At 46.6% G+C, this 143,340-nt stretch overlaps 4 protein-coding genes across 4 annotated transcripts; 3 read left to right on the top strand and 1 right to left on the bottom strand.

Annotated features, from left to right (window-relative positions):
- The first annotated feature begins 15,738 nt into the window (after positions 1–15,738).
- On the top strand, positions 15,739–18,189 carry gemin7 (gem (nuclear organelle) associated protein 7). The gene is made up of 2 exons (XM_088910440.1): positions 15,739–15,872; positions 16,119–18,189. Exon 2 carries the CDS (start codon positions 16,151–16,153, stop codon positions 16,499–16,501), a length of 351 nt encoding a protein of 116 aa, XP_088766566.1. The 5' UTR covers positions 15,739–15,872; positions 16,119–16,150; the 3' UTR covers positions 16,502–18,189.
- Positions 18,190–30,610: 12,421 nt separating this feature from the next.
- On the top strand, positions 30,611–40,908 carry bmp16 (bone morphogenetic protein 16). Its single transcript, XM_088910706.1, has 3 exons — positions 30,611–30,961; positions 37,551–37,867; positions 38,840–40,908. Exons 2-3 carry the CDS (start codon positions 37,558–37,560, stop codon positions 39,724–39,726), a joined length of 1,197 nt encoding a protein of 398 aa, XP_088766832.1. The 5' UTR covers positions 30,611–30,961; positions 37,551–37,557; the 3' UTR covers positions 39,727–40,908.
- Positions 40,909–59,676: 18,768 nt separating this feature from the next.
- On the top strand, positions 59,677–103,462 carry ppp1r37 (protein phosphatase 1, regulatory subunit 37). Its single transcript, XM_088910342.1, has 13 exons — positions 59,677–61,317; positions 76,897–76,994; positions 86,231–86,276; positions 87,973–88,073; positions 89,265–89,384; positions 91,334–91,484; positions 92,207–92,362; positions 92,593–92,705; positions 93,325–93,466; positions 93,811–93,977; positions 94,367–95,213; positions 95,893–95,978; positions 97,129–103,462. Exons 1-12 carry the CDS (start codon positions 60,702–60,704, stop codon positions 95,964–95,966), a joined length of 2,631 nt encoding a protein of 876 aa, XP_088766468.1. The 5' UTR covers positions 59,677–60,701; the 3' UTR covers positions 95,967–95,978; positions 97,129–103,462.
- Positions 103,463–107,034: 3,572 nt separating this feature from the next.
- On the bottom strand, positions 107,035–109,567 carry LOC148838814 (uncharacterized). The gene is made up of 3 exons (XM_088910343.1): positions 109,271–109,567; positions 108,422–108,553; positions 107,035–107,575 (listed from the first exon to the last, which is right to left on the bottom strand). The coding sequence occupies exons 1-3, from the start codon at positions 109,322–109,324 to the stop codon at positions 107,435–107,437; spliced, it is 327 nt and encodes a 108-aa protein (XP_088766469.1). The 5' UTR covers positions 109,325–109,567; the 3' UTR covers positions 107,035–107,434.
- Positions 109,568–143,340: the final 33,773 nt, after the last annotated feature.

The following is a 143,340-nucleotide window of genomic DNA, read 5'->3' as shown; positions in this document are numbered from 1 at the left end:
TGAAGTGACAAGCAGTTAATATAAAAGCAATTCACTAATAACAACAGCATTTGCATACAATAGTTTGCCCTGCAATCAGGAAATAGAGGAGCCTAAGGCATAGACATACTGCTCTATGTACAGTACCTGTACAGGTCTTTACTGACATCAGCCTATTTCTGATGACCGTGTGATGATATGAGCAGAGCTCCATGGCTAAAGAGCTCACACAGCATGAAAAATCTCTCCACCTTTAATTCCAAATAGAACAGTGTTGGAATAAAAAATCTAACTGGATGTGATTACCTTATAGTTCCCTTCCAAAAGGAACATTCTGTACATTCTTCAGTCTACTCTCCTCCAAAGGATTCTGGTCCAGATTCGTCAATGCTCTTGAATTTTAAAGTCAATGGACATGGTACAGAAGCTGCTTCCATTTAAATTTAATTTAAATTCCCAAACCCCCAAAGCAACTTCTTACATTTCCCTCTTGGGAATAAATAAAGTATTTTCAATTGAAATAGATGAAAAGAAATTCTTACCTGGTGCATCGGCACAGAGCTCCTCAGAGTTCTGAGGTGCGATGATTGCAATCAAAGCTAAAAAAAGAGTAAACAAACAAGAGGCGCACAATTAAAACACTGAGGGGGAAACAAATATTGAGAGATGAAATATAAAGCTGAAGTGCACTTTTGATCTGCATGTACCAAGAAAAGTGATGCCCAGAGCCATGCTGCTGAGATGTCTGTTAACAACTCAAGATCATTGCTCATTTTTAAAAGATTTTCATGCCACACCTTCAGTGGAGAAGGGGCAGTACTTTGTTGTTTTTCATGTCCAAATAATAGTACACTAAAAAAGTAAAAGCTTCCGATACAAGCGTAACATGCTGAACAATCAGCAGGCCTGGATCTTGTCCAGAGCATTTTCCTGAAGTGATTGCATCACCTACTGTATCTGCTGTAAATTCTCCTGCTTCTGGCAGCGAGTAAACTGGCCAAGCTGTGTTTCAAGAGTTTACAATTATTTAATACCATCCACCCATGTAACTCCTTTCTGAACTGTGTCACTGACTGACTGTTTCTGGCAAGGAGGCCAAACATGCCGATTCTGTAAGAGGGAGTTACAGTAGAAAAGGATGAGAGTTCATAATAACACAGCTTCCATTAAGTGGGTATGAAATTACTTTATCTTAAAGTTACCGCATCTTTCAACAGAGAGCCACATGCTCTAAAACCCTATAGTCACTTTTGCTACTGAATACCAAATACAGCTTACAATTACAGCCCAAAACAGCAAGGAGACTGGCTGGGCTGACATGGCTCCTGTGTGCAACTCGGAGTGGCACAGCACTCATGGGGAAAGACAGGGTGGGGGTTGAGGGGCCCCCAGTGGGCTGATGGGGTTCTTGGGCTGGGTTTACTGCCCCACACAAGGGAAGTGTCTTACTGTGAGTCACTGAGTGCATTAGGTGCCTTTTCTCTATTTGCTAATAGAGGGGTGTCCACACTGGGCCCTCTTCGACACAGGTCCGTGTCCCACGTGCTGTCTGTCCTTAGAAACCGCAGCAATGACAGGACGGCCTGACCTTAGTTCAGTCCCCCTCGTGTGAGGAATGAAGCCGCAAGTCAGCAGAAGTGAGTGTGAGTCTCATAAATCCTGGCGAGACGAGATCGACTGGGACGGAGGGGAGGGAGGGGGGCTGCAGCGTCAGAGGCAGGGCTGGGCTTTTCCCCTTGCTGGAGACGAGGAGGGTCATCCAGAGCCAACGTGACTGTGCACCAGCGCACCAGTGCTCGAGAAATTACAGTCATAGTCTTATTCTGCTCCGGCGTGAAGAGCTCATCACCCTGCTTTCCAGATCACAGCCCTCTCCTCACTCTGGGTGGCAGCACTTCCACAAGGAAAAACTGCAAGAATCCTGCAGCAACTGCGAGCCTGTGAGGCTTGAGGACAGAAGACAATCCCTCTCCCGCCCCTCCAGCGCCCCTCCTGCTGTCCACCACATCTGTCTGTGTCTGTTCCACGCGCTCGGACCCCCACCCAGCTGGCCCAGGACCAGCAGGCCTTGGCAACACCGACACAATCCTCTGGGTGCCTGCCCACCAGGAGTGAGCGATGGTCCGGGGCCGTCGAGCTGTCCTCACTGCAGGTGGCCAGCCCGTGGGCGTGGGGGGCGGTGAGAGAACATCCAAACCGTTCATGTGCCCACACAGAGTTGGAGAGATGCAAAACAGCTTCCCACAGTGCTACTTGTCTTCAACAGTAAGAGTTTTAACTTTTTGCCAAAATTGGATATTTTGGAATCACAGCTAAAGCTGGTAAAATTAAAAATCCCTATATGGGCCAAATCACCTTCATTGAAACATTATGTCTTAACATTCTCTGAGAGCTATTAAAATACACCTTCTCCAGATTATTGTGAGATTCTGGCATCAGAGGTGGGAAGTACAAACCTTTGGTAAAAAAAGGTACCTAGAAAAGGTTTCTACTAAAAGAGATTTACTATTTATGATATTTATTACGGATTCCTCCAAGGAGATGATGAATAAAGACCGGATGGAGAGCTCTGTCAGACTGGACACCTGTCAGTAAAACTAGCTTGAGTTTAAAATGTATTTTTTATTTATTTATTTTCCTTGTGACTGTAGGAGGGTTTGGGAGCAGGAAGTGCAGGAAGTAGTGAGAAATTATATTCATTTATGAGCAGAAATTTTACAGGAACTCTTCTTACTAACAGACTGATAAGAACTTTCTTACTCTCTGATCTACTGCCTTCATGCTCATAAGACAAGTAGGGTCTTTAAGCAGAAAAGAAAAAAATAATAAATGTTACATAAATTATTGCAAATATAATAAATGCCTTAAAAGCCAAGAAATCAATACAAGGCTATTTCACCCTTACTCCTGTCCATTTTATGCTAGATTTACAGATGACAGGAACTGCTGAGCTACAGTATTTCTGTTTTAAATTCAATGTGTTACACCCAGTTTAATAGAACAAAGCTTTTGATAAAGTTCATCATAATAACTCTCAAACTGCGGGCAGTAGGTGTTCCAGGTGAAACAGGTTTCTGGACTGTAAACTGGTTAATAATGGATAGAAAACAGAGCATAGGTTAGGGCTGAAAGCCCTGACTGGGATGATGGAATTAGTGGGCTACCATAGGGCTTTGTGTTGGCCCTATCTGATACAGCTGCAGGAAGACAACTGGTCAGGTGACCGAGAGCAGTGCCTCATCCCTCCAGAGGCTTCTGGGGAATGTAGTCCTGACTGGAATGTGCTCTCACACACTGTACACTTTCTACATTAAACATCATGTACCAGATGACTGTCCAGTCTTTAATTTAGGCTATGTATTATTGAATGTGCCTTGCAGCTTCTACAATGTTTGCTAATCCTAATTTGGGGAGTGAAGCACAGGCTTTCTGGGTCAGTCAGTGGATTTCTAACATCTGGAGGACAGAGGGCAGAGCCTTTCTGTGTCCCATCCATGTGACAAGGACTAGCTGTGGACTGAAGGATTCGATGAGTTTTTCTGAGTTTTTGTGAATCTTGGGAAGCACTTATTTTTGTGAAGGGTCTCAATGGAGAGAGTTTTTGGCAACTGCTTTAGGCAAGTAAACAGTTTTGCAGGTTGGTTGTGTTAGTTTGGGATTTCAAGAAGTTATTTAGAAGGTCAAAGTGGAGCTCAGGGTTTTGTTTTGGTTTGGTGTTTGGATGTGATATGTTTGCTTATTTCATGCACAGTCCATAAAGAGCACTTCAGCATTTTCAGCCTTACAGCTGTGTGTCTGTTGGCCTGGTTCTACCAATTTTAAAGATCCCTTTATGACATAACAGTGGGTTTGCATAAGAGTTACATGCATGTACCAAAAACGCAAACTATAAATATAAAATAGGAGACAATGAACTCCAAGAAGCTAAAGATAAAAAAGACACTTTTAAGCCAATTATTTACATCTTGAAATTATTAAGAATTATATTTTTTACATCTTGAAAACAATATGGGAAAACAATGTATAAAACATAAAAAACTTTGCAGTCAGACATTTTCCTTCCTGGCAGGTGCTTTTCAAATTGGAGCTGAAATCTACCAATCTGGTCATTTTTATCTGTGTTTTAATATTACATCACCTTGGTTCCCAAGCGTGAAGAGGTAAACACAGTGCTCTCACTGTGCGTAATCCCAGTGAAAAACTGTCAGTCATGCGGGCAGCAAAGTGGTGCTGTGGTTAGCCTTGCTGTCCTGCAGAGCTGGGGCCCTGGGTTCGATTCTGGCACTGGTGCCTGGAGTCTGTATGTTCTCCCGATGTTTGTGTGGGTTTCTCCCCACAGGCCAAAGATATACTGGTGGGTTAAGTGGCTTGTGGTGTGAGTCTGTGTCTGTGTCCAGGCTGCACCCTGCCTTGTGCCCACTGCTTGCCAGGGTTGCACAGGGACCCTCAATTGAAAGGTGGAGAAAATGGATGGATAGATAGATGGATATCAGGTAAGGCTTTGCTATGAGAGAATGAATGACATCAGGTAGACTTTTATACAGCACATGTTAATGCTGCAGGTACTCTCTGAGCAGCGCTAAAGCAGACTGACAGGCCGAAACCCAAGTGCAGGGCTCCGGAGAGCCGAGAAGGCAGCAAGACTGAGGCGAGGTAGAGCAGAGGTGAGCAGGAGGAGGGCTGCCAGCAACGGGAGTGAAAGCGTGACCTGTGACCTGTGCCAGACAAGTGGGGGGCGTGCAGAGATAGAGCTATCACGGCTCCAGTGAGCTCAATGTCAGAGCGTCAGTCTAGCAGATAGTGAAGCCTTGAAGACAGTTGATTGGCTGCCTGATTGATCAATCGAAGGTGGAACAAGGAGGCGGCTCGAGGTAGCAAGGGCTTGTGGGAACGTCCTACGTTCAGCTGTGCCATTTACTGGAATGAACTGGGCTAGATCAGTCTGGCAAGGCCTGTGTTACACTGCCCAAGGGCACGGCAACAACATCCCACAAACCAGCTACGTGCCCCGAATCCTATGTTACAGGATTTTTCTTTACAACATTGTCATGCGTATACAAGGGGTGGAAATCTGGCTGTCCCAAAAAAACAGAAACATGGGACTGGAATGGTGAGCCATACTGACACCCACAGTTCTGGGAACTGAGCGGATGTGCTGATCAATGTTTTTGGCATTAAAGGGAGCCAAGCCTGAATTCCAGCAGTATGGAACACTGCGAGATTCCTTTGGAGTGCGACATTCAGAGATTACATGAAAATGTTATAACTTTTCAGATCAGGCTGAGGTACAGCTCTGTTCATTAAGGAGAGTCCCATGAGAAGCAATTCTACAGACAAACACAAGGAATTTGCCTTGAATAGGCATTGAATTCTGTAGCTGCAATTTTAATGTAAATATAGTTGGAGGACAATAAGTCAAAATGCAAAAATATTCAATTCAATACAGAACGTTTTATTCATCCTCAAGGAGGGCAATTTAAAAGCTCACCAATCAGAGAGCGGTTAACCAACATCCTGGTCTCTTTCAAGAACAAGCCTGGATGAGGTCCTCAGATCAGATCTGTTAGGTGCCCTAAACTAAATGAGCAAGCTGGGTTCCTCTCGTTTGAAACCTTTCTCATGTCCACATTCCCAGGACCAGAGGAGTATTCAGAGATGCCGAAGAGAAGGAAACAGTCGAGCAGCGAGAGCACACAGTCTGCTGATCCCCTGCCTGCTGCTGCAGGAGGCTGTGTTGCCGCTACAGGCTGTTGTATCACAGAAAACATGACACCACTCTGGTCGACTCTGGAAATGAGAGCACAGAGCTGCAGAAAGTAAGAAGCCTTACTTGAAAACGAGCTTCATTCACATGCTATGCTTGAAAGACATGGGATTTCTGATTGATTTGCGCAGTATCTCTCCTTAAACTACAGTGCAAAACCACAATGTGATAAACTCTGTAGCTGGCCCCTTGTCCTTGACAGATGAGAGTGTCAGCTTCGTGAAGGTCCTCCTGGCCTCACGTGCTACGATTTCTTCCATCCTTCGTCTAACTGTCGTCGACTCTGTTTCGAAACCCTGCTTCTGAAGAGCCTTCCACTGCCTGGCAGAGTGTATGACATGGGACACACAAGACTCTACTTCTAGCACAGCTGCGTATTTCTGTCGCCTCCTGTCGATACGTACTGCATGTGTCTGACAGAGGGTCATTCGTGACAGGTGCCACTTCAGTAATCATATGGCGTCATTTCAGTGGTCTGATTACAAACTGGCCTGCAAAGTTTAAAAACCGACTGAGACACAGTTACTTATGGGAAAGCTGAACCCTTGATTTAACTGAACCCTTGGCCACTCGCCCTTATCATGGAGTTAGTTTGCTCTGGGCATCACATTGCCTCCACTGACATTCCAGGATCTAAACATTCTATTTCACTTCATGCTGATGAACATTGGGTTTATTTCTGATATTGTTAGCTCAGTTCCCCATTGACTTTTTTGTCTTCTGCCTCGGTGAAACAGCTGTACCCACTCATGTTCCTTTTCAGCACAGTTCTCAGACTGTTTACTGATTCAAGCATTAATGTTCCTGCCTCCAGCAAATTCTGAACATGTCTGATCCTCTTAAGAATATCAAAGCAGGTCCTCTTTGATCCTGTTTACAGGTCTCCCCACATGGTAGGATCTCTATTATAAATATATTCTGTTTTCTGTGATCCTCCTACTGTTGTCTACCAACTGTGCCTGTGCTTCTAACGAGGTGACAATGGTCAGCTCTCTCAAGGGCTTCCTCTAGGTGTAGTCGGAGGGGTAGGACATTGCCTGGGGCTCCTGAACAGAAACATCTGAAGACAGCACTCCTCCAGAGGCTCCGGGGGAGGCTCGATCTTTAAAAGGTGACTTAGAGTTAAACTGATCTTCCAGAGAGATCCAGTTAGATAAAACATTTTCAAAAAGCTTAAAGTCTGAATTTGGAGTGAGTGGTTTGTAACAGTCGAGCATTTTCTGATTTTAGGTAGCAGGGGAGATAAAGCTTTGATCTCTATGAAAAGAAAAGTAGCGTCTTGTAAAAATGTATTAGAACTGAATTTAACGTTAAAGGGCCACTGTGCTCCTACAGTGCCAGCAGCAGCTGAGGCAGAAGGTTGTCATAGACAGGAGATTTCTGCTGTTCCACAGGTTGAACATCTTCAGTTCTTGCAAGATCAGCCTGAGAATTCTGTGATCTTAAGCTTTGTGCAAGATTCAGATATATTTAGAGATGAAGCCTCAAAGTCAATATTTGTTTGTGAAGGATTTGAAAACAGTTTAATTATTGATTGAAATCACCTCAGCAAGGACTAGATACTTGTTTTGTTTGTGCAAAAGATCTACTAGAATGTTCAGCATTAACATAATAAAGCTGACTTGTCTCATATACTAGGAATTCTGAACTAAAACTGGTGAGGCATTAAAATATTAGATTAGATAATTCTTTATTGCCACACAACAATAGTTAGTGGAATTTCCTTTCAGTACAGCAAAGAACACTGAAGAGACATACATACAACATATACAGTACAAATTTAAATAGGACAGAAGCCAAACAAACATTGTCACATACATATGTAAACAATTTTCCATGTAGCAGCATAATTATACAGTGGAATTCAGACCTCGTATGGCAGTGGGAAAGAAGCTGAGGTTGAAGCAGGCAGTTCTTGAGAGGAAGGATCTGAAACGTTCTCCAGAAAGGAGAAGCTGAAAGAGATGATGAGCTGGGTGAGAGGGGTCTGAGATGATTTTCTTGGCACGATTGGAGGTGCGGCTTGAGTAGGGAGATGAGATAGAAGGGAGTTCACAGCCAACCAGCTGGCCCTGTAGGCAAACTGGTGAGGACCCAGCAGGGGAGATGTACTGTACTGTGCTTGAGGTGCTTAAGCACTAGACACTCAAAGGCTTTCATAGCCACTGAAGTCACAGCAACTGGTCTGTAATTGTTGAGGTGAGATATTTTTGGAGATTTAGAAACAGGTATTATAGTAGATGTTTTAAAACTGTGAGGGACATTCTGCTGAAGAAGTGAAGTATTATAAATGTTGGTAAACACAGGAGCCAGTTGCAGCTGCATCTGACGAATTGTCTGGGCCTGTGGCTTTTCTTTTATCTTTCAGGAGTCTTACTCCCTTGAAAGCTATAATTTAATTATTTATCTAATTTAAATTGCAGTTTATAACAGAGATTTGTTCATTGCCATTTTTATTGTAATAAGGATAAAAAATTAAAAAAGCCTCTACACTGAAGCACTCAGAGATCTTCCTAAGTGCACGAATTTCAGGAGTCTTACTTGGTTTGAAAACTACAAATCACACCACACCCCAGTCTGGGTGCACAGACTGATAACAATCTTAAACCAATACCATTATTATCATAACACAAAAGCTCACTACAGGAAGAAGCGTTTGTTTAATTAATGGAACAAGAATGAACATCAAGCATGGCTTTCGGCCACTTCTCAAACAGATAAAATAAATCATTCTTCAATTCGTTAAATGGAAAGTGATAAAATAACATACCAGCATGTTTGAGAGACAAGCGACAGGCCAGATGACTCACTAGACTAGACATTTTGGTAGTGCAGACACAGCACAATCTCAAAAAAATTCAGTTCAGTATAAAGCCCACCAATATCTGTCTGGACTCATTAAATACGAATATGTAAATATTTACTGTCAGGTCTGTGATGTTTTGTGGAAAGAAGGGCAAAGCTAGCAGAAGTATTCCCACAGCAGTACAAGAGCACCATTGTTGATGTCTGCGCATACCGAGACATGTGTATGCAAGCCTGTCTTCCCCTGCGTCTTCTTCCTGAAACTCTCTTCACTGCCCCAACTCCTCTCTCACACCCCAGACCCCAGGGAACCTCAGATCCCAGGGCACCTATTTTCCCACAGGCCTCCTCTGTCTCTCCAGAAGTAGTCTGTTCAGACTCTGCACCTGCAAGTCCCATGATCTGCTTATCTCTTGTGACTGGTGACTCACATACTGCTCCAGTTGTTTACATTCCCGGTGTCATACTGTACATTTCTTTATGCATGATGTAAATGTTGCTTTGCACAAACCGCTTTTACTAAGATTTTACAAAGGCACAGATTACCTTAGCAAAACACAATGACCTGATTTTACCTGCATGCTCAGTGTGGACGGGGGATGTGGAGCTCATATATTTGCAGTGATAATTTCTGTTAACTTCTCATTTGTTGTCCATTTAGTAAAGGTTATAAATTCTGTGTGTTGGCACAGCGAAGCCAGGCTGACACGGTCTCAGACAGCGAGAGACAGTCGGGAGTGACACATCCAGGAGAGAACTGCAGCCTGGGACAGTGACTTAGCTGGCCAATAACCTCGATGACCTTTAAACTGGTCTAAACTGGTTTATTTAAAAAACTAAAGCCGCCTCGAAGCACTTCATTTAATCAGGATGTGACAGGACTGGAAAAAAACATGAGCAGTAAATGTTCACATCCTGGGTTTTGCCTCTCTGGCCTGGTTCTTTGCCGACTGCATGTGCTAACAGTGGCTTGGTCCCAGCACAAACAAGAACTGTAATTTTCTCCAAGGCATCCAAAGAATTCAGCCACATTTCCAGAAGCTATTAAAAACAGCCAAAGCAGGGGCTGCCAGTGTTTTTCAGTGCCACAGTCCGGGGATGTCTGGCTCCAGGACTGGACCAGTGTCGGTAGACATCAAGACAACAGTAAAAGAGGTAAATTGGACTTGGCGTGAAAAATAGGGGATTTCCTGCAAATGAATTTTATTTTTAGGAATGCTACAGAACAGTGTGAGGTGTCTCATGTGGCCAGTCTAAATCCCTATGCTAGGAGCACATCCTGCTCTCAACACATTCCACTGGTCTGCACTGCGCTGCCCACGCTCTGTTCCTGATGTACGTCAGGCCTGGCAGCAGGACCAGGCAGGACACCAGTGGCACAGAGGCAGGTGCCAGCCCCTTCTCCACTCCACACGCACACTGCAGCCGCCACAGGCGAGACACAAGTGCACACAGCAGACTGCGCTGGCTGAGCAAATAAAGCTTTAATCATCTACAATAGGTACAGTTAGAAAATATTAGGTAATAGTAGTTCAGGTGGGTAGCTGCGTCACCATGCGTAGGCTGCAAAGGAACAAGTAATGTTCCTTTGAACATGACCCCTCCCTGACCTTGTCAACATCTTCCAGGATCCATGGCTCTGTGTCCTGCCAGACGCGCACTGACCTGCCCTGTGTGAGCAGTGGTTTACATTCCTCTCCATGTCACTCTTTTTATTGGACCACAGGCACCCACTGAAGGCAGCCCTATTAGTGTGGCTGCAGTATGAAGCGCTCTAATCTTCACCCACAGAGCAGGGGGATCCCCTCATTCTTCCCCTTATTATCGCCCAGGAATGTGGGATGTCTGTGTCTTGTGCTCCTGGCAGTGTGTGTGGAAAACAGCGCAACTTGACTGGCGAACACAACCCCACAAGCCGTACATGTGGAGACGAGCTGATATTCCTGTGCTGTGACAGGAAGCGTGGACAATACTGCCTTGTACTTTGAAAACGCATGACGATGTCACAGAGGTAAAAGGGAGGTGGTGGGAGATGAATGTTTCTGTGGCAGGCTCCTATTTGGCTGTTTTCCATTTCGATTTGTTCTATATCTGGCGCTCGAGCTGCGGAGCACTGGATTGTGTTCCTGCTGATCCAGGGGTCCTCTGTCCCACTGACCCCCACACAGCAGTGCAGTGACCCCTGGGCTGGGAGGGAGGGAGTGGGGTCCCCGCTGGCCAGACAGATGCTAATATTACTGTCTCTAACCAGGGCTGTGCTCCAGGTGGAAATGAAGTAGGACTGTAAGACATTGAGAGATATGGTAAGGCACCATGCAAATTTAGGTTATGTAAATGCATGGTATAACAGTGTGGAGACACACAGCAGTTTCCCTGTAGTGAACTTTTCCAATGGACTATGACTATTTTACACAGGGACTCATGAACTGTGATACAAACATGAACACAAGCTGGAGATAACTTCTTCATTGTGGATCAAAGTATAATTATTGCTTTCAAGGCAGCCAGCTGCCACAAGCCACAAGCTTTGTGGCTCTGCAGGCCACAACTTACCATTTCTATCCTAAAACAAATTCTCCTTTGTTCACCTAGTCTCCAGGCTGCAAAGGAAGTTGTATGGGAGGTGCCCATATCTCTGTCAGAGCTAAGAGCAAATTGCCAGGTATTGATGGCATTCCTCCTGAATTGTTTTCTCATATCTGCTTAGGAGGGGTGTTAATGCTGTTTTAATATCCCTATTGGGAGCTGGTTTCCAGTCCTTGCCTGCTCTGTTTTCTATTCTGGAAGGCTTCAGTGTGATGTCAGGGTATACAAATGATTGGCTCAAATCTGCATTACTCCAATGGAGAAAGTTGGCCTCCCTGCCAATGGTCAGATGCACTGTTTCTCTGAAATTGACCATGTCCCTGTCCATACACTTGTGATGTGGTCATGTATGGAAGACAGGTTTCTTTTTCTGTATCCACTATTTTAGACAAGGACAGTCCTGGCTCTCATCTGGTGCTCCTGTGTCTGGATCTCTGGCAGCAACAGGTCTGGCAGGAGCAGGCCTCAGTGACACAGGGTCAGGGTGCGAGCTGGTGCTCCTGTGTCCAGCAGGAACAGTCTAGCAGGAGCAGGCCTCAGTGACACAGGGTCGGGGTGCGAGCTGGTGCTCCTGTCCAGCAGGGTCAGGGTGTGAGCTGGTGCTCCTGTGTCCAGCAGGGTCGGGGTGCAAGCTGGTGCTCCTGTGTCCGGCAGGAACAGTCTAGCAGGAGCAGGCCTCAGTGACACAGGGTCGGGGTTCGAGCTGGTGCTCCTGTCCAGTGGGGTCAGGGTGCGAGCTGGTGCTCCTGTGTCCAGTGGGGTCAGGGTGCGATTGGTGCTCCTGTCCAGCGGGGTCGGGGTGCGAGCTGGTGCTCCTGTGTCCAGCGGGGTCAGGGTGCGAGCTGGTGCTCCTGTGTCCAGCGGGGTCGGGGTGCGAGCTGGTGCTCCTGTGTCCAGCGGGGTCAGGGTGCGAGCTGGTGCTCCTGTGTCCAGCGGGGTCAGGGTGCGAGCTGGTGCTCCTGTCCAGCGGGGTCGGGGTGCGAGCTGGTGCTCCTGTCCAGCGGGGTCGGGGTGCGAGCTGGTGCTCCTGTGTCCAGCAGGGTCAGGGTGCGAGCTGGTGCTCCTGTGTCCAGCGGGGTCGGGGTGCGAGCTGGTGCTCCTGTGTCCAGCGGGGTCGGGGTGCGAGCTGGTGCTCCTGTGTCCAGCAGGAACAGTCTAGCAGGAGCTGCCGGGAGTGACACCAGAGACACGGAGTGTTGCTGCTGATGTTGACAGGTCCAAAACATTGTTCAATTCATTGATTTATGTTCACTTTTAAACAGTAACAAAACTACTTCACAAAAGAACATAATGACCATGAGAAAATAATCACACTCCCACCTTCTTCCTTCCTATTCTGAGCTATTCTCAGGTTGGAGTTACACTGGGTGGACATAATCAAGGATATTTAAAACAAACATTTTCCCAGAAACACAAACAGCCAGTTTAGAAACTGGAAGAGTCTGGTCTTGATTTGACCGCCCATTGAACTGAAGATCCCAGCAGTCCAGATAAATGACTCTAAGACAGGCCAGCAGCTATATCATCCTGGCCACCTTCCCCCCTGGCCTTTACCAATCATGGCCTCCTAATAATCCCCATCTCTGAACTGGCTTCATCACTCTGCTCTCCTCCCCACTGAGAGCTGGTGTGTGGGGAGCGTACTGGCGGTATGGCATGCACTACTTATCAGAACTCTGAAAACCACATCATTGCCAAAGCCCAGGATGTGAATTATCTGATTTCTGATTATTTGCACATTAAAGCCACAACCCATGTGGTTTCGTATTCAACCGTGAATTCTTCAGGGCTTAATTGACTCTTTGCTTACTTCACTCGTCCCTGCTGCCCATTTCTCCAAACTGCAGCAGGTGAGAAGCCCTACAGGATGCCATCAGGAAGGATGCAATCTGTCCTCTTCCGATCTAAATCTTGGGGTCACAAACTCTGAATGTTGGGTTTGTACAGTGTGGGTCTAAATATAAAATGAAATGATCAAGGAAAATCATTAAGGAGCTTTGTTGTTCTTTGACTCATTGTCAAGAATGTTTGGCACTGTCAATGGGAGTTTACCAGATCACTATCCGGTCACGATGTTATGCATTACAGTGTGTTTGGCACAGTCTACCCTGGGGAAACCAGACCGCCCCTGGCTGTAGAGCTGTGCCAGGTCTGTGTGTTTACGTAAGAGTCAGGTGTGTGCTTGGGTCTGCGTCAGATGCAGAGGGAAGCTTGTACTGCTGCCAGGTCTCTTCTCGTTCTCCCACCTCTGTTTCCTCCCAGTGTCTTGACTGTGTGAAAAGGCTGAATGAATACAGCCAGCTGCTCCCACACACAGAGTGAGGACATAATCACTTGTCATGTCTACCTGCACACTTTCAGCTGTCATCCACAGTGCTGACTGGCTTCTGCATGACACACTCAGCCCACAGTTATTGAGTCACATTGCCTGCATTACATAACTGATATGTGAATATGGCTGCATGTAGCCTACTCCTAATTTCCCTCATTTTCTTAAATTGCTTTATCAACTGCTGGATTTCCTCTCTCTCACATCTGAAAAAAGCTCCACGGCCGAAACATTGTGTTACTTTTCTTCTCTTTCAGTAAGGAATAAACCTTTACTTGTTCCTTTGCAGCCTACACACCTGTCTCTGACCCAAGCACACACACCTGTCTCTGACCCAAGCACACACCTGTCTCTGACCCAAGCACACACATGTCTCTGACCCAAGCACACACACCTGTCTCTGACCCAAGCACACACATGTCTCTGACCCAAGCACACACACCTGTCTCTGACCCAAGCACACACCTGTCTCTGACCCAAGCACACACACCTGACCCTGACCCAAGCACACACACCTGACCCTGACCCAAGCACACACACCTGTCTCTGACCCAAGCACACACCTGACCCTGACCCAAGCACACACCTGACCCTGACCCAAGCACACACACCTGTTTCTGACCCAAGCACACACACCTGACCCTGACTCAAGCACATACCTGTCGCTAACCAAAGCACACATCTAACCCTGACCCAAGCACACACACCTGACCCTGCCCTATGCAGCTGCCTACTTGAATTACTCCTAATTGTTTGCCATTTGAATTATTTTTTATAATTATGTCCCTGTCAATTCTGAGATCCTTGATTCCTTTAGGTTAACGTCCTGTACTTGAATTATCTTTCTGATGTATGGCGCTGTACAGTACCCCCATGGTAAAGTCCGTATTTCATGGATATTTCCTGTGTATCCAGAGGTGTGATTTTCTAGTCTGTGCTTCACATCTTTAACCAAATTTAATACATGAACCTTCTAATTAATTTTATTACCACAAGGACTACAATCTGGTTTGCTTCCTTAACAAACAGTTATGTAAAAAGCTTGTCCCTGTAATATTGTGATACTAATCTGATTACTCACTTTTTTCAGATGTGAATCACTATAATGGACAGGGGTATGACAAAATTATGGAAACCCATATTTTGAAGTATTTAAATTGCAATTAAAAAGGATTCGACCTGTGTTTCTTATTAATTTCAATATTACTGATCTATTTCTGCTATAAACGAAGTCTTAAAATCAAACCTTGAATATGTGTTTCTAAAGCAGTATCAAGAACTAATTATACACCATTTAGCCAGCAGCTGTATCACCCTGCAGCTCCCAGCAGTGCAAGCCTGGTCAGTACCTGGATGGGAGACTCCTGGGAGAGCTGAGGTTGCTGCTGGAAGAGGTGTTAGTGGGGCCAGTAGAGGGGTACTCACCCTGTGATCTGTGTGGGTCCTAATGCCCCAGTATAGTGACTAGGGGTGGAGCGGTGGCTCTGTGACTAAGGATCTGTGCCTGTGGCTGGAAGGTTGCTGGTTCAAATCCCAGGGCTGGCAGAGGAATCCTACTCCACTGGGCCCCTGAGCAAGGCCCTTCACCCCAACTGCTCCAGGGTGCTGTGCAATGTCTGACGCTGCACTCTGACCCCAACCTTCCATTCCTGTCTGTGTGTCTCATGGAGAGCAAGCTGGGGTATGTGAAAAGACAAATTCCTAATGCAAGAAATTGTATAGGGCTAATAAAGCGATCTTATCTTATCTAGACTGTAAAAAGGCATTGCCTTCTGATGAGATGTAAAACCGAGGTCCTGACTCTTTGTGGTCACTAAAAATCCCAGGGAGTTTCCTGTCACCCCAGTATCCTGGCCAAATTCCCCCCGTCCTGTATTGATGGCCTCCTAATAATCCCCATCTCTGAACTGGCTCTCTGCTCTGCACTCTGCTCTCCTCCCCACTGGGAGCTGGTGTGGGGAGCGTACTGGCACATCATCCAGGTGGGGCTGCACCTACAGGTGATCCCCATCACCTGTAAAGCACTTTGAGTGGAGTGTCTGGAAAAGCAATATATGAGCATATAGGAGTATAAAGACTTACATAGTCCAGCACTAGATATGTGTTTTGATGTGATAATTTTGAGTAGAAGCAAGTTCTCCGGTTTCTCCTCCCCCACTTCTCCCCAGAGAAGCGCTGCGGCTCTGTACTGTATCGTGGATGCAGTCAGCAGGGGCGCCACATTCTTCTCAGACCAGCCCGGAACCTATAAGCGCGGTCTCGGTTCACCCTGCTCTTGGGGAACAGTATCGGTGGGACGCCCGGAAGGAGCTGTCTTCGTTTTTATCCTCCTAAATAGTCCTGTAGGTTTTTCGACCCGAAGACACTGAATTCCTAGTAAACTCGGTGTCACTTTTCTCTAGATTAATTGTAAGTAGCTTGCGGGTTTAATTTTCTCAATCGTTTTTACTTTCGTGATTCTTGTAGAATTGGTGCAAATCGTTACAACTAGGTTTAATAAGGCAATGGATGTGACAGATGGAAACGAGAATAAGCTGGTGACCTGTGGTTTTGGAGAAATAAATACAAGTATTACAATCACGTCGTCTTTGTAACGCCACGATATAAACTCACTCCGGTGTTTTGACTAACGGGCGGTCGTGTCTCTCCCTGCAGCGCCGGGGGTAGCTGCGCCCCGACGCGGTGCCATGAAGACCCCGGTCAGCGTGCTGCGGCTGCCCCGGGGGCCGGACGCCGACGGCCGCGGGTTCGACCCGACCTCCGCCCGGTTCCAGGCGCTGAGCGCGGCCGGGCAGCCGGGCCGGGAGCAGCGGGCGCGCTCGGAGCTGCGGGAGCGCTACCTGCGCAGCCTGCTCGCCATGGCCGGCAGCCCGGTGCGCTTCAGCATGTACGGGGGCGTCAGGGTCGCCGCCACCTTCGGCGCTTCCGACGTTGACATCCTGAACTTCCAGGTGGCGGAGCTGCAGACCCCGCTGGGCGTGCAGAGGGCCGCCGTGCTGCGCTGCCCCGATATAGTTTCCTACTCCCTTGAGCTGTGAAGACGGGCGACCGCAGTTCGCAGAGACCAGCAGCCTTTTAACAGGATGAGACCTACTGTATAATACTGGTGCCCAGCCTTTTGAGTGAGGGTGGATTTTATTGTTTAGCCGTTTTCTAATAAATTCTTCAGCTGAGATGCGTGTCTTGCAGCACGATTTAAAAGATTTTTAAATTTGTTATGACCTTTGTGGTTTGTTAATGACCTTAGATTCTTTTATCTGGGTTGTGCACGTCGAGGTCGGTCTGTCTTTGCGTTTAGGATCAGGACAATCACTTGTTTACCAAAATACAGTAAATTCGCTGAGGATCAAGTACTAGTCGACTCCCGGTCAAATCAAAGCGCGGCTTTCACATACTAAACGTGTATATAATATTTTTCAGGTGGTAACAATAGGTAATAATGGTATGAACATATAGAAAATAAATGGCCGCATTTACTGAGGAAGAAAGCACAGTGCTCTGTTTAATATCATCCCTTCGTTTCCCTTCAACATCGCTTAGTCCAGCAGAGGGCTGCAGTGTGTCTGAGAACATCCGGTCAGTTCAAGAGGCCCGGAAGGAGGCGCTGTTACGGGGGCGGCCAGCAGAGGGCGACAGAGCGCCGCCCGGGGTCCTGCTGTGTGGAAGCGGGGGCGACGCTTCCCCGCTTGCGAAGCGCTTCGCTATGAGGCAGAGGAAACGGCTGCAGGTGGATTTCAGATATAATTGTCTGGGAGGCTGGAATTCCTGGCACTCGGCCGTTGTGAAATGGAGGACAGTCTGGTTTTTGTTTCACCAGAAGGCAGAAGTCAAAGCTTAAGCACTTCTGCATGTCCTCAACCCTTCGAGCAGTTAATTATTTAATGATATCTATAAAACCTGGTAAAATGGTCCCAGGAGGACACACATAAAGGCCAGCTCTGAGCGCAAGGCCGGCTGCCAAGTCAGTGCTTTGACTTTTATCATTTATAATTATTTATATTGATAATTTATAAACCACCAGGTCACGAAGTGAGCCTGTAGCAGGGACAAGGTAGTAAATCATCTGGAAAGTTTCAGCCTGGTGCTGCATTAATTGACTTTGCCCATGAAGCCACCTTGATCACAGCGGCTGGTTAGCAGGGGCTACAGTGACAGGCCAGGTGCTTAAGGCACTGACTCGCTGAACAGCTCCCTGAGTGATCTTACTTCCTCCTGTTGTGTCCTTCAAAAATGCAGAAGTGACTGGCGCTCGGACTGGGACCTTGTGGGTTCGGGTCCGTGGTGCTGTCCTCTTGGGCAAGACACTCTGCCCAGAGTGCTCCAGCGACCCCAGTGGTCAGAATTGGCACCAGCATGAGGCAGAGCGGAGGCTCTGTGGCTCAGGATCTGCGCCTGTGGCTGGAAGGTTGCCGGTTCGTTTCCCAGGGCTGGCAGAGGAATCCTACTCTGTTGGGCCCCTGAGCGAGGCCCTTAACCCCAACTGCTCCAGGGGCGCTGTACAATGTCTGACCCTGCGCTCTGACCCCCAGCTTCTCTCCCTGTCTGTATGTCTCATGGAGAGCAAGCTGGGGTATTCGAAAAGACAGATTCCTAATGCAAGAGATTGTATAGGGCCAATAAAGTGATCTTATCAGCATGTAAGACAAAACTTAAACCTCGGCAAGCTGCTTTGGATAAAGAGCTTCTGTCAAATAAGGTTGTAATAAAGTTTCCGTAAGTTGCCAAACTCGTATTTCTTTTCGCTTTTATTCTTGTCGTCGACTTGCAGGAGAAAGCAGATCTCACAGACTGCCCTTGGAAGGCTCTCCCGTGTCCCCCTGCTCTGCTGTGTCCACAGCTCGTCTGTGTGAGTCTGATGCAAGAGGCGCAGTGCAGTGGATCTCTGCTGTCTTCTCCTCTGGAAGAATTTGTTTTTTTTTTTCTTTCCTGGCTGCCTGCCTCTGGCTCTGAGTGAAAAACATCCTCTCTGGGGTCTGGCAGCCTGTGGGGTCATGATGTGGGGAGTGTGTGGGGGGCGTGATATTGGCACAGCAGAGCTGCGCCGTGCTGCCACCACCACAGCGGGCAGCGGGAAGTACATTCCATCCTTTCCTGTTTACAGCCACTCGCTTCCTGTCAAACTGAGGGAACTTGACTGTGATAAAAAAATCACCTCTCCACAAATTGCCAGCACAAATATTTCTTTTCAGATTCTAAATTAGCAAGATGACTTAGGACTTTTTTCCCCCACTTTTTTCCAAAGAAAAGACAGGAAGAGTCTGAACCAGGCTTAAAAGACGGTTATTATCTGACTAATTAGTATTATCACTTAAATTGTTCTGTGAGTGTGAGTGTCAAGCTAGGTTCCTAGAGAGCTTCAAAGTAAACCAATTTCTCCACAGAATTTTTCATCTGCTTGACTGGTCTAATAACTGGATCAATTAAGCAATTTTAATATTTTCTCAGCGTCTTTCAGGTTTCATGAGTTATAATTAGGCAGTTGATCGTACCTACTGTATAAAACATAACAGAGTTGTTATTTTTTTGCTGGTCAGCCAATAATGAGACCATCCATTCTGAAAAAAATGATTATTCCTGTTAGCGTCACAGGACACTTGAGCCCGTCCCAGAAAAAATACAGGATTAGTCCCTGGATGGGACGCCAGGCTGTTATGCATATACACATGGACCGCTGAGAAACTGCCAGAGCAAATTTAGGAAAAAAGGCCTCGTAGAAACTGAAACAGATCGGCTCGTGATTAGGAGCACGGTGAGAGCTGCCGCTGGCAGACACGGGTTCCAGGGCTGAGAGCCAGGGCTCTGTGTGGGGAAACCCGGTGACGTAGCCCTTCCCATGACTCTCCAGCTCCACCGCTCCGCTGGAGGAGGAAGGAGAAGCAAAACAGCTCCTCATTTTACGGGTGAAATCAGCAGTGTGGTTTAGACGTGGGGCTCTGAGGTGCACCCCCACGCTTTAGAAACGGCTCCCCCCGTGTCCTGTGAAGCACGCTCCTGGTTTTCACAAGTGCTTCCTCTCTCTGAATATCCCCACAACACCAAGCTCACTGCGTGTGATCGTTGCAGCTCCTGCCTGCTTTGGAAAGCCCAGTCCAAGCACGATGGAGAAACACAACTAATTATCTGCGGTTTTAATTGATAGAACCTTTTGTGTTGTTCAGTTTCACAAGGCCTGCAGGTTTCTGTCTGTTGATGGAAAACTGGTGTGAAACAAAAAGGACAGCAGGTTTGTTCAAGTGCTTTTCATTCCTTCGTAATCTCTTTAACCACCATGTGTCTCGAGGTCCTGGCATGGACCTCTGGAATGTCGTTCTAGTCGGCGATATACATTAAAGAAAGGAACATGAATTGTTTTTGTGGCTTGATGTCTTGTTGTTTTCCTTCGCGCCCCTGTCAGGATTCAGACCTCTCCGAAAGCTTGGTCTGCCCTGGGAATGTTTATTGGAATGCACCCATTGTGGAAACTTCACAGAGAGTGAGTCACTGCACGAAGGCTGCTGTACAACGTGAATGTTGGACAGACTCCAGCACAGTGAAGTCATCAGGTTATGAGCCACAACATTGCTTATGGATGAGCAAGGTTATGTAATTCTATTTTCCCAGCATGCACAGTGTTTCCAAGAAAATCACAACTGTCTGGGCCAAGAGCCGTCACCCAACGTCCATTGCCAGTGCCTGCCTGATGTCTTGTCCATTTTTAAGGTTGGTATTGTACCTTACAGGAACGTCTGGATGAGCTGGACTAACATACAAACAGGCTGAGCACACAGATCTCACAAGGAGTTGATCACCATACTGCTGTACTGTCTGTGGAAACATCCTGTAGAGTCTTGTAGAGTCTGCTGCTCACATCGTAGGATTGGCTCAAAGGTGAGCACAATACAGGTTCAACAGATCAATTAGCCAAGAACAAAAAGAGAGAGGGAATGTTTGTATACCTACAGTACCTGTACACGTACATATATAACAAGACTTGCCCATTACAAACACACAGAGGGCTGTATGACAACAAGTTATTACTTTGAATGTAAAAAGTCAAGTCAGTGGAGACTTGGGAAACTTGGCAATTGGTATGATCAACTCTGTCCCACACTGGCTTTGCGCTGCAGGACAGTTAGAGAGACGTATTTCTTCCCAAGACAGGAGAACTTCTGGCAGCATGGCGCTCAGGAACCCATCAGTGCTGGCCTCACCCTGCCACCCTGCCATCACCTGGCAGGCCTGTGGCGAGCAAGAAGACACAAAGGGTGCTGCGTCCTTTACCAGGTGGCTGAAAGGGTGGCACTCGATGGTGTCTAGACGGGAAATGGTTTAATTGGTAGTCAATTATGAGAAAAATTAAAACTACAAGATTATCTGCTGTGGATCAAAGCCCGCTGATCTGTGATCTTCCTCAGACTAAACAGCTGGTGATGAAAGATAGCGCTAATGACAGTCTGGGGTACATCCCTGCCAACAGAAACGAGCCCTGATCCTGTGATCAGTGGAGTGTCCGTCTCTGTAGACCAACATGCAGAGCACGGTCTGGTTGGGATGTGCCTCTCCAGCTGGGACCAGGGGATGATCCATGGTCCTCAGGAAACACATTCGCTGAACTTTTACAGTTAAGTTCACAAAACATGGAGCAAATCCTGCTCTGGAGCAAACAGCTTTAAAATCCACCGTGTCAGCCCTTAATCTCTCAAATCAGTGCTCCTGTTATTCAACATCCTGTTCAGTGCCTCAGTTTCTCAAACCTACTGTATTCCTGCTTCACAGTGTATTAATTTATTTGATTTCTGCTGTGTCCTAACATCTGTTTTTCTACTTTGCTTAGTTTTTCACTCTCTCTTCTAAAGTTACCTGTGACTGTTCCATTTTACATACAATTGCATTATTAACAGTAATTATTCTACCATAATATCCAGCAGAAACATAAACTGTAGGTTATTCCCTTAAATAGAATGTGTTCCCTTAACTCATTGTTTTAACCTCAGCAAACGTTTTTAAAACAAGTTTAAAACCAAAGTCTGATTACACAACAACAGAAGCACGTTACAAACAGAAGGAGACTATATCTGGCCCATTTTGTTGTATTGGTATTTTAGTAGCAAAGTCAAAGTTTCACCCAGCCAATTCCTGAAGAAGCTCAGAGTTGGGCCTCAACCACCTGGCTGGAAAATCCCGGACCTGTTCCAGACTCTCACAGCTCTTTGAGTAAAGAAGCATTTCCTGTTCCATCTTCAATGAATGCCAGTCAAGCCTCATGTACCTGCATCACTACCGAGTGTGAAACAGTGCTCTTGGTGAGACCTAGAGCCATCACACTGCTTACACTGGGCAGAGAGCTCGCGTTTGCAACAGCACCCGAGGCAATGGTCCAGCACAGGCGACAAAGAGCCTCGTTTCCTTTAGCAACCATTGCTAATTTCCAGACCTGACACCTCGAGTACTCTTGTTATTAGTATTAGAGAGGTTCTGCATCACCTTTCAAGAAGCCCCTGATCTGTGAGAGCCCGCAGTGGCAGCCAGACTAGTCGATCCAGAAGACAAGCTGGGCAGGAAAGAGAGACCACACAGACTCCTTCCAAAGAGGTTTCCTGCTTTGTTACCCCACAGGGGTCCAGGGGACATCTGTGTTCTTACTGCCTTAAAACTCTCCCTGCCGTTATGGAAATAGCAAAGGACATTTTAAACTAAACCTTGGAAACCTGGGGCGACGCTCGATTGCTGAAGGTGTATTCCAGTATGTTTTCTTCTGGATGAGGACTGACACAGCAGGAGGAAAGAAGAAAGGAAAGCACATCTTGGAGTGGCAGTGGTTTCCTTTCCCTTCTAGCTCGGTTTTCATAATATATATTTCTTATCAAACAACAGCGCGTGTGCACTGGCCCGGAGACGCACAGACAGATACTTTATCCCACTTTGTGTGTGCAGCACAAACAGGGAAACCCCCCTGTCACTGCTGGTCAGTATCCACCCCTGCTTGGCCCGCGGTCTCTGTGCGTCGCACTGCAGAACACTAAGCATGGTGAGCCTGCACAGAGACATCACACCGCAGCCTGGGCTCTGTGCACTACAGCAGGAGTGTGAAGTCTCTGTGCAGGCTTACCAGCAGTGCTATTAAATGCTACCAATATGGTTATAAAATGGTAAACTGTGGTGCGTTTGTGCAAAATATGCAGGACAAACATGGTAAAAGTGAGATTACAAGTGCACCATGATGAGCTGTCTGTGGGATAGGCTCATGAAGCACACTACTGTATTTTATTATATGAGCACCCAACAGGTCCCTGGCAAGAACATTGTAACAATCCTGCCTGATGCACAAGGCCCAGCTTCCCAGAGTGGATGAGTTTGTCTCTAATGCAGCGTGTAAGAGAGCCAGTTGCAACATCTCTGCATGGAGGCTGAGTGCGGTAACTAAAGAAGGGAAAAAAGACTTTTGGTATTTACCCTTTGCTATTACGTTAACAGCACTATGCTCATTCCTGAACATACTTTACCATATAAAGTATCCACAAAGCCTGTACTGTGCATCATAGTGTGCTGTAAAAATTCTCCCCACACACACCTCTGATGGGCTCAATTTCCCACAGATTCTCCACAGAGAAACTGTTCCCATCAGTCTCTCCGTCAGCACTGAATCCTCTCTGTTCTCCTTCCTGAGTTTATCTCTTTTGCGCTTCTTTCTCATAATTAAGAGGTTTCCAGGGAGGGCTGGCATCAAGCATAATTACCTCTAATGAAACATCCACACGCACACACCCACGCCCACACCCCACAGCTCCCACCCCAGGAAGCCACCACCAGCGCCGGGGCAGCAGGGCTGTGACCCGCTCCCTGACCCTGCTGGGAACGGGGTGGGAGCTGCATGCCTGGCCTCTGCATCAGGACACACAGGGAAGGCTCACAGGACACACTGGAGCGCCTTCCACATGTGTGCCTCACTCCCCCACCCCTCCTGCGAGCCTACCGCACGACTGTGCTCCTGGCCTCTAGCTGGAGCTTAATCTCAATTTTCAAGCAGCGACAGTTTCCTGCTCACAGCCCTCATTTGACCTCTTTGACAGACGTCTTTGAACAGATCAGTCTCCTGATGGCCACTTTCCCCATCAATTTGCTTTCGGCTGGAAATCAAAATGCTTTCTATCTGCACAACTATAGACTTTTGATTTAAGACTGAATGCAGGTCCAGTGAATATGTGCTCGAAGCACAGTCCTGGGAGTACAACAAGCAGTAATGTGCTAATGACAATAACACCCATAACTGAAACTGAAAAAAATAAAATATAATGTCATATTTCTTCTAGAGGAAGAGGTCATGTGATTTCTAGCTAGAGAGAAATCGTTAAAAAGGAAGGAAGAACAGACATTTCTCTGATAACATCAGGGCAAAGCCCAGGCCAGCTGCTCTGTGCAGGGGTACATGTGGGTGAGTCCGGGACTCTGCCTCGGTGTGTTGCAGTGTCACATGTGTCCCCAGAACTCTTGGGCGGCAGTCTGGGTTATTGTGTGCTCTGGCCGTGACAGTGCGCTGGTTGAATGTCCAACCTGCTCTGACTGTTGCTCTGACCAGGTGAATCCAGAGCAAAGGAACATCTAGTTCCCCATTCAGACTGACCACATGGTGAGGGTTTTAGTCCTCACTAACACCGTATCTACCTATGTGGTAAGAAAAGCAAAGACGGAGGATTAACTAATTAATTAAAAATTAACTTCAAACTGTAAATCAGCAAGGCTACAAAGGTCACGAGCCACAGAGGCAGTTCCACAACCCTGCCTAACCTCGTTTTACTGAACCTGCCAATGAAGCTCAAGTCCAGACATCTGCACTGGCCAGCTCACCAGCTCAGGACTCTCTCTGAATTGTCTCTGACATTGCAGAAGGGGAGGGGGCATTTATTCCAAGTCTTTCTTTTTTAACTGTGCTACTTGCTGACCTAGCTTGACTGTTCTTTCCTGGCGCGTGCAGTCTGGTCAGAGGGGAAGTGACCGCTCTCTGCCCCCTGTTCCCTGTCCCTCACCCTCGGCCAGCTTGGCCCGGGGACCCTCAGCAACTGGCCGGGCTCTCGATTCTCTCCTCTCTGACAGATAAGGGAGCGGGATGTCAGCCGGGCCGGGCCGGCAGGAACCCAGAGCAGCCGGGCCTGTTTATTTACTGATCCTATCCGGGATCTGGGTAAACACCAGACGGAGATAACGGAGGCTATCTCCCTTCCCTCCACGCACCGTCTGTCCCGAGATGGAAACATTTCCACTGCCAGGAGTGCTGCCTGGCGGCCCTTCGACAGGCTCACAGTGGTCAATCCCAGCTGAGGCAATAAACAAAGAGTGTATGGCTCAGGCGAGTAGAGGAATCTACCTGCGTTTAGCTGCTCTGTGCGCCAGCTCTTGGTTTGTGGTTCGGCTCAGCTGCACACAAGATCCCTTACTCCTGAGTCGGGCTCCGCTGTTCTTCGCTCTCGAAAGGGACGACTCTCTGCACGACAGTCAGCCAGGGTAGCCACTCTGCACACCATCATGGATCTTTCAAACTGGGTCAACTAATAAGGGCGTCTTCAAAAAATAACTTTCATGCAACTGACACCTTTTTGCTTTTTTAGTGCTTAATTCTGTGATTGTTCTGTGAAAGACGTACGTACATATATGTCTGTACGCCAGTGCTAGAAGTCCCAATGACTGGCTGCTCTCCCCAACAGGATGCTCAATGGAACATTTTGTGGATCTCATCTCTCATGCCTTAACACATCTGCTGGTGCACAGCTGTTATAAAAATGTCTGTGTTCTAGAACTGGTTTGCTGTTTCCAAACCTGCTCCTGTTGGATGGGAACAGGTTAAAGCTAATATTATTGGTTCATTTGTAACACATTGATCCCAGAACCTTTCTAACAGATGTTGCAGTGAGATTGCACTTTCTGAGGTGTACTAGAATGCCTGCCCGTTGGTCTTTATGTCTAGGTATTTTAAACACTGGGGTTACAACAACAACCATATACAGTGCAAGACTCACATGTAATGTAGCTTCTTTAAAAGGATCTCTGTCGAATGGACAGCAGAAACAAGGATGCAGAAGTGCTTCATGGGGCCACTGCAAAAGACCCCTGTGTAATTCTTCAATATGGGTGGAGAAGTTCGCTCAGCCCAGCAGGATTTACACCATCCGTGTCCACTGGGGTTTCCCTGACAACTTGTTGAGGAAGCTGGGAACAGGATGCATTAAATTCCTAAACCAGGGCACACTGAGCTTCAGCCATCTGCAAGATGAGTGTTTCAGCCGTGAATAGGAGCCCCTTTTCAGCTTAATAATTCAAACTAATCCTTTTTCACAAAAAGAGTGGCCACTTCCCTCATCCAGGCCTTATCGACAGCTCACTCTGTTAACTGTTCACAAGCGGCAATGTCATGACAACTATCCAGAACTGGGAAGGAGGCTGGAATGTCCGTGAACATTCCAGGTGTCCCAGGTTTGGTAACTCAGGATCAGGATTCCTTTACATTCCAGATTAACTGCCAGAGGTGCAACCACAGGTTTTAACCTCTTCCAGACCAGGCATGAATACGAAACAAATACATCCGAAAGGCTGTTTGTTCCGAATGCAGTCATAGTTTGCTGTTATTGTATTCATTTCATTGCCTCACCTTGACATTTAAGAACTCAAGAACATGGGAAAGGCTGCAAACAAATATTGAGCCTCGGTAACTCATTGTGTTGCTAGAAGCTAATGAGGATCTCCTCCAGGATTCCCCAGCACAGGGCAGCTTGTTCCAGACTCACACACTGACCTGGCTGCAGGCTGACTGGGTGCAGGTTACAAGAGGACTGAGGGAGCAGGCTGTTCTCACCACTCAATCAACAATACTAAATCACTGATCTTCCCTCACACAGGAACCACACTGGAAATGTATAAGAAGCAAAAGTCATTTTCCCCCTCCGTTTTGCAAATGGGAGGAGAATCTGTTACTCCGATGTACTAGGAAGCCTCCAGGAAAAGTCCTTTGCATAGTGCAGGTGTCTGCCTGTGCTGGGAAGACAGAAAAAGTAGATATATCCCAAGCAGCCATCACTGGGGATAAAGATTTACTCTTTATGCAAACCAATGTAGCCACAGTGAATAGATAGTGCCTTGTGGTCAGATTTCTGATAGTTTTCAGACAAAATGCATCAAAATGAAAAGCAAAAGACAAGACTTGCATTGTGGAGCTGTGCAAAGCTCATATGGTTTACATCTCCCCCCCGGACATCGAGATGGGAGGTAAAAGCAGGAGATCCCAGTCTTACTTGATCACTTACCGTCCTGAGAGCCCCAGTGGACAGGACCAGCTGCTCTGTCACCGACAGAAGAAGGAAGTCTGACTCTCCTCTCACGATACAGGTTTACTGCAGTACATCATGGGGGACTCAAAGGCAATGACAGTAAAGTATGACAAATTCAGAGCAAACTCATGACAAAGTTTGTGCAAAACACAGGATCTCATGGCAAATCACAGTACGTGAAATTACATGGAGAGCTGCAAGAGCTCATTGAAATTTTACCACAATAAGCTTTCAGAAGGTCCTTAGCTCGACAGTGAATCCTCAAGAGCTCAGTTATCCAACGCCCCCAAATTAAAGTGATTCTCCTATGAGATCGAATACAACTCTTTTCACAAAGGGTGGTGGAAGGTGGGTGCTTTGAACCCGGCTGCTCTTCCGAGCCTGGTGACCCTCTGTACCCATTCCTTCAGGCAGCTGTCTTGAGCAAGACCATCACAGCACCTTTCTGTGTATGCTGGATTGCAAAACAAGGCCAGAAAAGGCTACTGAGCCCCTGCTGCAGGCACCTTGTTTTTACGGTTCAGTCTGGTGACATCATAGGAATGTGTTTGGGAGAGCAGGCACTGAGGGAAGTGGAGCTTTATCACGCAGCGCAGAAAGGAAATGACCCCGGGCGAGTGTTTGCTGAGAGTGTGCTATGTATCTTCAGTAAACAGTGCAATCAAAACACATCTCTCATTGTCTCGGGGAGCCAGCCTTTAACGGCCACCCTGCCTCTGTGAAAGAATGAGTGAGCTCAAAGCAATGGAATCTTATCTCTCCAAGAATGCACTTCATAATCCTCAGCTATATGCCCTGTGCTGCACATAGCAATACTCCCCTCAGCCCCAACAGCTATCTTACCCCATAACCCAGAGCAGGAGATAGGATTGAGCCAGGAAACATCCTTCTTGCACTTCTCTGCACATGACTCTTCCTCACTGTCCCAGAGCAAACAAACAGGGGGTAGGACCAAGGATGCCACATGCTTGAGCCTAAGTGCTTCTAACGGTATAGACACTGCTGACAGCAGAGAGGCAGGAAAGGATAGGAGGCCCTGTGCTGCTCCCTCCGACAGGAGAAAGGAGGGGATGGGTGAGGAGCTCGGCTCCTTAGAGGCACCACACAGCGCCTCGGGGCTCCAGTCTACTCTTGAGAACTTCCCAGCATGCAGCGCTGGCCTGAGAGGGGCACAGTGACCGAAGCAAACAGGCCTGTGATGAATCACCCAGAATCCACACAGCACCATACTGAGTACGATACAAAATAACAGGAAACAGGCTTAATGATAGGTCTTGGCACCTTGTGAAGCTAATTCCCAGATTTCTTTCCTCTGATTTAGACTCAGAAACTTTATTAATGTCCTGCAAAATCCATAATGCATAGTAAACTTAAAGAAGTTCAAGCTAACTCTGTCTTCAACCCGTAAGACAGACCTCCAAAAGCTTCGCTGTTAACAAAATTAAGGCCTTCGATTAAAAACAATAGAAATGACATTTGATCAATGATCTTATTAAGTATTTCACTTAATTGAGGACAATTTATTTTCATAATCAGACAGAGGCATGCTTCCAACAGCCCTGTCTCAGTCTGCCTGCTCTTGGCAGAACAGTGGAATATGGAGGAAAGCGCCAGGACCGACAGTTAATAAAAGCAGACATTTGTTAAAAAAATAAAGCCGCCGGAAAGTAGGTGGAGATGGGATTTGTCGATAGTTTTCCAGAAACTGGGATGTGTCTGGCGATCTCCGATGACTCTCTCTCGCTCTCCGACCACATCTGCTGTTGTTTACTGGTTCAAGCAGGTGGGATAGATCGCAGGAGCTCACGTGTTGAGGGGGTCAGCATTACTGGGCAGGTGGCGTGCTTTTTATTTTGTTACTTTCTGGAGATTCTCGGATTCCTGCCTCGGTACCACTGGGGAATATTAACATGTGACAGGGGGCCGCTGGGCTTGGTTCGGTGTTTTAACTGAACCCAGGATCCCATCTCGATTTTGTTCCATAGTCCTATAAGGCTTTGCACAAAGCAGTGCCTCCTGTTCTCAGATTTTCAGGACACTTTCCCAAAGTTTCCACTGGTGTCCTCTGGTTCATTCTGAAGTCTGTTGAGCTGACTTTGTCAGTGTCTTTGAAGATTGTATCAGGTCCCGTTATAATCTTCTCTGTTAAAAGAAGTTCAGTTCTTTTTTCTGGCAGTGAGGGGCATTCCTATTTTCCCAAAGAGTTTTAACTCTTTGACAGTCACCTCACAGTACCCTGTAGCACAACAGTTTCATATATTTTCCCCTCCACATAGAGATGACTCACTCTGTCACATCTGGGTGCTTAGCTCTCTTTTGGACAACAGGAGGTAACAGACATTAAAGCTTCTTCAGAGTTTAGACAATTTCCACAAAATGACTAATACTTTCCACTGTTTATTTTGAAAGGCCTGCTAAGATAACATATTAGATATTGTTAGAAAAACACTTTGGGTTTTTCCTGCTAATATATATACATATTTGTAATAGGTATGCAGAAAATTTAGATTGCATTTGCCAGTGTTTGTGAAACAATCAACAAATATCTGTCACTGTCTGTTCCCAGGGGGTCTCTAGGTCATTGTGGTGCTTTACACTGAAATCTATATTTGTCTTGACGGATTTATTTCTGAAAAACAGAATGTACTTCATAAAATGATTTGTCAGATACTTCAGACAGTGAACAAATTGTGTGTGCTGAACCTCCATGGCAACTCCCATTCTGAAGGTCAAAGCTGTTTCGTTCTGTTCTCTTCAGTTTCCAGGAGTGAAGATCTTTACAGGGCTCTCCTGTGCACATGCTTGATACAGAGGTAAGTCTCCTGTCACATTTCTTTTTGACTTTGTTTTCAACAGGTCAATTGTTAACACACTTACTCCTGTTCTCACATTTCAGCCAAAAGTGGTATACCTTTTTAATTGATCATGGTAAAACAGTATATATATTGATGAAATAGTGGTAAAAGCGCAGTAAAACACAGTAAAATAACCTTGTCAGCACAGACAGTGCAGAGTGGAATAGTAAAGCATGATAACATAAGCAAAGTGAGTGTACAGAATAAGCACAGTCCGCCTCTGAGGACGTGGTTTGTAGCAGAAATACCTCTCAGTCGGTAGAGTTACTCCAGGTTGTGACAGGAACCGGTCAGCAAGGCTCCGGTGAACTGATGCACAGCCACGCAAACTTTTGATTTGACTTGTGAACTCACACAATAAACGGCAAAAACCGCAGATGCAAAGGCACACCGCAACTCACGCAGGCACGTTTGGTGATTTTACCCGTGAGGGAAACCCACTCTCTTATGAAAGTTTAACGCTGTTAATTTATCATGGTGTTCCTTGTGCTCTGGTCTAGACATGATGTCACCTGCCTCACAGTGCTGGGCCAGGGAAATGCCATGCACCATTATATACTGTGCGTTTCTGAAGCATGTTCACGAGGAAACACCATGGTGTACTCATGGTGCAGCAAAGCTCTGTAGGCACACAGACGCAGTGTAAGTGCAGAAATACTGATGATGGATTCAGAGTTAATCATCCACAAGGGCTGATCCCCACCTAAATGAGAAGGGGGGAGAGGGTGTGGGTTCAATCTATTTTCCTGATGGAATCTAATCTTGCAGAAAACACACAGGAAGATGCATGACCTTGGAGAAGGGTAATGAAATTACTGGACTGTGTCCCTGTCCCCGTGCTTCGAGTGCTCTGCTCCCCAACTGGAGCTGGACGCCGGCTTGATCTGAGTGTGGGGCTCCGCTGCCTGCGTGACATCACAGCCAGGGAGGATCTCCACAGACAGGAAAGTCCATTAGAGTTAAACTGAGTTTAGCAGCTGGGTCGCAGCCTAGCGGAGAGAGCAGGAGAGAGAGTGAGAGGGAGGGAGGCAGAGGGGAGAGTGAAAAGGGGAGGAGAGACAGAGGGAGAGGAGAGGACAACAGGGTCTGCAGGTTAAAGAATCTGCTCTATTTCTAGCAGAGCTGTGCAGAAGGCAAGTTGGGAGTGGTGTGGGACTGTGACTAGTCACTCCGCTGCTCGGATGAGGAAGAGCCGTGACAGGATGCAGGGATAACCAGAGAGCCCGACCGGAGACAGAACCTCCGCAGGGCAGAGAGGAGCCTGACCAGGCAGGGAGAGAGAGGGATCAGCAACACTGGAGCTCAAGGATAAGCCATGGACTCTGCACATCCCCGATGCCTGCTGGACGTGAGTACAGACTAAATGCAGAGAGGTCTGGGCGTGGGACAGGAGGACTGCTGTCCCGTATGAAATCATTAGCAAATGAAATTCAGTCTGAATGGTTTACATAATGATCTTCCTTTCCCACGTGAAAGGAACTCAACACCTGGAAGTAACTACATTTATTCCACCCAGCTATCTGAGGTTTAGCAGATAGCTGGATTAAGATAGCTTGCCCTTAATTTCTTACATACGTGACACTAATTTTATACAACAATAAAAAATAATGAAAAACAAGCAAAGTCATTAAAGCACAGCTGTACAGCCCTTGCAGATCAGAGAAGGGCTTTGTAATGATGTCTTGAGTACTGCCATCTCCCAGGAGGTTCAAAAGAGCCCTGTGTGAGACAAGGTTACAGTGTCTGTGTATTTCTGTGTGTGTGATAGTTAGATCTGTGGTTAGCATTGCAAATTCGGAAGTCAGTTTCAGCATTAAAATGCTATAATTAATAAGAAGGCTCAGGTACATGTACCTTCTGGTCTGGAAAACCTTATCATTAATGTTATGGTGTTGTGTTTTCAGCGATAAACATGTGTGTATTAAGGAGGCAGCAGTACAAACATGGCAGTTATCATTGTCACTCTGATACAGACAGAAATGCCTCCATACCAGCCTGTGCTATGTCCTATTTCACTATGGTAAACTTTTGCAGTATTATACAGTAGCAGATTTCTCTGATTGGACTATTCAAACAGTAAGCCTTTATAAGGGCACTGGCACCCTTAAGTACTTTTAAAAACAATCACAATGTCTGCATTTTCACTTCTAACAGAGTTTCATTTCTCAATACAGTATTGTTTCTGTGTAAAATACCATTTCCTCTTTGAATGTCCTCTTCCTGAAAACAACATGTTTTGACTCTCAGGAATATTATTTCTGTTACACAAGACTGCGCTGCCAGCAGACATCTTCGGAGCAGTGCACAACAGTAACGTGCTCCCCGAGTGCCACAATTCTGTCACACAGCCTTGAGAAGATTTTGAGAAGTACAATTAGAATTTAAGGGTATTATAAGATAAGATCATTTTATTAGCCCTATACAATTTCTCGCATTAGGAATTTGTCTTTTCGATACCCCAGCTTGCTCTCCATGAGACACACAGACAGGGAGAGAAGCTTGGGGTCACAGCACAGAGTCAGACATTGCACAGCACCCCTGGAGCAGCTGGGGTTAAGGGCCTTGCTCAGGGGCACAAGAGAGTAGGATTCCTCTGCCAGCCTCAGGAAACGAACCAGCAACCTTCCAGCCGCAGGCGCAGATCCTGAGCCACAGAGCCACTACACCACCCTGTATAATCAGATCCCATCATTATCCCAGTACTGCCCCAGTATTACAGTATCACATCTAGCAGCATCTTACAGAGAGTAAGGGGAAAGTGGGCTTTAGGAAAGGATTTGACTGTTGACTAGATTTGTTCCTTTTTTCTTTTTGGAGTCTGTGTTTCACTCGGGCAGCTCTCACTCTAGGAGAGCGTGTTGCAGCTCTGTAGAGAGTCAAAGAGCGATGAAGAGATGAAAACTGGAAAAGAAGCAGAGGATCAACAACAGGAGAGAAAGAGAAGGGACTGTGTGACACAGGCAGGGCTACACTCGGGCCTCTAAGGCTCAGTAGGAACAGGGATTAACTGTGCAGTGTTCAGGCAGAAAGGTGGCAAACACTGAAACAAGTGATGCCAGCTGTATATCTCTTAACATCTATGGTGTTAGTGGCTCATGAAGGGTGCAGTAAGTGTCCCTGGGTGCTTCCAGGGCTGCAGCAGTCCACTGTGGTGCTGTGATTGAAGCAGCAGACTGTGGAGGTTTTTGGCCATAAGGAAGAGGGCAGCACATCAGCACCCCTCAGGTTCATACACAGGTGCAGTTCTCTCATTTGGAGGAAGGGGACTGGGTTATCTCTGGCAGAAGACTCAGCTCTCCATTCAGCTGTCAGTTCCCCCACACAAACTGCTACACAGTTAGTACAGTGACGGCTGTCGTTTTGCAGCGAAGCCCAAAAGCACGATGACACGATTGCCTCTCTGCCTCTGCTTCACAATTTCAGCTAATGCTTTTTACTGGGTATCCATTTAGCCAGATGAAACTATCTCCCCATCCGGGTTTGCATGAGCCCATGCAATTTTCCTGGAAAATCTCATTATCCAGAAGACATGGATGTGCTGAAGTGTGCACGTTTCTTGGGAGAAAGCAATCCTGTAAATTAGAGAATAGGCGTGGATGAAAATAACCGTGTGCTCTGCCTGTAAGTCAGTTTCAAAATTGCAGGACTGCTGAGCGATGTTACCATAGTGCAGCCTTTTGTGTTAAACCAGCCAAATCAGATTCCCAAATAGGAAATGTCATTGCTGGGCTGTCTGACATCAACAATCAACAGTAACAAATTATTGCCGGCTGGCTCAATGTGAGTTCTTCCAAGGGAGACATGCTTGGTACAATCTGATAATGAGCTGTGAGCAGACACATTTTTCAATCTTCCCACCACTGGAACTTTATTAAAAGGCTCTGGGCTTTCACGGAGCAAGCACTTCACTTATTTTTACAACGGGAAAGGGGAAGATACACAGGCCCTGAGCCTGTGATTGTTTCTAGGATTTACTCAGGTGGAGAAGTGCAGTTTACCACTGCCCATTGTAGTGCTATCTGTCTTATCTCTCTAGCGGCTATCAGCCCTACTCTTGGTTTTCAAATCAAGCAAAGCAGAGCTTGTCAATGTCCTTGTTTGTCAATGCAACTACAGTATATTTTACCAGGAAGACTTACCTTCACCTTAGCAAAGAGATTGTTTTAAGTCAAGAAGAAAAATTAGATGCACAGGTGGCAGACACCATTTTGGCATGTTTAGTCTACATCTGTATTCATTTGATGGCATTCCACAATCTTACAATATCATTGCAATCAATACAATATTGTATTTCTGCCATTTCTCTGATTCTCTAATAAGTGTCTTTGCATCAAATTTCAATGCAGACTTAGATATGGAAATGTAGTTCAGGTGGGGAGCTGCGGCAGCATGTGCAGCCTGCAAAGGAACAAGTAATAGGTTTATTCTGTTCTGAAAAGAGAAGAAAGAAAACACAGCGTTTTGGCTGTGGAGCCTACTTCACACGTGAAGAAGGCTCCACAGCTGAAACGTTGGTTTCTTTCTTCTCTTTTCAGCATGGAATAAACCTATTAGTTGTTCCTTTGATATGGAAAATCATACAATTAGAAGATTGAAAAAACACAATTTTAAGAAGGGTTTCAGCACGCACATATTGGTGCAACAAGTCTCTCTTCACCTGGTGTGCCAAATTACGTAGCAGCTGTGCTTGTGAGGTTGGACCACTCCAGATGAGCACTGAGAACATACTGATGGCACTGTGATTCATCACTTTCAGACCCCAAGAACACCACACAGGTCACAAACAAGAGGAGGCCATTCAGCCCATCGTACGTGTATAGTGGCGTATTGATGTAAAGGATCTTGCAGATTCAGCTCGAGAATATAAAGAATGACAATTGATTGCATGACACAGCAACGTTTGTCTCAATACATGATTGCACAAGAGGGGAATGTTGGGGATAAAACAGAACTCAGTTCAGTTCCAAATAATAAATAAAACTAAGGTTGCTGCTGGAAGAGGTGTTAGTGGGGCCAACGGGGACACTATACTGTAAACAGGCACCGTCCTTCAGATGAGACGTAAAACTGAGGTCCTGACTCTCTGTGGTCATTAAAAATCCCAGGGCGTTTCTCGAAAAGAGTAGGGGTGTAACCCTGGTGTCCTGGCCACATTCCCCCCTGGCCTTTACCAATCATGGCCTCCTAATAATCCCCATCTCTGAACTGGCTTCATCACTCTGCTCTCCTCCCCACTGAGAGCTGGTGTGTAGTGAGCGGACTGGTGCACTATGGCTGCTGTTGTATCATCCAGGTGGGGCTGCACACTGGTGGTGGTGGAGGGGGTCCCCATTACCTGTAATGTGCTTTGAGTGGAGTGTGCAGAAAAGTGCTATATAAGTGTAAGCAATTATTATTATTATTAAATGACCAATATAGTGTGTGTTCCAACAGGGGCTCATGGGGGCAGAGTAGGAGGACAGGGAGTCCCACAAAGCCAGAAATATAGGGGTGATCACGGCACTAGGGTTCACACTGCGACCTTGTCCACTGATACGGCTTCTATGACACACCCAAAAAACATCTCTTCTCTTTTTCTTACTTGTGCTTGCATGCAGGGAAACAGAGGGACAAGTATTGCTCTCTGCCAGTGAAAAGCATCATGTCATGTTTAGGGTTGTGTTTGAGTAGGGAGCTGCTTCAGCATGCGTAGGCTGCAAAGGAAGAGGTCAAGAGAAAAGAAACAGCTTTTCCTCTGTGGAGCCTTCTTGCTCTGAATTGTTGTCTCTTTTCTATTCAATGTGGAATAAACCTTTACCTGCTCCTGTTTATAATTATGCCAATTAAACATTTTTATTGTTCCATCGCCCAGCTGATGGAGTTGCATGTTTCCAACATGTTCAGAGCAGTTTTCCTGTGTGTACAAATCAGACCCTGTTAAATAGAATGATCTGGGCTGAAAACAAGTGCATAGAGTAGCCGAGGCCTGTCAGAAATGCTATCCTGGGTATTGGAAAACCTTTAGGAAACCTAAAGACAACTTTACCAATAACCCTGATATGTATGGCTATAAATTAAGAACCAGCCCACTTCATACGTCAGGGAAAAGGCTCTGGGAAGTGCTAATTACACCCTGAGTTTAAGGAGCAGCAGGACTGTATGTGCAGAGTGACACACTGCTACTCAACAGTTGTAAAGCCTAAGAGCCTGACTCCCATTCTGAGCACCATTATCTGCACACCTGGCTGATCCATCCTGCTCCTATTCTTCGAGCGTTTGCATCTTGATTTCTTATCTCAGGGGTCTTCTCTTTAAATTGGTTAAAAACAGTGTCTATTGTCTGAACTTCTATCCTGAGTGGATTAAGGATAAAGCAAGAATTTCCCATGAAAATAAACAGGGTTTACCAACTTTTTCCTCGTCAATGACATAACCTTTGTCACCACAGGCTGCCACACCAAAATATTACTAAATAACTTATTTGGCTTATTTGTTTGTATCCAAAGCAATGAACATTAGACAGCTGGGCATTTTACAGCAACAGTCCAGGTGAAGAGCCTTACTCAAGGGCACTACAGCAGTGTTTCACTTGGCTTTTGGGTTTAGCCTTCCAGCTACAAGCCCAGAGCTGTACCCACTGCTCCACACCTGCACCTCAACCTGCAGAGCTCAGCCGCTGTGTCAGCTCTGCTCACTCTCGAAACAGCTGGAAGAAGTGACACACAGTCACACCGAGTCTAAGACACTGACTTTGAGAGAAGGGTTAATGGTCTGCGGGCCAGATACTGTGGATAATTGTTTCTCACGTTTAATGCCCATCAACAACAAGGGCTGGAAAGGAAGAGAGGTCTGCTGGTTAGGGTTTATTTGTGTCTCCAGGCCTGACTTCCTGTGACTTTACAACACCAGCCTCACTGAAAAACATCAAACCATCAGCTACAGCAAGAGGTTCTGTTCCGGTGCAGGGAAGTGCATCATCTTAGGGAAGTTCAGAGTGTCAAACTGGTAACTTTGACACAGCTTTGAAACAAATCCTTCTGTGCAGGTTTTTTTTCCAGTTCTACAGTTTGCTCTCTGGAGTTCAAAAAGTTACTGTATGTTCAAATGTCCTGTTATTCTGGCAGGGAGAAGGGTGAGCACATGAACAGCTCTATCAGCCTCCCCCGCTGGGTTCTGACCCGTCTGAAACCTGCAGCATGCAGACAGCAGGAAGGCTCAGAGCTGTGCAAGGCAGGCCCAGCAGGGCTCTGACAGTGACCTCCTCTTCCACTGACTACAGGCCTGTTCAGAGCTTTTTATCTTGATGAAATACGACAGAGAAACTCAAATCTAATTCATAATGTCATGCCTATCACAGAGGCCCAAGTGCAGTGGGTGTTTCGCTACACAGAGGGTTTTAAAGCTTTGGATGTCCTCAACATTTATGGTTTCTGCTGAAATGTGTTGAGTGCCTTGTTCTGTCCCGCCTCTCTACTTTTGGGATGGGGAGGGGGTTCAGTTGAAAGCTTCCCTTTGGAGGGCAGAGACTGCCAACACTACAGTCTGCATTAAGTTGCATGTCCTGTAGCTTGACTGGAACAGAAAGCAGGGATGTGGTAACCTGTGGCAGCTGAGGTCTCTGTGGCTGGCAGATAAATTCTAGGCTGGCCTTCGAAGCGCAGCTGCATTTCACAAGCCCTTGAGCTGGATCTTTACCTATCTTTTTCAGTTTCACCCCGACATGGAACTCTTTTCAGCCGAGCTCTGTGTGTATTAGGAGCAAGTCTCCAGACCAGGGTTAGTCGGTTCAGTGTGTGATAAACTAATACAACAGCGGGATGTGCTGAAACCCTTCAACAGAATAGATCACTGGTCTGGACAGTTGCCAGCCTGCTTCTACTTCCAGACAACTCCTCCTGCACAGCAAAGTCAGCTGCTTAAACCTGATTTAACCAGCTCCCCTCTCTTGCCCCACACAGCTCCACAATGTTCCCTGCTAATCTCCTGGTCCTGATGGTCCTGTTGCTACCTCAAGTCGTGTCAGCTCGCCAGGGGGCTTCTGACCCGAGCACACCGCCACAGCTCAACCTGGCTCAGACCATTCAGAAGTTGCTGCTGACCCGGCTGGGCCTGCGGAACCGGCCTGAACCCCGTCCAGGAACCCCCATCCCGCAGTACCTGCTGGACGTCTACCGGTTCCACTCCCAGGACTTCCACCTGATTCAGGACCCGGGCTTCAGGTTCCCCACGAGGCACACCCAGGGCGCCAACACCCTCCGCAGCTTCCACCCCCTGGGTGAGGACATCCGGCTATGCAGATACTGGGTCACCTTGTCCAGACTGTTTCTCGTCTCCCTAGTGTGGACATCTGCCTGATTCATATTTCTCAGGTCTTGCAGAAAGAGATTAAAGTCCGTCAGCAACTTCTAGAAGAGCTGATGAGCCCAGACCCAGCCCAGCACTAGGACATTTAACTGCTGTAGTCATCATCCATGCATTCTTTTCAGTCTGCTTCTCCTGAGTAGCAGTATAGTCCAAATAAACAGATCAGAAAGAAAACTCTCCCTAATTTAGGGCTAAATTCTGTGTTTATGTCTCCTTAGTGAATGAGATTTTATTTATTTTTGATTAGATAAGGTTAAATGACTGCGATATAATGAGTGTTTACTGGGGATCAAGTGCATAGTAGAATACTGAACCCTGCAGGACTGAATACGACAACACTCATCAATAGGTTTTCTCACGGGCACTGTTACACAGCGAAGAATATTCCAATGGCCAGTGAAACTGCAGTGAGAAGTGTGACACTCCTTCTCCTCCCAAACCAACAGGGGCCCCAAGAATAAAACCGGCCAATCACTTCACATCCATTTCAGCTCCATCACACTGTCTGTCTGAGTGGAGAGTATTCATATGGAGATCAGTCTCAATTCCTCCTGTAGGCAGAGTCCTCTCTAGGTAGCTGGTCCTCCTGTAGGTAGAGTCACTGCAGGGTGACATGCTGTACTACAGAAACACTTTGTGTCACTCCTTGGGGAGAAGAGCTATTGGAGAGTCAACCCCAGATATATATTGAATTTTCACAGTACTGCTTGTTAGGCTTATGCACTGTTGTCTACTTCAAATGTTACCATTTCTCCCCTAAGATGATTGTGATCCTTTACTTCAAGATGCTATTTTTTAAGTATCTCTTCTCAAGTGATACAGTGATTTTTTTTTTAATTAGCTGCACTTCAAATGCGCTTGACTGTATGATTCTCTTTCTTAGAGACTCCAAGACACTTCCTCCCAAGTAGCCAGGGGGAAACAGAAAGCTTCCACATCGTATTCAACGTCTCGTCCATTCCCAGGGACGAGCGGGTGACATCAGCTGAGCTTCGCCTCTCCCGCAGGGAGCAGTCTGTGCCCTCTGGGACTCAAAGGGTTAACTTATACCACCTCCCTGATCCCAGGAGCCCAGCAGACACCGAGACCCGGCTCCTGGCGTCCAGGCTGCTGGCAGATGACCACGATTCGCACTCCTGGGAAAGTTTCAGCCTTGGCGCGGACTTGTTTGACACACCCAATGGCAAGACGCACCACGTGGCATTCGTGCTGGAGGTGACGCACCTGAACAGCAGCCACCCTCCGGAGCAGCGAAGGGAGCGTTTGAGGGTCAGGAGATCTGCGGGCCAGGTCCAGCCCAGCTGGGCCCAGGAGAGACCCCTCCTGGTGACCTACAGCCACGACGGGAGGGGGCAGCCCCTGGCCCAGAAGAGGGTCAAGCCCAGGAGGACCAGGGGTCCCTGGGAGAGAAGGGTGAAGCGCAACGGCAGGTTGCACAAGCTCAAGAAGATGGCCAGGGTGCGCTGCAGGAGGCACCCCCTCTACGTGGACTTCAAGGACGTGGGCTGGAACAAGTGGATCGTGGCTCCCAGTGGCTACCACGCCTTCTTCTGCATGGGGGAGTGCCGCTTCCCGCTGGCCGACCACATGAACTCCTCCAGCCACGCCATGGTGCAGACGCTGGTCAACTCGGTCAACAGCAACGTGCCGCGGGCCTGCTGCGTGCCCACCACACTCAGCCCCATCGCCATGCTCTACCTGGACCAGCACGACCGGGTGGTGCTCAAGAACTACCAAGACATGGTGGTGGAGGGCTGCGGCTGCAGATAACAGCAGGACGCGCCCATCTCAACGCGGGGCGGCCCGGTTTCGGAGACTGAAACCCATAGCGCACTACGAGTACAGGCTCAGTGCCAGCAGACACGGGTAACCTCAGACAGAAGTTCTGAGAAGCCCTGCGAGAGAAACTGAACAAGAAGGTCTTTTCTGGACTGTGCTCCACATTTCTGTGCAATGAGTGAATTAAAAGTAAAGAGCAGCAAACGTGAAGACGAACAGGTGGAAAGACAGTACAAATCTGAGAAACTACCACTTGATAAGCTTTTCTCTAAGAATATGTTTATATTTAAAACTTTAAGGAAAATATTTTGCTTTTATTGTAAAGATCTCTCTAATTCAAAATATCCACACCTTATGTTATAAACCAGGGGTGTTCCAGTCCAGTCTTGGAGGGTCAGTGGGTCACCTTGAGGGCCCTTTCAAGGCTTCTCTGGAGCAGCAGCACCTGGAGAGAACAGGGAAAAGCGGTTAAACTGCTCAGTTTAAGCCAATGAACTCTCCTGGGAACGTTAAGAGCTGAGCGGCTCTGAAAACCACTGTGAGGACACAGAGGGCCTCTGGGACTGTTTCTAATGAAAATGGGCCCTTAAAATGAATGAAAGAATAAAACTAGAAACATTAATGTACCAGTATTAAATAAACTAGAACTAGGAAACTAGGAACTATTTAAATTCCATGAAAGCCTCACATTGCAGTCTTGCAGTCTTGCAGTCTAACAGAACAGGTTTCACAAAGACAGGTGGTTGAACAAGGGAAAACATTAATAGTAACAGTGATCGTAAGGGCTTGCTGCTATATAGTCAGAGCTTCACAGACAGGAGAGAACCCTCTTCACGCAACACTGAAGCGCAGGTCTCCTCCGTGGTGTTTGATCTTATAAAAAAAAGTGGCGGAGCAGTGGCTCTGTGGCTCAGGAACTGCGCCTGTGGCTGGACGGTTGCCGGTTCGTATCCCGTGGCCGGCAGAGGAATCCTACTCCGTTGGGCCCCTGAGCAAGGCCCTTAACCCCAGCTGCTCCAGGGGCGCCGTATAAATGGCTGACCCAGTATTCTGACCCCCAGCTTCTCTCTCCCTGTCTGTGTGTCTCATGGAGAGCAAGCTGGGGTCTGCGAAAAGACGAATTCCTAATACAAGAAATTGTATATGGCTAATAAAGTGTTCTTTCCCTTGTGACGGTCAGAGTCTAGATCTGTGTAATTATTTACTCTCAGACCGAGACTGAACAAAGGAGGAAATGAGGTTTGAAAATAAAACAAAAAGTGACGCAGCCATAACTCTGAGCTCTGTAATAGCAGAAGTATCAGGACCGTCCGGTCTCCTGAAAGCTGCATGGAAGTGTAGTAGCTGAATATCTGAAGGAACTGTATATCTAAACTCTCCGTCTGAACAGTAGAAAGCGGTGTTTCCAGTGATAAATGTGAAGACCTTGCCTCGAAATGCCCCAGAAGCCTGCGGGCTCACGTGAACAAGCTGGTTTCTGACACAGTCGTGCAGCAAGTCAGATTTCCAACTGTGTTCACAAGACTTCCCTTCCTCCCATTTTTGAAATGTTAAGAAGCTTCTTTGAAAAGGTTTCTTTGTGCCGGGCTGTGAACTGAACGTCATGGCCTCCTCATGAGTGGGACCCAGGCACACGCTGAGCGCGGGCCTGACAGCGTCTGGGGCGCGTTCAGACCGTCAGTGACACCTAGTGCTGCTGCTGTCCTGCTGTGGCAGAAGCTCTTGAGAGTGGAGACGCTGGGGAGCGATTCAGTGAACACGGCGCGTCCGAATGGTCACGAGGCTGGGACTTTCACACACGGTGCTCCAGGTCTGGATCTGTCGACTGAATTCTCCCTCGGACACAAAACCTTCTTGAATCTGGTGCAGAGAGGCTTTGAATTCTACTTCACTCACAATTACATCCAAATTACTTTTTTTATTAAAAGACACAAACAGTCAGAAAATATGAAAATAGAGGAGTTTTCTTTAATGATTCAGGCAAGACCACCGGTGGCTGGAAATGGAAGATGACCCTGCATTGTCCATTTTGTTGGGTGTGAACAAATTATCAAATAAAGGTCACACTTAACAGGATTCAGTAATAATATGCTTTTTCTGCATCTGTAAATATTTAGATAAAGATTGAGTTTCATTAAGCAGTTTGCTGAAGAAACCAAAACTTAGAATAGCATAATGACACTCACATTTAAATGTCATTCACCAAAATAATTGACACTGTTTGAACCAATCTGCAAGAAGAAAAGTGCAAGACTGATGGAAATAAGCAGGAAATAAGTAAATATGTCTGAGCTCTGCAGGTCCCAGGGTGCTGTTGTGAAGATTTAGACAGATGGTCCTCACTTCAGCTGGGTATGTTAGAAACACGTGGAACACTCAACACGATGTCCTTCTTTTTATCACACAAAAAACGCGACAGCGGCAAAGTTCTCATGGCTTGAGAGAAACGTGCTCAGAAGCTCACTCTCCCAGGAACATGCAGCCCTCCAGAGCTTCACTGCGTTTCACAGGACCAAGAGTGTGTCAGGCAGTCTCTAATTTTCGAAGAAGCTTCCTCGATTTTGTGCTGCTTAACCTCCTCTACAAGGTATTTTTTTATCTGTAGAGCACACACTGCTACTAGGAACAACCACAGTAAATGGACACTGCAGTCCTTTGTCATTTGTCTGCTTTGTTTTTATTACAGATGTTATTTGTTTGTTATTTTATTTGTTATCATACTTTACCTTTGTATTAACTTTTCTTTGTGGTCCAGGAGATTAATATATTTATTTTCAAATACATACTACAACTCAACAGAGCTTTGCCTGGGTTCTGTCAATGTTCTGGGAATGTGTCTGTGTGGACGTGTGTGTCTGTGTGTGCGTGTGTCTGTCTATGTGTGTGTGTTTCTTTCTGTGTGTGCATGTCTGTCTGTGTGTGTGTCTGTGTGTGCGTGTGTCTGTGTGTGTGCGTGTGTCTGTCTATGTGTGTGTGCGTCTGTCTATGTGTGACTGTGTGTGCGTCTGTCTATGTGTGTCTGTGTGTGTGCATGTGCCTGTCTGTGTGTGTGTCTGTCTGTCTGTGTGTGCGTTTGTTGGTGTGTGCGTTTGTGTGTGTGCGTCAGTGTGTGTGTCTCTGTGTGTATCTCTGTGTGTGTCAGTGTGTGTCAGTGTGTGTGCCCCAGGAGCTCCAGTTCGCTCCTCGGGTGAATGTGGGGCAGCAGGTGCACTGCAGAGCGACTGATCGAACCCTCTCAGACTGCAGACCAGCTCCAGCACGCATGTGTGTGTCGGAGAGTGGGTGTGCACCTTTCCAACACCCGCCCAGAGGGGAAGAAGTCATTCCAGTGTCCACGAGCAGCGTGCTTTCGACATGAGTCACGCGCGGCTGGGAGCAGACCTTTGCTCTGGTGCTGGCCGGGCCTCGCTGGGCCTACAGATGTTCGGATGCTGCGGCCCACTGGCACTCTGCAGGTGAACACGGAGTAGGACGGACGCTCTTGTCGGAAGCTGTGCGGTTAAGCCCCTCAGGGGGAAAGGATAGCACTGCTTGCACGAAAACAGGATATGAACTCGGGCTGTGACACTACTGCACACACCTGTATATGCGCCTCCTTTTGACTCTCTTAGTACATATCTGCTGTATATAACAGCTCACACACAGCTTGGTCTGCCACTTTCAAGACAAGTGCTCAAGCACACCCCCTCCCTTTGCTCCCACTTCCAAAAGTCCTCTGTGTCATCAAGGACAGAACAAGGATGTGAAAAAGATCTTCTGCATAGCCTCAGCGGTCAGTGCTTGGCCCAGAAACACCACTTTCCACTCTCACCTTGTAAAACTGACAAAGCAGGAAGGAAACAAGTCCTGGTGAGATCAGGAATACCACAGAACAGCTGAACAGCTTTGATTAATCATCTCCATATTTAAATCCATTCTCTGGATTCAACACACCATCACACTTACTGAGTGCAATTCTTGTACATTTTGGCTGACTAGATGCTAAACGGCACAAGTACTGAGGAGGCCGAAGTGTTATTCAAACAAATCTCCATGGCCTGATGGTGTTTTACCAACTGTACTAAAGGAAATGAAGGAAGTTATTTATGGAGTGTTAACAAAATCTCCAGCCATCACTCAGGATAAAGCTCATGCCCATTGACTGGAGAATTCCTCATGTAGTGCCCGCCATAAGGACAAAACTGAACCAAGTAATTTTAGACCAATAAGTCTGACTTCCCTTACAAGTCAGGTCACGGAAGCTAAAAGATTGTCTGCATGGAAGCAGAATTCTAGGGGATTGTCAACAGAGATTTAAAAGGCGGGTCGTGGTAAACATATAAAAGGATATTTTTCAATTTTGCAGGTTTTGATAAAGTCCCTCACAAAATATGAATTCCTCAACTTCAGGATGTAAGCATCCAAGCTAGTACACACATTAGGACTGAGAACTGTATAGAGAATGGGTACAGATATGGGGTGAATGCTCAGACAGGGGGTTGTAACTATTGGAGTTACGTAGAGATCTGTTAGGATGGGTAGTGGACGGTCATTGATCTAGGTCCTGGAATGGTAATGACATTCATTGATGATACCAGAACAGGAGGATTGATAAAGACAAAATTCAGTACTTGAAGAAATGTCCTACTCTTACAGGCTAAAAGAGCTAAATGTTTTTAGGCCTGAACAGAGAAGACTATGAGTATTAGGAATCCTCCAAGGCACTGAGGTAGTTAACCCAGTGAACCTCCTCAGAATGACAGTGAAGCATGAATCAGAGGACACAAAAGGAAAAGGCTTTACACAAAGGGTTGTGGGAGTATGGATCAAGTTACCCAGTCATGTTGCTGAGGTTGACACCCTGGCATCTTTCAAGAAACAGCTGGATGAGACCCTCAGATCAATTAACTACTAAAATCAAAATGAGCTCCTTTAGATGAGCCAAATGGCTTGCTTCCTGAAAGGCTTGAAAAGAATGAAAGGAAAAGGCCGCAGCTTGAGAAGCCAACGAGAGAGCTGGCCCTGGGCAGCTGGTGGTCTGTCTCACTGCGGTTTCCTGGAAGCCAGATATCCCTGTCTGCGGAATAGCGGAGCTGGATAAAAACTTAACGCCAAAAAATTCAGCATCTCCCAGGGAAGCTATTGTGCAGTAATTTCTTGCAGCCCGAGATGAAAAATGATGTTTTTACAGGTGTCTCACAACACAACGGCGATTCTGCTCAGCTGGAAATCAGATCAACTCTCACTTTTTTCTTTTTCGTCTTCGTTTTCCCCTCTGACAAACTCCTACTATGACAGGCAGCTCCAGCAAGAGCAAACAACTCCACAGGCTGTGACTAATGCCTTTAACACAAACTGCAGTGATGACCAGAGCTTGTTATTAATTAATACTCCTTGTTTAAGGCACTGAGTCGGGGAGGGCACTGTGTGCTAGTGTTTTCCACAAGGTGAAGAATAAAGGTGTCATCAAGTCACACCTGAGAGACTAGAGCGTACCTTTCCCTCCCTGCAATGACAGCGTGGTGATTATCTTCCCCTCCATACATTCAGATTTCAACAGTAGGCCACAACAATAAATCTACACTTAAAGACTACAAAGAAAAGCATAGAGCCAGCAGCTGTTTACTCCTGCGATGTGACTCGGTACAGATGTGAAGGAGCTGGAAGGAACAGCCAGGAGTGATGACGAATGCCTTTCTCACTCTGCCTCCTGCCGAGCCCGGCCGAGCGCCTGGCTGGGCCTCTGGAACGCGCCAGAACAGAAGCACCTTCTAAACTAGAGATCTTTCACCGTATTTCTTCTGCCTGTTACACTGAGCTCACTGGCTGTGCTGTGTCTGCCTGTACACGACTGCTCTGCATTGTGGGAACACATCACTAAGTGCTAACGAGTCCAGTGTGGCAGGAACCACAGAATCGTTTACTCGTCATTCGGGCAGTGCAGCACAGGGACTGTAAATGAGTTGAGAAAGTAAAAATGGATGTATACAGTACGTCACTAAATTCCGGAAGTGAGCTAAGCTGTCGTTAGGCTCCGAAGTTGCTCAGTGCAGCACAGCGGTATGGGGTACGGCCCACAGCGTGCTGCTGGCTCACCGGGTGACACCTAAGACTCGGGGGCTCTTTGCATTGTCACCCCACTAACCACAGAGGGGTTCGAGGCCAGAGGACTGTGTTCGGTAGCTGAAGACAGCCAATCAGATTAACAGGTCAAAAAATAGTTCCCACCAATTAAACTGGCACCCCTGGTTATATTTCTGTGATCATTTGAACATTTGAATACTAGTGTTTCAGGAGGAAAGCTAGAAGACATCCCAGACAGAGGACTAGGGTGAGCTTCCAGGAGGTGTCTCCGCTACAGGACACCGGACCTGCTCTGAAACAAGCCAGCCCAGCCCTCAGCTCGCACGTTCAGTCCAAAACCACAACACTGACGAGTTAAAAAAAGACTGAAGAATAACACAACTTAATAAAAATATAAGTTCATTGAATTTGATGAATGGCAAACAGGGGCGATATTATAAATCTTTTTTTTTGGCTCCTTGAGGACAAAATATTGCATTTGCACATGTTCCCAAACATGACTGATAACAGGCGGATGAAACACAGGGAGCAATTACTTTGTGAAGTACACTATGCTCCAGAGAAACATTAAAATGGATTTCATCCCGAAAAAAAAAGCCGACCTGGCATACAGATCAGATTAAGCAATTTAAACACATGCGAGTTCACCAAGTCCAAACAACATCTGCCCCAGAGCGCTCCTCTCTCCTGGCCCAGACTCTCAGAGAGCAGCATTGTTCACTTGAGGGCTGAGGTTTCCTTTGTCTTGCACAGTGCCATGGGAACAACAGAGCTCTTCTGTTGGGCCTCCCGTCTCCAGTTAGGAAGGAGAACAGAAGAACAGATACACGCAGGCCTGTGGTACATCCTCGGAGGCAGCCCACGCTATCTGATCTACTGGTCCTGTTTTTAATTGTTTTGTGAAAAGAGCTAAATTGCTTCTGATGGGAAAATTGAACCACTTTGTCGGATGTGCTCCTCACACCACAGGCCCTCAATTACCTTGATTGAAAATACTCACACCCCTCCCCAAGGCAAGCAATCATTTTAAATGTGTCTGTGTCAAAGTGCCAGCATTTCCCCAAAACTCAAAACCACTGCATGCACTGTTAACGCTTACAGCACACAGCTTTCACATCTGTGCCCTTAAAATTGGGAAACCCCTCCTCTCACACTCACTGCTCAGACCATGTTCCTCTTCCGCCACTGCAAACGACAACAGGTCTCAAGCAGGACAGGGCCCTGCTAAGGACCTGAACCCAGGATCTCGGGGCTGTGACTGGGGGGAGACAGAGCTCACAGTGTGCAGAACACTGTGCCGTGCGGGGCAGGAGGGATCAGTGTGATTGCCCTGGGGCTGCTGCTACTGTACATAGCACCATGTCCTTCTAGGCTGCAAACAGTGTGCAGCGCAAGCTTATACATGTGACACCCTCTATTTTCAGGGTTTAACTGTTGCAGGTCTAACTTCAAGCCATAATCAGCCCTCACAGAAAAGCAGGCTCTTCTTGTGGTACAGAGGGATGTCTGAAGACTGTTGTAGCTCCAAGCTTGCAAGTTTAATTTTTCGTCATTCAATACGCTGACAATGTTTGTCTCCTGTACTTATGACTTGGGGATCCAATGGATAAGAAAGACAGTGACCATCTGGCACTGACTCACGGAGTGTTACACTGTGTAAAATTTTATCGTGGGTTGAGTCTTTATTGCAAGGTTATAGGAGATAAAACCCCTTTAACACTAATGAAGAAAGATTGCAGTGCAGGCTTGGCTCTCTGTTCACAACCAGAACTGGTCCTCAAGATTGCTTAGAGCACCATATTAACCCAATTGCTACACAGCATGTGCTCAGGAACAGATAATGCTTAGCTGATTATAATGGGCTGGAAGTGCACTGGTCAGTGGATTGTATCATATATTATACATCCCATGTAAAGCCACAAACACTAAACATCTGCCCCTTTGCCAACTAATTATTTTTAACCCGTTTGTCCCTTTTTAGATATATCTGGGAAGAGACAGATAATGGTTTCTTATTATTATCCTAGATGTCTTTCACCAATCTGCAGATCTGAGGAAATGAGTGTTTGAAGTTTTGAAAGCAGAAAACCTTGCAGTCTCTCACCAGATCTAGACAACCCCTGGCTGCTGCAACTCCAGTCACAGAGAATCTGATCTCACATAAACACAGCAGAAGCAGCTGCAGAAGACAGACCTGTCCAGTACCACCTGCTCTGTGGCCCCACTGCCGGAACAGTGTCCGCAGGGAGACGTCCAATCCTGGGCCGCGGAAGCACAGAGAGGAATCACACGGAATCGGGATGGCTTCTCCATGTCCCAGCCTGCGTCTTGGCGCCAAGACAGTAGCGCCGTTTAAAGCAATCACATCTGAGCAAAGCACACTGAGAGCAGGAAGGCTTTAAACAACAGGGTGCAGATGGAAAAGAAGGCGAAGGACAGCAGGTCCCCCTCACAACTGAACAGCTCCTCAGCTTCCTCTGCAGGAGGGGAGACAGGAAAAACAAGTGCCTCTCTTACTGACGTGGCCCCAGAATAAAATCATTACCCCACACACCATCAATCTTCCAGCTCAGGTGCAGTGGCAGAGAGAGGCCTCGTTTTAGTCCTCCGCAGTTTTGACGCGTTTCAAAACAGCAATTTGATCTGAAAACCTTATGAACATGTGGTAGCCATTACGAGCCAGAAGTCTGGCAGCACCGGTGTCACTTAACCTTTGCGTTGTTAACCTTCACAATGGAAGCCTTCTCTGTCTGGTTCCCAAGAAACCACATATTCCCCCTGTTCTCTTCCTTGCCTGGGTCATGATTGTCTTTCCAAGTTTCCCTCTTTCCCACAAGAAACACCCCAACAGCCTCGCCTGTGAAATCCTGACACCAAAGCGAAAGGAACTGAGGTCCGGATTTCATCAAAACTTCAACCCACCTGCTAATCGGAAATGACAAAGCCAGCACTTGCTGGCGCTGTGAAAACCAATAGAAGCACGAAGCCACTGGGGAGCCCAAAGCGCAGCCATGTGAGTAACTGAGCTCAGTCCTTCTGGAGGGCCGCAGGCCGCACTTCCTCCGGGCTCGTCGAGGAGCGGGCTTTTCCTGAAGACCGACCATGGATACAGGCACATGTCCGGTACGGCCGGCTCTGTGGCCTGGAAGCCTGAACGGTAGATAGAAAAGCTTTGCTGCATGAGGGAACCGGACTGATGCTTAATATTTTTTGACCCTCTAGTGAAAAAAAAAAACAGTTGCTTCCAGCGTCTACAGTTGTACCTGTAATGTGGCTCAGCACACACCACTCAGAACTAAGAGCACATGAAAACACGGTCTGCTTTCCCACTGCTTTTAAGGAAAGTTTAAAATACTGCACTTGGTGTCGAACTGCTGCCCTTCGTGAGTCTTTGACATGCCAGGTAGTGGAATTTCTGTCTCCGCCAGCAGAGGGCAGGCTGTGGAGCACAGCGGCACATTAGAAACCCGGGGCTATGGAAGAGCGGCCTGCCTGAGGGGGGCGTGATGGGGGTGTTGCACTCGGCTGGGTGTGGGTGCGTATCTGTGCAGGATGCCCACTCTGGCTCCCGTGGGCAGGGTTGGTGCCGAGGCAGCCTGGGGGCGCAGTGGGAGAGCAGGACTCCTGTCCGCCAGCGGTCAGTCGCGGCCGCAGCCATCAGCTGACACAGGAACTCCGCAGCTCCCACACCCAGCGGCCTCTGCGGCAAGAGGGGGGCCTTGTGTCTGTTGTTCCTCACAGGGGCGCAGCTGATGTGGCCAGAACAAGCTACTGGGCTCTGCTTAGTGTGCTGGTTCCAGAAGGGGAGACTAAAGACTGAGCCTTGCCAGTTAAATCAGGAGACAGGTCAGTACTGCAGAAATCTCTTTATGGGCTCTTAACTGATACCAAACTAATATAACAGTCTTCTAAACTAACAAGTAAAGGTTTATTCCCTGCTGAAAAGAGAAGAAAGGAAGCAACGTTTTGGCTGTGGAGCCTTCTTTGGGGCTTTGACACAGACAAAGAAGGTGTATTTGTGTTTCTTTTCTTCTCTTTTCAGCAGGAATAAACCTTCACTTGTTCCTTTGCAGCCTGTGCATGCTGACGCAGCTCCCTGCTTGAACTTCTAAAATAATATTCTAAATTGAAACACAAATATAAATCTAAAAGCTGCAACAAAGAGTGAAATTTTAACAGACAGGTGCAAAGGTATTTGGCATCTTTCCCTGCCTTGGATAAGGCTCAGCCGACAGAAGAGCTCCACATATGCTGAATAGTAATTGAGTGTTAATGATCAGCTTTCATTTTATTGACGAACCACGACAAGCAACATTTCTATTCATGGTGGTCAATTCTTCAGCAGATGACTGATGAACGAACATGTAAAAAAACGGTCCGGCAGGAGAGGCTGTTTCTTGTGAAACAGGAATCTGCACTCCCCGCCAGTGTGGCTGAGCTCCTTTGAGTGCTCTGTGTCTGAACTTTTCTGCTCTACTGCAGATGTTGCTCCTTTAATCCCAAATATAGATCACATATAATTTCAAAAGTGTTTTAAAAAAATCCCGAGATTACAGTATATATTTTTCCACATATCTCTTTCTAAATTTGTACTTTTCCTTGTGTGACACTTTGCTTTGGAAGGAAACACTTTGAAAAATCCCCAAGTTCATCTCAGCCTCAGCTGCCCCGGCGTTATTCCAGCGCCCTGAGGTGCATCACTCCTCTCTCCTCACTGCGGTTTATTCTTGATTGTTCCATTTTTAGAACGCATTATTTATGACTTAAAAAAACGCCATTCACTTTCTGAAAGTCGGAAACAAACAACAAAAGAGGTTTGGAAAGAAGTGGCAAAACCAAGCCCTCCCTCATCAGCGAAGAGCAGGAGATCGTCCTCGCGGGCCCCGCCGTGTGTGAAACAGATCAGCTGGGGACTCCTGGATTCCTTCCCTGGGAGTCAGTGCCTCACATCTGTAGAAAACAGACAACGCCCTTCAGGTCACCGTGGTCAGAACTTTGCTCCTCAGCGCCGGCCTCAGGAGCCCCTGCGCTGCACGCCACACGCTTGGTGCTCATGGGTGTCTGTCCAGGAGCAGCCGGGAGGTCCTGGCTGATGCCACGCTGACACTGAGGTCACCGCACATGTCCAGAGTCCTGCTCCCGCTGCCCCCAGGGGACAGTGACCACAGACACTTTCAGCTGCCTGATTTGCAGGGGATACAAGAAGCCACAGCGCAGTTCAGTCTGGTTCTGAAATAAGTTGCTTATTCCCGCAGAGCAGGCAGAGCCAGACCTCTCATGTCTCAGCTCTGAAACACAGGCACTTTGAGCGGAGTGTACAAACCAGGCACAGCACTGATCTACCACTTGTGTCGCTGAGGGCAAGGACACAACATCTGTCAACACAATATAAAAGGGAAGACACTGCATAGAATAATTTCAGCACCAACACAGAAGGTACATGTATGTTCTGAAGTCCAGTTGTCAGAGATTGTCACACTCTTTCAGTCACTCAAATAAGAATTTGTCACTGTTGAAGTTAAAAAGGTGTACATCTTGTTTTCTTAATAATTTTTTTTTAGCCAGCTGAATTCTTCACATCGAACCTTCATTGAGCTAATGAATTAGTTGTTTTGAACTGGGGTGAATTTGATTTGGGTATTGGGGCCGAATAAGGGCCACAAAGGTTTATCACATCAGTTTTGCTACTGTACATTAAATGAAACAGGTTTTCAATCCACATTTTTATTGCAGTTACTTGAGTCTACAGCAGCTTAAATACTGAATACTGAACAATCAACTTCACAATAGTTTTTAGATGCATATGCTTGTCTAAAAATGAGAGATATTGTTATTAGATGCAATTATTTCTTTTTTTTATTTGTATAAAGAGTCCACAGTTCTTTGTCCAAGTAGTGCAGTATGCAGAATACAATGAAAAATATATGTCCATGTAATCACCCCTAATGGCTACATGGACACACAGTTTTCACTGTATTCGTCATACTGCACTACTTGGACATCATGTACTGCACACACCCTGGACACATCGCTGCTCTGTTTATATTGAGCTCTGGCTGAGTTTATCTTATTCAATTTCTATTGCACTATTATGTATTATAATGTCACCTTATTTTGTAACTTGAATTATGTGATTTCTATCCCCCCAGTGAGCTCGTAGAAAAGACATTTCATTGCCAGCAACTACTGCTGCTGCTGTATTGTTGTGCATTTGTTAATAAACTTTGATTGATTGATTGATTGAGAATAGGTATGAAGTTGTTATAATATCTGTGTGAAGAAAATAAGTCTTTCCAGTTGCTAAACACACCCTCTTAAAATCTCTTTGCCGAAACACTGACTTTCACATGAGGCTGTTCCGACTTGCACAATGAGAGCCGATTGAGTAAGTTTGTACAAGTTTGGATAAGCAATTTCAGCAATGCACTCCTGAAATACTGCACTTCACAAGAACAGTGCAAGTAGTTCTGTCTTCTTCAGCACCACAATTCACAGGATGTCTGATGTAAGGGGAGTGGAAAACACATATCGGAGGTTTTTACAATGTGGTCTCGCTTTTCTCCACATGTAAACAACCACATGTTTCTGTGTTGCTAATCATGTTACCGTTTTCTTCCAAGAAAGGGCTGGTTGAGATCCTCTGATCAATTAACTCCGAACTGCCAGATGGGCCTGATGGGTAGAAGAGGCTCTTTGCACAGCCCAAGTCTCCCACATGCTTTAACACTGTTGATTGTTGTCCACTCCTACATAGAAAATTCAATTAACTTACTGTACATACAGTATACATATACAATCAACCACTGCCTACCAAGTGCTGATAGGAGCCATTTAAACAGTTCAGCTGGTACAATTACCAGCAGACACTGGGATGATGAAGCCCTAGACTGGGAGTCCCTGTCTTAGGGGGACTAATGGGAATATCCAGCTTCACACCACTTGGGAAAATGTTGGATTCAGAAATGTGGAGTGGATGCACTGGAAAAGCCTCCACTGATGAGTCCATCCACTCAAGAGACACTTAAAATCTGGTCCACGCCCTTTCCCAGTAAAGGCATGAGGGGGGGTTCTGAATGAGGGATTCCTGATTGGTGAGGACTGAAACACACAGAGCAATTTTTTATAGGCCAGACCACTATTTTGCAGTTTCTACCAAGCCGGTACAAAACAGTGGCAAACAGATTTAATTACAGGACGTTCGGCACAGAGCAATCCCACAGGCAGCTGGGAACAGGGCCCAGGATGAGGCCTTGGATCTGACTACCTTGTCCGGTCCAGCTTCAGCCACTACTGGTACAAGCCCTCCATCTCAAGAGCGAGCCGAGCCACCACACCTCTCATCTGCAGGTGGGGGAGTTCCACCTGAGGGACACAGAAGGGACAAAGGGCCAGCTCTGGTCCTGGACAATATATCTGCAGCACTTGTACTTCTCTTTGATGCTTTAGCACCTGAAGAGTTGGGGAAGTTGATATATTTAGCCAATTAAGTCTATAACGAGCTGATTTGTGTGATTAAGTACTGAGCTGTAATGAACATCAGTGTAGTGTCCTCTTACAAAAAAGCAGAACATCACATATAACATATTAAACGCATATGCAGCCTGCGAGCTGCATTCAAATTTAATGACAACTCAGTTTCCTAACGCAGAAGCCACATACTTAATGAAGGCCCGTAATCATGCAGGTTAGTATATAAATAAGCTACTGGTGACAGGATCATGATATTTATAAACCAGATACATTTTCAAATAATTAACTTATTATTTTTTACTAAAAAGGAAATATACAAGGGATACAGCTGGTTTTCTTCAAGCATGGCGACCAGAAGACTCGCAGGACAGAGCAGCCATTAATAATACACAGGAAGTGGAGAAATCCTCTGAAATGAGTTCAAGAAATCTGCACAAATGCTTCCAATTTGATGTTAAAATATTTACTTAGCTTGCTGGTGGGAGGTCTTATCTTCCCTTCCTCCTTCTGTGTTAAAGAGCCAAAGAGCAAATTAAAACCTCATTCATGAAAGTAACCCTGACTCCCTGAAACATGAGTACAATGTGGTTCTGAAACCAAATGCCAGTGTTACACCTGTCCAGTGTAACTACTTCCCAGAGATCCTGAGGAGCTTCACCCAATTACTACAGATCTCTCAGTATTATCTTGACTGCGACTGTGTGAACTGAAGTGGTGCAGTGGTCAGCCATGCTTGAACCACCAGCACTGGGGCTAAGAGGTTAATTCCTGGGGCGCCGTCTGTACGGAGTTTGTGAGTTCTCCCCGTGTTCATGTGGGTGTCCTGTGACCTTGTACTGGAGAAAGTGGTTAGAAAATGGATGAATGTAGCTGGTGAGGTGTAAAACAAACGCTAAGGGTGACTCAGTTGATCCTTAATTCACCTGGCGCAGCAGCTTCTCTCACCTCCGCCTGTTCTGCTGTGTAGGAGGGCTGCTCTTCAGTGGGGGGTAAGTGGGCTCCTTCATGTATTGCAGAGCTCTGTCTATATAAGATCACTTTATTGGCCATATAGAATTTCTATCATTAGGAATTTGTCTTTTCACACACCAACTTTCTGGAAAAGAGTAGGGGTGTAACCCCAGTATCCTGGCCAAATTTCCCCCTGGCCTTGACCAGTCATGGCCTCCTAATAATCCCCATCTCTGAACTGGCTTCATCCCTCTGCTCTCCTCCCCACTGAGAGCTGGTGTGTGGGGAGTGGACTGGCGCATCATCCAGGTGGGGCTGCACACAGGTGGGGGTGGAGGGGATCCCCATTACCTGTAAAGCGCTTTGAGTGGAGTGTCCAGCAAAGCACTATATAAGTGTAAGCAATTATTATTTATATATGTTATTTTAACTATTAATGAAAGCAACAGTAACAGAAACAAAATGACATAAAATCTTAGTATTGTAGTATAGTATCGGGTCTGCAGAAGGATAGTTCTATTAATTTTTAAAGTGTGTGGCATGGGTTGAAAGAGACTTATTTAAATAAGACTGCGTAGCAAAGCTGGGCACGGTCATGCCGTGGGTGCCGTGTGAAGCAGAAAACGGCGCCGCTGCAGAGAAGGCCGCCCTCTAGCGGTCGATGCTGGTGCTGTGTGCGACGCTAAACAGAAAAGGGTAACTTTTTTAAAAAATGATCCCATAATCGATTCCGTTTTGAATACACAAATACTGTTACTTCAAGTCGGAAGCTCACGTACAAATAGTTTCGTTTGACATCTTAGACAACGAAATTCGCAGACTGTGACTTCAGGAACCGCACAGCTAAGGACACAGCGACAATTTTTCACTATCCTCAGCGAAGGGCTACCCCATCCCACTTTAACACCAATGTAGCGCTGTCGGGTTCACGTGGGTATGCGCCCTCGCCGCTGCCGCCTCAGGTCAGCCCCCCACCGCTAGGGACTCGAACCTGTGCCTCCGGCATCACTCAACAAGGACCCAGCCACTTGAGCCAAAGGGAGCTCTCCCGTCAGCCCGGCGGCTGCGCTCCCTGCCATCCACAGGGAAGGGCGGTGACGTCACCGCGCTGGTAAACCGGCTCGCACAACCTGCACTGTCGGCTGTCTGCATTACAATAATAATGAGAAGAAGAAGAACTTGTATTTACTATTTGTACTAAACTCAAGGACACTGTACATAGTCATAAATAAAAAAACAAAAAAGTAAAGGATAGTAAAGTATAAAAACAAGAAATTACATTAAATAGGCTAGCCAGACGTGTTTTCCCCCCTAAATCTCCGTCCGGGCGGAGATATATTCCCTTGTTCTTTTTCCCCAGTGATGTTTGAATCGAAATGGCTCTTGTACAAATATCTACCGATACAAATATCAGCAGAACCATAGCCCATCCCCTGTCGACAGGGGATTTTTTTTTTTAATTTAGTAAACATTTAAAACAGAATAACTTCGATGGTGGCTCCTCCACAGCTGAGTGGCCAGTAACAAAACTCGACTAGTCTTTACAGTTATTCGAAATATGATCTATTTGGTAATTATTTACTTGTGAATAAAAAAGGGAGAAATATATGTTCAATACTGAAATCAAAACTAACATTTAACCCTTTAACTAAGGCCAACTATAAAATATTGTCAATAAAGTACCTCACAGTTTCAGGCGATCGGGTATTCCCGCATTTTATTTAATGTCAGCCGGAGGGTCTTTACTGGGCAGACACGGTAATTAGGAATTCAACTTCACGGCCTTCCCTGTGCCGTATTTCAGGGAAGGAGGACTGGAGCTCTCAACAGACCCCACTTCAAACCGAGAGCCGTCAGTTGTTGAACTCCTGAAGGGTGAGCGACGTGCCGTCGTGGGCGTTAGGGCTTGGTTAGGCTCGGCTGACGTGAACAAAAGTGAGACAAATATACCTGAGGGCCACCAATTTCTGTCTGTTGTTCCTTTTTTTAACCCTAGTCATGACCCCCTTACAATTCTTTAAGTTAGGGAAATAACAGAAAATGACAATAAGGCAGGACACAACCTCTTCTGTCCTTCTGATCATTCAGTCGCATTTCTGCTGACCGCCAGCAACAGCTACACTAAGGGTGAAAACAGCAGAACAAATAAAAGGCCTATGAGCTGATACACCACGGAGATCCAGGGACTGAGACAGGCTTCGCAGAGTCTGCTCTTCATTGTGCAAGTCTTACAGCTGACAGAGACAGGCAGCCCCTCCCAAGACACCCAAGTACCGCACCCCAGTCACCCCAAAACACAAGCGCCACAGCGTCGTAAACACGAACGGACCCAGTGTGCCAGCGTAACATGAACCATATTAAAATGTGCTGCAGATATCCGTTTAGTATTACCACCTTCTACAATGCTACCTTCACACATGTTTAACAGATCTATGAAATTTGACTAATAAAGACTTTAAACAGGGAGAAACATATTATTTAATATCTTCGAGGGAAAACTGTCGACCTTTGGGTAAAACAAGTTGCTGCCTGCTACACTCTGAAAAACTGTTTTCATTACACAATTTACTCACACCATTACAACACAAAACTCCCAGAGTTCACTAATATAACAAAACAGCTACTGACACAGAATTTAAAATGTAACAGAAAAAAAAAGATTTAAAACATTATATCAAATATTTACTGTTATAAATTTAGCAATTATTAATGATTAACGAGTCATTAATAACACGAGTCAGACATGAATTTGAGTTGACAATATGATTCAATAAAACCTTACTCTTTGATTTTTCAGAATTTAGTTTTGCATCCAAGCAGCTATGTTTTACACATTGACAGGCTTACAGGAAACATATTAGTAGTACAAATAAACATTACATTAAAAATAAATGTAACATTACATTACAAATGTAACATGACCATACATAGTCATTGCACATCCTTCCTACAGGAATCCACAGAGTTTTCCAGAACCTGTGAGTTTACTCCCCTTGTACCCTAAGCCTCTATAATTGCACATACCCACTGAGTTTAGCACAGATTGATCCTCTGGAAAACGAATAACTTGCAAAAGCTTTTCTTCTAATTCTGTTTCCAGCTTCCTTATGGCTAAAATTACAGGCTGATTCCACGTCTCCACTCAAAGCGCTTTACAAGTAATGGGGATCCCCTCCACCACCACCAGTGTGCAGCCCCACCTGGATGATGCACCAGTACACTCCCCACACACCAGCTCTCAGTGGGGAGGAGAGCAGAGTGATGAAGCCAGTTCAGAGATGGGGATTATTAGGAGGCCATGAGTGGGAGATGCCAGGGGGAAATTTGGCCAGGATGCTGGGGTTACACTCCTACTATTTCCAAGAAATAGTCTCTGTGGGATTTTTAATGACCACAGAGAGTCAGGACCTCAGTTTTACATCTCATCCGAAGGACAAAAGATGGCCTTTTTACAGTATAGCGTCCCCAACACTGTCCAGAGGGAAGCCTGCCCCAAGACTATTCCCTTGAAGCTGCTAATCCTAACCCTTTGCAGTTCAGGCCCGGTTCTGCTCCAGAGCGTCAAGTGTGAATGTGTGTTTTCCATGTCCGTTATCTCCCACCTTATTGTTAAGCTTTCTGTCTGGCGCTGCTTCCTCGTTCTGCTCAGGCTGTAGAGTGGCTGTTTGTTGCTCTAACATTTCCGATGAAAAAAGCAGACTCCTTGAAGGCGTCTCCCTAGATGTGCTGTGTTTGGAGGGGGGGTATATCTCTGGGAATGCGGAATTCATTACTCCTCCTCATTTATGTTCTTATCCAAACTACTGAGTATTCACATGCAATACTGTGGAATACAGACATAACAAATAGTATAAAGGATGTTGAAAACGGGCCACTTATTCTAGTGTGCAGTAGATAAGCTCAGTTTGACAAGAGACCCAATCAATTGGGGTAGTAATATCTGTCATCTCTCTCCCTGTGTCTGACTCCCTGCTGAAAACCGTTGGATGTGGAGTTTAATGGGTTTAATGAGTGGCATAGACTCTAGACTACAGCTCTTTCTCCACCAGTACTGTTGGCAAAGCTCGGGAAACTTCCAGTCCTTTAAAACGCTGAATCAATTAACACTGAGTTGAGCCTGAGAGCAGGTCACCACGACTGGTCAAGAGACACTGTATCACTGCGAGCAGGAGCTTCAGATTTTCCCGAGCTGGAAATGTTTTTTCGTAGGGCGGAGGGTGTCGCTCACAGATGAGCTCTTCTGTGTTGATTATGATTGTAGTCAGCATTTATTTAATAAAGGTCCCATTTTCACTTCACTTGTTACACCTCCCTCATGCTTAAGCATCCCAGTGTTGCTGACTACAATCTTGGCCTAATAATAATCCCCATCTCTGAACTGGCTTCATTACTCTGCTCTCCTCCTCACTGAGAGCTGGTGTGTGTGGAGCGTTCTGGCGCACTATGGCTGCCGTCGCATCATCCAGGTGGGGCTGCACATTGGTGGGGGTGGAGGGGATCCCCATTACCTGTAAAGCGCTTTGAGTGGAGTGTCCAGAAAAGCGCTACTGTATATAAGTGTAAGTAATTATTATTTATATTTAAGAGGAGCATTTCCAAAAGAAAGATGTTTTGGGAGGTTCAGTTCCCAAATAAATTCCAGTACATCAGAGAAAATAAGACACACACACAAATCAACCATATTTATAAATGAAGGCAAATAAAGCATTCGTTATGTTTCAACTTTGAGAAGAAAACATTATCTTTGGGGGAAAAGGATCAGAGGAATGCGTTGTGTTGCTTGAAGTTCTAATTTATATTGTGCAAAACTGCTCAATTGTTTAAATGATTGTACGTTTACAGATAATACATACGAAGAATTTCCTAACACTTAAGAAAAACGTTAAAAATCACTGATGAGCAACAAATCACACCACAAGCAAGCAGCACTTTCTGTAACACACGTTCTGAAATCCTCCTACACACCAAAGCAGCAGATTCAATAAATTGAGTTGCAACAATATTAGAGGAGAACTATATTCTTTACCAAAACAAATACAACACTGAAGTACAACAATTTATTTAGAATAATAATCGATTTTTATTCCAGTTGTGTTTTTCATTTTGCATGATGTTTAACGCTCTAGCGGTAACGAATGTGCTTTTACTAAGTGTCAAATTCGTCAGGATCATCACGGCAATCAATGGAAAACAAAACAGTTGTTGGGTAAATGTAGAAAAATCTTAATCTGTAGATTCGCTTTCAATGTCTTTAAAAGTTATTTGATTTAGGTGGAAGAAAAGACAAAAAAAACATTTAACCGGTGAGTGTGAAAGAAAACGACTTTTTAAAACGAGTCTATTGTGAAGCAGTGTTTAAATCGCCACTTAATAGTTACCTGCCTTCTCCGGTGCTCACTGTCGAAACTGCTGCTCCGAAAGTCAAGCTGTCGTTTTCCAAGCGGAGGTTTGAGAAGCTGATGTGTTTCTGGCGAGAGACGTATCGCTTCTTTAAGACACAAGGCGGAGGGTGGAAAACAGAAAAGAAGCCGAAACTATCGAAGAGAAAGATGTCACCCGAAACAAGCTTCTCGACCGAGCATTAGAAAGGGGAATGGGACCGTCCTGGCTAAAAAATGTTAGTTGGGGCACGACTTGGGCGATTTGAAAAATAATCGTTGACGGAGATTGTCCTGCTAACAAAAGACGTAAATAAAACACGAGCGAGGGGAATATGGGGAGGTAGGCGCCCGTCGAGGAGAGAAGTTTGTTTTCTTGTGGAAACGAGTGAATACAGGCGAGAGGGCGATGTGAAGAGCAGCGCGGAGGAGTCATACGAGTCAACATGATCCTCACTTGATGCAGCCGGAGTCATCAGCCGCGGGCTGCCGAGCGAGAGCGGCGACGTGTTCGTCTGCCCCGAGAGACGCAAACGCAGCTGTATTTCAAACCGTGTCCAAGTGTAAAGATTCACAGAAGCCCATCCATATTGAAGCATTTCATTAGAGAACATAAACGACTGTTCTTGGATAAAGAGTTAATATATAGCTGAATGTTTAGGTGCTGCAGGCTGTGTTTAAAACTATATAAATATTATGATTATTGTTGGGCAAGACGGGGGCAGAACGTCAGCAGGACCTGAGATTACTTCACAAGTTTGAACTACTGATTCATCGTGGTGATTAAATACTCCCGCCATAGTGCATCTGTTGCAGGAAAAATCCAGGAAAAAAGAAAGGCGACTAGTCGGATACTCAAACACTAGAACAAGCCACTACCTTTGGCCGGATTCGTTCATCAGTGGACAGCGGGGTACAGTTGGTCTGCAGGTGGTTCCTGTCATGTGTTTGTAGTTTACAAACAAAACAACCGATCTTAGTGTGCGCTTCACCTAACCGGGAGTGTTTACACCTTTTTTAAAGATACTGTTTATTCAAGTCCTGTGAACGCTGGGGGAGGTGTTTTGCAGTTTTCGTCCGTTCTAGCTTGGTAGAAATGAGAAAATGAACAGCGAGGCGCAGGATCTAGAGTTGAGCAATGGAAAAGCGAAGAAATCCGCTGGCGAGCAGGCAGACTGCGCAGAAATCATCCCCCGACACAGCCTGCGGGAGGCGGACACAGCCGGGCGAGGGGTAGAGGGGGAGACCGCACTGGAGGTAGTGGATGGGGGGGGCGAAGAAGAGGTAAACGGGGACGACAGAAATGGGGTTCAGGTACCCCAGACGGCCGGGACTGATATGGATTACGGCCCAGGAGACGAGCTTGAAGCGGCACAAGGGCTTGGTGCCACTGGGGATCATACACAAGCTGGCGTGGATTTGGCATTGGAGGAGGGGCAGTGGCCAGAACCGGGCCCTGTCCAGCCTGAAGGGGGCCCTGGAGATGGTGACAGTGTGTCCGCTGATCCAGGTGTGGCTTCGGAGTGCCCAGTGAGCCTGGGGACCCCACCCTCAACACCGGGGGCTGCAGAGTGCGCGCCCCTTCAGGTGGGGGCCGATGTGCCCCCCTCACCGCCGGATGAGCACGAGAAGCTGAAACACGGGGTGAAAAGGGTGACTTTCCCCTCGGATGAGGACATCGTCTCAGGAGCTGTGGAGCCCAAGGACCCCTGGAGGCATGGTAAATACCGTTCTTCCGCTGGCACCCGTGTTCCTGCCACTGTGTCGTGCTGTTTTGTGTCCAGCCCTTTCTGCTCACGACAGCACAGCGGCACATCCTGAATCCTGAATCCCAGGCCTCTCATCTAGCGGTGGGTCAGACGTGAGATTTCAGGCTGACGGCGGTGAATGTGTTTGTTTTCTGCTCAAGGTCCTGTAACAGTAGCTTGTCAAGTTGCAGGTCTGCTAAACTTCATGTGCTCTTTTTCCTTCGCAAAGACATGTCTCGGGTTTTAAAGATTTTAAAAAAGTGATAGTTTTACTGATGTCTTTTGTGGAGTGATTGGAAAATAGATGTGCCTAGAAGGAGTGGAGTGTCTTGTGCTAGTACTGTCCTCACACAGTCCTTGTTAGTGGAGTAGTAGCAGACGCAAAGACGCGTGCCATGAAAACAGCCGTTACCTTCCCACAAATTTTCCAGTTCTTCAAGCCAGGCCCTGCTTCATCCCTCCTGTGGTTGATGGGCTCCGGGCCACCCTGTGTGACCTCGAGCCCCAGAAACATGTGTTCTGCAGTGTGTCACAGACAGAAGCTCTCGCATTGTGCGCTGGCCAAGACTGCCATTTGAAAATTACCTCCCTTTGTCCTTCTGATATTGTTTACGTTGGGCTGCCAGCGGAGCTCTGAGTGACGTCACAGAACCCGGTGCAGCTGTCTGTGTGCCGTCCGCCCCGTGAGATGCCACCTTAGGGGTCAGCGGGTTTCTCTGGGGAATGGTTATGTGCCGCTGTGCAGCGAAGTCCTTCTTTATTCTGCCAAGCCTGTTTACTACCTGGAACTATGCTTGTCTTAACACTTGGTGATGCTTGGAGGGAGAGCTGTACAGAATGAAGTTAACATGTTTTCCGAATCTCCATATTAAACCTACAGGACCAGGGCAACACGACTCTGGTCGTTAGCTTTGTCTTCCCTCCTGCGTTTTCTTGCTTGTTGCACAGCTAACTGTGATCTAATGTGTCCTGTGTGGACCTCTGGGGTTGTTTTTCAGCTCGACTAATTTGCCGTGTTCACAGCTCTGAGGAAATTAGTTTCCATCTAAACCCACTGGAGAAGCATTGCAGCTCTGCCAGCCTGTCGCACCCCTGCTCACCTTTCAGCTCCTCTCAGAGGCTGGCAGAGGAGATACCAAGCAAACCTCCTCTTGTTTGTAGCCATTCTTGTGCAGACAGAAGTTAAATGTTTGGGACAAATCATGAGATAACAGTCCAAATCCCAGATCTTAATCAGTGATGTTAATTACGCAGTTTGCTTATTCAGATATGTAACAGTCACCAAAATGAATACCAGGGAAAGGATATGAAATCGCCCCAGACACGCAGACTCGCATCTCCTGAATGACCCAGTCACTGTCTGTAATGGAAGTCTAAAACACTAATTCATTTTCAAAGTTACAAATTACGAAAAGTAATTGTAAAGAAACATTGTGGCACATGGTGTGCTTTCAGACTGCAGCGTCCTGCACTAGATTTACTGAAGTTGTTTGTGCCCTGGTAGTTCCTCCTTTTTGGATTTGTGATCTGTTCACAAATTCATTTTGCAGAAGTTATTCACACAATTCGATGGGTGACGTTGCTCCAGTAATTGTTACCTGTTTTGAGCTGTTTTGCATTTGATAGTGGAGTATGTGAAACAGGCCACAGTTCAGGTGAAGGTGCTGCCCTGGATGATGAGGAATGATTTCAGCTGGTGAAATGTGTCTGTGGCTGGTGTGTATCACCAGCACTTCAGGCCCTGCAAGAGCTCCTGGGTGTGAGAGCCCCACTGTGCTGCCGGCAGGGCCACTGGGTGATGATTACCTACAGCAGTGCAGCCAGGCAGCCCTGAGCCATGGGGGGACACCAGATCAGTGACTCGCCAGCGGAGCAGCATGAAGGCTTTTCATCCGTTCGGCTGCAGATCTTAGAATACAGGCAGGTGGCAGGGAGGTTATTCCCCCTGCAGCTCTCTGGGTTAGTCGGGGGTTTTAGTGTGAGAATTTATGCAAGGAAAAGGATTAAAGGTCATCCAGTTAGAGCGTCTGAGTTGTTTTATCTGCTGCCTCAGTTGGTTGATTAATGTACAGTCCTATCGGTGCAATAAAAGTGCCACTGGCGCTTTCCAGTGGGATGCCTCACTGGTTCCTTATCTCTGCCCCTCACCTGCATCCCTTTTCCGGTTCTTGGAAAACTGTTTGGTTGTGGTTTCAGAAGCGCCAGGCTGTGTGACATCACGTTGGCTTTGTTACCACAAGTGTCATTGCTGATTATTTAAGTTTGAGAAGGAAAAGTCAAAATACTCTTTCCGTGTGTTTCTGTTTCTTGCTGGTGCTGATTCTGTTGAGTGTCTGAGGCTGTGGGTGACTGGGGATGTCAGGGAGGGCTGGAGGCAGCTGTGCCCGGGCTGGGTTAGCTCCTCCAGAGAGGCAGGGGGCAGAGGGTGTTCCCCTGTCCTGGCTACATAGGCTTGTAGAATGCGGCCTCCCTAACATTCTCCCATATTCCAGCTGGTGAAACTTCACTTCTCCTCCCCCCGGTCCACAGTGGGGCTCCTGGTGCAGGATGGCTGCTGTGTGTCACTCGGGTGGGGCCGCCCTCAGCTCTTCAGTGGTGGATGTAGGGAGTCCCTTCTTGTATGTGTAGCTCTTTGGCTTCACACAGATGTGGGGTGAATCTAAACTTTACTTTAAACCTGTGTGCAGCCACCTTGTGCTCCTGTGTGCCAGTAGCCTATGGTGTGTGTGTGGTGAAATGGCTGTGTGCACCTGCGCTAGCTATTCTCAAGTAGTCTAAACCTTTCCATGTCTTACAACAGAACCACAGGTTATACTGACCGAGGAGAACAGCAAATATGTTTGAAATTGTTTAAGCTTACATGGTGGTTTAAGCAAGAGGCCTCAAAACAGGCCAAAACAACTGGAAAATAGCCAGGACCTGAGGTTGTATTAGTATTAACCTAATAATAGCCTGCAGCTGGTAAAATCTTAAGTGGCTTGAGCTGCTCTGGAGTGGGGGTTCGGCTTGTTTCCATGTTACATGAATAATTATATTACTAAGAAGGTTATAGGACAGCAAGAAAAAGAGAAATAACTGAGCAGACTAGAACTGATATTTAAGTGCTTCGTTTTGGGCTAGTCAAACGCCCTTGGCTTATTGAGCCATATTGAAATGCAGGCCTACAGAGGGACTGGTCTGCCGCGCTGACTGAGTGCACAGAAGTCCACAAAGAAAACAACGAGCGCAGCAACGAGGCAAGGGTGATGAATCACATTGCGTTTACGAGGCTCCGTCAAAACTTTTATGATGTTTTTAACATTTGGGACATGAATAAACTGTGCAGGCGCTTGAGCGGGCTGCCACGCTGAGCCTCCGCGCCTGGACAGAGCCGTCGGGGCTGTGCGCCGGTCGCTGAGCCCGGCAGCCGGCAGGATATCGACCTGCGGGACCCAAGGCACAGGCCTCAGGCTGACCCCTGACCTCTGCGTCTCCTCTTGAGTCGGTCACGGGTGCCTCCGCCTTAATGCAAATCCCAGAGGCCCTTAGAAACTCCAGATCCAAATTACTGGCAAGGTCAGCGGTCATGAAAAATTACCTTGTTTCCTAAAGGAGTTTTAAATGTGCATGATTCACTACAAATACAGAAATATGGGAATCTCTACTTCATTCAGTCTTCACAGTAGTCTACTGGGGCTTAAGCCTTTTATATATATTTTAAAAAAGGCAATTTTGAGAACCTAAATACAAACCTGTTACTGTATTGCATGGGGACTGAACTCCAATGGGTGAATTTTATGTTTTTCCACAAAAACCCTTGGGGGGGGGAGAACTCTTTTGCTGCCAGTTTGAAATTAATGGAAAAGAGGGCTCTAGCAGTTTGAAGGCAGGGAGCTGTCAGCTGGTACAGAATCCGCCACCCTGGTGTCTCGCACACTTCACTGGCTTCTGATGCGTTTTTGTTTTCCTTCTTGAGCCGTGGAATTGCTTTCTAGCTCTTTCCCTGTCAACACTTACGGACTCTTGCAATAGGAAGTTGGGTTTTAGCAAGATTTTCTGCATATTTGTTATGAGTGTCCTGGCACTTTACCTTGTGTTTGTGCAGTTGCAGGGACAGACGTCCTGTTCCTGACTCCACCCGCGGCTCGCAGGCAGCGCGGCGTTTCCTCTCCCACGGCAGCAGGCTGGTCAGCGCAGTGCCCGCTAGGCCACGTGTTAGTTTCCCCTCTCCAGTTACGAGTCAGTTCAGCCCTGCTGGTACAAATTCACGCTGCCTGTGTGCCGTGCGCCCCCCGACTCACCCACCTGTTGGGCCCTTTGCCGGGCTAGTCCTGGTCACTGCTGGCTTGAGCCTGCGGTTTATATATTGGTGGAGCTGTTTCGGAGCTCCTGTCTGACTGCTTCATTCGATGCACAGGAAGCCAGTTGCAGCCTCTGAATAATACACCCCTCTTAATCCTGTCTGGTTATTTAGTGTCGGTGCGGTCATGACCTGCGAGGCTACACATTGCTGTCTGTGGCCTCTGTCATATTTCACACACACAGTGCAAACATGATTGTGTGCAGAAAATAGCGCCAGGCAGGAAACAGCTCATTCTGCTGTGGACTTTCCTCACTGCGGTCTGCCTGGTGCAGTGGAGAGGCCGACGAGTCACAGAGCTGAGTTTATATTGTTATTATTTCCACACGTGCAGGCGTGTGGGGGCAGGGCAGGCTGGGGTGAGTTGGCATGTGCCTGGGGAGCAGCTTGCGCCGCCCAGGACTGCCCATCCCATCGCTCATGGGGAGACGATGTGCCATCGTGAGAGACTGGCGAGTGGGCAAGCTGTGGCTGCGGGCAGTGTCGTACATAGTTAGCCTGGAACCAGCAGAGGCTGCGAAGTCTTGTCTGGCCTGTTCTGGGAATTGCAGTCTAGTAATTGCGGGTCAACTCTTTGTCCCCCAGTCAAGCGTGGGTTTTACCAGCTATCTTCCTCAGTGGGTTTGCGCTTGCAGTGACCACAGCCGACCTCACAACCCGCAGATGCAGCTGTGTAATATTTTACAACCGTTTGCTGCTCATAGTGATATTTATTATAATTACAGCCGACTGACGACTTTTTATTCTGGTTGGGTCGTAAGAGGAATGTTCCTTCAGGCAGAACAGGATGGAAACCCCTGATGTTACACCTGCTGTCTTTGTTGTTGTGACCTAAATTTTTTAACTATCCCCTGGAGAACAGGGATTAGCGAACCAGGATATGTTCCACAGATCAGAAATCAGCATGTAGGCCAGGCAGTCTTATTTAAGCAGTTGTTGGTTTATTCAAATTTTACATCTGCTCGAATGTGTAATGTTACAGGCTTTTCAATCCGCTGTTGATTAATTGAATTGTGTAGTGTTGTCAGAGGGGCATTTGTGTGCAGTTTACCCTGGGTTTGCCGTCTGCTCCTGGCTGTTGATGCTACAACTCCATTGGATTCCAGGGGGTAGCACTGGGGCAGTGTAACACATTTATTTGTTCATCAGGAAAAATCATTACTGAAGCATTGCTATGCTTAAGATGAGCACATCGGATTTCTATTGTTCAGACTATAATGAGAAAGACCACAGATTATAGGTTTTGGTTATGTAATTTTTGTGTCCTGCATTTTAAGTTAAAGTAGCTGTGTTTGGAGATTTTATCAGGCAGTTCTGTTTCACTAATGACTAGTTGCCTTCACTCATTGTGAGCAGGATATTGAATCCTTTCTGTAAACTCCAGAGTACAGTCCAGGCCCCTGCTTGTGTTGCTGACAGAGAAACAACTCCCTGCTGTTGTCAAAGCAAACCTCTCTGTGGATGGTGTCAATATTTGTATGACTCTATTTTGTGAAGTGGGTGACTGTGTAGACTGTAGTGTAAAACCCACTATATGGGTACAGAAAGTACAGTTTAACAACCACCACCAACCCGGTGTTAGGAATCTCTTTGTTGTGTCCTGACCATTTCAGACAGAAGCTTTACAGTGTGTTGTTGTGTCATCAGAGCTGTGCTGGGACCCATGTCCCTTGGAGGGGTGGATAGGGGCAGTGAACTGGTGTAGGTGGGGTGTTTCCAGATGAGTTTGAACTGCTGACTCTTGCAGTCAGCTACTGAGACCACATGTCTGCTGTTTACTTCTCCTGTTGAGCTCCACTGTCTTTGAGTGAAGCTGCCCTCCTTTCTGTTTCTGTTGCGAAAGAATTGTTAAAGCATGCGCTTGACCAAAGATTTCTGAATACTCCTCTTGCCCTGGGGATCTGTTAGCCCGCTGTCCCTTGACTCAGTGCAAGTCATCCGATCCTTGGCCAGAGCTCCTGACCTGTTGCTTGTTTCTACACAGACCTGCAGTGAGATGGTCACGTCTCTGTGTAACAGCAGAGAAGCTTGTCTGGTCTCAATTTCTCCAGGAAGATGCTCAATAAGGGGATCAGTTCTGCTTTCAGTGTTTCCAGTACAGGTCAGCCTTGTGATGGCCAGCCTATTCCCTCTGGCGTTTTCACCCGAAAGCCCGAAAGGAGGTTAAGCATGCTGGCAGGCAGGAGCGGTTGGGTGCACAGACGTCCTAAATCTCCACACATCCCACTACACTGTTTACACTGTAAACGCCCATTTTGAAATAGGAAGCCCTCCCTCCACCTGTGAGCTGGACAGACTGACCCCCCCCCCCCCGTGAGGTTGCTTGACCCCCGTCTGTGTCTTCGCAAGGGCGAGAGTTTGAAAGCTGAGGTTGCTGCCTGGAAGCACTCGTGTGGGAGCTGTCTGTGGGGTGGAAAGGCTGTGTGCTTCCAGGTGTGCAGCGGTTGCTTGGATTATCACATACCTGCCTAAGTTCAGCCGTTAGTCCTCCTTCAGTAGATAAATTACTGTTTACTTTGTGAAGTGAACCTTGTTTCAATAGACAGTTCTCCAAGTTAACCCATCTGCACCTGTTGCAGTGTTGCAATGCTGTGCTTTGCAAAGTCTTTCCTCTTGATCCTTATAATTTAAAAATCGATTAGAGCTGTGAATACTTTAACTTCCTCCATAGGGTATCACTGTAGGCATGTATCAGGACAATGACATGAGATAATTCATTTTAGGTGTGTTTTAGACAAGGTGACCCTGCCTTTTTTCCCCGTGTGGTGATGGTGATGAAAGGTGAATATTTGTTTGGTGTAGCCATGAGGGAAGTGCACACCGCTGCTAAATGTCTGGGCCAGGCGTCTGCTGGAGCTCAGGTAACAGAATCCAAGCCTAGTTATGTTTCTGGTGACCGTGCCTGGTCCCTGTGCAACTGAACTTGCTGCGCTTCGCCGGATGTGTGTACGAGCAGGGAATTCAGATACTTTGTCTGGTTGGAGGCTGTTGTTGTTCCAGTGTGATAGTACTGTGTGTTATTGACCCAGTGTGAGCATCTCCCAGGTTTTCTGGCCTGTATTTGTTTTACTTGTGAAACCATCTGGATACATTTGGGCAGTGGTGAGCATGTGGTTAATGGAGGGATGCAAAGGTTTTTTCTCCGCTGAGACAGTTTTTTTCTGTTTTTCCCAACCATACTCCTTCCTCGACTGTGTGTGGCAGGTAAAGTATACTCGCCCGTCCCTGTGCTGTAGCTCGGATGAGCGTCCGCCTGTGGCCGTGACCCTGCTCCTGTGAGGCACCTGTGCTGCACATGCTCCTTCTTCGAACTTCCTCCTTGCAGGAGCACAGCCTGGGACGGCAGCGGCCCTTTCCTGCCCCTGTCTGAACACTGTGCCTGCTTAGCTGCTGTTTCTACACAGTGCTGATATTCCACACCCCTTTAATTTTACATCAGGCAGAGTACACAGTAGACCAACAGTTTTTATGCCGCAAGATGCATTCTGCTATAAATTATAATTAAATTGATCATTTCCTTGGAGAGGCCAAGCACGACTGAGTACCTCTGCAGGAGATTATTTGAAGCTAGAAATTGTTTATAAAGTCAGTTTGTTGAATGGCCAGGCAATCCCAGCTTCCCTCTGTCAGAGTACTGGGGCTCTTCCTGCACCGGACTGTTCCCAGTGTGACTCCCTGCCCTGTGCCAGGCAGTGTGCTGCCACAGTGTGCAAAAACCTTTGCTGTTGTGGCCTGCAGGCTGCGTCTGTGAATGTAATGTGCTTTCTTATGTGCAGCAGTGGTTTCTTTGCCAAATTTACCTATGTAAGCAAATTTATTCATAGGTAATAAGGTATAGGCGCTATAGGTAATTGTGTGATCCAGTAGTTTATGGTACTTTGTTGCCTCTTAAACACTCTGTCCTTAAAAGCATTTCTACAGGAATGGCACTATTGTTGGGAACAGTGTTTGCTTCAGTGATGCTGCTCACACAGTGGTGTTATATTGCAGCTGCTTCAGTTTTAGGACAGATTGTACCAAAACACAAAGACTGCTGTTCACAGGACAACATGCCGCTGGCTACACATTTAAAACCGAGGTTAAGACGTGTGGGAACATGGAAGGAAAAGTAGTACTTTGTTTCCCATTTGGACAAAAATCAGACAACTACTGAGCAATCTGGTTATTCGTGTTTGTTTGGAGAGAATTTGGGTTCATTTTCGTGAATTGCTTTTGAGTGGAATGGCATCAGAACTCCCAGAGGAGGCATCGGCCTGTCTGTTACTCTAGAAGTGTCACAGTTCCAGTACAGCGTTGTCGTGAAACGTGCAACACAGTAAGTGGGCATCTGAGCGGCTCACTCAGTGAGGCGCTTAACATTCAGGTGGCCATGAAAGAAGCACTTTTAGGAGCACAGTTCCTGGTGTGCCACACATTCTCTGAGAGTGTGCCAAGTGCTTCCAGAAGGACTCGCGTGATTTGTGATTCTCATATGACTGGTTAAAAGTGTCTGTGTTCGAGGAGACCGATAGTGTTGCCCTGAGACCATTTCATGGAAGCTAATGCTTTCTCTTACAGTAGCTGCATACGTTTCCCTGCCTAGAGAGGTGCTTGCTTTGCACGTTTATCATCATTTGTCAAATAATCTAGCTAAAATTACAACCAAACATACTTTTATCGAAATGTTCTCACTGTTATCAAAATCTGTTAAGGAACAGGGGCCAAGTGTAATGGCAGCAGCGTAGCTTACAGAGACAGTGAAAGATTTCAGGAAAGCGCTGACAGTCTGTTGCAGAATGGTGAGCCAGATGTGCTGCCCACAGCTGTATTTCTGAGGAAGCATACTTTCTAAGATGTGGTCTAGCTTTCTACCAGGTGGCCACAGTCCAAATTTCCAATGTTCTTGTTAAAGAGAAAGCTTTGTGTCGGCTTCTGCAGTTCTCTTTCCTGTCTCTGTTCTGTCGGGAGAGAAAACAGCTCAGATGCCGCTCTGACTGCAGCAGCGTCCCCTGTCTTGTTCTGTCAGGTCTGAGCTCTTCACAGATGGTCGAGGGGAGGATCTGACTTCAGTCAGCCTCCCGTTCGAGCTCCTCGCGATGCTGGGGTTAATGGGTATGGGTGAGGACAGGATGAGTGGCAGAGGGGAGATAAAGGGACCCATCAGAAGTATTGTTGCGCATTGATTGGATGTGTTTTGTTACAGCACATCAGTGCAAAATAACGTTTTCTCCAGCTTTTCAGAATAGATTAATTGGAGGCAGACGTGACTTTCTGTCAACACTTTCTTCACTGTGGTCAATGTGTTTTTCTTCTTGAAATTTATCATATTCTTTCTCTCACCAGCCAGCAACACTCTGCTGCTTTGCCACTCTACTGTAGCTCGCATGTGAGCTGGGGGGGAGCTGGCAGAGGTCGGAGGCTGGCCTCTCATATCGCTGTTTTGCAAAATTCTGCTTTTCAGCCAACAGATTCTGGTCTGTGGATTTTGATGAGAAACTTCTGCACAGACAGTTGCTTGCATGACGTGAATTGGCCCTGTACAATTGTTTCTGAATCATGCATGTTTGTTTCAAGTGTTCAAGTAGCTTGTGTTCGCCTGTCATTTTCCTTTACCCTTTTTTAACTTCAAAAGCACCATACTCCATACTGCTATCTCCGGAGAGGCCAGCACACAGTGTGTGCGGCAGGGGTAGGTCCCTGCTGGAGAAGCATACCTCAGCTACACGCCTCCGCATAGCCAAATCATAGGTTTTCACCCTTGAATCTGGAAGCAGCACTCTGATGCCTGAGAACAGAACTGCAGAGTCTCCTGGTGAGCAGAGCTGAATTTCCCAGAGGCTGTCTGTGCCAAGTATTTACAAGGAAAGCAACTGATGAGATACAAACCCTGGGACAGCCCTGCAACATGCAGGCAGGGAACTGGTCCAGAAGCCGCCCTTTTCCCTAATTTTAATGCTGCTGCTGTAATCCTGCCAGGTATTTTTTCTTTATTTTTTTTTTCATTTGGGTTTGTATTATGCAATCTGGACTCAAAGGGAGGGACACACGACATACAGCTATCATGTTTTTTTTAAGGAAAGTAGGTTAATCAATAAAATCTGCAGCCTACTCTCTTGTGCACAGTGTTGTGTCGGGGATCCTGCGAAGCTCTGTGCTTCAGTCATTCAGAGCTCTTCCACAAGCTGTCCCCTGAAAGCCTGCAGCGCAGTGCACCATGCAGCTCTTCCTGTTTTCCACATGGCAGGAGTTCTGGTCCCCACTCACGCTTCTCTTGCTCCTTGCCCATGCTGTACAGTGGACTTGAGCAGCCATGGCAGAGTCACAGAAGGCGCAGAGGGCCCTCGACTCCTCTGCTGCCTTGTCTTCAACAGTTTCCGCATCCATATGGGTTTGTGTGTATTACTGGCATGAGCATCACAGAAGACACTTTAGAAATTAAAATGGGTTTTTATTAAAAGCCTCCTTTTCTACAGCACCATCTGTGGGCAGGCCTGGGCTGTGTGTGGGGCAGATCCTGATTTCCCAAGTCAAACAGTGCTGAGTATTGGACCTGAGTTAACAGGATCTGGACATCATGCAATCATGGGGTCTAATTAGACTAGAAGTTCAATGCAAAATGCCTTGTTTTGTGAACTCAGTGAGCCAAACTCCCATTTATTTCTTTCACAGCAGTCTGCCATGAACTGAGTCTGTCACTTAGTTTCAATGCTACCTTGTCCCAGACCTGTGTCTTCTGTGCCAGTGTTAATTGTGTTAATTTGGATGGAGTTCCTTCACATCTCAGGTTTCTGAAAAAGCAATAATATATGCAGGCTGGGCCCTGCAGCGTGAGACACACACGTGCACTGCAGGGACGATGCAGTGTGTTACTGCTGGGTCTGAAGACTACAGCCTCAGCGGGGATTGGATGTGTTTGTTCAGCACAAGCTTGAACCCAGTTTGCTTTACTGTGTCTTAGCACAGAGGAATAATTACAACTGGAGCCGGGAACAGCGATGGGATTGGTGTTAAACAACCAGGCAGGTCCATAAAAAGGCTGTGGGAACTTGCAACAGCTTGGGTGAACTGCCCCCCTTCCTCAGCCCCAGTGCAGAGGTATAAGGACTGAGGTGAAAGCAGCACCAGATCATCTTGCTAGAGTATTTTAAACAGGAATAGCTGTCAGCAGCTCTTCGTGCTGGGCTCCCCTGTGTCTGTTCACTGGCAGTGCTTTTTCTTTCTGAGTCAACAAGAAGGAGCTTAAATACTTAAGACATCTGAAGTCCTTATTGTATTTAAAATATTTCTTGTTTTAAAGTACCCTTTTGTAAAAACCTGCACTGATGTACGTTTAGTTAAAGCTATTTCCACCCTTTCAGTGTCTCCTGTGCTGCAAAGAGATGGGCTTTTTAGACCGCATTTCCCACAACACAGAAAAAGACTGAGCAGTTCTTAAGGCTTGCAAGTTGGTTGTTCTGTACTTAGTACTGTACAGCAGAAGTGCTAAGTGCTGTTTGAATGTTGTTCTTCTAATGACTCAGAAGCATGAAAAACAATGCCTCTGTAATGATTTCCGGGGATCACTAATACTAACTTCTTTTCAGTATCGTTGAATGGAATTTCTTTTCTACCTCTTCCAAGCCCAGTCTCAGTGGAAGTGCTATTAATAGATAGCACTGTGCTGCATGGGGCAAGTAATTGACTTCCTGGGGGTGTTTCAATGTGTCTGCTGACCTGCATGGTCAGTCAGGTATTTCAAAGGATCCACTGCTTCCTAAACTACTAACTGTTTTCAGAACCTCCGATCTGTGAACCGTGAAGAGAGCAGACTGTAGCCTATACCTCACTCGTGTCTCACCGTGCTGTATATGTTCTGTGTGCCTCTCTGTGGATAGCTGTTAGAAATCAGCATGCATAACTTCTCAGAGGAGTTAAAATGATCCCTGGATCAGAAGAAATAAAATGAGCTTTAAAAGAAAATAGCTGCTTATGTTGTTACTCGTTAAAAAATTTAATTTTTATTTGGGCGTGTGGCCACTGGGTGTGTTATTGTGAAAATACACGATCACCTTACAATACTCTGGAAAAACTGAAATCTGTTGACTTGTCTTGTGGATTTTAATGTAGTGGTGAAGTTCTTTGAGATTCTCATGTTAATTATACTGAGGATTAATTCACTTAGTGCAGAATAAATAAACTAATTTGTATTAACAACCACATAAGGATTCTAAAATTGTGCCTTTGATATAGCAATCAAAATTAAACATAGTTTGCAAAAAATTTCTGTCTTCTTAACGCTGTCCTGTCTGAGCACCTGTCTGGTCAGGAAGGGCAGAGAAGCTGTCAGAGCGCTGTCGCAGTACAGGGCTGTCGGCGTGGGGGCTGGGAGTCATTTAGCGCCACTTCCAGAGCCACCTGTTGGTGCAGTGCCATGGGAAGAGCCCATGATCTCCCACAGCGCTGGTGCTCTGCTGCAAGTTGTGCCAGCTTGTGAACAGCTTGGGGCCACTGCCATAGCTCTGCATTGCGTGCTGCATAATTGCTCAGTATTGTGTTTTTCACAGAGCACTGCAGGAGGAGGAGATGCAGTAGGGATGATTGGGGACTGAGGCTTCTATGGTTACTTTCTCTTTAGCACAATTTTCTGTTCCTCCGCACTTGCAGTCTGTTCACTGCAGCAATAATCCTGATTCACACAGTGTCAGCAGCACCGAGACTGACACTGTTTTTTCTGGCAGGCAGCTCATGCTCCTGCATGTTTACCGTTATCAAGTGGAAGCCACTATTGCAGAGTTCACACTTGTGTCATTCGTCACGGAATGTGAAGTCACTAAGAGCCAATTTAGATGTGGTGGCTGGAAAAGCTGTCTGGATGCTGGTGACTGCCCCCCCGATTCACAGCGGCTGCAGGGAGTGTCGCTGGAATGAGAAGGAAGAAGTGCAGTGTGCCTCTTGGCTTGGGGGCTTGTGTTTTTTAACAAGAGCCTGTCGAAAGTCACTTTTATGTGTACGTATGCATTCGGTAAATGAAATCAGTCGTCTTCTTTTCTGGTCACCTGAGTCAGAAATCTCAGATGCGTCATAATGAAGGGTCTAGAGTGACAGTATTGTTCAAAATGAAGGTCAGAAACGCCCCACTGTGTGTTACCTTTTCATTTAGCAGTGCAGTGTTTTATATTTATCTGTGTCTGATTGGTGCACATTTTCATTTCCCCCCTCTGGCTCCTTGCTCATACTGGGCAGCTAACAGAATCACTGGGTCTGGCTCTTCTCTCCTCACCTCATCTCGCCTCCCCTGCACAGGCCGATTTTGCCTTTAAATATCACTGGTTTTGCCTTTAACTACTTCTGTCCTTGTGCACAAAGTACAGTGTTCGTACAAAGAGTCATTGTATGAGTAGAGAAATCTGTCGCTGCATTGGGAAACGTCTGCTGCTGTTGTAGGTGAACATTAAGAAGGGTTTGCTTTTATTCTGTTGGGTTAAACGGCGACTTTAGTTGGATTCTGTTTAACTTTTGTGCTGTAATATTTAGCCTGCTTTATTTATAGTGATAGTTCTGTTACAGTCAGTATATTCTAACTGAAAAAATGTACCTGCTACATTCCTGAATTAACTTTTATTTTTTTCATAACAAAGTAGGAATGACATAATTGGACAGTTATGTTTGAATACTCATTATCTGAAGGTTACAGTGAGTGGTGAGCACACTGATGAGAAAGTAGTGCGGGGTGAGGGTGAGTAGTGGGTGAGGGGGGCTGTGTGTATTATCTCCTAAAACAGAAAGCCCATGTTTTTGTCAGCTTGTAAACTTAATATGGTTAAAGCTATTTATTATATTCAAGGACAACACAAGGTGTAATGTGTGAAGGTAGTTTATATCGGAAAAGCCTGGTCAAATTTTAGGAATTGCAGGAAGACCACCTGGAATTCAGTCATGGACGCCACACTGGGAAACAATGCAGGATGCAACACCAGAGTGAGCATAAACACAGCAGCACTGGTTTGTTGGGCCTTGGGCTGCAGCAGGGCCTGGTGTGTCACAGTAGGGCCGGGCTGTCCTGCTAGGGAGGCGCAGATTTTCACCTTGCAGGGATCAGTAAAGTCAGTCAGTAAGTTTTCATAGAGCAATCTAGTCATGTTTCTGCTGCCTGGTGCAGCTGAATTCCAGACAGGTAGCAAAACCAGAGGCAGGCAAAGTATACAAAGGGCCATTGTCACTGTTTAAAGCAAATCCAACACTCCTTACTTTATGGTCTTCAGTAATAACTCAAAAATTACTTTGGCTGAAACTACCCCCCAAAGGTTATGTAATTATTACTTTTACCACAAGAAAGGTCAGCAAACCTCAAGTGGCCGGCAGAGAGAACACAGACTACTGGAAAGACCCCAGAGTAAATTAGGCAGCCCTCTCTGAGCTGAAGAGGTTCTGAACAATAATGCCTTTAGCAAGTACTGGAGAAAGATGAGCAATGGAACTGTGGGGTTCAGAGCTGAGCAGTGCTGCAGTGAGCTTTTCAACAATGGCTGTTTATCAGAGGGAACACAGCACAAGCCTCTGTCCCCCAGGTCTGGCACAGCAGCTGTGATCTCCCAGGGGAAGCTGGATCAGACTCCTATTGCAGAACAGCTTTTATCCTTGCCAGGTTTTACCAACTGTAGGCTCATGTGCAGACTGCACTGATGAAGCAGAAAAGTGTGTATTTTACAGTGTCATAACCTTGGTGTACCTGACGGTGCACAGAATAAGGTAACAAATTTTAAATATATAGAGCATGATGCTGACTTATATAAGAGGTATCAGCTGGCAAAATGTGAAGGTGATCAATCTTCTGAGTAGCAGGCATCTGAGCTGTTTTGCTGTGGCTTATTTGGAGCAACAAACACTCCCTGATTATGTCCTAATCTGTCTGGACTTTGTGTTGGACTGGTTGCTCAATCAGTGAAGGGGGAAATTGCTTTTCTGTTTAACTCTTTTTAAGTTAAAATTCCATTAATGGCAAATCTGCAGCCCCCTGAAATCACTGAAAGGTGATTTGAATTAGTAATGTCTGTTTTATGTATATTTATTGCTTAAGTTTATTTTTGCCTTCCTAGAGCATTTTTCTGCTCATAATAATAACACCTACACATAGTCATTCTTTTTTTGAAAGTCGTCCTGATGGATGTTTGCTGCTGTTGTTTCTGGTGGCTACATGCCTGCTCTCTCCTCCAGACCACTCTCTGAGCCGCCGTCTCGTCTGCTCTTCCCACAGCTCAGAACGTGACGGTGGAAGAGATCCTTGCAGCGTACCGCCAGGCCTGTCAGAAGCTGAACTGCAAGCCCATACCAAAAGTGCTGAAACAGATACAGGTAACATGTCGCCTCCTTGTTCCGCTGCAGAACTAACAGCTGGCAGTTTTAGGTTTCAGTTTTAGGTCACTGCCTGATGTCCTTTGAGTTCAGTGAGCTCTCATTCATTCTGGCACATCAGCAGCTGAAGTGTTCAAATGGATTAACTCATTGGAGATGCAAGGCTGCAGCTCTGAAGACATTTGTTTTTACTGCACTTGATAAGGAAGTAAGTTGCCTTGTTCCAGATACAGGGTGTTCATATGTGGCTCTGTAACTGTAACGCACAACTCCCAGTGGGTTAAAGGTATAATTGAGCCAGTGCCCGGTTTTCATCAGCAGTGTGCCAGACAGAGTCGTCAGTAATCATCATTATTTGAAATCAGTAAGTGTTAAATGTAGTCAATATCGCATAAATCTGAAATTATTTTCTCCTATGGCGGTGCAAAAGCATGAAATTGCATTGTCAGTTTGTGGCGTGCTCTACTAGTGCAAATTCTCCATAAAATTACATACAACATTTATTTTTATTCAGCTTTAATCATTACAGAATTTTTATTGTTTAACCATTTTTGCATTTTTTCAAGAAATTAAATAAATATTATTTTCCGGTTCCAGGGAAAACAAATTCCAGAAAAATTATAGTTTTTTCAAAGGAAGTAAAAGCTTTAAATGAAGTAACATTCACATGAATCACTAACTTTCACATGTCACGCTAGGGAAAAATTTACACGAGAGGGGAAAAAACAGGATGTTGAAAGTTGTACCTTTTACACAAATTGTTTGCTTTAATAACTGTGCAGATGGTGATGTGTTATTATACAAAGTATTTCTTTAGCTAATGCCTTTAGGGAAATTACTTTTAAAAGAATTGCTGAACTGTAAAAATCGAGGGAGTGGAAAAGTTGCACAGTGAATGCTATCACCATGGAATTGAGGACAATGGAAAGACGTTACACATAGTGTTCCACATTTCTGGGGTTTATTTTACCAAGCCATGCCTCACTTTAAAAAGCAATTAGCAGTTATTACATCTTCACTATATCCCAGATTAGTCAAATGTATTCATTGTTCTCTGGGTGTAGGATGTTTTTTTATCCTTATCAGCCCTAATTATTTTGATGTATTTTAGTTGAGATTTTTGCGTTATTTAAATTATGTACATCTTTACGCCGTCAAAATGAAGATTGTTGGGATGTCTCATTAACATAGTCCGCTGAAATAAACACACAGCCACAGGCACACACGTCACTAGCCTGCAGGGCTGAAGTCCTCGTTGGGCTCTGGGTTTAGTGATCAGCTTCCCCTGTAAACAGTGCTTGAGGGACTGAAGAGGCACAATGCTCAGCGGCAGACTTGTAGACATGAAAGGCAGCTATGGCCTTGGTTTGCAGGTAGAAGATCTGGTTTATCTCAGTGACAAACATAACTGCTCAAACGAAAGTTTAGAGTGAGGTCACACAACAGAAAACTGACAGTGAAAACATGGAGCACAGCTGTACAACTCGCCTGAAGGGCAAACTCTTACTACAATTAAAAATATCCATTGTGTCACTTGTCAACGGTGAGCAGGATTCCCCCAGCAGTGGGGAACTGTTTAACAGAGCCAGGTAGGTCAGTGTTAGTCAACCCGGTTCTTGAAGAAACAGCGCCCCCTGTGGCATTTGCAGTGGGTTCGAAGGGGTATGTGCTGGAGGAGCTTGTCTGCTGCTCCTTGTTCTGCCTGTGCATCGCGAGTCACAGCTGGAAACACATGGCGATTCAGTATTGCAATCAAATATTCATTAAAATATGTTTGAGGTCTGATGTTCTGGAGTAGGTAGACAGCCTAAAGCAGCTCTGCAGAACTGGTGACAGGTCCCTCTTTTTAAGCATGGCTGACTCATTATTACCTCTCTGTCTTCGGACATTCCTGCTGACTGTCAGCTGGAGTGGAGATCATGAGACAACCCGTGCAGAGCACAGCTGTGACATTTCTGGAGGGCTGAGCTCGTTCTGTAACTTTTTGCTGCGGTTTGTCTTTGCTTCATTGAAAAGAATTCCAAACATCACTCTGGACTGAAAATAACTCTTCATAATTATACCTGTACTGTCATGCTTAAAACACTGTAGGTACCTCCTGTCTGCGGCGCGGCAGCCCATTATTATTAATCACAAAATCATCCCAGATGGTAGAGAGCTGACAAATGTGAGGAAGATGGACTTCCCAGAGTGCATGGGATGAGTCCTAATGAGGTCAGGCGGCAGTGTCTGTGGAGTTACCTCTGTTTACAAAAATATGAGAGTGATCTGCTGAGTGATTGCACTCACTTCACAACATGATATTATCAGCCTAACGTGGTGAAGCCAGCACAGTCAGGCTGCCAGCCTGCCCCACTGCAGGGCTTGTGAGGGTCCCTGCTGTTCAACATGATAAGCATGGTTAGACCGTGGGTTTGCAGTCACTATACAACATGCTGGAAGTCTCCCGTCTTGTTGTTTTAAATCACTTGGGCTTTACAAGTAGGGGAGGGTTTTTTTACATTAAGTTTGTGTTGAATCTCTTCCACTTTGCTAGTGTTTTATCTTTTCCTTTTAACAAGAGGCGGTTGAGTTGTGGTTGGCTGGCCTGATGTTTAACAGACTGGAAGGTCACCTCAGAAGCACGGGGTGCCAGCAACACAAAGCCACATACACTCTGCTAGGGGTGCTTTTCTGTTTGGCCTGGCACTGAGCCAGGCAGCTGAGCCTGTGCTTTTCAAGACTCCCCAGGAGACAATGGTCTGAGGTGTGCAAGCTTGCAGTGCAGGGGCTGGTTTGCTAGTGAACCTAAGGAATGCATGACAGTGACAGCAGAAAACTGTTGGTCGTGTTTTCCTGGCTTGACAGCAAGGTAGATCACAGACAGCAGAGTCTGACACCCCTCAGCTGAAGCCAGCACAGCTGGTAGGTACGGGAGCAGAGACACTGGGACCGATGTGTCACAGAGCTCCTGTGGGAATGTCCAGCTGCAGTAACTTGGAAAAGGTCCTGCCTGTGCTGTGGCTCCAGGTCAGAGCTTAGCTGAAGAAAGATGGTTCGTGACGGTGGACATTTTCTAGGTGAGTTGTGCCAGAGCACGTTTTACTGCTTGTTGAGTTTTAAGTAAAACAAATGACCAGACACACAGATCTATTACTGTCCTTACCTTGATGTCTGCCTCGATGTCTTTAATTGATAGAATGAGAAAACTGCTGTCCTGACAAAACAGTGTCACAGCATTGTGTTTTCTCTCAGGGTTTAGTTACATCCCTCTACTGTTAGTTTGAATGTGGGACTCTGGGGAGACATCCTATGGCTTGGAAGTTCCTGTGTTGCTTTGACATAGTGTGTGAACTCCAGAGCTCATGCAGCCCCATGGGCTAAGTTTACACTACATGCTTGTTTGTGTTTCTTTCTTTATAGCTTGAGTGCTTAGGCAGAACATTTGTACCAAGTGTGCTGCACGGCCCTCAGTGTATATTTATATTTGTTTCTTCGTGGCTGGCAGCACCTGAGCCACAGAGGAGAGAGCAGAGGGACCTTGCATGTTGCGATTCAGAGAGGGGGAGATCTGTACAGGTTAGTTGTAGTCAGCTGGTACTCATAGGAAAACTTATCCCAGGATTTTCTTGCACCATCCTTTAGTCCCAGTGAGTCTTGAGCTTCCTGGATTGTCACAGTCTGTAGAAAATATTTAAAAACTGTGCGGGTGGGTGCCTGAACGCAGAAGATTAGTTCTTTCTACAAAGCAACTGAAAATGTTGATGTCAGGTAGCTATGGTGCTTGGTGAACTCTCAAGAGTACCAGTGAAGCTTTAACTCTGGCAGAATTAAAGACTGATGTTTAAAGAACAGCCTTGAGAGAAATCTTCTCAACTTGACATGACAGATTTCCCTCAGAACAAATGCATTATATTTTAAAAGCCTTTTTTTATTAGCATATTTTCTTGGGACAGTATGTGCCAGAGCTTGTTCATCTCTAATTTTATATTTGCAGGGCTGCTGCCTTCTTGAGGATGTATGTAAAGTTGTGGATGTGGATCTCACAAATTCCACACACTGCTCCTGAAAGAGGGGATGTGTTTAAAGCCTCCATCTGTATCTTCAGATGACATGTTTTTTACTGATGTTTTGTGAAAGCGCATGTTGTTTCCAAAGGGTTGTGCAGTCTTTCCTTGGTCTTTCCTGCGCGCTCGCTGACAATGAGACAGACAGTCTTGTCTTTAAATATTTTTCACAATCAGTGTGTATGTCCACTTTTACATTCTTATTGATCCTTTTTCTTGGGGATCATTTCTAACAGAAGGTGCTTCAATGTTGTGGCTTTGTCAGGTTTTTTAGTTGTTTATTCTGTTTTGCAGGTGTGTTATTGTGTATCAGTAAAATGGACAGTACACGCTGGGCAGAAGAAACTGGCCTGTGACTGACGGCCTGCTACAAATTCATATATGTAAATGAACAGGCACCGAGCCTGAAGAATTTTTAGTGATAAAAAAATGAGCTGGTAAAAAAAGCTGCCCTCTGCAGAGAGAATTTGCATTTCTATTATTTACTTCCAAGTCTCATCATCAGTGCTTGGACAGCAAGGAGATAACACAGCAGGCTGTCTCTGCTGGCCATGAACAATGATTACATTGTATTGCTGTCTCTCTCAAAGTCACAATGAGAGTCTGTTTTCACCCTTTGCAGAGCACTGTGTGGGAGGGCTAGCTGCTTAATCTTTCTGCCATAATTATGGCTTAACAATTCTTAATTTTTAGATTTCTAGTGTTTTGGTCATCTGTAACAGCTAATGAACTGCACAGCTGACATTGGATTGGAATCTTTGACTTTGCCACTTACATCGGCATGAGGAGAACGGAGCTGAAGCTGTGCTGCACGGAGTGAGCTTTACAAGTGACGTGTGTTGCATGACCCCTATCTTGTGTCCTTCCATCTTCGTGACCCGTGTGGGCAAGGAGAGGCTTGGTGAGAACCGGAGTGGGTTGAGCATCTCGTTGAATTACACAATTACGGTCACTATTCTACCACCTCGTACGACACTGTGTCCCCCGAGTGCTTTGGGGAGATGCATGGAGGTGTCAAGACAGTTGACAGTGGTGTTAACACCATAAACAAGTTGCAAGGACCACAGGATATGGCATCTACCTGATGAGGCAAAACACAAAACAGGTTTGTCAGGTCTGGTGTGGATCACTGTTGCTCAAGGCTTGTGGGTATAAGCAGCAGCATCCAACTAGAGTATCAGCTTGTTTGCAAAACTGAGCAGGCACAGTGAACTACTATCAACCACACTTTGGCGCCATTCATCTTCTGCTTTTGTGTAAAAAAGAACGCATTTCCACTGAATTTCCAGATCAGATGGAATGCTGTACCCTTTGGCTTTATGCGCACACAGAGCGGTGTGTTAATTGGTTTGGGAATGTTATGAACGGCGGCTGTCCCCCGTGAGGCTGCCGACGCCGGCTGGCAGGTTTTGCAAGAGCTGGAGGTGAGAAGAAGTGAGCAGACGAGAGCCCTCGGCTTCCTGTCCTTGACCCTGCAGGGCTGGAAGGGGTCAGGGACGGAGCTCGCCCTGTCTCAGTATGTGCTGCCTGAGTGTGAAATTCCTACTGTTACTCATGACTCACGATGAGCCCTGAATATGTTCTTAGTCAGTGTGGAAAACTCCTGTCACCTAAAGGACACACACACCACCGGAGAAAGATGCCTCATACTGCTATGGTTTGTTCTGAAAGCTTCAGCATGTTTAATTTAATCTTTTTCTTTCTTGAATTTGTTTTACATTATTGTCACCCTGCTTGACCCATACCAGTGATCTGTGTGTCACAGCTGATGCTCTTAGCAGGGGCTTTACTGGTTCAGATTCCTGGGAGCCCTGCCCATCTTGTAAAAAAACAACAGAGCTCAGAGAAGTTGAAGTGAAAACTGAGATGGCCTGAGCTGCTGTGCACACTGAGCTGTTTCCCCTAGCCTCCACACACTGCTCAGCGGGACTAAGACTCTCCTGCTCCTGTGCAGGTCAGTTCTACAACATTCGAAGGGAAACACCTTCTCACCTGTGCAGCACGGCTTCAGCTTGACACTCATATTCAGCAGGTCCAACCTCGAATAATTCAACACAGCCTTTCTGCAGTGTGCATTGCCTTTTGCTCCCCTGCTTTAAAAAGTGCCATTCTGCACAATGTAATTCTGTGTCTTTTGTGCCGTTGCAATGAGGATTTTAATTACTTGGTAGACATGGCGGCCTGTCTAAAGCCTCGTTCAGGTGCCTGAGCTGTGGCAGTGATGTGCAGTACGACGTTGTGCAAGTCTTGTCAGTGACACTCGTGTTTGCAGAAACGTGCCTGCAGGCCTCCAGGAACAACCTTGTGCTGAAGCTAAGAGCTGTAGAATAAAAGGATTGCCTGTTCAAAGAAAAGAAAAGTGCAGGAGCTCTTTTCTTTGTGACTAAGAGTTCTGAATCTGTGGGGAGATATGAGACCTGAAGGGGTGTGGAAATGCTGAATTTCGGTTACATTGATGTTTTATTTGGTAGAAATATGTATTTAAAGACCCTGCAGATTTTTAAGGTATTATCATACCTTTCTGCACACCCAGGCTTGCGGTGTCTGAACGCAGGCAGCCCCCAGGAGCTGGAAGAGGCCTGAGTGCGAGCTGCAGCAGTGCACAGGTGGCTGCAGCCTTGTGCAAGTAGACACAGCCTGGAACAGAAGCACACATCAAGGCCCTGTGGCTCTCAGATCAGCAGGCTAGCCCGCCCAGACACAGAGCCTGCTGTGTGCCGCTCCTGTGTTTCAGCCCCCTGTAGAATGCAAGGGCCGTGGCCCAGGCCCTTGTCAGGACCATGTCACATTTCCTGCACCCCCCCGATGTGAGTGGCTTGTCTCGCTTGTGACGCGTGTGGCTAGCCGAGAGCACACTGTGAGCCGACTGGGTTGCACTCTGACAGCGGAGTTAAGGGGGGTGGGGGGTGGGGGGAGCAGGTGTTTTAGCAAAGTCTCCAACCCCCCCCCCACCCCCACACACACACACACACCCCTGTCTGTCTGAGGAATGTCAGGAATGGATGTTTATTAGTGAAAGGATTTGGCATGGCAGTTCAAACTATGAGCTTTCTCATCCCCGAGCATGCAGACAGCTTGCCCGGCCTGACACTGACTTGGGCCTGCAGAGGAATTGGAGTCGTGTTTTGGCTTCAGGACCCCCAAGAGGTCAGTTCTCTGGGGTCTTTCGGAGGCGTCGGGTCACCCAGCTGCTGCTGCTGGTGGTCTGCTCTTGTTGGAAGAGCAGGCTGGAGCTTGAAGAGGGTAGCTAGAAAGGGAAGTCAGTGGCTTTGGCTTGAGCACTCCGCGACCCGGAATGCTGTGTTACAGAGAGTTCACGGGGGTTTGCTCTGTGCCCCCTGTCCGGACATGCGTCTGTTCTGGTGGCCACAGCGACCAACGCAAAGCCAGCACAGGGAGCGATTACCTGACTTTTTGAGATTAATAATCGTCAGGGCCCAGGTGTAATTTTTCAAATGCTGAATGGAAATCAAAACAGGATTTTTATACTAACAAAAACCTCAAAACAAAGGGATGCGGGGGTGTGGAACAAGCTGTCCAGACACTGTCGTTGCCGCTGGAAGATCCTCAGGTCAATGAGTTGGATGGGCTGGCCTGGCCCCTCTTGTCTGTAACCTTATCCGTGTCTTTAAATCACAGTGATGTGTTCTAGTGCAGTGTTTGATAAAAACATGTTATAGCCATCTTTGAGTGGCTTACAACTGGCTGGCCTCATGTTTGAAGGGTCTAATTGATCAAATTTACTGATTAACCCAATTCTGGACCATTTAGATACATTGTTTTGTATTTTCTACTATTCAGCAGAGGATATTATTATATTAGGATATGGGGGGGGGGGGATCGCTGATATTTTGGGCTATCAAACCTCAGACTAGAGTGTATTGCTATGATTTTCAGGGTTTTATGCTTCCATAGAGATTCCTTTCATGCAGAGGCAGATCTTTGCATTCATACAGACCAGGCATCTTCTCAGAGCGGCCCAGGGGCTGCTCCTCTTCACACTTGGATGTCCCTCTGCCCCTAGTGCCCTTACAGGAGCAAATGTGTGCAGAGTACCTCCCCCGAAAAGAAGTTGTTTTCATTAAGAAGCAGTGCGGGTGTTAGCCTGGGTCCCTGGTATCAGCACATTCCATTATCTCCATGGACCTGTGATCTCGACCCGATTTTCATGACTTCATGCTGCCTGTGGTTTTGCTTCCTGCAGCCCTGCCCTTGAGAGCAAACAGAATTGTAGCAGGCTGTGCTGGAGGTGTGACTCGGGAGCAATGCTGCTCTCGCTGAGCTTTTGTTGTGCCCAGTATAAGACAAAGGAGAGAAGGATTCCTTCTTGCCCTGCTGGGGTGGTGACAGACGTGTGTCTGTGGATGGATCAGCAGCACCAGTGAGCCCCTGCCTTGGCTTGGCCTTGCACACACATTCATTTCACCTGAGCAATAACCCGCACTGTCTGCTGCTCAGTGCTTGAGGTCCCCATTTTTACATAGTATTTAAAATAAAGTTCAGTTTAGCTTGTCTGTGGGATGTTTTTTTTTCTTCCAGCTGGCTGAGTGTACGATGATGTAAATACTGTCTCAGAGAAAAGAGTTGGCAATAACATAGAAAAATAAAAATCGTGGGAGCCAGCATGCTCGAATCAAGCGTCTGCGGCTCCGGAGCAGATTGAGCTGAGAGTGCAGGCTGAGTCCCCGAGCTGTGGCCGGGGTGCAGCAGGTGGCCCTGCACCACTCTCAGGGTGGGCTGGAGGGGGGGGCTCCCCGAGAGAACAGCATCGCCCCTCCAGCGGGGGTCGGGTCTCCCTGTGCTGGAGGGGTGAGCGCCTGACGCAGACGTTCAGGCTGTGGAGTGATGTGTGCAGGGTCCTCTCTCCCCACCTGCGCCAGTACCTCCGGTGGTTCAAAAACAGGCGAAGCTGAATTGGGAGTTTGCCTAAAAAAATTAAGATGCTCAAAATGAAATTAGAAATCGACAGATAAATTGTAAGTTTATTAAACTGCTGTTACTAAGTTGCATTGTGCACTTAATAATTTAAGATTGCTTTCTGCTTTTTGAAAACCGTTGCTTATGTACTGGGAGCCTAGAGCTGTGGCTGGAACACTGCAGCATTCAGGCCACAGCAGTCATATGTTGTCTTCACATGACTTGGGGCTCCTGGCCTCCTAATACAGAAATCTGTGTTTTGTTTCTTTTCAGGAATTTAAAGACTTGGCCCAGCGGATAGACTGTTTGGAGCTCAAAGGTTAGATTCCCATTTCCTGCTGTTCTCGAGCACCATCCACAGGGTCCAGTGTCTCCCACAGCGTGGCTGCTGTTCCAGCACACTGAGCCGGTTCTCTCAGCTGAGTCATTGCACCGTGAACGGCTGAAAAGGGAACAAGCCTGAAGGCACTAGTGTTCATGTTCATGTTCGTGTTCATGTTCATGTTAATTAATGACTTAATTACATGAGCTTGTACTTTTCAAAGAATGAGGCAGGAATGTGGAAACCAGCCTTGAAAATCCCTGAATTCAGCCCCCATGCGGAGGTTTGACCAGTGCTTCAGTTTCACGGAGCCAAGAAAGAGGGTTGTGTGCTCTTCTGGAATCTACTCCCAAACTTCCCAGCCTAAGGCCCAGAATAACTTCTTGCTGCCTTCTTGAAATTAGAAATGAGATAAAACAAGAAATGTTAAAGCCTGTTGAGGTTTAAAAGAGCAGTCAAAAGAAATGTCCATTGTGAGTTTGGCTAGAACATGCAGACTCCACACAGAAGTCTCCCTAATCCGAACTAACCCCAGGATCCCAGAGCTGTGAGGCAGCAGTGCTAACCACACTATAAGCTTACCCCCCTAATTAAGCAAGATTTTACCCTTGAATAATTTCAGTGGCAGGGGATGAGAAGTGTTTAACGTCAGAGTTTTTAAAGAGTTATGAATGCTCATTTCCACAAAGCATTGTTATTATTAGTCTAACTGGCCTTTGTTTCATTCTGTATCACTTTAGTGACTGTCTGATCATTTTCCTACGTGCTGTGGTTGGCATAATGCCCACCAGGTTGAGATACTTGCCCAGGAAACACTGGTTCACACCTGCCCCACACTTGGCCTCTTTTCCCCACATGATTATTAGCTAAATTATTAGCCCATGTTCTGCACTGTAAGGGTGCAGAGACGACAGTATTGCAAAAGAAACTAAATTGACCTCAGGAATGTTGGTGTGGTAGCCGTGGCCTATTCCAGATCTCTCCGGATTTCTCCCACATTTTCATTTATTCCAGTGCTTCTGTTTGCTGGAACCTGAGGGAGGAGGGCGAGTTGCTGGTGCAGCTCGGAGTGCCAGCCTTCTGGCTCACAGCGCTGTGCTCACTTACTCACTACGAAAGAATATACTGTTGACAAGACTGACAGCTGCCTGGGTAGCTGTCGGTAAATGACCAAGGTTCCGTCTCACAAAAACAAAAGAGCAAAGCCCTCAGTTGTAACGACAGCTAGGAGGTGATCGCAGCGCATTAAGAGTTGCATTTGCAAGAGGTTCTGCCAGACATTGAACTTGCTCTTGCCTGGTCATGTCTGTTTCAGATTTTAGTTATTCTTTTGCAGTCCCTGTGAGGAGCAGCTTCTCCCGAACATCATGGGCCTGGTTACAAGTCCAGTGTAGCTTTAAACTAACCTGTGCCAGAGAAGAGTGAGCGTTTAGTTTGGACTGTGCTCAATCCAGCCTGGACCTTATATACGTTTGAATGGTACAGAGGAGTGATATTTTTATTATTTACAAACCAGTTATACAGCCAACAAAATATTGCTACATGCAAGGATCTCTGACATTCCAGTTCTGCGTCTGTGTCTTTGTACGTCATCTGCTGTAGCCCATCTCTGTGTCTCGGCCTGCCTGCCTCTGCTTCAGCTTGTCTGTTCTTAGGTCTCGGATTGTCAGCCTGTCTGTCCCTCTGTCTGCAGGTGAGAAGCTGGATTACAAGGCTTGTGAGGCTCTGGAGGAGGTCTTCAAACGAGTTCAGTTCAAAGTGGTGGATTTGGAGCAAACGAACCTGGATGAAGATGTGAGTTTTCCTTCCTACCTTGACTATTGGTTTGCAAGTGAGCAGGAAAGACTTCTCATTACAGCTGCTAGAAAACCACCCCAGAGAGACTGAGCTTTTTTTCACATTTGCGTGATCTGGAAGGGTGTGTCTACTGGAGATGTATTGATCAGTCCAACAACACTCAGACTGGTCCTTTTATCCTGCATTGATGTGACATTATGATCTTTCAGCTCAATCCAGTAAACAGCTAATTATTAGCACATACTGGCACTGTGTGCACTGATTAATCTAAAGATTAATGTCCTACCAGATTGGCAAAATTTCATTCATCTGAAGAATTTAATTGGCCTTAGTTCTGGAAGGAAATCTCTTATACAATTTGTTGGGCTTTGTGTGGAAAGAAGCTGTCCTAGAAACTTGAGATGCACTTTAAAGATGGCTAAAATATTTTTTAACATGCTAGCCTGATGATTGTATCTTGGGAAGGAGCATGTCAACTGCTAGATCAGATTTTTTACAGCACCAGCCCTTACTGTCAAGAAAGCATTTACTGGCATTCTGAACTCCCATTACTCCCATCTTCGAATTTTGTGTCATTTTTTTCTTTGTTCATTTCATTCATTTCTTTGTTCTTTGAGTTTTTATAAATAGAAAACAGGTCAGAAAACTATTCTGATTTACCTTCACTATTTAACACACAAGTTAAAAATAGGCTGCTGCTATCGGCATAGAATGCTACAGAAAATGTCTCAATAAACTGATGAAGACAGATTATCATTACACACTTTTCTCGGTGTTGACTGGTGCTTAACCAATGAATGGGATTAATGGGGTTAATCAGTCAATCGGAGCTGTAAAAACTGTTGGCAGGAATGGAGAGTTAATTAGACAGCTGCACGGTGACATTTACAAAGAAAAATGTTATTCATCAATCATCATAGAGAAGGAGGAATTAACAATGCCTTTCAGAAATCACCGACTTGAAACTTGTTCTGAGAGAGAGGAGAAACAGGCAGACGACAGGAGAGAGAAGTAGAAAACGTGGCTGTAATGTTGCGTGTGCTGGGAACTCGCGCTCCTTAGCGAAGCAGCAAGCGCCGCTGTGTCCGCTGTTGTCTTTACGGGAACAGTGGGAATGCGTCTCCCTCCTGCGCTCGTCCCGGGACCTGGAGCCGGCAATGAGAGTGTCCCGGTGCTTGTCTCTCGCAGGGAGCCTCGGCCCTGTTCGATATGATCGAGTACTACGAGTCGGCGACGCACCTCAACATCTCCTTCAACAAGCACATTGGCACCCGGGGCTGGCAGGCGGCCGCACACATGATGAGGAAGGTGAGCCAGGAGACAGTGCGTCAGGTCTGACGATTCTCTGTGAAATGCTCCGATTCAACCATACAGTGGTATTCCTCATCCTCCAGCGCTCCAGCGCTGTAATTCCAGCAGTGCCTGGTGAGTGATTTAGGAATCCACTCTTTTGCTGTGACCATAAATCTTCATATGTCCTGGTTCATTATAAGCTGTGGGAAGTGTGAGTGCTCCACAGGCTGTGCTGTGTTCCAGTCGCTCTGGTCACTGGACTGGAGCTGGAAACACCTGGATTTGGGCACAGAATCAGAACTTCAGACCTTTCTGATTACTAGATTGTGCAAATATTGTATTTCCTAGACATAACTGGAAATTGATTTTATTTTTAATGTGGATTTGCTGGTTATTTTTATACGTAAGAGTACTCATGTTGCTGCAACAACTTGCAATCTGAGTTTCAGCCTGAATCACACTTCAAATATAGAGGCCTGTGCAGATCAGACTTCACTCTTCAGATTATCTTTGTTAATCTGATTATTAGTAAAGAGAACTCTTTGTTCTTATAAACAAGCCACAATTCTTCTCTACAACTTCATCTTTACCCTGATTTATTCTCTATGTAAAGGATAATAGTCCCTTTGATGTAAACTTGAAATCCTCAGATCATCAAAGGATTGAATCTGTCACACCTTGTTCTTCTTCCAGTCAAGAAGGATCTTCATGAAAACAGGAGAAACCCAGAAGTGAAAATGCAGACTGGGGATTTGACAATATTTAACTTCTCCTTTTGCAAAACCCAGATTTTAATGTCAACATTTTCACTTTGAAGAAGCTTTAGGGAAAGAGGTCATTCTGCACTTTGTAGTGTTTAATTATTAGAACTGCCATTGAACTGAAACCATGCTTTGTTACAAAAGGAAATCCAAATGAATTTAAAACTCAAATTTGGTGCCAGTTATGAATTATATATCAACTGGTGCCAGTTGTGAATTATATCACAAAGGCAGCCCAGAGCACTGCTTGGTGACAGTGGAAGAAGGATTCACGGACACCAGTGGACATTGAGAGAGCGCATTCAGGACTGAAAACAGGAAACTGCTTCATGAAAAGGCCTGTGGAGGAATAAACCCGCATTGAAGGAGATGCCCTTAATTTCTGTTGCGTTTCATCTGTTGCATTGAGCGCAAATGTGTGTTAAGTTTGGAAACCACATGTGCCAAGAGGTTGAGTGCAGAAACTGTATTGTTCTTCGGTTCTCTGGGCAAATACCTTTTTGCTGTTTCTTGAAGTACGGCAGACTAAGTTGAGTGTGATGGCAGCCCACAGCGTCCTCCCGTTACTGAGGAGGGCGTGCGGTGGAGGCATGTGAAATAGATCAGTTTCACTGATGACATGGTTACGAAGCAGATTTGTAAAGGCAATATGCACGTCCTCTGTACATGGTGTTCCAGAACATCAGGAGAGTTCTGCAACTCTGATCCAGGTGTATCTAGCATAGAACTATTTGGATGTGTGTACAACCGTGCTATTCCATTGAGCATAAAAATGCATCATGTAAATCGGGAAGGTCATCAAGGCTGTGGGTTCTGACTGAAACTGAAAATAAAATATCTTATGTCTGTTCTGTTTGTTTCACGGAGCACTGAAGAGTTGTCATGTTAACTCCCCTTGCACAAGGGCTCAGTTCCTAACGAGTGTCACATGATACAATTATCCAGATTTAGATTGCTGGAATGCAGAAAATACTTTATATGGAGATCTGAGCACACCAGAAATGTGTGTAAAACTGGCCCCCAAACGCTGGAATTGCTCATCATTGCTCCAGGATGCTGGTGTGGAGCTTCAAAGAGTATAAGCAAGGTCACAGCATAAGCAGGACCCCATGTATAAGTGTGAGGAGAGCAGGAGGGTCGACAACCGGCGAGCTGACCTTGCGATTCTCCCTCACATGTCCCTCTTGTCCCTGCCCATCCCAGACGAGCTGCCTGCAGTACCTGAACGCCAGGAACACCCCCCTGCTGGACCACTCTGCTCCCTTCGTGGCACGAGCCCTGCGCATCAGCAGCAGCCTGGCCGTACTGCACCTGGAGAACGCCAGCCTGTCCGGACGCCCGCTCATGCTGCTGGGTGAGTAGCAGGCGCTTGCACTGTGCTGAGTGTACATGGGGACGGTCAGGATGGCCTCAGTCCACTGCTGGGTCTGTGACCCTTCGCTGTGCCAGTTTCAGCCACAAAGCACTCTCTTCAAAACAAAGACTACCTTCTGTGCAACCATACGTTAAATAAAGAAACATGATTGCAATATCTTAAGATATGTACGATAATCTTCAGCATGCAACGTGAAATAGATTTAAATACTTTGGGATTTATTTCCCTGGTATAATTTAGGCAAGAAATGCAGGGCACAATCTTCTGAGCTGTTCAGAACTATTCTCTTCCGAAAATTAGGTCTGAATATGAACTCACCTGTAAGAGTGTGTGTTCAGTGACAGTAAGAGTTTCCCTGATTAATTGCCTTGTTCTGTAAAGGTGGGATATGTAGTAGGACGCCGATCAAGCCAGATTGGTGGAAATTGACTTCTGTTCTCTAAGCAGGTATTGGGGATTTTACAAGGATAGTATCTACTGCTGGGCTTAGACAGACAAAGTGTTTCTTCCCATCTGTCAGCAGTGTTTTCCTTCCCACTTGATCACTTAATAGCTGAATCGAATCAATTATCAGCTTGACTGATGTAGATCCACAGTTTCCAGATCCACAGCCACTTCCCGGCTCCCCGTGAGGCCTGCAGGGCCGAGGCCCTGAGCTGGAGACTGACAGCACTGATATCCTGCCTCTCTCTGAACTGCAGCCACGGCCCTGAAGATGAACATGAACCTGCGGGAGCTGTACCTGGCAGACAACAAGCTGAACGGCCTGCAGGACTCGGCCCAGCTGGGCAATCTGCTCAAGTTCAACTACTACATCCAGATCCTGGACCTGCGTAACAACCACATCATGGACTCGGGTCCGTCTTCTCTCCTTGCAGCGCTGGCCTTCATTCTTTCTCTCCTACATTCCTTGTCTCTTCTCTCTCTATATATCAAGTTAGGGCCTGGTTCTGTTGCTTTGCTGTGTTAAAGCCCCTTTCTGTTTTTCTTCTGTGTTATGTTATGGTCTGGTTCTGTCTCCCTGTCTGCGTTGCCGAGGCCTGTTTCTATTTCCGTCCCTTGTAACATGTGGCTCTGTGATGTGCAGGGCTGTCGTACCTGTGCGAGGGGCTGAAGGAGCAGCGGAAGGGCCTGGTCACCCTGGTGCTCTGGAACAACCAGCTCACCCACAACGGCATGACCTACCTGGCATCTGCGCTGGTGAGGGCGAGCTCGGTGACCCTTCTCGCGCGCTTTTTACTTTGCTCACAGTCAGGTCTGGGGGAGGATCTGCCCAGCTCAGAAAAAAAAGTCCAGATCAGCCTTTTCCCAGCACCAGAATGCTGTAGTTCACTTTGCTGTTTTCTCTCTGGTGGATTGTCAGAGTAAAGCCCCTCAGCAGTATGGCAGGAGCAGCCAGGAAACCATCAGGGCACAGGAGGGCAGTCTGTGATGAGAGCAGACCACTCAGAGCGTGCTGCTCTCTCCAGCGCGGAAGTGGTTTCTTTACTGCTGGGTTAATTGATGCTGCTTAGCACAACTAAGAAGTGAAGTACTACAGTACAGTGTGGTTTGTAAGCTGTTATAAGTGATTATTGTGTTATTGTATTGTTTGTTTAGCATGAGAAGCGGCCTCACACCTTGTTCTTGCTGAGAACTGAGCCGTCTGTCTTTTCACCCTCATCCTGCCCTCGTTTTGTCAGCTGCTGAGCAAACCACACATCCCTCCTTCCAGCAGCTGGTTCTTTTGTTTCTGCACCTGAGCGGTGAAAGACCAGGCTGCTTTCTCAGCTGCAAGGCTGCATCTGTGCTGCATGTCTCATCCTCTTTCTGTTCCCAGCCCTACACTCAGACCCTGGAGACGCTCAACCTGGGGCACAACTCTGTGGGGAACGAAGGGGTTCACAAGCTGAAAGACGGGCTGATCGCGAACCGCTCTGTCCTGCGGCTCGGACTGGCCAATACCAAGCTCTCCTGCGAAGGTAGGGCAGATCCTGCCACGCCCGTCACAGTCGCGGATTGCAGATCGCAGGACCACATCCTAGAGGCTGTCCCACCATGAGAAGGAGAGGGGATTGGGCTGCAAATTTCTCAAAACATTGTGGGACACGCCCTTGTCCTGTTCAGGCTGGACTTGGTGCTTGGTGGGGCTCCTGTGATTTAAGCCAGTGCGTACAGTTGCTTGTAAGGAGATAAAAATGAGCTCTGGTGTGGTTAGCTGTGCTGTCATCTCAGTCTCTGCTGAGCTCAAGGATGAACCCTGTTGAAATCATTTTCCTGCCATGGTCTGCCCCCTGTGTCAACCCACCTGTCTCTGCCCTCCCAGGTGCTGTGGCCGTGGCGGAGTTCATCGCGGAGAGCCCCCGCCTGCTGCGCCTAGACCTCCGGGAGAACGAGATCAAGACGGGCGGCCTGATGGCCCTCTCGCTGGCGCTGAAGGTCAACACCTCGCTGCTGAGGCTGGACCTGGACCGGGAGCCCAAGAGAGAGACCGTGAGTCCCTTGGGCCTGTCGGGTCATGGGCGTGTCGGCCCTTTCTGTCCTGCTGGCGTTGTCCTGTCGGCAAGAATTCACATGGTCAAAGTGTTCTGGTGTGTCTGCAGCCACAACACACAGGCACATGTAGGGCCTGATGCAGACACTCGTGCACAAGACTGATGTTCTAGACTGTGGTAGAATGAAACAATGTGACTTTTTGGGGCTTCTCGTTTTGATATACTGTTAACCTAACAACTCACAAAGTTCACAATAAGAAAAAAATAATTTGAGAGAGAAATCGCCTTAAAATCATTGTGCTGTTTTTCATTCAAAGAAAGAAAGGCATTGCTTGTAAAGTGTGGTGAAGCCTCTGTTCTCATGTTTTCATGTCTCCTCTGCTGCAGGTGAAGAGCTTCATCGAAACCCAGAAGGCTTTGCTGGCGGAGATCCAGAACGGCTGCAAGCGCAACTTCATCCTGGCCAAAGAGAAGGAGGAGACGGAACAGAAGATGCGCCAGTCGGCCTCCATGCCCGAGATCACGCCTGAAGAAGAGGAGGAGGCAGCCATAGCCGCGGGAGAGGAGGAGGAGAATGAAGGAGAGCGGAAAGGAGAGGATGGCAATGCTAATGAAGGAGGCGGGAAAGAAGCTGAGGAAGGAGAGGAAAGTCCAGCAGGAGCTGTGACAAATAGCACCCCTGTGGTCCAAGAGTCGGACTCGGACACAGATGACGATGACGATGATGATGATGGTGAAGAGATTATAAGACCAGCACAGGCGGAGGAACAAGCCCCAGAAGTGCCTCCTGCCCTAACCGGACCCCAGCTCTTGGCCACCGAGCCCGACAGCGGGACCAGCTCCCCTGCACCCAGCCCGCCAGCCCAGGGACCGGCAGGGGTCACTGTCACTGAATCTCCCTCCCCCCGCCCCCCCTCTTCCCCTGCCAATGAGAGGTGCATTTCTGTGTCCAGCCCAGGACGTGGCCACAAAATCTTTGTGGTGACCCGAGTGGAGAGCCCTCTGGAGCAACAGCAGCAGCAGCCCCCCCCGGCCCCCCTGCCCACGCCTGTCGCCAGCCCCCCCCTGCAGAACCCTGTGCCTGAGGCTGGCCAGCCCCCCGCTGCCCCCGACAGAGACAAAAGTGCCGCCGCGGCCACCCTGCCCAACGGGCTGAAGCCAGAGTTCGCCCTCATCCTGCCTGACTCCAGAGAAGTGCCAGCCCCCAAGGCAGCGAGTTACCCTGCACAGCGCGGTGAGTCTCTCCTCCCCGGTCAGACAAACGAGCTTCAGGAGCGAGAGGCCTGGATATGGGATTCCGCACTCAGACAGTGGAAGGTCTGGGTCTGACTCGTTGGACCTGCACAGTGTGATTCCACTGCGGGGTGTGGTTTCACTATGAGGAGTGATTAGGAAAGTCTGTGCATTGATTTCCCTGTGTTTCATTTGTTAAGATTATTGTGAAGATTATTCCTTTTGTGCAGTACAGTGAAGTGAAAATAAGATTTGATTTACTCAGTGTGGCTTGTATAAAGAATTCCTTTCCTCCTTCTGGCCGATTTCTTCAACATCTTCCCAACAAAGTGCAGATTAACCAGTACGACCCAGTTGTTCTTCCTTCCTCAGGAGCATGACTGACTTCTCAGTCAGAGTCATTACAATCCCAGTCAGTAGTTTCTTCCTGCAGATCTCTTCTGCACTGGCCTCCAGTGTCTAAGGCAGCCAGCGGGATGTTGAGGGTTAAGCTCAGTCATTTTTTTCTGTGCGCAACACAATCAATTGCCTGAGGCATAGTACCTATCAGGTCGGACCGGGTACCTGGAAACGTCTGGCAGAGATGACGGTGGCAGTGTTCTGTTCTGTTCTGTTGACGGTGGCAGATGCCCAGTCATGACTGCAGCTAAGCAAGTGTCCGTTTCTTCCCTTGACCACAGAGCTGAACTGCGAGCAGGACCTGGAGGAGCTGCTACGTGAGGCAAGCCTGGAGACTGCGAGAGGAGCGCCGTGAGACACTGTGCAGGTAACGACGCCATGTTCGTTCTCACCCACATGGGTTTCTGGGCGCAGGCCTTTACAGTTGTTTTATTGTAGACCTACCAGTGAAGCAGGAGGTAGGCTCCAGCCTGTGTTGGTGCAGCGCATTGCTTTAAATCAAACTTCAGTTCATTTTCACCATGCTCTGACTTTTTGCTACAGATGTATGTGACTGATAAATAATGGTGATTCCTCCTCACCTATACCCCCTATACTTCCTCAGGGTAATACTGTATATTAAATACTTACTAGTTGGAGGCTAATGTAAATCCTTGTTTCTGATTTCCTAGTATTGTAGTACAGTAAATTCACTTAGTACTTAATTGTGTTTGTAACTGACATCAAGTATGTGTGCCACATATATGAAATTACAGATTTACCACCCAGACCCTTGCCATATTAAAACAGGTTTGTCAGGTAACAAATGCAAAAAGGAACACCAGGCATGAAACTGAGCAGACACAAACAGTGTCCGGGCAGCAAACTGGCCTTGTGCATCAAGCAGGTGGCCTGATACAGAAGCTTGTGCAGAAGGCTGATGTTTATCCCACTGTTAAAGATGGGCTGCAAGAACACAAAACAGTCACTGTGATTTAGCTCTATTGTTTAATTGGCATTGAAATTCTGTATCTGATCCCCTGTGGTCCAAACCATCCAGTTTGGATAGAGGTAGGCAGCTGTGAAAAGCCTGTAATGAAATAGGCATTTCTTTGTTCCTGTAATATTAATCCATAATTATTCAAGTGATCAGTATTCAGTGGGCACTTAGTTAAAGTCATATCTAGTAATAGAGGACCACTTAAACAAGATCCAGTTAAGTAGCCTAGATCTAATTTTCACTTTAGTACATGGAAGTGAATTTAAGAGAGAACTCGGAACAGGAGACACTACTTTACACAAAGCTGCTTAGCCATGTTGTTGATACCAGTATTCTGGCTTCTTTCAATAAACAGCTGGATGAGCTAATAATCCTCTGAATAATTAGCTACAACTGCCAAACAGGCTAGATAGGCTGAATAGCTTCCTCTGTCTTGGAATCGTTCTTGTGTTTGTGTTTGTAAGTGGATTGGAGTTTTAAAGCAGCAGCCTGTTTCTCTGTTCTTACGCTGTGTTTGGATTTCACCGCCTCCCAACAGGGCTGCTTCAGTTCCCGGGATGCAGGATGCTCTGGTCTCTTCGGAACTCGCCCACTCGGCTTTTAGCTTCTTTTCCGTTCACCTCCGCCCACCCATGAGAACTGAAATGCTAATGTTGCCTCCCTGTCACTTCGAGAAACAAAGGAACTATTGCAGTAGAAAATTATGGATGAAAAACACACGCAACAGGACCTTCAGCCGATGTCTGACAACAGAGGCCGAAACAGTCGCACCGTATCTTCTGTCACTACATTCCATCTTCCTTGCAAAGCCCGAGGGAAGATCGCTGAGCTGGATTCCCTGGCGTCTGGAGGCGCGCGCTGTTCTTACAGGCCGTGAACCAAAGAAACAGGACCCTCGCAAGGACACACGCTGCCTTGTTCCTGTCTGCTTCCTGACGGGGAAAAGAAAGACAGCATCTTGTGCCACCCTCTACCCCACCTCCACTGCGACCTGACGAGCTCGCTCACACTCTGGTGTTGCGCAGTGCTCCGCATTCACGCCACAAACACACGTCAGAGAGCCTGCTTGGCCTGGATATCTCTGCTGGGTACTGTGGAGCTGTTGTGTATTTACTAGGAGCTGGTGAGGGAGGATATGGGGATGTAATTTTGTCTGTCATGCCATCTGTTCTGTTTTTTCCCAAATGAAGTCTGGCAGATCTGTCCCCCCTTCCTGTGTCTTTTTCCCGGTAATCATCACTGTGCAGCCAAGGTGGGAGACAAACTTCCAGATCCCTTCTTTCCACAGCAATATCTGGACGTGGCAGGGATTTAAAAAAAAAATGGCTTTTTTTCCTCCTACCCCGTGCTATTTTCTTTGTCCCCCTTAGAAAGGTCTGACAAAGCAAAGCGAACGTGCCGGGCGTGGAAAGAGGACGGCAGGTCTCCCGGTGGCTCCGTGCCACAGCGGGCCCGTACCCGTCTCCAGCTCTCGCAGTCTTCCGTCTTCAGCCATGTGCATGTGGTAGAGCTCTCACATGGAAAGACAGACAACTGCCTTCAAACTGACTTTGACCTTCTTTTTTGCTGCTTTGAGAGATCAGTTATAATCTTATTTATTTTAGCTTTATGAGCCTTTTTTGTGTGTGATATTTCTTTTTTTTTAATCTTTTGGGTTCTTTTTAATTTTCTCCTGAGGTGTATATTATTTCTGATGCAAATAAGAGTTTATTAATCATTTTTTTGCTGGGTGGGGGGTTATGGGCAGGTGCAGTTTTCAAGAGTGTGTTGAGTTTTTGTTTCTGCTGTCTGTTAGAGCAGCCTGGGGCTTGCCCCCCTCAGCGCTGGAGATTGTGTCCCCCACAGTGCAAACACTACATGAGTTCAGGTCACAGCCACGCGCCCTGGGCTGGCTGGGGACTGGTGAATGAGCACAGGCGCCCCCTTGTCTTCCTGGTAACCAGCTGGCTATCGGCTCTGTGCGCCGCCCTCGCTGCCTGTCAGGTGCACTGAGCAGGCAGGCAGGGAGACTACTTTAGGGTCCTTTTGTTTCGCATATTCCCTCAGCTTCCTCGGAGATCCTGCCACACTGCCCATGGCAAAGCGTCACGCCAGAAACGAGTCACACGTCTCTGAAGTGTTAATGGCGCCCAGCAGAGACTGTCCGAGTTGTCTGCTGCAAGGCTCAGTGGCTTGGGATTCACCACTGCTGTGTGGGCTGAGACCGGGGCTCGTGTCACAGCCCCTTTGCTTTCCTCTCTGTCCCTCTGACGAGGCTGTGAAAGGTTGGTCCCATTTCTCCGAGAGGACAGAGAACAGAAGCTTTTTACTGGAGCTGATACTGTAACTCCTTGCCGTTCCTGTATAAGAGTGTCATGCTAGCAGGGTTGGTCTAGGCGCTTTCATCAGTGTGTCATTTGCGCCACCAAAAATGTGCCCACCTGGATGTGTTGTGGGGTTTGTCTGTAGTTTTTATCTTCCTGCAGATACAAGGTTTGAGTCACATGGCAGGGCAGTGGATGACGAGTCCCACACTGAGCTGTGTGAGTCCTGGCTGGCCATGGCTGAGTCCCTCACAAGAGAATATCACCCCATTCATTACTTCTGTAAACTTGTAATTATTCTTACAGTGATTCATCGCGGATGTTTAGAGAATGCATCTAATATTGCCTTCTCTTGCTGAGGTGGGAGAGGGGTAGTATTCCTGTTAATGTTCCAATGAGCAGAAGGCGTTTAGAATCTTATCTAAAAGTAATCGTAAAAATCAAAAGAGTGTGAGTTTCAGTTAAAAAATTAAGTTGGTTTGTTGGGGAAAGTCAGACCTGTGTGTTAAATCTCAGGATTTAACACCGTTTACACTGCAGTGTTTTTTCTTAACCCAATGCTACAATAAGTGGATTAGTGCTTGCTTGTAGATCTGATCAAAACTATGCAATTGTGTTTTTATTTTGGTAGATGCCTTACCATGGCATCTACGGAGATCCAGATGTGAGGTCCTTTATGCATTAATGAGACGTTGCTTTACCCCAGAGAAACACAGTGATCGGTCAGAACTCCAGCTTACACATAAGGCCCGTAGAGGTTCACTCTGACCTGTGGCCTGGTCCTCTTTCTGCCATTGGCACCAGGGGCGAGGGTCGTCTGTGGATCGGGGGCACCATCACACAGCCCAGGACAGCGGCTGGACGCTATAGTAACTCCACAAGTTTGTAGTGTTCAAAAAATACTTCATGCATAGCTCGGAGAGGGAAATAGAAACGCATAAGAACTGTTCAGCCACAGATAGCTGACAAAACCTTGATTGTTCCAGAATTTTTGTTTTGTTCCAGACAATTTCTGGTAGTGTTACTGCCAAGCAGTTTTTATTTGGACATGTCTTCAAGTGCAATAAAGACATCTTGTCTATTCACCTGAACAAAAAGGAACTAAGAACTAGGTATGTAAGTGTGCAATAACTGAAAGGGGAATTTTCTGCCATTTTTTCACAAGGACAACGGGCTAAACACACCACCTCTTGCAGAATGTTGACTCTGGCATTGATGAAACTTGGCATTCAGTCCTGTCTGGCCAAGCAGAATGTGAGCAGACATTCACTACTCACCACTTTGTGCAGATAAAGGTGTTTAAATAAACTTTGGACATGTTGATCCAGGAATGGGGAGTAAATGTCTTCATTTTAATCCAGCTGATTATGCGCAGGTTGTAGTGTGAGGATTAGAGTATTTCTTTGCACCTGTCCTGTCCAACGGGCAGTGACAAGGAATTGGTTAGGAATGTTTCTGTGGAGGGAACGTTGGGCCGGTCTTGGAAATAGAAGGAGGAGTTGTGGGTAATCCAGAAAGAACAGGGGGTCTTGCATTCGGTCTCCAGGGTGGAGATCTAAACGTTTGGCGGAATTCTCGTTCGTTTTCCTCACTTTCTGTCTCGGCTAAATAGAATGCTTGACATTCTTGTCAGAAGAGGCGCCAGTGAATATGCAGTGAATAAGGACAAGAAAGAGTTTGGCCTGGGATTGGAGGACATTGTCTAGGATTTCAGGAAGAGAGAGATGGGATTGAGTTTCAGTGACAATCAGATTTCTGATTTCCTGTGAGCAGATGTGTCTTTTAATGTGAAGACTCTCCTCTGAGCCTCTTGCTAGTTTTTAGATCATTGAGTGGATCTGCTGACATGCTGCTGGACGTAGTCTGCAAGAAGAGAAAACCAATGTATATTTTTTTGGGGGGGAAGAGAGTTTGAAGATGAATAGCTTTACCTGATTCATGCACCAACTTTTCCTCCTACTGGTGGTTGGAGAAGACTTAGATTTTATAATGGTGGTGCCTTTCTTGGTGGCGAGGTGGAAAGCAGGAATGCCCTGGGTGATGGTCCGGTTGTCCTCCTTTCTCAACCTTGAAACGTCATAACGGAGAAGGCAGTCCTGTCTTAACTACAGATCAGACATCTTTTATTCAAATATTTTTACCTTTGCTTCAGAGGTCTGTGCTTTGTTTCTGGTGAGCTATTGCTGTTTTCTGTCAGTGAAGCCCCTTTGCCTGTGGAACCCAGTATGTGTTGAGGGTTGTGACATCGGGGCCGTCTGCAGTAGCACCAGCTACTGTCTCCCCATCCCACTCGGGAATCCCGGGCAGAACACTAACTCCCGATGGTGGTACCTGAGGGAATGAGGCTTGTGTAGATGTGCTAGGACAGTGCTCTTATTAATAAGGAAGGTAGGGAGAGAGGGTGACAATGCGAAAGAGAGTGCAAATTTGGGTCGCTGGTTCGACTTCAGGAAATGAAAAGCTGGTTTTCCCTGGGAAATTAGAGCTGGAAAATACAAGATTTTTTTAGTTTGCCTTTTGGAATGCCTGATTGAATTGTGCAAGCACACAAAACCTTAAAATCTGTCATTAGCTCTTAAAAAGTGAGAAGTGACAAAATGTGAGAATCGTGGCCTGGTTGCATGTAAACCCCTAAAGTATTAAATGCAGAGGTAGGGCCCCTTAAGTAAGGTTTTGACAGTGTTTTCAGTTCTGCAACTTCCTTTAAGAAAATTTAAGGGGAAAACTAAGGAGAAATTTAACTTCAGGTGCTTCATGCAAAGGGCAGTGAGTCCTGGGCTGTAGAAGACAGAAGAATCGTGCACAGCTGCAAGATCTGCGTAAACCCAGACAGCAGTTGTAGGAATACTGAGCATTCAAGCAAAATGAATGCAATTCATTGATGCAGAACATCGCTAATATTAAATTGTTGAGCTAATTTTAGAAGTGTTAGTCATTTAAATGCTTTAAGGAATCTTACAAAATCAGTTAAGTAGGTTGCTTAGCTTTATCTTCAAAAACAATGTATGGGGGAATTATTGATTTATTATCATTTGAGTACTTCAGGTCACCTGTTGATTTTGGTTACAAACCGTTTTCCTGTGTTTTTTTTTTTGTGTGGCCACCCAATCAACCACGTTAAGGTGCTGGGAGAATGCGAAGGGTGAGTCACTGCTGTGTAGGCTGGTAATTAGGACTGTTTCTGCAGGAGGTATCCTAGCCGCTCAGACCCAGATGCCCAGTCATTGGGATACCGTTGGTCAGCGCCGAGAGGTACAGCCTTAGCCAACCAGCACCAGGAAGGGAAGGCTCCCATCGCAAGGCCAGTGCCAGGTTTTCTGTCTGCAGGCTCTTCGGTGTATTGGCAGTGACAGGCCTGGATCTCACGGGTGCAAAATGGGAGTTTTACTTCCAGCCTTGTAAGACACCAGGGGTGTGTTTCAACCTCACTGACATTTTACCGCAGTCAAATTTGACATAAAAATGTTGTTTTTCATTGTCACTGTATAATTTTTCTTTCAAGAATGGCTCGTGAACATTACACAGCGGTGTTTGTCACATGCTGATTTTGCCTTGTACAGAGAAGTCTTATTTCTTGACATGTCACCATTCAATGGACATGGCTTATGGGTTTTTTTTTTTCTGGAGGGGGTTGAGATGTACACACTACTTGTAACAGAAACTGAATCCTAATATGGGCTGTAAATGAGGAAGTGAGGATGTTTTTGTGTACACAAATGGATTTTTCAGAAAATGTATTTTGGGGGGTCCTGTAGTCTTGTCTTTCGTTCTGCTGAAGGTCCAGTGTATGGATATGTAATCCGCCTGCTTTCTCAAGTCCTGTTGAGGGGCAGATCGGCCCTCCCTGGTTGCCCCTGCTGTCATGACTGTCCTGTGCTAGTGGCTTTTACCCTCAAGCAGCACACTGCTCTCATCCTCAGTCACCTGGGCCTGTCTGAGAACAAGTCTTGCCCCCACGTCATAGAAATCCTTCAACTCTGCTCTGTGCAGTTTCAGTCTCCTAGTATTTTTGTTCAGCTTTCTAATGCTTTTTCAAAATTAACATTCACTCAGTTACATGGACTGAAAGGTTCAGCCATTTACTATATATTGGGCGATTTCGCATTTACAGAGCTGTAAAACATTAAATGATGATTGGCACTTTTATTCTTGTATTCTTTCGTCAGAGTTCCACCTGTTTTTTTCATTATTGATCCCCAGCAGAAACTCAGCACTCTAATTAAGGAGTCATGTAAGTAATTACGTTAATTGCCTGCTAGTTGTATTGAAGTCTGGAAATGGCAGAAACCAAGGTAGCCCGTATTTGCTTGTTTCTTCATGAGCATGTTCTGTACTGGATTTCACTGGCTTTTTCCAAGGACATTTCTCTGCAGCCATAGAGAAAGTGATGACAGAGCCCAGGCAGTAGGTGTGGCTCCCAGGACACCACATGTGGCTTCAAGCAAATGCTTACGATGCACCTTGAGCCCTCAGTACTGTTTGGGACTTTCCATCACAGATCAAGAAAGAGATGTGTGATAAAAGTACATTGCCACAAAGCTAAAATATGAACAAGCCACAAAGGAAAAAGAGCCCAGGTTAAGAGAAGGCAGTGGGATTACAGATCTGTACAGCTGGCCTCCTAGTGCAATATGTTTATCAGGGAGCTGTGAGGACTGTGAACAGAGGTCGTTGCCACCTTCAGCAAAGCTAATCGCAGATGTCTGTATTACTGTACAACACTATGATCTCTCCTGCTTGTAATTTGTGTGTTTGGGGATTTTATTCCTATTTATTTGGGCTTCTTCTTTTAAAGCATTTTGTTTTTATTTTATTATTGTGCTTTTCCATCCCTAAGCTTTGTTTTGTCCCTGATGCTAAATTCTGTCTGGTATCTGAAAGCAGTACAATAAAGGTATACACGTCTATCAATGAAAGAAATTGCGAAATTGCTCCAGTCAGCCCCAGCCCTACTCCTGTAGCTGTAAGTGTGATAATATACAAACATCTCGCTTCGGGCACACCACTGTGCCACCATTTTCACAGTTGCCAAATTTCCACCCTGCCTGTGTCCACTCTGAAGCAGGGTCAAAGGGACGTCACTGGGGGACGATCAGGTATCCTTGTGATTTTTTTAGAGAAATCATGATCTGAAATACTCCTGATGTTCCAAGCAAATGACAGAATTTGAATTGTTCAGAGTTCTAGCTTTAGAGCAGGTTTTGTAATCTTGCAGTAGTTGTTGACAGAAGTGTAAGAGTCTAACTGTACGGTAGCTTTACTCCGTAGGGAGGAGTGCGAGACGGAGGCCTGGCGAGGGTAGCCGGTGACTCATGGGTGGCCAATAGAGGCCGTCAGGCTGTACGTCTTGTGAGGACTTCCCCACACTGCAGGGCGGAGGCCAGTCTGCACTGACCTGAGCTGGAAACACGGCCTGGTTTGTTGACTTTGGCCAACAGGGGGAGACAAAAGCATTGCTGAGCTCCTCACAACACCTGCCAAGCCTTACACTGAGTAAATGAATGACCTTCTTCCCCATTAGCTGCTGCTGCCGTGAAGCATGAGAAAAGCATGCTTGAGCTGTTTCGTTCACAACCGAAGAGTGAGAATAACCTGTGAGAGCCAAGGTGCTCTGGAAAACTACAGCACGTGGGGACAGGGGCAGATTCAATTAAAATATTTTGATGAAACCGAAATATTTACAGAAAAACACGAGTGGTTGGAAGATTAACGGCATCTTCCCCTCCAGCTTAAGGTGAATTGTGACTGTACACAGGCATGGCCCTCAGAAGAGGCAGAAGAGGTGCTTTTCTGAACTGTTTCTGCCTGGCTGACAAAACAGCAGCACCTGTGTTCCGGTCAGGTGGGGGTGCGATGGGGTGCACGTGCCTGGCTGCAGGGCTGGAGCCCCTGCTGGGTCAGCCAGCTCCGGGAATGTAAATAAAGTCTCCGGTCCCACAGGTGGCCCATTTCAGGTTTTACTGACAGCAGCTGTTTGAGTGAATGGGACTGCTGAAACAGAAAAAGAACTAAACCTCTTTTAACAGATGAATGTGCACGAGTATAGGCACAGTAAGAGAACAAGGGCTGGTCCTCCAGTCCTCTGGTGCTGTGTATTATATACACTCTATCGCACATGTGCAGCGTACACACACTCTCGGGGGCCTGTAGCTCACTGAGCCCTTCGTGGGCGGGAGAGCCTGGGCCTGCTGGCCCCAGTGTACCGGTGCCAGCGAGCCAGCGGCCACGCCCGTCCGCCACCAGACGAGCACGCGGCCCCACAAACTCCAACACGCCCCCTCTGCAGAGAGAACAAAGCAGAAACGTAGCTGAGGGCTGGTGCTGCTGCTGCTGCTGTTGTTTTTGTTCAGATCTATTTTCAAATGTTTTTTTTAATTGAATTTGCCTCTCCGATCCTGCTCGGCTGGTTCTGGGGTAGTAGTGGGCTGCCTGACTGTACAGCCTGCTCTTTCAGTGATGGTGGATGTGTCCTACGCATCTCAGCACTTGGATAACATATAAACCAGATCTGAGAAACAGGTTTAATATATTGCATTCAGTTTGTTAGAAGTGGCTTTTAACTGGCCAGTACCTGCATTGTTATGAACATAGAAAATGAGATTTGAAATTTAAACAAATAAAGTGTTTTACTGCATTTATGGGTTTATTGTATAATCCTGGTTGAAATAAAGGGTTTCCTAATTTCTACCGTCTCTTTTATTTTTTTCCGACGCCATAAGATTGTCTCAGTTCAGAGAATATTTATAGAAACGTTCTGCAACTTCAGTTTCCAACAGCGGGCCAGTGTTTCAGGAGAACAAATTTTAGCCCTTGTGATTGCTTTTATTTTTAAAAACTGTCCATTTTCAGACGCTTTCATTCAAAGCGACTGGCAACAGCTGCAGTCAACACCGGCACCCGCGCGGGCTGCCCCGTGTAACCCCTAGCAACCGCCCGCGAGCGGCCCCACGCGGCGGGTTCCTCCCAATATCCAATCAGCGCTCGCCTGTGTGCCACGTGACTGCCAGCCTCGCCGGCCGGAGATTCACTCCCGGCGGTTTCGTGAAGGTCAGCGCCCAAGTGTGCGTTTTCTGTTCTGGCAGGGAATTGTACCGCTAATAACCAATGGGAGGACTACTTTAAAAAAAAACTCAAGTTCGGTCCCCAACTACCTTAAACCATAACATACCTACCTAATATAATTTAACCTACAGTAATTACTGGCTTGAGAAAAGGGTTAGAAATCATTAGTTGCTATTGCTCCAGTGCATCGTTTTTATGTTTTTGCAGGACCGGGTTCACGCACTGGGAATTAACCTTTCCTTGTATGGAACATGAGGAGTTTGTTGGTGAAATGCAACAGCTTCGTTACAGTTTATTGGCTCAAAGGGACTGGAAGAACTTCAGGATAACATTCAAAAGCCAACAGCGTGCTCCTCATCCCGGATACTGGTGGAGGCCTGTACTGCGGGCAGGAGCGAACGGCCCAGCTCCAGCGCAACAGCACCCGAGCCCACTGCCTTCCAGCTCGAGCCTGGAGCCCTGCTGCTGCGCCTGCCTACAGTAATCTAAACCCATCTACGTCAGTCATGGAGTCAGTGAGCTCAGATGGAATGAAATCCCCAGTCCTGTGTGAGCGATGTGGTCAGTTTCAGATTGCAGCTTATCATCTTTAGGCTGGTCATGTACAGACTGGTTTGGTGTAGTTTCACAGCTCTGCGAGGGCAGTGTTATTGTCACACCTGAAGATTGCTCAACAGCAGAACTGTTGAATTTCTGCCATTTTTCAGCGTGGAATTCACCTTCACATGTTCCATGTGCATGTAACACACACCGACGCAGATCCCCTCTCGAACATCAACTGAATGTTGGCTCGCTCAGCTGAAACCCAGCGCCGATGAACCCTGTGTTTTTCTGACTCCTGTGGGCGAGGATGTGCTCGAGAGGTCTGGAATCCCCTCTCTACAGCTGTTAAAGGCTCAGAAAATTGGTGTAGTTTGGGAAAGAGTATGTTTAATTCAGAGTATTAATAACTCGCCCATATTAATAACTAAGCTCTTGACATCTCTCCTTGCTTGAAATCAGTTTGGGAGAAGAATGCAACATAAATGCTTCAGTAAAGCTTTCTTGTAATCTGAAGAAGCAGAATAAAGGGAAACATATTGCCAAAAAATTCTTAAATAGTTGTAGCTTTCACAAAATACATTTTTACTTTAAAACATGAATGATCAAGATGTTCTACATTATGATTGTCAGTATTTGGGAACACTCTAACGAATGCATTTTCATAGACGAGGAATAGTTATGGTTCTCTACGGATATTGGCTTTAAGTCTTTTTGCTGAACTAAATACTGTATAGCATTCACAACATTTCAAATGAATGAAACAAGACAGAGATGAGATGTACATTAAGACAAAGGTGAATATGACCTTGAAATGGATTTAAATATTCCCAGTGCTAGTTCAGATGTGTCTAGGGTGTAGTGATGCACAATGAAAGAAAAATAACATTTCACGAACACCCTTGCTGAGTGGCCAGGAGCAGCTGTCCTCCAGCGGCATTAGAACAGAGGTGCCGAATCCAGTGCCTGGACACGAGCTGCAAAGAGCAGGACTTGCTTCTCAACGTGCCTGTTAATCTCCTGCTGGGAAGCGCGGGGGTGTGACTTCACGTAATCCGCAATGGCCAGAATGCACTCCTCCTGTTCACACAGCAAGAGCAGCCTGGTGTAACGGGCGCAGTATACAATACTGCAAGAGACATGCTACAGAAAGCTTTCTCTTCAGCAGGATGACAGAGATAAGACCATTAAGGTTTTAATTACTAGGGCCAGTTGTCTCCATATGTTGGTAAACTCGTTCTCATTTTCACGTACCTGTCGAATGTTATGTGCTGTACTGTGCATATCAGTGAGACACAGACAAGTCAAATTACACACTGCCTCTATTCAATGCAGGTACAAATACTATAAGGAAGACAACATCTACACAAGTACAGTAGTATGTTGTACTGGACAGTCTGCTTACTGTCAGGCTCTCTTATCCGTAGTTTTCCAACAGTAACTAGACAGGAGGACATTTCCTTATAAGAATCTCCTTCATGTTAGGAAGCATGTTCTTCCACATCCTTTTCAATTTCAAGCTACTGATTTGTATTCTTCTACAGTCTCCCAGAGTAAAATTATTTTATTGCTCAACTGATAACTTGGAAACCCTTTGGAATAAATGGCCTGCTATATGTTTGTACCTTTGCCCTTAATATACCATTAAAGGCAAAGACTCTAGCTGCAAAATAATTACAAGCATGTTAACAGCAACACCTATAAACACTTGCATACAAATGTCAATTAAAACCCACAGTTACTTAAAACTCATTTTATTACTGTGAATTCCTGTTTAGAGCAACCCTAGGTGTTAAACTACACCCTCTCTGGACATGCCCTGGCTCTCAGAGTGACTTGCCTGTGGCTCAGGAGCAGCTTGTGCTCCGTGATGGAAACTTCAGAAAATAACAACTGACTGAACTCACTATAACCTCTCATCCTCACCTTGTAGACGTCCACTTGGTCCTTGCCTGTGAGCCTGCGGAGGATCTCCTGAGCCACCTGCACTCCTGTGACCACGGTGAGTAAGTCCTTGCTCTGCACACTGTCCGTCTGCAGCCAGCTCAGCAGGGCAAGCTGCCACAAACCGTGCAAAAGACACAGGTCACCATTTACCACCAGACATACAAAACCCTCTGCGCTTGCTCTAAAAGCACACTACAGTGCAGTCGGGTCTCATCCAGTCAGTCCACTGGGATGTCCGGTGTTTGAACTGGACATGTGAAGATGACACAGAATACTCAGCTGCTCCTCTTAATCTGTGCATCCTCGTGCGTGTTCGAGGTTGGGAACCAAGAGCTGAATCGCCCCCATGTGGCTCTTCTGAGTATTACAGCGCCTTCCTACCTGCAGGAAAATATCGCCGCTGGGCAGCAAGTGCGCCGACATACCATGCTTTCTCATCTCTGTTGCGCTATCAAGATTTATTGGCGTTTACAGTTTACTGCTCGCATAATAGGTGAATAACACGAACGGCAGCACAGCTCGAGACTGACAGGTGCAGGAAATGACTCATATTCGCCTTTTGGTAATGAAGTCAACAGATTCAGCTGCGCACTATCAACATGCATCTACAAGCGGACGGCACTGAAGCGGTTCGTAAATAACGCCCCCTCGCATTCATTTGGTCTTCGTAATGTTTATTCGAGGCATTCTATTTTTTGTTTTCCTGACTGTATCAGCGGAAGTGTCCTGTTCATATTCAGTCCCTGGGATTTTCTGTACAAGATAATCATTGTAATCACGTCACTAATGTTTTCTTTCTGTGCATAACACTGATAATATCCCACAGACCTGCTGGATGAGCTGAGAATTGGACAGGTGATCTTCTTTTCTCTGGTCCGACATAGTTTATACTGCCGAGCAGGATTAAACCCCCAAAAGCGTTATTTATATAATCTATATAACTACTGTACTTCACGATGTGCTCCGGTGTTAACACTCAGACATAGCTAGAAACAAGCAAAATAAATTCCTGTTGCTTTGGTTATAGTTGATAAAAACTAAGTCTCCAAATCCCGTACAGCAATGGCAGACAGTGAAACCGTGAAACTCCCGCTAACTTCCTGGTTACGATCGCCGTGGTGCACTGTGGGACCTTGGAGGAGCTCTGAGAGCCGTTTCTCGCTCGGCTTCATAGCACGTGTGCTGTAAATAATGTAAGAATTTATCATATTTTATTATAGACCTCACAAAACGAAAAATACTACCTCCTAGTTTAAAGAAGACCAAGAAGTACACTTCTTTTGTTTCGTGACCAGTGGCTAAGCGGTGGTTTCCCCCCTAGTCACTAGTATTCAAGTCTCGGCACCATTCCCGGCAAAAGCAAAAATCACGTCAGGCAGAGCATTCTCCTCTGAACCTTCTCACTTTCAGGGGTGGTGCCCTTCCGTGCATTTTCACTTACCGTGCCTACTGCGTTTACTATTTCACAACAATAAGACTCCTACGTCTTGTAACGCTTACGGCCGACAGGTACTGTGTAAGAGCCGGCTTACCAGAGCAGGTGACGTCACCGCCCTTCCCAGTGATAGCAGGACCACAGCCCCCGGGCTGTAGGGAGATCTCTCTTTAGCTCACCGGGCTGGGTCCCTGCTGAGCGACGCGGGAGTCCCGGGTTCGAGCCCCCGACGGTGGGGGGCCGACCTAATGCGGCAAGGGCGCCCGCCTGAGCCCCCGTTGCGTTACAATATTATGCTTCTGTTTCTACCAGAAACTGCCAGTTGCACAATAACTTATCTCACATTAATGTGTCTCCTCCACAGTTAAGATGAGATGAGATTTGACTGTCCCCTGAGGGAATTTGTTTATGGACACCCAGCACACCTGTACATTTAAATAGTATAGAATGCAAAAAAAATAAGAAAAACATTGCACATTTTAATATTACAAAAAATAAGAAAAACATTGCACATCATTCTATTGCACTTGTACAGTATAACACATAACAACATGTAACTTTTATAACACATCACAAAACATATTGCACTCAAGTGGGTCGTAAGACTCAAAATTGTGTTTATCCTTGACATTTGCTTTGACTGCTTTAATAGATAGTGGGACAAAGGAATGTTTGTATCTGTTTGACTTACATTTGGGAACCCTGAAACGTTTGCCCGAAGGAAGAAGTTGGTATTCAGAATTGAGGATGTGGGGAGGATCTGATATAATTTTTCCTGTCTGTTTGATGAGGGATTTTTCAAAGATTGTCTGCAGGGAGGGCTGTTTTGAAAGTCATGGCTGTTTCACTCCCATGACTTTCAAAGCTGTCTGGATGAGGCGGGTAATTTGCGATTTAAAATCAAGATTACCAAACCACGCTGAAATACCATACCTGATAATGCTCTCGATTACAGCACCGCAGAAGAGTAGCATTACTTCCTGTCGAACCCCAAACACTCTTAGTCTGTGCAGGAAATATAAGCGCTGCTGAACTTTGGAGCAAACACTCTCAACATGAGTAGACCAGCACTTACACAGGCACTGACAATTGACACAATCGGAAAAACATGGCAGTCTGTGGACAAGCTGCCAGTGTATACTTCTGCTTATACAATATGTTATATATAAGAACCTCAGAATGGAATTGCCATGGATACAAGCTCTTCAAGCTTGTCTAGTGTCTTGTACAACTACAGTATACAGCACATCAATGGCTACCCATGGTGCTATTTGAAATGGTCAGCCAGGTCTTTGCCAGTTAAAAGGGAACTGCTGCCCCTATTCCAAAGACCGGTAATTCAATATCAGTAACAAAATAAATGAATTGACGGCATAGAAAAATTGTACACATTTCGAATTAAGTACAAAATCATGAGCTCTGTGAAAGTACTGTAAGTCGCCATGTTGTCACAAACCCCGGGTCTCTCCATGAGCGAGAGTGAGGGTTCCCATGAACTGTGTCGTGAACGGCCCTTCCTGCTCACTAGTCACTGTCATGAGTAATGTAGCACGACGTAACAGCGAATAAGTACAGGTTGTGCAGCAGACATTTTACTACAGAAATATTCAAATGTAATCTGCATGCAAAGTTAACAGGTAAGTAGTGTTTGTCTGCAAAACTGTCTCGAAGTCGAGAGCGATGTTTCTATTGGATTAATAGAGATGTATTCACACGCCTGCTTGTTTACAGTGTCACAGGGCCACTTAATGTCACCGGAAGCTTGGTTGCCTCATTCTGAATCTGTCGCGGTTGTCATCCCTCCTCTAGAGGGCGCTCCTACCTTTTTTGTATTATGTTTAGTTTAGTTACCTTCACCTGTGTCTTGTCCCCCTTTATGTTATTTAAGCCCAGCGTCTCCACAGTTCAGTGCTCAGCTTTGGAAGACAAATGTCTGAAGGCCCGCCTATCGACGGGGCTCAGGAGCAGCCCGAGGGCAAGGCCTTATACCCAGACTTCCTGACCTCTGAGTCCTGGGCTCGGGGCACCCAATCCCATTATGTTTTTATTTTCTGTGTTCCTGATCCCAGTTCCCCGTTCCGGTTCTTAACTGTTTTTATCTCAGATGGATGGACTTCAGAAAAAAACAAGACTGCTGCTTTAAGTGGCTCTGGTGAATCAATAGGTGCGATTCTTTCCTCTAGACCAAAATTTCCACATCGATGTCCCCCCCCCCTCTGAGTGCTGTGAGTGGGAAACTGAAGTCCCAACCCCTAGGTGTACTGCTGTTTGTACCAGAGTAAAGCAGCAGTCTGGTGGTTGGGAGGTGAACTCTCACGAGTTCTCAAGGGAAACAGGCAAACAGTCCAGAGTCGTAGCTTGGCACTCAAAGGTCAAATCCAAGTAGGCACTTCACTGAAGCACAGGGGGAATCCAAATAAAATGAGCTAACAAGGTTCATTAAGGGGACACAGTGGAGCAAGCACAGGGAAAATCCAGAGGCACAGTGGAGTCAAAGCTAGGTCAGGTATCCAGAGAGTAACACAAGGCAGGGAACACAGAGCTAGGGAACTAAACTGAGGATAATCGAAAACTCTAAACTAGAGCTTTGACTAAGCCAAGGCTGATGTTAAATAGCTTGATCTACCTGAGACGGGTGTGGTTGTAAAATAGCACACAGGTGGAACAGGCTTCCTGTCTGATCATGTAACCAGAGCAACCAGCGTAATGCTAGCTGATCTGAAGAGGGGGCGAGCATGACACTAGGTCATTAAAATATTGTATGGCACTGTTTGCAGTAACCCCTGGATACATTTCAGTCTTGTACAGTACAATATGGCTTTCCTGAAATCAGTTTAATTGATGAAGCAAGTGGCACAATGGTGAGAATTGCTGCCTTCCAGTGCTGGGGCCCTGGGTTTATTTCTGGATGTGGGGTGCTGTCTGCATGGGGTTTGTATGTTCTCCCTTCTTGTATGTTCGCATGAGTTTCCTCCGGGTGCTCTAGTTTCCTCCCACAGTCCAAAGCCCTGGTGTGAATGTGTGCTTGTTTGGGTTTGTGTCTGCCCTGCGATAGACTAACATTGTCAACAGGGTGTATCTTGCCTTGGTGTCCATTGCTTGCTGGGATAGGCTCCGGCTTCCACGCAACTGTGTCGGATAAAGCTGTTAGAAAATGGTGAATGGATGTAAGTGGAACAATTTATTATACATCCATCTGATCAGTGATGTCACGAGCTGCTGTGTGTCAGGTTTAGGTGGGCACTGCACTTCAGTAGTGGATAGAGAGAGAGAGTCTTTATTATCCCCGCATCAGTGTTGGTGTGCAGACGGACAGAAAAAAACACAACAACAGCATACTTACATATTTGCACACGAAATTAATGTATGATTTGAGAGAGAACTTAAATCTATTGGTTTTGGAGTTGGGGAGTCAGTATCTGCATTCAGATTGGAGTAATTGGAATTCATCGTCACAGATGGATTTTGCTTTACGCAAAACAGAGATTTTCACAAGGCTGCCCAGTTTGTTCTTGATAGGCCCTCCTGTATATAAAGTTGTCAAAGATCATTTGGACCAAAACTAGTATAGAAATGCAAAATATTTATTAATGAAAAAATTATTCAGCCTGAATTACAATATTCCTCTCTATCTGTCTGATATCCTTTTTCAAATTCATTGAATTCCTTTTGTCCTGTGTAACAGGACCCCCCTGTGTGAGCCTGCTGCGGCTCTGTGTGTCCGTGGCTCCTACCGTCACACTCAGGCTGCTCACACTGCGCTTTTTTCCATTCTTCCTCCTGTAACACTAATCATCTCACTACACTCTAGAACTCTCCATTACAGCCCCCTAACGATTCACGTTCGCTGTTCCCTGCTCTTGCTCTAGAACATGAGCACACAGCTAGAGCTGCCAGAGTGCTCCCTTGGCTCTGCCCAGCCCGCGTCCCAGACACACCACAGCTGTAGGTCATCAAACCACCAGCTTCCTGCAGCTGTGGCTTCAGGCACACCGCTGGCAGCCTTCCTCTGGCGGTTCTTTCTTGACCATTTTATAAAATTCTAGTTAAAAAAATAGATTTAATGATAAACAGTATTAAACGAATCAGTTCTTTACTGTTCATATGCATTCTCTGCCAATTCCTTATCAATCCTGTCCCCTCCTGCTCTTAAACTGTGTCAGAACCGATTTCCCTAAAGTCTAATCTTTGTTTTGGATTCTCCCTGTAAAGTTTCAAAGTACACTGTAAAGCATACAAGCAAGTCATTTCTTCATTTCTTCATCAGAATCATTAACAGATGTGTTTTGCATCCCATCCAAATCTTGGTAATCTTCAGGTCTATTTTTTTTTCCAGTTAGACAAGAATGTCAGATAAAGAATCAAAATCCTGGAAGTGCAGTACAGGGGTGCCCACTGAACATTGTTAATGTAGACTGTAAAAAAAGGACATTAAGCAAAAAAATATTAAGCAGAAACTTATTTCCCATAAAACATTAAGGAAATAATGGAATATCAAGATAAATGACACACAGCACCTCTGTTCATTATTGAAAGGAAAGGCACCAGTTTCCTGGGCATGAGTGGTTTGAACCACTGGGCATCAAAGTCACAGGAGTAAATAAGACCATACAGCCCACAACACAGGCTATTCTACAACAATATGCAAGAGTTTTCAAAGAATGAGGAGCCTGTCTCAGGCCACCTGTGACCATGTGACCATTGAGGTGGGTCTTTCTGTCGCCCCCAGATGAGGCATGAGGCATTGGACAGCCTCATGCAGCAGGGGGTTTCATTCCAGTGTGCTTCTCTAAATGGGGAACCCCCACTGTCCCAGTGGCAAAGAAAGATGGGACACTAAGGATTTGTGGAGACTATCAATGCACAGACAACACAGCTGTGAAGCCTGATGTTTACCCTCTCCCCACCGTCTCGGAACTCTTTGTGTCATTGGCTGGAGAGACAGGGTTCACCTCAATGGACCCAAAACAGATGTAGCAACAGAGGAATCTTGATGAGAAATCGGCTCAATTGTTGTCCATAAACAAAGGGACCTTTTCAGAGTTCATAGCTTGCAATTTGGGGAGCATTTCAGCATTTCATGGACACCTTGCTAGCAGGGATCCCAGATATGCAGCCCTACCTAGATGACATCCTCATCTGTAGAAGGACAGAGCAGGAGCACAATGAAGGCCTGCAGGAAGTACTCCAGACTTACACCTGCAAGAAGAAAGGTGCATTTGTGCAGCTACAAATTTGGATTTCCTAAGCTTTCAATTAGAAGCTAAGGCACCTGCCCTACAGAAAATCAAAGCAGTACAAAACTCGGGACAATACTGAGCTTTCCTGGGATTACCAAACTTTTATGATTGCCTCCTAAGACAAGGCTACTGTGCTGGAGCCTCTCCACTGCCAGTTGGAAAAAACAGCCACTTGCACAGGAACAGCACAACACAATGCAGCATACTTCCAGGCAGAACAACTGTTTCAAAGAGATGGAGTGTTAGCACATTACGATAGCAGGAAGGCTCTGGTGTTGGCTTGTGATGTATCACCCTGCGGACTTGGAGTCATGTGAAACCTAATGGACATGAAGCCCCAGGCTGACAGAGGGAGATTTGCTACCAAGGTGGTCAGGCTCTTGATCTCACAACAGACCACTCCAAACTCAACTGTGTGGCTGAGCAGCTCATGGATCGTAGACTGCAAGCGCTGTTAGGTCAACTACACAAAGACTTTGCAGCAAATATTGCAGAAAAGCAAGCTCAGAGGCAGATTTGAACCAGGTTCAGGTGCATATCTGTAGTTACTCTGGGAGTCCAAAGTGGGTAGATACAAGGATGGTCACCAGTTGAGCCTGACTGCTCGCAGACTCTGTTATCAGAGGTCACCATGTCAGTGACCCCTGCTCCAGTCGCACATGATGGACCAGACATATCCAGTGATAAGGATTCGGGATGATTCGACCATTCTGTCCACTCTGTTCCAGTCCCTGTTTCACCAGCAGTATACACCATTATGGATCCTGCCCATCCGAGACATCAGCTTCAGGCCCTGCTGCGGGTGAAGGACTGTGTGAACTAGGTGGAAGAAGTGTGATGTACTGTGGAAATTTACAATACTTGTTCCGCCCCAACCCAGGGGACTTGGGGGTTTTTATGTTTACGGAGTTCCAGGAAGTGGTTAGTTAGCTGATTGTTGCGAAGGTACTGTACATGTGATTTTTACTTCCACAGTCACAGAATGTCGTAAAGGGATGTTCCCATACACTTCCCCCAGTATGTGGAATTCTTGTTGTCTCTTTAACTAATATTTTTTGGTGTACTAAATATTAACATTTTACCGTTTTAAGATTTTCAAACTGGTTTCATGTACAGTATATGAATCACAGCTGATTTTGCAATGATAAATGAAAACATACAAGACTTCTATCAGGGATAGGAAGAGAGACAGATGGATGATGCAAGAGGATGAAATGAATTAGGAGTACACATTGTTTCAATTACAGACATGGTTCTTGGCTCCTGGCAAAAAACGTTTTACAAATTGTCACATTTGGATGTGAGTGTACAGTTCTCACTCTTCTCAAACTTCCCTGCTCCTTCAGTTACTCCGGTAGCAGTTCCCAACCCACCGGTCACTTTCACATTACTGTTAATGTAATATCTGACCTCTTTGAGAAATTCAAACCCCTGCCATGCCAGCTCAGAATGGGGCTTCAGGTTGCTATACAGTAGGTAGTCTGCAGCTGGAGAATGAAAGTGTAACAAAGGGTTGCCTATGAATTGACTATGGATTTCAGTCAATTAGGAACCTGGAAAAAACATTTTAAAAGCTATGACAGCCTCATTTCTCCACCTCTGATTGTTGGCTCCAATACAATATCCCATCCATCCAATTTCTATCCACTCCTTCCGATTCAGGGTCGCAGGGAGCTGAGGCTATCCTAGCAAGCAACAGGCTGAACAGGGGGGGCACCAGGGCCAGTTTTCCCAGAAGCCACTTACTCTGCCAGAAGATTGGCTTGTTTTTGGACTGAGGAAACCCATGCGAACACAGGGAGAGCAGATTTCAGATTTATGCTTCTGAGGCCTGTTGCTTCCTGCCTCCCTCTAGCTCAGTTCTCAAATACAGTTAAACACCATTTCGGCTAATTGATTAAACCCTGTCTTAATTGGGCTTTTTCTTTTTAATTGCTTAGAGCTCACAAACCTTTGGAAAATCAGATATTCTGGAACATAATCAGAAATTGAAATTTCATCAAATTGTAGAGATTTTTTTAAAGTCTAATGAATGATTAATCTGTTGTTTAATTACAGTAGGTAATTGAGTGTTCAGCCACACTGATCCTGGCTTCTACAATATGATCTCCATAGATTTCACCTTAATTCAATTGTTAAAGCAATTTGTCACACCTGCACATGATCTGCTGTGCTGGGGAATTCCTGGAGCAGACTGGCTGCTGTGCGTCACATTGGGGCTGTGTTGGTGAATGAACTGGGTTCTCTTCTTTACATGAAACCTCTTTAAGGTGAAGAAGACTGCTGTATCTAAGGAATCATGTGTCTGACTAGGACTCTTGCCCTGTATGAGGTGCCACAAGATTGTATGTTCGTGTGGGGAAAAGCAGGAGAAAAAAGCCACTTTACATATTTTTGAGAATAAGTAATTAAAAGTAGAATTTGTTTTACCAGAATTAATAAATCTGTAGTAAATTCTGGAAAAGGGCTGAATTGTTATTTTAAGATGATTGTGCAACAGAAGATTTTCCGTAAATTGTTTCTAGATCATGTACAAACAAGCAGCAGAGGACTTGGGAGACAATAATAATCCTCACTGAACGTTGGATCTATTTCTTGTTTATTTAGTTGTTGTTAGAACACTTTCTCAGACTGAACTGTAGGAATTAACATTCCACAATAAGGGAGCAGGAAGGGTGCAACACCTGCAGCAAGCATGGTGCTGAAGCACAGGAGGTGAAGGTACAGGGTTATTTATGTGTCAACAGGTCCTGAATTCCTCAAGCTGAGGAAGGAGAGTGGTTTCTGGAGGAGTCGGGACTTGGGGATAGCCAGTTCTTGAACAGGAGATGACAAGAGCACCTAGACAGGAGAAAAAGGAGAAAGCCTAAAAGAAAAAGTCAAAGAAAGAAGCCAACAGTTCCTATTCACCATGTAGAACAATTTAATCTTTTAGCCTCTGTACTGGCTTTGCCAGGGAAAACAAGTATAGTTTGACCCATGAGCATGAAAGAAATACTGATTTTTCAATGTGACTCAAAAAACAGTTCATTCTATATATCTTAAAGATGTGATACAACAGTGTCAGATGTAATATAAACAGGAAGATCCTGAAGAAACACAGCTTGTGTAAATGAAAATAAATTAATGTGATCTTTTTAATCTTTTTCATGTTCCAAAGAAACAGAAACTGGAATTTATTGTTTTTTCTATATTTTGAAAAAAATAAACCAGCAGTTGCATCACGGTGTTAGCTTTAGAAAGACGCCCATGCTCTCTTTTACGGTTTTCTCTTCCCAGAATTCACACTCACAAGCTTCATTCACCATTTTTCAGTCCTGAGAGTTCCAGTCAGTCAGGAGAGACAGCACTGACAGGATCAAACTCATGAGCAGCCTGCCTGTGAAGCTTGTGATGCCACTGCGCCATGCGGGAAAATCAAATTAATGTCAGCTGATGACTTCAGATGGTGTTATCTGGATTACAGTGCTCAGCCTATGGTACCTGGAAACAGCACTAGAAGTTTCAAACCATTTCTCTTCTCCTTACCTTCATTGTTTACATATATAGAGTATTTTAATCTTTTCTCATCACCTCCAGAAAATTGAGAGCAAAAATTTAATGACTTGAAACATCAAGTTTCCTTGTGAGGATCTGTTGCAGATGATTACTCTTCCGTCTCACTGTGATTTGTCAGCTTATGTCTACCTTTCCTCTGGCTTGCAGCTACTGTGGTTTTGTCAGACGAGGTGCCAGTGGAGGCTCACTTAATTTCACATCCAAAGGTATATTGTGACTAGACTGAGCCTCCAGTCAAGGTGTCTGCTCATGACGTAAAAACAAGGTGACTGGCCTTCCTGAGCAAGGTGAGCCAAGGGGGATCCTGCAGTAGCAGTGGCATGAGGATGGTGGTCACCTTCCAGCTACTGTCTAGAGCCAGTGCATTAACCCTCTGTGGATGTCACTATGGTTGAATCCCAATCTAAATTGAAGAATTTGGGAGTTATATTTGATCCAGGCTTAATATTTGACCCACGTGCAAAATATTGTAAAAACATAATTCTTCCATCACAGAAGTATCGCCAGACTACATCCTATGTTGTCTATGACTGTAGCAGAAGAGCTGGTTAACACATTCATCTTTTCTAAACTTGATTATTGCAATTCCCTACTTGCTGGGGTACCTTAATCCACACTAAAACAAACTTTAGAAATTAAATGCACACTAAAAAACTGGACAAAGTATGTCCAGAATTTGTCAGCCAGAATCCTGACCAGGTCTAGTGCAAGTGGTCACATTACTCCTATCCTGGAATCGTTGCACTGGCTTCCTGTCAGGCTTTGTGTCGACATCAAAATCCTCCTACTCAAGCGGCTACTGGGCTTGGGCACCTCAGTACCTTTCTGACTGCATTGCTATTTTTATATTTCGGTGTTGGAAAGAATTAGAATTGAGTACATTTCAAACCACAATGAAAGAAAAATGTACATGTTTTTACATTTTACACAAAAGTTACATGTAAAACCTCCAATTTACATCACAAAATAGACACAATTTCCAGATATGTGCAGCACCCTGTTGCCGTCATTGCCTGCAGTTCAGAATGGGGCAATCAAAGTTCTGGTGACCTGAAGCAGGCCTATTGCATGGTAAACAAGCAGGTTCGTGGATACATCTCTTTTAATCCCATAGAAATATTGCTTTCAACTTTAAGACGGTTTTACAGACAAATACAACTTACTCGTTCACTCTGCATGAAGATCACATTTGAACATTTCTGCGGTGTAATGTCTGCTGCACAACCTGTATTTATTATCATCTCATATAGATAGATACTTTATTGATCCCGTGAGGGAAATTGCAGAAAAATAGGCTTGAATCTTGTACTACTACATTTCAAATCCCTAGTGTCCTTTGTGCAAATTTTATTTCCTATCTTAGTTACTATTTTTATTTGTTTTACTGTGTTTTTTTTTTCATTTTCCTGTAAAGTGCTTTTTAATGATACTACATGAAAAGGTGGCCCACTGCTTGGGCCCGTGCTGAAGGGGCCTGGCTGGGCTGGCGCTGCACATGGCTGCACAGGGCCTCCGCTGCAGCTCTGGCCTCTGGGAGCAGGACATGTGGAAGGGGTGCCACTGACGGTGTGGGGGGACATCATTTACAGTTTCCTACTATTTTTGACACAATTGAAATCATTAGGTTGATTCACAAAAAAGCATCTGAAAAATAGGGGGAATTTTCCCAAAAAGTAAATTACTTTGTTTAAATTTGTGAGTACCAAAATATTGGCTTTAGGTGGACATTTTGAGGACTTTCAGTTGAGTGGACTTTAAAATAGTGAACGCAGATGGAGTGAGAGAGTTCAGACTGAGGAACCTGGACCGCCCTCAGCTGGCCCTCCTTCTGTCGAGTCCCGACTTCATTCCGGGGTATCCACTGTCCAGAACACCAGGACAATCGCCCTCGTCCTGTACCTGGCCACCTGGCCAGTTTGCACATTCTCTGCCAACACCTCCTAAAATGTACAGATAACAACATCTGCTATTCAGATGGCAAAATCCACCCTTAGTGTGAAAATAATATCATTTTCTATATCACATAATAATGTTATTTTCTGAGTAACTAATCAAATGTTCATAATTTAGTTTTCAGTTACCAAATAATCTTTAAATATATATATTAAAAACAAACAGGACCATTAACAACACTAATAATAATTAATCATTATTCCTTATCTAAATAATTATTATTTAAGAATACACATATAAGAATATATTAAGAATATAAGAATAATTATGCAGCATTCTTCTGGACACTCGACTCAAAGCTCTTTACAGGTAATGGGGATCCCCTCCACCCCCACCAGTGTAGGGCCCCCACCTGGATGATGCGCCAGTCCGCTCCCCACACACCAGCTCTCAGTGGGGAGGAGAGCAGAGTGATGGAGCCAGTTCAGAGAGGGGGGTTATTAGAAAGCCATGAGTGGGAAAGACCAGGGGGAATTTGGCCAGGACGCCGGGGTTACACCCCTACTGTTTTCAAGAAACACCCTAGGATTTTTAATGACCACAAAGAGTCAGGACCTCTATTTTATGTCTCATCCAAAGGACGGCACCTTTTTTACAGTATAGTGTCTCCGTCACTATACTGAGGCATGACTGCAGGGTGAGAGCTCCCTACTGATCCCACTAACCAGCAGCAATCTTAGCTTTGCCAGGAGGCCTCTCAGCCAGGTACTGGCCAGGCTCACACACTGAAGGCTTAGCTTCAGTGGGCTGCTAGTTCTGAGTTTCAGAGTGATATAGCTGGTGAGAATAATCTTTTCTAAAGAGGTAAATGCAGAAGCTTTCAGCTAACGTAAACTATTCCATTTAAATTTTGATTTTGGGAGACAAAAACTGTCTGCCTTTGAAGTTGCCCATTTAGGAAATGATAACCCTCCAGACAGAGGAGAAGAATGCTTTGGCAAGATGGGAAATATCTTAACATGAAGAGACAAGGGAGGGAATGAAAAAGAAGTCAAGCTTTTTGAGTCATAAATAGAAACTCCCACATAGAGGTTAAATTCTAGAAGATTTAGAAGAAAAATAGTTTTAAAAAAATTCACAATGTTGCCAAAATATTTACCATGACATATTGTACATTGCTAACAATGAAAACCAAGACAGATTCCAAGTGTGAAGGTAACCTGGAATGAAACCTCAAGGGCAGCTGGTCCGCCAGTTAGAGCAAGAGTTTCCAAGAGGTATGACGTGGCAATGTGTTCCTCTATCAGGGGAATCCCCGTATTGAATAAATGTACAATCTGTTTGCCAGTCTAAAAGCAAATTTCAAGGCTGATATGCAGAACAGATTTCAGAGATTAGGTATCTATCAATCACACACACATGATGTTACAGTGCAGCTGGACGCAGCCACGGGGGTAGGGATTGGGCTGAGCCCTGGTGCAGGAGCCCGGGGAGTGGCGGAGACAGCTGAAGAGACCGACTGGTGGGGGATTGACTGCTGCGCTCGGGAGGGAAAGTGAAGTAAAAGTGATGCTAATAGAATAACAGATTACTGGCTGGTGGGGCTTCGATAGCCCTAGCTGGTCAGCAGCAAGAGAAATAAGGCAAAGACGTGTCCCAGACGACAAGAGGAAAGGGGCTGCATGGCAAAGCTCCAGCCTTCAGGGAAACCACCCACCGCAGTCGGGGAGCCTTGGAGCACGAGGTGCCGTCCTCTCGGCTGCAGACTGGATGCCTGTTCCCGAGCTCCCGCGCAGGCCTGGGGGGCAGACCGCTGAGGAGCCAGAAGCACAGGCTAGCGAGTCCAAGACAGGGCGGGCTTACCTCCCTTTCACAGCACCACAGGCCCATGCTGACGCACGCTGGTTTATCACTTCACAGCTAAACATATATGGGAATTAAAGTGTCAAAACATTTTAAGTCTAGATTTCGGCAAATAAGTCCATTGACAGCATTCTCATTTACAAAGGTGGCCTTGGGTGTATCCATTTATATAGCATGGTGCTCACTGGGGCAATCTGAGTGTCGTGCCCTTGATCGGAACGCAGAAGAATTATAAGTCAACTGCCCTGACAGGCTCTCCACCCTGCTGAGGAGAACTGGCAGAGCAGCCAGTTAGGAGATTCTGGGGTCGGGTGTCTTGTAGGTTGTTTGTTACCATGTTTGCAGCTATGATATCAGACAGTGGTACAGTACGTCAACAGAGGAGACAACCTTGATGTCTGAAGTCACCCATCGTTATTCATCTCATAACTCTGAGGGATACTTACAGTTATTTCGACTAATTGTCATGTTACATGGAACCAGATTACAGATGTCCAGGAAAGCAGTGAGGCAAGATGTGTAACAGAGAATTAGATCAGTATGCTATTTCTGTTTGTGACAGTCACAATTACCTATTTAAAATATTTTTGGGGAACTGTTTTGTAGTCAAAAGAATGGTAACCAGAGGAGTAACTAACTCGCTGCAACCGAAATGTGCTTCCTGATTTAGTGTTTGCCTCCTCTCCCATCCATCCATCCATTTTCCATCTGCTTCTTCCCATTCAGGGTCGCTGGGGAGCCGGAGCCTGTCCTGGCAAGCACAAATACAAGGTGGGACACACCCTGGATGGGACGCCAGTCCGTCACAGGGCAAAAATTGTCACGATCGTAATCCCTCCTCTTCAGGGCGCTCCGGCTCTTTCGCATTTTTGATGATTTCATGCCCCTGCCTCCAATCCTGCCCCTCCTTATTTAAGCCTGGTGCTCTCGCTCCTCCTGGCTCTGCACTGGGAGACAGACGCCCGGAGCCCCGCCTTCCACCAAGTCTCCCTACATCCGCGGCTTGAGGGCACAGGCTTCCTATAGGCATCCTGACCCTGCCGAGTCCGGGGTTCAGAGCACCTCGTCATCCCGTTTTTATTCCCCGTCCCTGTACCGGATCTGGTTCTGTTTTTTAACTCCGTTTTGTCCCGTCTCAGCTGGATCACCCCGTTTGGACTCTTGGATTTCCCCCCTGGGCTCCTTGGACTTGTCTGCCTTGCCACGCCCCCCGAGCACCAGCTCACCATCGTCACACACCCCCATCTGTCACCCCCTCCTGATCCCCGTCGTCCGTTTCCACTTCCGGATGATACTGTCTGCACAGGGTCCTGAACTACGCTACATGGGAGCCTGGACCGGCTCTTGTTACAACACAGACACAAACACAGTCACACACTTACACCAGGGCCAGTTTTCCTAGGACCCAACTAACCTACCAGTATATTTTTGGACTGTGTGAGAAAACTGGAGTACCAGGAGGAAGCCCATACTAGTTGCCATGGAAACTGTCTGTGCTGGAATTTTGGAGCACCTGGAATTGGTCAATAATGGATCTCTATAAATCTCTGGATCTGACAGCACTCAGGGCTCTGACGCTCAGCCCCTGGAGCCTGGCTCCTGTCTCTCCATGCTTGATTCGCCTGCCTCCCTGGTCTGTCTGTCTGTCTCGGTCTGGCCACTCTCATGGATCCCCATCAGCCTGGTACTGAGTTTCACACCCCTGTCAGTCCGGAATGGATTCTCTCTCAGTCCCCTGTCAGTTCAGTATGCTGCTCTTGGACACCTGCCTGCCTGGTATGAATCCTGTCAGTTTGTTTTGCTCTCTTGGATTCCCTTTGGTGCAGCAGGAGCTTCCACTGTTCTCCGGCGGGGCGTGGCACTGCGTCCATCAGTGTGCATGGCTTCCCGGCACTCCCCAAGGCTTTCGGCTGCATCTTCCCTGTCCTGGTCTGCCAGTGCCATCTGGGCCTGCCTGGTCCTGTTTGGTAGCCTGCCTGAGTCATGCTGTTGCTGGGTGGTTGTGTGCGCAGGCGCGGGGAGCGACCCAGCTGCCCTGGGTCTTGTGATCAGGTTCTTTCCTGTTCCAGGAACATGCCGTGAGCTCCTACTTCAGAGGAGTACCACCAACATTACCATTTCATCACACAATAATTTCTCCAGAGCCTGATGACCCCTAAAATGACTGCCACCTATTGACACTGTCACACCTGGAGCCAGCGGACCTGTGCCAACTACCGGTGACAATGTCACACCTGGAGCCAGCGGACCCGCGCCCGCTACCGGTGACACTGTCACACCTGGAGCCAGTGGACCTGTGCCCACTACCGGTGACAATGTCACACCTGGAGCCAGCGGACCTGTGCCCACTACCGGTGACACTGTCACACCTGGAGCCAGCGGACCTGTGCCCACTACCGGTGACACTGTCACACCTGGAGCCAGCGGACCTGTGCCCACTACCGGTGACACTGTCACACCTGGAGCCAACAGACCTGTGCCCACTACCGGTGACACTGTCACTAGTTCTATCCATATAGAAACGGCTGACAGTATGTGCTCACCCAAGTCAAGAGATTTGCTGCCATATCTCCAGACTTGAAGTGTTACCATCTGAAGGCAATGAAACTGTAGCACAAAAATATTGACAATATTCTCAGGAAAAGAAAGAAAACAGTATTCAGCCTCTGGTAAAACAAAAAAAACAAGAAATACTGTATATACTCAGAAAATAATATGACTGCAACATGTTCTAACTGGAAGAATAAAGGCTGTTATCAAGAAAAGCCCCACCCTCTGAGTTTTCTGAAGAAGAATACTAGTTGCCTAGAATGGTTCTCAAACAGTCAACCTATTAAAGTTGTACTCCAAGTGTAATCAGTCCAGAGAAAAGCGATCAGGTACATTCCTGGTCTGAAGAGAATATCCTACAGATGCAGAGACCTGGTAGTAGTATTCACAATCCGTGAAGACACAGAGGACACAGGTGGAAACTATACGGACGTACACATAAAAACAGCAGGTGTTTCTTTACCCAGAGGGGTGTGGGAGTATTGGCGAAGCTATGCAGCTCTGCTGTTGAAGCCGATATCCTGGCATCTTTCAGGAACAGGGTGGTGAGGTCCTGGGTTCGATCAGCTACTTCCAAACAGGCCAGATGCAAGAATGGCTCTTTTTTTGGGGAACGTTTTATGTTTTAAATAAGTGAGCTACAAGTTCCCATTGGAAAATCCCAGTTATCTATAAAGACATCGAGTTATTTTCCGAGGGCTATTGTGAGATGACTTAATTCAATAATTCAACAATGAAAGTGAAAATTAAAAGTGTGTGGGAAGGAGCACAGTTCAATTTCTCGCCACGCACAGAAGGAGCGTGAAGCACACGGCGGTCAGGTCAGCGGTTGAGCCTCTTCAATGTGAAAGGACGGCCGTGCAGGTCCAGCCTCTTCACTGAAGGTGATTCTTGGGGCTCCTCTGTCCTATAAGATCTTTAAATTCTGTAAAAGTTCATGTCGTGGCTGGGAGGCGGTGGCACCTCGGATTGCCTCGGGTGTTAACAGTGAGCTGTGTAATGCATATCTTCTTCATAACGCGATTGCTTTTTATAGACAACCCCGGATGAAAGAGATGAGCATTAAAAACTATGCCATACGCCCCTCTGTTTGTGACTATAAATTTCTGAGGGGAATCCTTTTATTCATTCAGAGGCTATCCCGAAAGAAATAACAATGCCATTCTACGGTTGTCTGCAAGGTACTGTACTGTGATCTAATGACGCTGATGTACACAGTGATATCAGTCACTGCTTTAAAAGTGTTTCATGTTTGTGCTTAATTGCGAACTTGGAATTTTTTATAGGTGCATTAGGTAAAATCTCGGTTGTTTTTGAAGCGATAATTGTACAACAATCAAATCAGAGTTCAGAAGATGAATGTAGAAATATTAGGGATAAACGTTCATTAGTGTTTATTCTATTTACTTTTTGCAGTGTCCGCTGTGATACTGGTGCTGAGCCCGTCGGTGCCTGGGAGCGGTGAGTGGTTCATCGGTTTATTGGTTTACTGAGAGCTTTCATTCAAGTGATACCTTGATCGAAAAAGGTTTACACAGTAATAATCGAACTGAAAACAGTAACTAAAAAATATAAATGCATGGTTTAAAGCAGTGGGCCTGCAATAAGGCGTAACAGCAACAGCCGAAGCAGTACCGAGCGTCCTTGGTCGCAAACCGAGAAAGCGCTGTGGGCGTGCCGCCGGCTGCGGGTGCGAGGGACTGTTCCCGCCGCGCGCTGGGAGACAGGTGAACCCGGAGCCCCGTGGAGACTCCCCACGACCCTCTGCCACTCCACCGGCCGCCGGCTGCAACTGGCACCTTGTAATTTATTTATTATTATTTATTTATAATTTATCGAACTGTTAATCACAGTGATAGTCATCATCTCTAATTCCTGCACTAAACACCGTAAATCCGTTATCCCAGGAGATAGATTCAGTCTTGATCGCTATAAGCATTGTTAATGAAGGGGATATCTTACAGAATAAATTTAATCTTATAACATCAGCATTAAGTTATCCTGATCAAGACTTGGAAGATGAAAACCATGATTTCCATAAAGCTCGCTGTTTTTTGTGGAGACATTTGCAGTAGCCTTAAAACAGCGACTACTGTTCGTTTCCATATCTGTGACTTCTAACCAATAATCAATGTGAATGTGCCTCTATCGCCACTATCGAAACTGATTTTTCCGCCACCGTGAGTGAGGTATGATAAACTAAAACCACTGGAGGTCTGGTTTTAACTGCATAATTATTGAAATAAAAAGTATGAAGGAGCGGTTTCAGTGAACCAGGCTGAACGACACAGCGCCCGGGGGTCAGTCAGCTGCAGAGGAGGACGAGCTCGCAGGTGCGGCGCCTGCACGAGTCGCACAGCGGAACTTCGAACACTTTAAAGAGGTTTCTCTTTTAAAATGTCTAGATGCATCACTGTTAGTCCGCTTCTTCTGTCGTGCATTAGTCCAGAGGAATGAGCGCTCTCTCCTTCAGGTCAGCGATTACCCGTGTTGTTTGAATTCTTTAACACTTCGTCGCTTTCGCTCTGCCGAATTTGCGTATCAGAGCACACAGGGCTCACGATTGATGCATTCCCACGTTTGTGTCATAGCAAAGCGTTTTTATCTATGAGCCTTTGTCAAACTCAAGGCGCTTCTAAAGCCTTATTGACAGTTAATGTAACCCCCGCTGAGGTGAATTTAAGTGAAGAGATTTCGCTGCCTTATGGGGGAAGTGTCGGGCTCTAGAGACGAAGCCTCCTGTATTTCTCAGCCCCTTTCAGCTGAAGCTTGTGCGCTTTCTTACAGCAGAGCTCGGCAGCCAGCGGACATGCTGCGAGGGCGGCTGCTTCCCGAGAGACAGGAACACGGGCTGCTGTGGGCAGAGGCCCTACCACAGGTACAGTGCTGGATTAAGGTGATCAGAGGCCCTACCACAGGTACAGTACAGTGCTGGATTAAGGTGATCAGAGGCCCTACCACAGGTACAGTGGCAGATTAAGGTGATCAGAGGCCCTACCACAGGTACAGTGGCGGATTAAGGTGATCAGAGGCCCTACCACAGGTAGCGCAGCCACCCGGCACGACACTGGGCAGGGCGCGGCTCCCGTGACAGCACATGGGAGGGTTTGCGAGGCTCTTGGGACTCGGCAGCACTGATGTCCAAGAAAGCTTTACTTTTGTGAGGTCTTGTTTCATCACATGACAAGTTATTGGGCGCTGGAACAGGAATTAGGGAATTACTCTGGCTAAACACTTGTGGTTTTCCTGCTTTCTATTGCTGAGTCTATAATCATAATAGAAATATTACTGTATATGGGATACCAGCCAAAACTTGTCAGGAATGGAAAAAACATATTACAAACAGCAAATCTGCTTTGATCGGAATTTCACTATCAGCCAGCAGTTACGTGACAGTCTGAGAGCAGTTCTGCAACTCAGACTGTCTCTCAGCTGCTCCAGAGAACAAAGCTCATTTTTGTGGGATCTTGCAGTGGTATTTGTGGTGAGATACCCACCCTGGGCTGGAGCAGTTCCAGGAGACTGTTAAAGTGAAGTTCACAACACTTTAGTACAGAGAGCTGAAAGATTTAACTCCCCCCAAAATTAACCTCTCATCCATTATCTAATCTAAGAACTAAACCCTTCATCAATAATGTAATTTACTAATTACCACTCCATTGTTAGAGGCCCTTTGCTGGCAGCTACTGCAATGACTTTATGTACTGGCTTGCCGGATACGTATTGAAACATCTTAATAATAATAATAATAATAATAATAATAAAAGTTCAGGTGGGTAGCTGCGTCAGCATGCGTAGGCTGCAAAGGAACAAGTAAAAGTTTTGTTCCATGCTGAAAAGAGAAGAAAGAAAACACAACGTTTCGGCTGTGGAGCCTTCTTCAGGTGTTCTTCAGCCTTCTGCAGATTCTCACACCTGGGGCTGCAGGCAGTGTTAGTACTGCTGGCTCTGCGGAGTGGTGTTCACCCAAGCCTGGCTGTTGCAGGTTCGAGGAGGTGTGCTGTGAGGACGGCCGGGTTCTGAAGAGACAGCAGGGCGATGCCTGCTGTGGGTTCAGCACCTTTGATCCCTCCTGGCAGACCTGCTGCAACGCTCAGATCGTCAACATCACAGGAGTGAGCTGCTGCAAAGGAGAGCTGTACAGCAGGCACAGCGCCTCCTGCTGCGCAGGTACTGCCGCACCTCTGACATGTGACTCATCTCAGGCTGGTATCCTCAAGTTATTGAAAGGCAGGAGTGTGCAGACGTGCACTGAGTCAAAGCTCAGCCATGACTTATCTGACAAGCACCTGCAATGAGCCCAGTATCACATTCAAACAGCTTTATTTGCATGACCAGTAAAGTACGTGTTGCCAAAGCATACAATCAAGTTCAACACAACATCTACGGTCATTTATAATACAAATACATCATAGGACACTTACATACAACCTACAACATATAGAAATCTGGGATTCAATTTGTCATTTTTGGAAAGAATGTTTGTCTCATCCCAGAATATTTGTCACAGTGCCACAGAAAGTGCCTCCCTGTCTCTGTTTCTCCCCGCTGGCAGTGGGAGCACAGCCTGTCCTCTCTAGGCAGCCAGGTGTTGTGTTTGTGTGTGTGCCCCATTGGGTGAGGTAGTAGTGTTTGCTTTGTGCTGTGATTTGGTTGATTTTGATGGGTGTTGCTATAGCTGTGCTGTCCTGAGGCTGGTTGCTGTCAGTGAGCTTCAGGACCAGCTGGCTGAGGGGGCACTTCTCCAGGCTTGGCTCAGGTCTCTGGGTCTTGTGGTGGTACGAATTCTGGTCACCATTTCTCAGATGTAACCAATATTTGATTGCTCTCTTTTTTATGCTGATAAGTAATGGATACTGGCCTCCATTGTTAGGAGTTTTTCTCTGCACCTGGAGGACTTCCATGTGCAGAGTTTCTATGAGGTGTTTTTCCCTTTTAATCCTGGTCTGTGAGTGGACCCCACACTTCACTGCCATACAGGGCAATGGGTTGGATAAGTAAGGTACCCAGTATAGTACCCGATAATGTCTTCTGATTTACTTCATCGTTCTTCCAATGGAAACCCACTATCAAGTAATAGAATTGTAATTTTTCATTAGTGTGTAAATACATGTTTTGGATGAGTCAGAGGCCTGACATTCAGTTGACTGAAACGTCATGAAAACTCAGTTGCAATTTGTTTCTCCAGGGCTACCAGAGGTAAAAAGCTTGATAATTAGTGCTGGTAATCATTATTTTGGGCAATTTAGGCTAATTAGAGTCACATTTATTCTGACTGCCTGACAGTAGTGTGTTGTGTCATTGAGGAAACCAAGTAAAATGACAAGCCAACATTACTGGTTACAGAGCAATTCACACCTGACTTCTTCTGATAATCTTCTTTGTGGAATTCGTAGTATAAATCTTCCTCTACCAGAAAACATACAACATCAAGAATTATCCAGCAGAGAAGGAGGAAAAAACCTAAAGAACAGTGCAGCCCTGTGATTTCCAGCTGAAGTAACAAACCAAGTTGTGTCTCTGGCAATCTGCATAAAGTGCCACCAGCAGAAAAAGCCCAAACTCAGAGGTGTTTTCCCATTTGTCCTCTGTTCATGCTGTGTGGTTTTTCCGTCGCTCAGGGGTTGTGTCCGAGAAGCTCAGCGGCCTGATCTCGCAGTGCTGCGGCTCTGAGCCCTACAACCCTCGCTACCAGGTCTGCTGCAGCGGCGAACTCTGGGACCAGCAGCCCGGCCTGCGGTGCTGCGGACGAGGTACAGGCAGCAGCTCCTTCTGCTCCTTCAGCTCCTGGGGAAATGTCACCGGGTTCCTCCAATAAAACCTGTAATGGGAGCCGGTAGTGCAGGACCCTATGCCGAGGGTATAATCCGGAAGTAAGTGGAGAGGGACATCAGGGAAAGACAGGATCAGGACGGGCTGACAGGCAGGGGGGCGTGACGACGGTGATCCGGTGCTCAGGGGGCGTGGCGCAGGCAGACAGATCCAAGGGGGAATCTGGGGCGCAGTCCAGAGTCCAAAACCTGGGAATCCATCCAGGACGATACAAACAAGGTTAAAATCCAGAATGGGATCCAGAACAGGTACAGGGAATAAAACCAGGGTAACGAGGCCAGGCGCTCCGAGCCCCGGACTCAGGTCGCCGTGATGAAGCTTATGCTGTCGGGTCTCCTGGTAGGTGGGCTTCCGGGCATCTTCCAATGCTGAGCCAGGAATAGCGAGAGCGCCCGGCTTAAATAATGAGACACAAAACAGGAAGCAGGTGCACATGATCAACTAAAATACGGAAGGGTGGGAGTGCCCTTAAGAGGAGGGATGCTGATCGTGACAAAACCCTGTTCCTCTTGCAGCTCTCTACAATATAACAAGTGAGTTATGCATTCATCATCTGAGTAAGGTTATCAAGAAGGAAACGCCACACGCCTTGCTCTGCGGTGACAGGCAGTTCAACAGTGAGACTCATTTCTGCTGTGAGGACCTCAACGTCTACACAAGGAGTGTGAGGTGCTGTGGCAAAGCTGGCACTCCCTACCGCACCTACAACCCGCTGAACGCCAGCTGCTGTAATGGTGAGGACGAATGCTCTTGCTAACTGTTCAGTCGCGTCGTGGCTCTTAACAGCGAAGCCCCTTTCAAGGGAACATTTGCTGCAGATATAATGCGGTTAGTGAAGGCTAGATGGTGTACTTCACTGACAAACCACATCTTGTTTTCTACAGTACCTGTTTAAATGTTTTCAATTTTCTGCTTTCATAATTGCTTTAAAAACACTTGAAGCAGGACATGAACATTGCGGTCTCATCTGGAGTCATGTCAAAGCTGCTTTGAAATGTACAGATGACATCAAAACTCAATCTCTGCATGAACAAAAATATAAAAAATGAAAACAATAAAATATTAAATAAAACAGATAAATTCATTCAAATAAATCAATATTTTATATTATTCATTCCATGCAAAATGTCTGTAGTTTGTATGAAGACATTTTGCAAGGAAAATTCTCTCACAGTCATTGCTTTCCTTCAGTATTTAAGAGCGAAAATCTTTTGTTATAAAACATGTCAATGAAAGCTCCATTCTTGGAATAGTTAGCACTACCAGAACACATGAGGTCAGGTACCGGTGCAGTAATTTGCATTTTACAATTTTAATTTAGGTACCAAGAACTATGCTGCAATGCTTTTGAAGGTATTGGTCTACCAGCTGCCAAACAGGTTTTGTTTAAGCCAGGAGTAACTAGTTCTCTGATGACTCTTCCCAGCGAGGCTGCTGGGAGCTACTGAGTTTCTGCGTCGAAAGGAGAGCTGTACCTGTACAGGTGAGGAGGCGGACGTGAGTCCCTGACGAGTGTGTTGTTGGCTTGCTAGGGGTAATCCACGAGGAAGTCCCGGAGCTGGAGGGAAAGAGCTGTTCTAATCTGAAGATGTGTGGAAGCAATCAGTACAACTCTCTTTCCTCGGTAAGACGTCGATTGAACACTATTGTATTCCCAGTGCATATACTGTCAGCTGCACTATTCTAAACTCAGGTAGTCTAGCCCTTGGCATTGCGAGTTAAGTCCAGCCTTGAGACTCTCCTTCCAGAGCAGTGCCCCTCAGCGCAGGGCCTGCTGCCTACTGATCATCAGCTCACCTCTCAAGCAGCTTGTGTTGCAATGGAGAGGACTGAAGGCCTGTAAGATGAGTATTTCCTGTTTTTTATGTTTTGATTGTGATTGTGTGTTGTTTGTAGGTATGTCTGCATGGCAAGATCGTACCGGTGGCACATGTTGAAGAGTGTGGAGGAGCCCTGAATAAGTTTGACAGCCGAGAGAGTTTGTGTTGCGGGGGGCAGCTGTACCTGAAGCTGGATGACATGGCCTGTTGTGGGCAGGCCTGGTTCAACACAACGCAACACCAGTGTCTTGGAGAGTTAGTCAGGTAAGGCTTATCAAACACTTCTGGGTTTCCTTCAGGTGAGCAACACGAGTGCTGCATGTTCATGTCAGCAGAAAGCCGAATGTTGCCTGAAGGGTCATGTCTTGTTTACCTTAGAAGAGAGGTTTCATTCCTTTACCAGTATAGCAAATGAGACTGTTGCTCAGATGGTAACCCATACATGTCGCTATTGGGTCATTTATCAAGATTTTATTGGAAGCATTGGAAGTACCAGAAAAGTAGAAAAAAATTATTTTTAAAGCACCTCTCCAAACCCAAGGATGCTGTATGTAGGGGCAAAGCAGGATCTGTGCCTGTGGCTGGAAGGTTGCCGGGTTCAAATCCTGCGGCCGGCAGAGGAATCCTACTCTGTTGGGCCCCTGAGCAAGGCCCTTAACCCCAACTGCTCCAGGGGCGCCGTATAAATGGCTGACCCTGCACTCTGACCCCAAGCTTCTCTCTGTGTCTGTGTCTCATGGAGAGCAAGCTGGGGTATGTGAAAAGACAAATTCCTAATGCAAGAAATTGTATAGGGCCAATAAAGTGATGTTATCTTATCTGTACATAATACACTATACTGTAAAAAGGTGTCATTAATTTGGACGAGACGTAAAACTGAGGTTCTGACTCTCTGTGGTCATTAAAAATCCCAGGGCATTTCTGAAAAAGAGTAGGGGTGTTACCCTGGCGTCCTGGACATATTTCCCCCTGTCCTGTATTAATCATGGCCTCCCAATAATCCCCATCTCTGAACTGGCTTCATCACTCTGCTCTCTTCCCCACTGAGAGCTGGTGTGTGGGGAGTGGACTGGAGCATCATCCAGGTGGGGCTGCACACTGGTGGGGGTGGAGGGAATCCCCATTACCTGTAAAGCACTTTGAGTGGAGTGTCCAGAAAAGCGCTATATAAGTGTAAACAATTATTATTTTAAATACTTATAGCCCCTGATTGAGACACAAAAACAAACTATTCACGGTCCTGACAAGAGTAGTCTCAGTACCATGATTTCCCTACGGGATTAATAAAGTATTATCTATCTATCTAGAGTGAAGACTGGACTGGAAGGGTTCAAACAAAGCAGTAGCTGTTATGTGAGCCTGTGATTGCTGAGCACCAAGCATCCCGAAACCTTAGATAGAAATGGTCATTTAGAAATGAGTCTGTAGTTCATTATTATATCGGAATCCAAGCCAGGTTTCTTTAGTATGGGAGTGACTGATGCAGTCTTTAAAGTTGGAAAGGGAACTGTTGACAATATTGACAATTATAGGTCAGATGTCTGGCAGGCAAGCTTTCAGTAAAGGGGCAGAAATTGGATCTAGAGTAGGCAATAAAAAGTTGTTTTACAGCTGTTAATAATTTTTGTAAGTTGATCTAAGTTCAGCTCAGTTCAGTTCAAAAGTTAGGGCTCAAATAGTTCTTGGAGTCAAGTACAAGGCTCAGGCTTGATTCAGATAACTGTAGATTTATAGCATCGGTCTTGGATTGAAAGAATTGCAAAAACCTAGCACAGAGGTCAGATGTGGAAGAGAGAGCAGAGTGTCAGGGGGTTCAGGAAGCTTGTTAACAACAGAGAGGAGCACTTTATGGTTTCCTGGTGCAGAGCTGATTGTATCCGAGATACAGGAGGACCTTGCATGAGCTAGAGCACTCTGTAGACTTACAGGAGCTCATCAGATGCCTGAATGTGAACCACTAGGCCGGATCTTTTACTTAAGCTTTCCAGACCTACTGCAGTTAATCCAAAAGACACTTTATCTGCTGTGTGCAGGGCAGTGTCCTCTTGTGTCACTGTCCACGGTAAACAGTCCTCTTATCGCAGATGGACATCTATGTTTTGACGTGAAAAATGTCTGGTTTTCTCTCCTGTGTGCAGAAAGAGGGGAAGCGATGCGCGCCTCAGCATGTGTGGCAGGAATGCTCACTTTGACCCCATTTCTCAGCGCTGCTGCATCAACTCCGAACACAAGGGGGAGCCATACGGGCCCAGCCAGACCTGCTGCAATGGGACAGTTCATGAAACAACAGGTAAAGGCTGCAAAGAGGTCAAGAGCACAGAAATCACATGACCTTGTCATCTCTGATTATTTCTTTACAATTGCAATTTTGCACTTGTAGGCATTAATGATTTTGCTCACTTAACAGTCCATCAGCTAAATCCCCTCCATTTAAAACATGACACTTTGATTATATTATAACGCTGCTGGGTTCATGTGGGTATGCGCCCTTGCCGCTGCTGCATCAGGTCGGCCCCCCACCGTTGGGGACTCAAACCCGACCCTCCGGCACCACTCAACAAGGACCCAGCCTCTTGAGCCAAAGGGAGATCTCCCGTCAGCCCGGCGGCTGCGCTCCCTGCTGTCCACAGGGAAGGGCGGTGACGTCACCGCGCTGGTAAGCCGGCTCTCACAAGCAATGGAGGCCGTATGCGTTACATTATACTTGGCATGTATCTGATTATGATGAGCCTAGTAGCCTACATTTTAGTACACGTAACTTTTTACTAAAGTCCTAGGTGATCACCACTTTGCTGTTCATGAATGAGTCAGTTCAACACAAAAGGTGGCAGCCAGTTCTACTTCTAGAATGTTTTGCCACAGAGCTGCTTCACACAGACTTTTATTTCATAGTGGTACAGCTTGGTACGGGATTGTTTGCGTGTGATTAGAGGATGCGGCACAGAGCTTTTCTGAAGCAAGTGACCCCTCCCTGCTGACCAGTTTGTCTCCGCCAACACACCACTGTGCAGCCCAGCTTCCTACCAGCCCCCAGTCGTGGAGCAAGCAGGCATGATCTTTGAGAATGCTCGCGTGGCTTTGCTAAATCTTGCATGTAACTGTGTTCTGTGAGCCCTGGTGATGTGTAATTCACAGGCACTGCTTTGAATGGAGGTCGGTGCTGCAATGGAAAAGGCTACAATCCTGAGACTGACTTCTGCTGCTCTGGCCAGACGCATGAGCTGAGCGAGTGGCAGGTCAGCATTCGACCACAACGTTTCTGAACCCCGTGAGAAAGGGAAGGAAACGCTGTGTTTTTTCATCGCGACAGCTACAGAATAAAGAACGCCTTGGCTGTCTGGAGTGCACTGGCGGGTGGGCTTTAAATGTGGGACTCGGGCTGCCACAGGCGGGCTTCCAGCCTAGCGCAGGGATTCGGGAGGAGAGGGAGTCTGCTGCCATGCGGCTGACTGGACTGGGACGCTGCTAAATTCAGCGCTGAGTGTGAGGAGTATCTGCAAGCCGGAAGAAAGCGGTGTTTTGGAGAATCAGGATCTCACAATGACAGGTTCCTGAAGCAGACAGGGAGGCGCAGTACTGCTAGCAGCTCCATGTCAGAGCACGGAATTAGCAGGGACTCAGGCTCGGATATGAGCGCTCGTGGGGATGCTGCAGTTACCCATGGGAACCGCAGGCAGCAAGCCACACCCAGCCTGGGCGTGACATTTATATATTAATGTTTCAATTGGCATAGGCCTTCTCAGACTGCTACAAGCAAGGGAACAGACAAAATAGTAGCAGAAGAAAAAAGTTCATATTTAATAAAAAAGTTTATATTAAATAGCAAAAGTTTTAATGCCAAAAAGAATTTTATTTCAATAAACTTTTTTTTAAATCCCCTAAACGTCCAACTCTACGCATTGTTCCTGTGTCATTTCACATTTCTCCTTAGCGTCTTGGGGAAGGCAGTTACCTTCAGAACGATGGCGGTTTGATCTGCTGCAACCACACGCTGCACAGAGTGTCTGCCGGGGAGCGGGAGTGCCAGGGGGAGATCCCCTACAACCCTGCCCTGGAGACAGTGTGCGCCGGGCTGGTTCACCACACTACACACGAGCAGTGCTGTGGCCAGCACACCTACCGCCCGGACACAGAGGTCTGCTGCAGGGGGCGCAGGTGAGCTCCTGCCGACAGCGCCACAGTGGAGCACCTCTAGACTGCTCATAAACCTAGTCATCATGACTTCTACAGTTTGTGTAATGCATTACCGTGTGTCTCTGTGCAGCATCATGAATTCACTGTAATTCCATATGCTTAGTTAAGCTTTTACCACAGTATACCACATTTAGCATGTTGTCACACCTAAAGAGGTCAAACAAGCTAGAAAATCAATGCCCACAACCCGAGGCAATAATGTTTTGCATAAGTGCAGCCACTCTCCTACTGCTCCCTCATTCCACTGGACTGTCAGTAGGCCAGTTCTCAGCCAGACCATTGGAGCCACTAATAAATCAGATAGGAGCTCTGTCAACATGCTTTTTCAAAGGTTTACAAAGTCAAATTAAATGACCTGTATTTGAAATAAATACTACTACAGTAGGAGTTTAACGAATGTCAAATAATGAGGTTCAAGGGTTTCTGGGGCTATCATACACTCTCTTTGGTTCATTAAGGTGGTAGCAACAGAGAATGTGGGTCTGTTTTTGTTTCTGTAAGCTCCCCTTCATTTTACAACAAATGCCTCATGACTGAGCCGTGCTGAAAGAAACGTTGCTGCAGTCGATTGAAACGTTGTGCAGTGTCAATGCTTTGTGTTTCTCTTGACGAAGGGATCCTTCTAGCAGGGCGGAAATGTGACGGTGTCTGTGTGTGTGACAGGCAGCCCTGGCCCAGACACCACTCGCAGGCCGAGTGCTGCGGCGCCTGGGCCTACGACCCCCTGGACCCCGAGACCCGCTGCTGCGGAGACACGCTCCACAGGGTCCCTCGGGGGGCTGCGTCTCTCCGCTGCTGCGGGAGCCTCATCGTGGACACGGACACCCACAGCTGCTGCGCCTCCGAGACCCAGCAGGTCTCCTTCAGGAGGGCCCCAGGGCTGGCCTGCTGCGGCCACACGCCCTACAACACGTCCCGCGAGTCCTGCTGTGCCCACCGCCTCTCCTGGGGCCGCCAGCCGCGCAGGGCCGCGCCAGGTCAGTCAGGGGCCGCAGGGAGCACAGCGGAGGGACGCCGGGGCTTAATGAGCAGAACATCCCAAAGCAAAAGCGACAAGATAACCATGCAAACCCACTGGTATTGTAACACTGCGTGAGTCGATGGCATGAAAGAACCAAACCACTTTCTTCTGAATTGAAAACGCAGGGTGCTGCTTTTGGGTGTGTGATAAGATAAGATCACTTTACTAGCTATATACAATTTCTTGCTCTCCATGAGACACACAGGCACACAGACAGGTAGAGAGAAGCTTGGGGTCAGAGCACAGGGTCAGCCATTCATATGGTGACCCTGGAGCAGTTGGGGTTAAGGGCCTTGCTTAGGGGCCCAATGGAGTAGGATTCCTCTGCCAGCTGCAGGATTTGAACTGGCAACCTTCCAGCCACAGGCGCATATCCTTAGCCACAGAGCCACCGCACTGCCCTAACTATAACTATCATGTGGGGTGGCATGTTAAAGAGATTGCAGCTCTGCATGGCCAGGCCTGTTCATCACTCTGCTGGGGGACATGACTGTCAGAGTGTGGTAATGTTGCAGTTTCAGAAGTCTTTTCTTCTCCCTTTCACACTGGAGCTTTTAAACATTGTTTTCTTTGGATGTTCAGAGATCTTATCTCTGCCAAGACTAGAAGAGTTACCAGGAAAAACTACCATTAAAATTATCAATACTGTATTTCCCATAGGAGCCATGGTAATATGAAACTAATTGCCTCCAGTTTCTCACCACATGAAACACAACCTGTTGAGATGAAAGGAAAAATAGTTGGTTGTCTTCAACCTGAAAAAGTTGGCAGGAAACCAAGTTAGTCATGCTGAGTCAGGGGGGTTTTCCAACAGTGTGCTGTATTTATGCTCAAGTGACACAAGTCAGAACCCAGCTCTCGTGTCGTCATCAGCTGTCACACAGTCCTGGCACCAGTGGAGCTTGGCCTGCAACACACGTGTTCTATTTTCATATTGCAGTGTGCTTATACACAAGAGTAAGTTATAGTTTCCAAGCAGCTGCAGCATTTCTATATCTACCTATGCAGCTGTTCAGGTGTTTCCTGGACAATGAGGGGTGGCCAGTCAGTATGGGCTGTAAGCACGACAACTGCGAGGCCAGTCAGACCCTGCAGGACTTGAGTACGGAGCTCTTCAAGCCCCTGGGCCACAGTGAAGCACCAAGGCCACTGCAGTTCCACAGAGATTCATTTGCGTATTTGTATGTCTCTAAATTAGGATTCAGAATGCAACATGCAGCAAATGTAACCAGTAATAAAACTGATCAAATCAGGAGGGCATTCAGTTCACGTAGCTTTTAGTAGCTAGACGCTAATTGATCTCAGCATTGACTTCAGCAACAGCAAGTATCAGCTTCAAGAACATGGCTGGGTACCTCATTCTAGACGCCCACAACTCCTTAGGCTAGAGGGAAAAACCAAAGGACAATGTGCACCTCACATGACAGCGTGCTGTTTGTCATAGCTCGGGGTGAAGATGCTCTGTTGTTGATGCTTTTTTCCCCCAGTGGCTAAGTGCATGTCAGTATTCGCAGTCTGATGAAATTGAATGTCATCTCGTCTGTCCCTGCACAAAGGTAGTGACGCATCGTGTCCATTCCTGTTGAGCTGCTCGACTCAAAGTGAATTGGGGAAAACTTGGAAATACCGCTATCTGTTTATTCAAAGCTTTGTACTACTGAATGAAGGTAACATGTTGCCTGTCCCCGTAATGAGAGTACAGGGACCAACCCTCTGCAGAGCATTTAGCTCAGATCTGAGAGGATCCAGAAAAATCCTGACAAGCCGACAAGTCAGGGACTCCAATACTGAGCCAAGAGGGTTAAAATACCGGAGAGCCGAGGCGTGATTGGAAAATGAGGTAATTAGTGAGGGCGCATGCGGAATGTGGTTATAACAGTACCCTCCCCCCCACCCTCTACGGGCAGCTCCTGACGCCCTGGCTGGTCAGTCCGGGAAGACTTGATGAAAATCTCGAATCGGATCGCAGTCCAGGATGTTGTTTCCTTCCGGAACCCAAGATCTTTCCTCTGGTCCGTAGCCTTCCCAATCTACCAGGTAGTGTGGAGAGCCTCGGTACCAGCGGGAGTGCAGGATTCGGTGAACAGTGTAGGCTAGATGACCGCTGGGTGTGGGGCCAGGCTTGGGTTTTGACAAGGAGGATCTGTGGAATGGTTTAAGGAGGGAAATGTAAAAGGTAGGGTGGATCTTAAGAGTGGGAGGGAGTGCCAGACGATAGGATACTGGGGTGACCTGTGCAAGACCACTGAAAGGACCGATGAAACTTGGGCCAAGTTTCCTGGACGGCTGGCGTAGGGGGAGGTTCCTCATGGATAGCCCTCCGCAGGGCCGTGGTGAGGGTCGGCGGTAACCGTTTGCAGAGGCAACCTGGTGCCGTGTTGTCCTCAGTAGGGCACGTTGAGTAACCCGCCAGATCTTCCCGAGGCGGGCAATGTATTCCCTAACAGAGGGTATCGTGGTCCCCTGGCAGTCGTATGGAAAGAGGGAGGGCTGATACCCCAATGAGCAAAGGAAAGGAGACAACCTTTGAAAAATCAAAACCCAGAGAAAAACAGCGAATGTCTGGCCTTACGGCAGTTGAGTCGTTTGGCTGTCTTGTGGTCAGTGATAATGGTGAACGGATGCCGTACCCCCTCCAGCCAGTGTCACCATTCCCAAGCGCCAGCTTAATAGCCAGGAGCTCGTGATTGCCCACATCATAATTGGGCTTGGCTGGGGATAGCCTCCTGGAGAAGAGAACACAGGGGTGCAGCGTGTCCATCTCCCTGGCGTTGAGAGAGCAGCACTCCAACTCCATGAGCGGAGGCATCCACTTCCACCACATGGGCAGTGGGGGGTCGGGGTGCCGGCGTAGTATGGCTGAGGTGGGCTTCAGGGCTTCAGTTCCCCATGTTAGGACCTTTACATGTGAGGAGGCCAATTGGCGCAACCAGCGAGCTGAAATTGCGTATAAAGTGGTGGTAGAAGTTCGCCAAGCCGAGGAATCGCTGGATCCCATTGAGATTCCTTGGTGTGGGCCGGTCCCTACTAGCCCCCCCTTTCACAGGATCCATTTGAACAGTAAGGGGGGAGAGGACATAACCCAGGAAGTGAATACTGGAAACGTGGAAGACATTTTTTCTAGTTTTGCATAGTTTATTTTTTAATCTAATTGGGAGAGGACTTCACAGCCATGAGGGATGTGATCTTGGATACTGTTGGAAAAAAAAATAGGATGTCATCGAAGTAGACAAGGACGCATTTATGAATTATGTCCCTGAAAATCTCGAATGAGGGATTGAAACACAGAAAGAGCACTGACGAGACCAAAAGGCATAACCAGGTACTCATAATGCCCCTTCCGATACAGATAAGATTGTACGCCCCTCGGAGGTCTAGCTTGGTAAAGACCGTGGCACCTCGGACTGACTCAAGAGCAGCTGGTATAAGGGGAAGGGGATAGTAATGCTGTCCAGTCCTCTGTAAAATCGCTGCTAGGTCGGAGTGAGCCGTCCTCCTTTTCAATAAAGGAGAATCCGGCGCAGGCGGGTGATATAGCCCAGCAAATGAAGTCAGATTCCCGCGATTCACAGATGTAACTTTCCAGAGCTCTAGGTAACAGGCCTATTGCACAGTCGTAGGGGTGGGCTTTCCGTTTGGAGAATGCCTGCTGGAGATCTGAATATGGAGATGGAAGGCAGGAGGAAGAGTCCAGTGAGAGGGAGGCAATTGAGATCCTGACTGGGAGACGGCAACACTGGTTATGACATCGCAAGCTCCACGCAAGAATTTCATTATGCGTCCAAGAAAAAACAGGGTCATGTGCCAGGAGCCAGGGGTGACCCAGGAGGAGAGGGTGAGACGGGGAGTCTAGAAGAAAAAATTAAATTTGTTCCGTATGAGTAGCACCGACGCTCAGGGTGAGGGGAACCATCTTCCAGTTGATCGATCCAGGAGACAAGGAGGAACCATCTAGCGCCCTGATGTGGAGGGGGGCAACAGGGGTACTCGGAGAATCTTCCGTTCCCTGGCCAGGGTGGCATCTAGGAAGTTCCCAGTGGCACCTGAATCAATGAAAGCCGGGAGACTGAGGTGAACAGGATTCCAGGAGAGGGTTACAGAAATGTAGGTGTCCGAGAAGGACCGAGAGAAAGTGATGGTGCCGACCTTGGACGGGGTTGTGGGGCGCAGAGGGGTAAGAGGTCTGAGAGGACAGGCAGGACCAAGGTGTCTGGCGGATCCGCAGTACAAACAGCGACCCTCACGCCTGCGTGTATCCTTTTCCACGGGAGAAGGACGCTGATCCATGGGTCCCGATTGCCCGGAGACAGACGCCAGGGGCAAGTGTTGTGGCTTGCGTTCTAAGTGCCGCTCCATTTTCCGCGCCTGAATGCGTGCGTCCAGGGCCAGGACCTGGGAGACGGCAGCAGACAGGGACTGGGAGTCCAGGGGCAGTAGCGTCAGGTGGTCCTTACTTTCCTCTGAAAGGCCGCGGTGGAACTGGCAGACGAGGGCTTCATCATTCCAAGAAGATGCCGCGGCTAAGGTCTGAAATTCTACTGCGTATTCCTGGGCTGATCTTTGTCCCTGCTGCAGTGCCGAGAGGCACAGCCCAAGCTGTTCCGCCCCTACGTTGCCGAATGTTGCTTCCAGTCGGTAGTTTCCAGGGCGCCTCTATTGACGAGTGCTGCTGCCCAGTCCAGAGCCCTGCCGCTCAGCAGGGAGATGATGAACCCTATTTTCTCCCTGGAGGTTGGGAAACGGTCAGGGAGGAGCTGAAAGGTGACCCAGCATTGGGTGATGAATCCTTTATACTTGGCTGGGTTCCCGTCGAACTTCTCCGGGATAGCAATCGGAGGAGATGCCGTTGGAGCGGCGGGGGCAGGTGCAGCTGCGACTGGTGGAGGGGACGTGGGGAGTTGAGAGACTTGCTCCACGAGTTGTTGCATGGAGGCGTGGAGCTTGTTGAGAGCCTGTGCATGATGTTGGAGGACCGAGCAAATCGATTGATATCCCGCGGGGTCCATTATGCGAGCTCTGTACTTTTAGACCGGCAGCGTAATAAACAGCTGGACCCTATGCGGCGCGTTTAGTTCAGTTCAGATCCGAGAGCAGGCTGTCCGATAAGGGCAGAGCAGAAGGCTAAACCCAGTGCTCAAGGCTGAGGAAATAGCGCAGAACGGGGAGACGGAGCTCAGTCAGGGGCTCCAATACCGAACATGGGAAAGTGAGACAAGAGGGTTTAAATAGCGGACAGCCGAGGCGTGATTGGAAAATGAGGTAATTAGTGAGGACGCGTGCGGAATGTGGTTGTAACACTTATCTTATAAACCTTTTATTCACGTTCAAAGCGAACTAATTATGTTAACTTGGCAATACCCGAAAGCTTTATACTATTAAATATGTGTACTATGAAATATTCAGTGTACAAAACACACCGCAGGCAAACGAATATTGATCAGTCTAAACAGGGTGACAAAATAAAAGCTTTATGCCAAATTCCCGTTCCTAGA

This window comes from Atractosteus spatula, chromosome 3, assembly GCF_055471065.1.
Source record: "Atractosteus spatula isolate fAtrSpa1 chromosome 3, fAtrSpa1.hap1, whole genome shotgun sequence".
In the NCBI taxonomy this organism is placed as follows: Eukaryota; Metazoa; Chordata; class Actinopteri; order Semionotiformes; family Lepisosteidae; genus Atractosteus; species Atractosteus spatula.
Note: the sequence above shows the minus strand (reverse complement) of the source record. Positions and strands in the feature narration are given on the sequence as shown.

Excerpts from the sequence above, each read along its gene's own strand:
- gemin7 (XM_088910440.1), top strand. The coding sequence starts at position 16,151 with ATGAAGACCCCGGTCAGCGTGCTGCGGCTGCCCCGGGGGCCGGACGCC.
- bmp16 (XM_088910706.1), top strand. The coding sequence starts at position 37,558 with ATGTTCCCTGCTAATCTCCTGGTCCTGATGGTCCTGTTGCTACCTCAA. Across the intron at positions 37,868-38,839 it reads CCGCAGCTTCCACCCCCTGG|AGACTCCAAGACACTTCCTC; the intron begins GTGAGGACATCC and ends TCTCTTTCTTAG.
- ppp1r37 (XM_088910342.1), top strand. The coding sequence starts at position 60,702 with ATGAACAGCGAGGCGCAGGATCTAGAGTTGAGCAATGGAAAAGCGAAG. Across the intron at positions 76,995-86,230 it reads AAGTGCTGAAACAGATACAG|GAATTTAAAGACTTGGCCCA; the intron begins GTAACATGTCGC and ends GTTTCTTTTCAG. Across the intron at positions 95,214-95,892 it reads GAGTTACCCTGCACAGCGCG|AGCTGAACTGCGAGCAGGAC; the intron begins GTGAGTCTCTCC and ends CCTTGACCACAG.
- LOC148838814 (XM_088910343.1), bottom strand. The coding sequence starts at position 109,324 with ATGTCGGACCAGAGAAAAGAAGATCACCTGTCCAATTCTCAGCTCATC. Across the intron at positions 108,554-109,270 it reads ATTCTCAGCTCATCCAGCAG|CTTGCCCTGCTGAGCTGGCT; the intron begins GTCTGTGGGATA and ends GGTTTGTGGCAG. Across the intron at positions 107,576-108,421 it reads ACCAAGTGGACGTCTACAAG|GAGGAGTGCATTCTGGCCAT; the intron begins GTGAGGATGAGA and ends CTGTGTGAACAG.